Here is a 139,004-nt window from a genome sequence, read left to right as displayed (position 1 = left end):
AATTTGAGCCCCTTAATGTGCATGCGCCGGGTCAAGCAGGTGTTTATCTTGTTGCCCGAATCAAGTTCTACAAATTAGGATAGGTGGTTACCCTGGCTAGGCCGTCGGGATATCCCTGGGGGCCCCTTGAAAAAAATACTTTTTTAATTAAAAAAAATGGTCTAAATAGCCCTTTATTCCTTTAATTTTGTTAATTTGAGCCCCCTTAATGTGCATGCGCCGGGTCAAGCAGGTGTTTATCTTGTTGCCCGAATCAAGTTCTACAAATTAGGATAGGTGGTTACCTGGCTAGGCCGTCGGGATATCCCTGGGGGCCCCTTGAAAAAAATACTTTTTTTAATAAAAAAAATGGTCTAAATAGCCCTTTATTCCCTTTAATTTTGTCAATTTGAGCCCCCTTAATGTGCATGCGCCGGGTCAAGCAGGTGTTTATCTTGTTGCCCGAATCAAGTTCTACAAATTAGGATAGGTGGTTACCCTGGCTAGGCCGTCGGGATATCCCTGGGGCCCCTTGAAAAAAATACTTTTTTTAATTAAAAAAATGGTCTAAATAGCCCTTTATTCCCTTTAATTTTGTTAATTTGAGCCCCTTAATGTGCATGCGCCGGGTCAAGCAGGTGTTTATCTTGTTGCCCGAATCAAGTTCTACAAATTAGGATAGGTGGTTACCATGGCTAGGCCGTCGGGATATCCCTGGGGGCCCCTTGAAAAAAAATACTTTTTTTAATTAAAAAAAATGGTCTAAATAGCCCTTTATTCCCTTTAATTTTGTTAATTTGAGCCCCTTAATGTGCATGCGCCGGGTCAAGCAGGTGTTTATCTTGTTGCCCGAATCAAGTTCTACAAATTAGGATAGGTGGTTACCCTGGCTAGGCCGTCGGGATATCCCTGGGGGCCCCTTGAAAAAAATACTTTTTTTAATTAAAAAAAATGGTCTAAATAGCCCTTTATTCCCTTTAATTTTGTAATTTGAGCCCCCTTAATGTGCATGCGCCGGGTCAAGCAGGTGTTTATCTTGTTGCCCGAATCAAGTTCTACAAATTAGGATAGGTGGTTACCCTGGCTAGGCCGTCGGGATATCCCTGGGGGCCCCTTGAAAAAAATACTTTTTTTAATTAAAAAAATGGTCTAAATAGCCCTTTATTCCCTTTAAATTTTGTCAATTTGAGCCCCCTTAATGTGCATGCGCCGGGTCAAGCAGGTGTTTATCTTGTTGCCCGAATCAAGTTCTACAAATTAGGATAGGTGGTTACCCTGGCTAGGCCGTCGGGATATCCCTGGGGGCCCTTGAAAAAATACTTTTTTTAATTAAAAAAAATGGTCTAAATAGCCCTTTATTCCCTTTTAATTTTGTTAATTTGAGCCCCTTAATGTGCATGCGCCGGGTCAAGCAGGTGTTTATCTTGTTGCCCGAATCAAGTTCTACAAATTAGGATAGGTGGTTACCCTGGCTAGGCCGTCGGGATATCCCTGGGGGCCCCTTGAAAAAAATACTTTTTTTAATTAAAAAAAATGGTCTAAATAGCCCTTTATTCCCTTTAATTTTGTTAATTTGAGCCCCCTTAATGTGCATGCGCCGGGTCAAGCAGGTGTTTATCTTGTTGCCCGAATCAAGTTCTACAATTAGGATAGGTGGTTACCCTGGCTAGGCCGTCGGGATATCCCTGGGGGCCCTTGAAAAAAAATACTTTTTTTAATTAAAAAAAATGGTCTAAATAGCCCTTTATTCCCCTTTAATTTTGTTAATTTGAGCCCCCTTAATGTGCATGCGCCGGGTCAAGCAGGTGTTTATCTTGTTGCCCGAATCAAGTTCTACAAATTAGGATAGGTGGTTACCCTGGCTAGGCCGTCGGGATATCCCTGGGGGCCCCTTGAAAAAAATACTTTTTTTAATTAAAAAAATGGTCTAAATAGCCCTTTATTCCCTTTAATTTTGTAATTTGAGCCCCCTTAATGTGCATGCGCCGGGTCAAGCAGGTGTTTATCTTGTTGCCCGAATCAAGTTCTACAAGTTAGGATAGGTGGTTACCCTGGCTAGGCCGTCGGGATATCCCTGGGGGCCCCTTGAAAAAAATACTTTTTTTAATTAAAAAAAATGGTCTAAATAGCCCTTTATTCCCTTTAATTTTGTTAATTTGAGCCCCCTTAATGTGCATGCGCCGGGTCAAGCAGGTGTTTATCTTGTTGCCGAATCAAGTTCTACAAGTTAGGATAGGTGGTTACCCTGGCTAGGCCGTCGGGATATCCCTGGGGGCCCCTTGAAAAAAATACTTTTTTTAATTAAAAAAAATGGTCTAAATAGCCCTTTATTCCCTTTAATTTTGTTAATTTGAGCCCCCTTAATGTGCATGCACCGGGTCAAGCAGGTGTTTATCTTGTTGCCCGAATCAAGTTCTACAAATTAGGATAGGTGGTTACCCTGGCTAGGCCGTCGGGATATCCCTGGGGGCCCCTTGAAAAAAATACTTTTTTTAATTAAAAAAATGGTCTAAATAGCCCTTTATTCCCTTTAATTTTGTTAATTTGAGCCCCCTTAATGTGCATGCGCCGGGTCAAGCAGGTGTTTATCTTGTTGCCCGAATCAAGTTCTACAATTAGGATAGGTGGTTACCCTGGCTAGGCCGTCGGGATATCCCTGGGGGCCCCTTGAAAAAAATACTTTTTTTAATTAAAAAAAATGGTCTAAATAGCCCTTTATTCCCTTTAATTTTGTTAATTTGAGCCCCCTTAATGTGCATGCGCCGGGTCAAGCAGGTGTTTATCTTGTTGCCCGAATCAAGTTCTACAAATTAGGATAGGTGGTTACCCTGGCTAGGCCGTCGGGATATCCCTGGGGGCCCTTGAAAAAAATATTTTTTAATTAAAAAAATGGTCTAAATAGCCCTTTTTTCCCTTTAATTTTGTTAATTTGAGCCCCTTAATGTGCATGCGCCGGGTCAAGCAGGTGTTTTCTTGTTGCCCGAATCAAGTTCTACAAATTAGGATAGGTGGTTACCCTGGCTAGGCCGTCGGGATATCCCTGGGGGCCCTTGAAAAAAATACTTTTTTTAATTAAAAAAAATGGTCTAAATAGCCCTTTATTCCCTTTAATTTTGTTAATTTGAGCCCCCTTAATGTGCATGCGCCGGGTCAAGCAGGTGTTTATCTTGTTGCCCGAATCAAGTTCTACAATTAGGATAGGTGGTTACCCTGGCTAGGCCGTCGGGATATCCCTGGGGGCCCTTGAAAAAAATACTTTTTTTTAATTAAAAAAATGGTCTAAATAGCCCTTTATTCCTTTAATTTTGTTATTTGAGCCCCCTTAATGTGCATGCGCCGGGTCAAGCAGGTGTTTATCTTGTTGCCCGAATCAAGTTCTACAAGTTAGGATAGGTGGTTACCTGGCTAGGCCGTCGGGATATCCCTGGGGGCCCCTTGAAAAAATACTTTTTTTAATTAAAAAAATGGTCTAAATAGCCCTTTATTCCCTTTAAATTTTGTTAATTTGAGCCCCTTAATGTGCATGCGCCGGGTCAAGCAGGTGTTTATCTTGTTGCCGAATCAAGTTCTACAAATTAGGATAGGTGGTTACCCTGGCTAGGCCGTCGGGATATCCCTGGGGCCCCTTGAAAAAAATACTTTTTTTAATTAAAAAAAATGGTCTAAATAGCCCTTTATTCCCTTTAATTTTGTTAATTTGAGCCCCCTTAATGTGCATGCGCCGGGTCAAGCAGGTGTTTATCTTGTTGCCCGAATCAAGTTCTACAAATTAGGATAGGTGGTTACCCTGGCTAGGCCGTCGGGATATCCCTGGGGGCCCCTTGAAAAAATACTTTTTTTAATTAAAAAAATGGTCTAAATAGCCCTTTATTCCCTTTAATTTTGTTAATTTGAGCCCCTTAATGTGCATGCGCCGGGTCAAGCAGGTGTTTATCTTGTTGCCCGAATCAAGTTCTACAAGTTAGGATAGGTGGTTACCCTGGCTAGGCCGTCGGGATATCCCTGGGGGCCCCTTGAAAAAATACTTTTTTTAATTAAAAAAAAATGGTCTAAATAGCCCTTTATTCCCTTTAATTTTGTTAATTTGAGCCCCCTTAATGTGCATGCGCCGGGTCAAGCAGGTGTTTTCTTGTTGCCCGAATCAAGTTCTACAAGTTAGGATAGGTGGTTACCCTGGCTAGGCCGTCGGGATATCCCTGGGGGCCCCTTGAAAAAAATACTTTTTTTAATTAAAAAAAATGGTCTAAATAGCCCTTTATTCCCTTTAATTTTGTTAATTTGAGCCCCCTTAATGTGCATGCGCCGGGTCAAGCAGGTGTTTATCTTGTTGCCCGAATCAAGTTCTACAAATTAGGATAGGTGGTTACCCTGGCTAGGCCGTCGGGATATCCCTGGGGGCCCCTTGAAAAAATACTTTTTTTAATTAAAAAAAATGGTCTAAATAGCCCTTTATTCCCTTTAATTTTGTTAATTTGAGCCCCCTTAATGTGCATGCGCCGGGTCAAGCAGGTGTTTATCTTGTTGCCCGAATCAAGTTCTACAAATTAGGATAGGTGGTTACCCTGGCTAGGCCGTCGGGATATCCCTGGGGGCCCCTTGAAAAAAATACTTTTTAATTAAAAAAAAATGGTCTAAATAGCCCTTTATTCCCTTTAATTTTGTTAATTTGAGCCCCTTAATGTGCATGCGCCGGGTCAAGCAGTGTGTTTATCTTGTTGCCCGAATCAAGTTCTACAAAATTAGGTTATTAGGCCGTCGGGATATTTTGTTTTTTTAATTTGGGTTTTTATTCCCTTTAATTTGGTTTGTGGTTGGTTGGTTGTCAAGTGTGGTTCTTATGTGTACGTAGGATTGTGGTTACCCTGGCTAGGCCGTCGGGATATCCCTGGGGGCCCCTTGAAAAAAATACTTTTTTTAATTAAAAAAAATGGTCTAAATAGCCCTTTATTCCCTTTAATTTTGTTAATTTGAGCCCCTTAATGTGCATGCGCCGGGTCAAGCAGGTGTTTATCTTGTTGCCCGAATCAAGTTCTACAAGTTAGGATAGGTGGTTACCCTGGCTAGGCCGTCGGGATATCCCTGGGGGCCCCTTGAAAAAAATACTTTTTTTAATTAAAAAAAATGGTCTAAATAGCCCTTTATTCCCTTTAATTTTGTTAATTTGAGCCCCCTTAATGTGCATGCGCCGGGTCAAGCAGGTGTTTATCTTGTTGCCCGAATCAAGTTCTACAAGTTAGGATAGGTGGTTACCCTGGCTAGGCCGTCGGGATATCCCTGGGGGCCCCTTGAAAAAAATACTTTTTTTAATTAAAAAAAATGGTCTAAATAGCCCTTTATTCCTTTATTTTTGTTAATTTGAGCCCCCTAATGTGCATGCGCCGGGTCAAGCAGGTGTTTATCTTGTTGCCCGAATCAAGTTCTACAAATTAGGATAGGTGGTTACCCTGGCTAGGCCGTCGGGATATCCCTGGGGGCCCCTTGAAAAAAATACTTTTTTTAATAAAAAAAATGGTCTAAATAGCCCTTTATTCCCTTTAATTTTGTTAATTTGAGCCCCCTTAATGTGCATGCGCCGGGTCAAGCAGGTGTTTATCTTGTTGCCCGAATCAAGTTCTACAAATTAGGATAGGTGGTTACCCTGGCTAGGCCGTCGGGATATCCCTGGGGGCCCCTTGAAAAAAATACTTTTTTTAATTAAAAAAAATGGTCTAAATAGCCCTTTATTCCCTTTAATTTTGTTAATTTGAGCCCCTTAATGTGCATGCGCCGGGTCAAGCAGGTGTTTATCTTGTTGCCCGAATCAAGTTCTACAAATTAGGATAGGTGGTTACCCTGGCTAGGCCGTCGGGATATCCCTGGGGGCCCCTTGAAAAAAATACTTTTTTAATTAAAAAAATGGTCTAAATAGCCCTTTATTCCCTTTAATTTTGTTAATTTGAGCCCCTTAATGTGCATGCGCCGGGTCAAGCAGGTGTTTATCTTGTTGCCCGAATCAAGTTCTACAAGTTAGGATAGGTGGTTACCCTGGCTAGGCCGTCGGGATATCCCTGGGGGCCCCTTGAAAAAAAATACTTTTTTAATTAAAAAATGGTCTAAATAGCCCTTTATTCCCTTTAATTTTGTTAATTTGAGCCCCCTTAATGTGCATGCGCCGGGTCAAGCAGGTGTTTATCTTGTTGCCCGAATCAAGTTCTACAAGTTAGGATAGGTGGTTACCCTGGCTAGGCCGTCGGGATATCCCTGGGGGCCCCTTGAAAAAAATACTTTTTTTAATTAAAAAAAATGGTCTAAATAGCCCTTTATTCCCTTTAATTTTGTTAATTTGAGCCCCCTTAATGTGCATGCGCCGGGTCAAGCAGGTGTTTATCTTGTTGCCCGAATCAAGTTCTACAAATTAGGATAGGTGGTTACCCTGGCTAGGCCGTCGGGATATCCCTGGGGGCCCCTTGAAAAAATACTTTTTTTAATTAAAAAAAATGGTCTAAATAGCCCTTTATTCCCTTTAATTTTGTTAATTTGAGCCCCTTAATGTGCATGCGCCGGGTCAAGCAGGTGTTTATCTTGTTGCCCGAATCAAGTTCTACAAATTAGGATAGGTGGTTACCCTGGCTAGGCCGTCGGGATATCCCTGGGGGCCCCTTGAAAAAAAATACTTTTTTTAATTAAAAAAATGGTCTAAATAGCCCTTTATTCCCTTTAATTTTGTTAATTTGAGCCCCCTTAATGTGCATGCGCCGGGTCAAGCAGGTGTTTATCTTGTTGCCCGAATCAAGTTCTACAAATTAGGATAGGTGGTTACCCTGGCTAGGCCGTCGGGATATCCCTGGGGGCCCCTTGAAAAAAATACTTTTTTTAATTAAAAAAAATGGTCTAAATAGCCCTTTATTCCCTTTAATTTTGTTAATTTGAGCCCCTTAATGTGCATGCGCCGGGTCAAGCAGGTGTTTATCTTGTTGCCCGAATCAAGTTCTACAAATTAGGATAGGTGGTTACCCTGGCTAGGCCGTCGGGATATCCCTGGGGGCCCCTTGAAAAAATACTTTTTTTAATTAAAAAAAATGGTCTAAATAGCCCTTTATTCCCTTTAATTTTGTTAATTTGAGCCCCTTAATGTGCATGCGCCGGGTCAAGCAGGTGTTTATCTTGTTGCCCGAATCAAGTTCTACAAGTTAGGATAGGTGGTTACCCTGGCTAGGCCGTCGGGATATCCCTGGGGGCCCCTTGAAAAAAATACTTTTTTTTAATTAAAAAAAATGGTCTAAATAGCCCTTTATTCCCTTTAATTTTGTTAATTTGAGCCCCCTTAATGTGCATGCGCCGGGTCAAGCAGGTGTTTATCTTGTTGCCCGAATCAAGTTCTACAAGTTAGGATAGGTGGTTACCCTGGCTAGGCCGTCGGGATATCCCTGGGGGCCCCTTGAAAAAAATACTTTTTTTTAATTAAAAAAAATGGTCTAAATAGCCCTTTATTCCCTTTAATTTTGTTAATTTGAGCCCCCTTAATGTGCATGCGCCGGGTCAAGCAGGTGTTTATCTTGTTGCCCGAATCAAGTTCTACAAATTAGGATAGGTGGTTACCCTGGCTAGGCCGTCGGGATATCCCTGGGGGCCCCTTGAAAAAAATACTTTTTTTAATTAAAAAAAATGGTCTAAATAGCCCTTTATTCCCTTTAATTTTGTTAATTTGAGCCCCCTTAATGTGCATGCGCCGGGTCAAGCAGGTGTTTATCTTGTTGCCCGAATCAAGTTCTACAATTAGGATAGGTGGTTACCCTGGCTAGGCCGTCGGGATATCCCTGGGGGCCCCTTGAAAAAAATACTTTTTTTAATTAAAAAAATGGTCTAAATAGCCCTTTATTCCCTTTAATTTTGTTAATTTGAGCCCCTTAATGTGCATGCGCCGGGTCAAGCAGGTGTTTATCTTGTTGCCCGAATCAAGTTCTACAAGTTAGGATAGGTGGTTACCCTGGCTAGGCCGTCGGGATATCCCTGGGGGCCCCTTGAAAAAAATACTTTTTTTAATTAAAAAAAATGGTCTAAATAGCCCTTTATTCCCTTTAATTTTGTTAATTTGAGCCCCCTTAATGTGCATGCGCCGGGTCAAGCAGGTGTTTATCTTGTTGCCCGAATCAAGTTCTACAAATTAGGATAGGTGGTTACCCTGGCTAGGCCGTCGGGATATCCCTGGGGGCCCCTTGAAAAAAATACTTTTTTTAATTAAAAAAATGGTCTAAATAGCCCTTTATTCCCTTTAATTTTGTTAATTTGAGCCCCCTTAATGTGCATGCGCCGGGTCAAGCAGGTGTTTATCTTGTTGCCCGAATCAAGTTCTACAAGTTAGGATAGGTGGTTACCCTGGCTAGGCCGTCGGGATATCCCTGGGGGCCCCTTGAAAAAAATACTTTTTTTAATTAAAAAAAATGGTCTAAATAGCCCTTTATTCCCTTTAATTTTGTTAATTTGAGCCCCCTTAATGTGCATGCGCCGGGTCAAGCAGGTGTTTATCTTGTTGCCCGAATCAAGTTCTACAAGTTAGGATAGGTGGTTACCCTGGCTAGGCCGTCGGGATATCCCTGGGGGCCCCTTGAAAAAAATACTTTTTTTAATTAAAAAAAATGGTCTAAATAGCCCTTTATTCCTTTAATTTTGTTAATTTGAGCCCCCTTAATGTGCATGCGCCGGGTCAAGCAGGTGTTTATCTTGTTGCCCGAATCAAGTTCTACAAATTAGGATAGGTGGTTACCCTGGCTAGGCCGTCGGGATATCCCTGGGGGCCCCTTGAAAAAAATACTTTTTTTAATTAAAAAAAATGGTCTAAATAGCCCTTTATTCCCTTTAATTTTGTAATTTGAGCCCCCTTAATGTGCATGCGCCGGGTCAAGCAGGTGTTTATCTTGTTGCCCGAATCAAGTTCTACAAATTAGGATAGGTGGTTACCCTGGCTAGGCCGTCGGGATATCCCTGGGGGCCCCTTGAAAAAAATACTTTTTTTAATTAAAAAAAATGGTCTAAATAGCCCTTTATTCCCTTTAATTTTGTTAATTTGAGCCCCCTTAATGTGCATGCGCGGGTCAAGCAGGTGTTTATCTTGTTGCCCGAATCAAGTTCTACAATTAGGATAGGTGGTTACCCTGGCTAGGCCGTCGGGATATCCCTGGGGGCCCCTTGAAAAAAATACTTTTTTAATTAAAAAAAAATGGTCTAAATAGCCCTTTATTCCTTTAATTTTGTTAATTTGAGCCCCCTTAATGTGCATGCGCCGGGTCAAGCAGGTGTTTATCTTGTTGCCCGAATCAAGTTCTACAAATTAGGATAGGTGGTTACCCTGGCTAGGCCGTCGGGATATCCCTGGGGGCCCCTTGAAAAAAATACTTTTTTTAATTAAAAAAAATGGTCTAAATAGCCCTTTATTCCCTTTAATTTTGTTAATTTGAGCCCCTTAATGTGCATGCGCCGGGTCAAGCAGGTGTTTATCTTGTTGCCCGAATCAAGTTCTACAAATTAGGATAGGTGGTTACCCTGGCTAGGCCGTCGGGATATCCCTGGGGGCCCCTTGAAAAAAATACTTTTTTAATTAAAAAAATGGTCTAAATAGCCCTTTATTCCCTTTAATTTTGTTAATTTGAGCCCCTTAATGTGCATGCGCCGGGTCAAGCAGGTGTTTATCTTGTTGCCCGAATCAAGTTCTACAAATTAGGATAGGTGGTTACCCTGGCTAGGCCGTCGGGATATCCCTGGGGGCCCCTTGAAAAAAATACTTTTTTTAATTAAAAAAAATGGTCTAAATAGCCCTTTATTCCCTTTAATTTTGTTAATTTGAGCCCCTTAATGTGCATGCGCCGGGTCAAGCAGGTGTTTATCTTGTTGCCCGAATCAAGTTCTACAAGTTAGGATAGGTGGTTACCCTGGCTAGGCCGTCGGGATATCCCTGGGGGCCCCTTGAAAAAAATACTTTTTTTAATTAAAAAAAATGGTCTAAATAGCCCTTTATTCCCTTTAATTTTGTTAATTTGAGCCCCCTTAATGTGCATGCGCCGGGTCAAGCAGGTGTTTATCTTGTTGCCCGAATCAAGTTCTACAATTAGGATAGGTGGTTACCCTGGCTAGGCCGTCGGGATATCCCTGGGGCCCCTTGAAAAAAAATACTTTTTTTAATTAAAAAAAATGGTCTAAATAGCCCTTTATTCCCTTTAATTTTGTTAATTTGAGCCCCCTTAATGTGCATGCGCCGGGTCAAGCAGGTGTTTATCTTGTTGCCCGAATCAAGTTCTACAAATTAGGATAGGTGGTTACCCTGGCTAGGCCGTCGGGATATCCCTGGGGGCCCCTTGAAAAAAATACTTTTTTAATTAAAAAAAATGGTCTAAATAGCCCTTTATTCCCTTTAATTTTGTTAATTTGAGCCCCCTTAATGTGCATGCGCCGGGTCAAGCAGGTGTTTATCTTGTTGCCCGAATCAAGTTCTACAAGTTAGGATAGGTGGTTACCCTGGCTAGGCCGTCGGGATATCCCTGGGGGCCCCTTGAAAAAAATACTTTTTTTAATTTAAAAAAATGGTCTAAATAGCCCTTTATTCCCTTTAATTTTGTTAATTTGAGCCCCTTAATGTGCATGCGCCGGGTCAAGCAGGTGTTTATCTTGTTGCCCGAATCAAGTTCTACAAATTAGGATAGGTGGTTACCCTGGCTAGGCCGTCGGGATATCCCTGGGGGCCCCTTGAAAAAAATACTTTTTTTAATTAAAAAAAATGGTCTAAATAGCCCTTTATTCCCTTTAATTTTGTTAATTTGAGCCCCTTAATGTGCATGCGCGGGTCAAGCAGGTGTTTATCTTGTTGCCCGAATCAAGTTCTACAATTAGGATAGGTGGTTACCCTGGCTAGGCCGTCGGGATATCCCTGGGGGCCCCTTGAAAAAAATACTTTTTTTAATTAAAAAAATGGTCTAAATAGCCCTTTATCCCTTTAATTTTGTTAATTTGAGCCCCCTTAATGTGCATGCGCCGGGTCAAGCAGGTGTTTATCTTGTTGCCCGAATCAAGTTCTACAAATTAGGATAGGTGGTTACCCTGGCTAGGCCGTCGGGATATCCCTGGGGGCCCCTTGAAAAAAATACTTTTTTTAATTAAAAAAAATGGTCTAAATAGCCCTTTATTCCCTTTAATTTTGTTAATTTGAGCCCCCTTAATGTGCATGCGCCGGGTCAAGCAGGTGTTTATCTTGTTGCCCGAATCAAGTTCTACAATTAGGATAGGTGGTTACCCTGGCTAGGCCGTCGGGATATCCCTGGGGGCCCCTTGAAAAAAATACTTTTTTTAATTAAAAAAATGGTCTAAATAGCCCTTTATTCCCTTTAATTTTGTTAATTTGAGCCCCCTTAATGTGCATGCGCCGGGTCAAGCAGGTGTTTATCTTGTTGCCCGAATCAAGTTCTACAAATTAGGATAGGTGGTTACCCTGGCTAGGCCGTCGGGATATCCCTGGGGGCCCCTTGAAAAAAATACTTTTTTTAATTAAAAAAATGGTCTAAATAGCCCTTTATTCCCTTTAATTTTGTTAATTTGAGCCCCCTTAATGTGCATGCGCCGGGTCAAGCAGGTGTTTATCTTGTTGCCCGAATCAAGTTCTACAAATTAGGATAGGTGGTTACCCTGGCTAGGCCGTCGGGATATCCCTGGGGGCCCTTGAAAAAAATACTTTTTTTAATTAAAAAAAATGGTCTAAATAGCCCTTTATTCCCTTTAATTTTGTTAATTTGAGCCCCCTTAATGTGCATGCGCCGGGTCAAGCAGGTGTTTATCTTGTTGCCCGAATCAAGTTCTACAAATTAGGATAGGTGGTTACCCTGGCTAGGCCGTCGGGATATCCCTGGGGGCCCCTTGAAAAAAATACTTTTTTTAATTAAAAAAATGGTCTAAATAGCCCTTTATTCCCTTTAATTTTGTTAATTTGAGCCCCCTTAATGTGCATGCGCCGGGTCAAGCAGGTGTTTATCTTGTTGCCCGAATCAAGTTCTACAAGTTAGGATAGGTGGTTACCCTGGCTAGGCCGTCGGGATATCCCTGGGGCCCCTTGAAAAAAATACTTTTTTTAATTAAAAAAAATGGTCTAAATAGCCCTTTATTCCCTTTAATTTTGTTAATTTGAGCCCCCTTAATGTGCATGCGCGGGTCAAGCAGGTGTTTATCTTGTTGCCCGAATCAAGTTCTACAAGTTAGGATAGGTGGTTACCCTGGCTAGGCCGTCGGGATATCCCTGGGGGCCCCTTGAAAAAAATACTTTTTTAATTAAAAAAAATGGTCTAAATAGCCCTTTATTCCCTTTAATTTTGTTAATTTGAGCCCCCTTAATGTGCATGCGCCGGGTCAAGCAGGTGTTTATCTTGTTGCCCGAATCAAGTTCTACAAGTTAGGATAGGTGGTTACCCTGGCTAGGCCGTCGGGATATCCCTGGGGGCCCCTTGAAAAAAATACTTTTTTTAATTAAAAAATGGTCTAAATAGCCCTTTATTCCTTTAATTTTGTTAATTTGAGCCCCTTAATGTGCATGCGCCGGGTCAAGCAGGTGTTTATCTTGTTGCCCGAATCAAGTTCTACAAATTAGGATAGGTGGTTACCCTGGCTAGGCCGTCGGGATATCCCTGGGGCCCCTTGAAAAAAATACTTTTTTTAATTAAAAAAATGGTCTAAATAGCCCTTTATTCCCTTTAATTTTGTTAATTTGAGCCCCTTAATGTGCATGCGCCGGGTCAAGCAGGTGTTTATCTTGTTGCCCGAATCAAGTTCTACAATTAGGATAGGTGGTTACCCTGGCTAGGCCGTCGGGATATCCCTGGGGGCCCTTGAAAAAAATACTTTTTTTAATTAAAAAAATGGTCTAAATAGCCCTTTATTCCCTTTAATTTTGTTAATTTGAGCCCCCTTAATGTGCATGCGCCGGGTCAAGCAGGTGTTTATCTTGTTGCCCGAATCAAGTTCTACAAATTAGGATAGGTGGTTACCCTGGCTAGGCCGTCGGGATATCCCTGGGGGCCCCTTGAAAAAAAATATTTTTTAATTAAAAAAATGGTCTAAATAGCCCTTTATTCCCTTTAATTTTGTTAATTTGAGCCCCCTTAATGTGCATGCGCCGGGTCAAGCAGGTGTTTATCTTGTTGCCCGAATCAAGTTCTACAAATTAGGATAGGTGGTTACCCTGGCTAGGCCGTCGGGATATCCCTGGGGGCCCCTTGAAAAAATACTTTTTTTAATTAAAAAAATGGTCTAAATAGCCCTTTATTCCCTTTAATTTTGTTAATTTGAGCCCCCTTAATGTGCATGCGCCGGGTCAAGCAGGTGTTTATCTTGTTGCCCGAATCAAGTTCTACAAATTAGGATAGGTGGTTACCCTGGCTAGGCCGTCGGGATATCCCTGGGGGCCCTTGAAAAAAATACTTTTTTTAATTAAAAAAATGGTCTAAATAGCCCTTTATTCCCTTTAATTTTGTCAATTTGAGCCCCCTTAATGTGCATGCGCCGGGTCAAGCAGGTGTTTATCTTGTTGCCCGAATCAAGTTCTACAAATTAGGATAGGTGGTTACCCTGGCTAGGCCGTCGGGATATCCCTGGGGGCCCCTTGAAAAAAATACTTTTTTTAATTAAAAAAAATGGTCTAAATAGCCCTTTATTCCCTTTAATTTTGTTAATTTGAGCCCCCTTAATGTGCATGCGCCGGGTCAAGCAGGTGTTTATCTTGTTGCCCGAATCAAGTTCTACAAATTAGGATAGGTGGTTACCCTGGCTAGGCCGTCGGGATATCCCTGGGGGCCCCTTGAAAAAAATACTTTTTTTAATTAAAAAAAATGGTCTAAATAGCCCTTTATTCCCTTTAATTTTGTTAATTTGAGCCCCTTAATGTGCATGCGCCGGGTCAAGCAGGTGTTTATCTTGTTGCCCGAATCAAGTTCTACAAGTTAGGATAGGTGGTTACCCTGGCTAGGCCGTCGGGATATCCCTGGGGGCCCCTTGAAAAAAATACTTTTTTTAATTAAAAAAAATGGTCTAAATAGCCCTTTATTCCCTTTAATTTTGTTAATTTCCCCCTTAATGTGCATGCGCCGGGTCAAGCAGGTGTTTATCTTGTTGCCCGAATCAAGTTCTACAAGTTAGGATAGGTGGTTACCCTGGCTAGGCCGTCGGGATATCCCTGGGGGCCCCTTGAAAAAAATACTTTTTTTAATTAAAAAAATGGTCTAAATAGCCCTTTATTCCCTTTATTTTGTCAATTTGAGCCCCCTTAATGTGCATGCGCCGGGTCAAGCAGGTGTTTATCTTGTTGCCCGAATCAAGTTCTACAAATTAGGATAGGTGGTTACCCTGGCTAGGCCGTCGGGATATCCCTGGGGGCCCCTTGAAAAAAATACTTTTTTTAATTAAAAAAAATGGTCTAAATAGCCCTTTATTCCCTTTAATTTTGTTAATTTGAGCCCCCTTAATGTGCATGCGCCGGGTCAAGCAGGTGTTTATCTTGTTGCCCGAATCAAGTTCTACAAATTAGGATAGGTGGTTACCCTGGCTAGGCCGTCGGGATATCCCTGGGGGCCCCTTGAAAAAAATACTTTTTTTAATTAAAAAATGGTCTAAATAGCCCTTTATTCCCTTTAATTTTGTTAATTTGAGCCCCTTAATGTGCATGCGCCGGGTCAAGCAGGTGTTTATCTTGTTGCCCGAATCAAGTTCTACAAATTAGGATAGGTGGTTACCCTGGCTAGGCCGTCGGGATATCCCTGGGGGCCCCTTGAAAAAAATACTTTTTTTAATTAAAAAAAATGGTCTAAATAGCCCTTTATTCCCTTTAATTTTGTTAATTTGAGCCCCCTTAATGTGCATGCGCCGGGTCAAGCAGGTGTTTATCTTGTTGCCCGAATCAAGTTCTACAATTTAGGATAGGTGGTTACCCTGGCTAGGCCGTCGGGATATCCCTGGGGGCCCCTTGAAAAAAATACTTTTTTTAATTAAAAAATGGTCTAAATAGCCCTTTATTCCCTTTAATTTTGTTAATTTGAGCCCCCTTAATGTGCATGCGCCGGGTCAAGCAGGTGTTTATCTTGTTGCCCGAATCAAGTTCTACAAATTAGGATAGGTGGTTACCCTGGCTAGGCCGTCGGGATATCCTGGGGGCCCCTTGAAAAAAATACTTTTTTTAATTAAAAAAAATGGTCTAAATAGCCCTTTATTCCCTTTAATTTTGTTAATTTGAGCCCCCTTAATGTGCATGCGCCGGGTCAAGCAGGTGTTTATCTTGTTGCCCGAATCAAGTTCTACAAATTAGGAGAGGTGGTTACCCTGGCTAGGCCGTCGGGATATCCCTGGGGGCCCCTTGAAAAAAATACTTTTTTAATTAAAAAAAAATGGTCTAAATAGCCCTTTATTCCTTTAATTTTGTTAATTTGAGCCCCCTTAATGTGCATGCGCCGGGTCAAGCAGGTGTTTATCTTGTTGCCGAATCAAGTTCTACAAATTAGGATAGGTGGTTACCCTGGCTAGGCCGTCGGGATATCCCTGGGGGCCCCTTGAAAAAAATACTTTTTTTAATTTAAAAAAATGGTCTAAATAGCCCTTTATTCCCTTTAATTTTGTTAATTTGAGCCCCCTTAATGTGCATGCGCCGGGTCAAGCAGGTGTTTATCTTGTTGCCCGAATCACGTTCTACAAATTAGGATAGGTGGTTACCCTGGCTAGGCCGTCGGGATATCCCTGGGGGCCCCTTGAAAAAAATACTTTTTTTAATTAAAAAAAATGGTCTAAATAGCCCTTTATTCCCTTTAATTTTGTTAATTTGAGCCCCCTTAATGTGCATGCGCCGGGTCAAGCAGGTGTTTATCTTGTTGCCCGAATCAAGTTCTACAAATTAGGATAGGTGGTTACCCTGGCTAGGCCGTCGGGATATCCCTGGGGGCCCCTTGAAAAAAATACTTTTTTTAATTAAAAAAATGGTCTAAATAGCCCTTTATTCCCTTTAATTTTGTTAATTTGAGCCCCCTTAATGTGCATGCGCCGGGTCAAGCAGGTGTTTATCTTGTTGCCCGAATCGAGTTCTACAAGTTAGGATAGGTGGTTACCCTGGCTAGGCCGTCGGGATATCCCTGGGGGCCCCTTGAAAAAAATACTTTTTTTAATTAAAAAAAATGGTCTAAATAGCCCTTTATTCCCTTTAATTTTGTTAATTTGAGCCCCCTTAATGTGCATGCGCGGGTCAAGCAGGTGTTTATCTTGTTGTCCGAATCAAGTTCTACAAATTAGGATAGGTGGTTACCCTGGCTAGGCCGTCGGGATATCCCTGGGGGCCCCTTGAAAAAAATACTTTTTTTAATTTAAAAAAAATGGTCTAAATAGCCCTTTATTCCCTTTAATTTTGTTAATTTGAGCCCCCTTAATGTGCATGCACCGGGTCAAGCAGGTGTTTATCTTGTTGCCCGAATCAAGTTCTACAAGTTAGGATAGGTGGTTACCCTGGCTAGGCCGTCGGGATATCCCTGGGGGCCCCTTGAAAAAAAATACCTTTTTATTTAAAAAAAATGGTCTAAATAGCCCTTTATTCCCTTTAATTTTGTTAATTTGAGCCCCCTTAATGTGCATGCGCCGGGTCAAGCAGGTGTTGCCCGAATCAAGTTCTACAAATTAGGATAGGTGGTTACCCTGGCTAGGCCGTCGGGATATCCCTGGGGGCCCTTGAAAAAACTACTTTTTTTAATTAAAAAAATGGTCTAAATAGCCCTTTATTCCCTTTAATTTTGTTAATTTGAGCCCCCTTAATGTGCATGCGCCGGGTCAAGCAGGTGTTTATCTTGTTGCCCGAATCAAGTTCTACAAATTAGGATAGGTGGTTACCCTGGCTAGGCCGTCGGGATATCCCTGGGGGCCCCTTGAAAAAAATACTTTTTTAATAAAAAAAATGGTCTAAATAGCCCTTTATTCCCTTTAATTTTGTTAATTTGAGCCCCCTAAATGTGCATGCGCCGGGTCAAGCAGGTGTTTATCTTGTTGCCCGAGTCGAGTTCTACAAGTTAGGATAGGTGGTTACCCTGGCTAGGCCGTCGGGATATCCCTGGGGGCCCCTTGAAAAAACATACTTTTTTTAATTAAAAAAAATGGTCTAAATAGCCCTTTATTCCCTTTAATTTTGTTAATTTGAGCCCCTTAATGTGCATGCGCCGGGTCAAGCAGGTGTTTATCTTGTTGCCCGAATCAAGTTCTACAAGTTAGGATAGGTGGTTACCCTGGCTAGGCCGTCGGGATATCCCTGGGGGCCCCTTGAAAAAAATACTTTTTTTAATTAAAAAAAATGGTCTAAATAGCCCTTTATTCCCTTTAATTTTGTTAATTTGAGCCCCCTTAATGTGCATGCGCCGGGTCAAGCAGGTGTTTATCTTGTTGCCCGAATCAAGTTCTACAAGTTAGGATAGGTGGTTACCCTGGCTAGGCCGTCGGGATATCCCTGGGGGCCCCTTGAAAAAAATACTTTTTTTAATTTAAAAAAATGGTCTAAATAGCCCTTTATTCCCTTTAATTTTGTTAATTTGAGCCCCCTTAATGTGCATGCGCCGGGTCAAGCAGGTGTTTATCTTGTTGCCCGAATCAAGTTCTACAAATTAGGATAGGTGGTTACCCTGGCTAGGCCGTCGGGATATCCCTGGGGGCCCCTTGAAAAAAATACTTTTTTAAATAAAAAAAATGGTCTAAATGGCCCTTTATTCCCTTTAATTTTGTTAATTTGAGCCCCTAAATGTGCATGCGCCGGGTCAAGCAGGTGTTTATCTTGTTGCCCGAGTCGAGTTCTACAAGTTAGGATAGGTGGTTACCCTGGCTAGGCCGTCGGGATATCCCTGGGGGCCCCTTGAAAAAAATACTTTTTTAAATAAAAAAAATGGTCTAAATGGCCCTTTATTCCCTTTAATTTTGTTAGGTTGAGCCCCCTAAATGTGCATGCGCCGGGTCAAGCAGGTGTTTATCTTGTTGCCCGAGTCGAGTTCTACAAGTTAGGATAGGTGGTTACCCTGGCTAGGCCGTCGGGATATCCCTGGGGGCCCCTTGAAAAAAAAAAATTAAATTAGAAATTTCCAACCCTTTTATTCACTGACTTTTGTCCCCTAAAAAATCCTCGTATTAGGGCAAGCCAGCTATTTTATTGTTGCCCGAGACGTGCTCCACCTTTTAAACCCCATAGCTAGCTTTCAAACCCCCTAATTTTTGAATATCGAATATTGAATATCTGTCCAACTTCACACGCGTTTGAATATCGAACCTGAATATCCAACCAACTTCACAGTTTGAATATCGAATATCGAATATCCAACCAACTTCACGCCGGTGGTTCAATGTTTCAACAACCTTTTAGGTTGAGAGCCTTGAGAGAGCTGGGCCTACCTTCATCATGCACCATTATGTAACCACATTTTCAACTTTAATCATGGTTTGCCACAGTTCACGTACATGTAATTGTCCTCTTTATTTTAAAAGTAGAATATAAGGATTGCATTAATTGCAGTACGCATTAATAGTTTTAATACCATTTAAGTGGCAAGTCGAACCCCAACCCGGCCGGGACCCCAACAAAATGTGTTGATTAAACAGATACAAGGATAGATCAACTATTAAATATAACAGTACTCCAAATCGGATTGAAAGAATTAAGTTTATAATATTTTTATTAGTTTGACTACTTTCCACATTAGAATTACAAATCCTATTATATGGGTGATATGCAAATTAAGCATTGACGATACCACGCACTCGCTACTGCTTTATGTATTAATCATGGTGGTTTATTCCTGCTATGCCGGAAGTAAAACAGTGTGTTCACAGTATTTTCATACAGTGTGGACTTTGTGAAGATCAGTGACTGTATACGATTTCACGGTGCACACAGAACACATCAATGGTGTGAAAGTTGATCACAAATTATGATCACATATTGTAAAAATGCTCGATATGATAGTGTGAAAAGTGACTTTTCATTTTACATGTTTCACAACGTAAAGAGTTATGTTTTCCTTCAGCAAGAAATTTATCCACACTGTGCTGCACTCGACCCAGGAGAGGTGAATGGGTACCCGGCAGGAGTAATTCATTGCATGCACTGAGCGCCGGTGATGGTAGCTCGAGCTAAAGCCTGGGTAATAATAGAAGCGCTTTGTATCCTCTGGCAAAAAGCGCGTTATAAATCCAGTTATTATTGTTATTATTATTATTATTATGACATAATGTGGAATACACACTGTGGTGCACACTGTATATAAGGGGGATAAGGGCATACTGTGGGTCGCACTGTGTGACATTGTTGTACATACTGTGAACACACTGTACAACACGAGAATACATCACATAACCCACTGAAAACGACACTGCAGAATACACTGTGGAAGGCAGTGTGGAGTACACTGCATATTGACACTGCAGAATACACTGTTGAACACGGTGTGGAGTATACTGTGGAGCACACCTTAGAACACACCGTATGACTGTAGAATACACTGTGGAAACAATGTTGAGTACACTGTAGAACAGGCTGTATGACACTGTAGAATACACTCATGAAACACTATGTGGAGTACACTGTATGACACAGGAGAATACACCATGAAACACTATGTAGATTACACTGTATAACACACTGTATGACACTGTAGAATACACCGTGAAACACTATGTGGAGTACACTGTATGACACAGGAGAATACACCGTGGAACACAATATGGAGCACGTTGTAGAGCACACTGTAGAACACCCTGCATAACACTGTAGACTACACTATGGAATACACTGTATAATACACTGTAAAACACGATGTATATTACACTGTAGAACATACTGTACAACAAAGTGTGTAACATGACACTGTGGACACATTGTAGAACACACTGTGGAATACACTACAGAACACAATGTGAAACTCACAGCGGGACACTGTAGGGCACGCTATAGAAAGCACTGTGTGACATACTCTGGAACTTTCTGTGTAACGAACTGTGAAACTTATTGTGGGACACACTTTGAAACTCACTATGAACATACGCCAGGGCACACTGTATGGTACGCTATGAGGCTTACGCTGGAACATACTGTCAAACCAAAATAGAATACTGTGGAGAACACTGTTGAACATACTGTGGGACACTGTGTTATAATCCATATACAGAATTTCATGGAGTTTGTGACATCGGCAGTGATCTACGGGGACAATGTATAAAAGGGGGTAAAAGAAATGAAGGGAAAAAAGAGATAGATGCAATGATATAGTGTTTATCTGTATTTGACCCTTCAATTCAACCATTTTAAGCAAAGTTTGTAATACATAGAAATAATATTTATAGCACAATAAATAAAGTACGTAAAATATTTTACGTTTAGTTTAACGTAGATGGGGCTATACACGAATCTCATGGAACTTCTTTCATCTCCTTTTCCATGGCTCGGATTTTGATAATGGAATTCCCTTTTCGCATTGTTTTTATTTAATCAATTTGGATAGAATGTCGGAGATGTAAAATATACACTGTACACTCTAAAAAATGAAGTGCTAATTCAGCTCTTAAAGAGTGTGTATAGTGACTGCACTTCGGAGTGCTGATTTTCCTCGTTCAAATATGAACTAGACAAAACAGCACTCCGAAGTGTAGTCACTATACGCGCTCTTTAAGAGCTGAATTAGCACTTCATTTTTTAGAGTGTAGGTCTACTCTTAAAATAGTTAGCCCGATCGCCGCCTTTCATATTCAGTTTTGAACTTTCCTATTCTCTCTCCTTCCCCTCTCCTTCTCTCTCTTTTCCTTCTACACAATCTCTCTCCTCTGTCTATTCCCCCCCCCCTGCTTCAGCCATAACTGTGTCACTCAAGGTCAAGTCTAACTTGCTTTTAATATTTCGTGACAGTACAATGAGAAGGCCATTCAACAAAGCCATCACTCGACCAAAAATAATCAAGGACGTATCCTCCAGAAAATAAATACTAAGCAAGCGGTGTTATACGGATTGGGGGCCTTGGGGCACTGCCCCCTAAATAAAATCATGACCAAGAAAGAAAAAGAGAAAATGAAAGAAAATTGAAAAGAGAAGGGGGAATTATGAACATAATATTCAGAATATCATGTCAAAATTACAAGATTGGATTTTGTCATTAGAAATGTCGATTTTTTTTGTGCTCGCTCGCTTCGCTCACTCGCAATTTTCTGTAAATTTTACCTGATACGCCATACCATACCCTTTCATTTTGTTGCTCATTTTTTTCATTATCATCATCACCGTCATCGCCACCACCACCATTACTACTTCCACTATTATCTCCACCACTATCAATGTTGGAAAGATATCACGATAACCACCTCTTAGGATCATAAGCATGATTAAGGTAAATTGTGATACTTATTGTTGCCGTATATACAATACTCGAGGTGCCTACATCACTCTGGTCCAATTAATTTAATAGGAATATTTATTCTACATTTAATTGCCTCACTCGGCGGTAATCTACTAATAATAACTTATCAACCAAATTCCACACGATTTATCCATTAATTTAATTGAAGTGAAACTTTTTGAAAAGACAAGGTTGATTAAAAACAGATGATGACCTGTGCTCAGTAGATCGAATCGATCTCCAACGTGACGAAACAACCGATCCGTAACACCAATATTAAAGGGAGCTAGATCAGAGAGCGATAAGACTGATGGAATCGCTGTATATATATCAGTTAATTTCAAGTTTGCATACAAATGTGACTGTTATTGATTCCCGCCTTGAAATCTTATTGTGCCAATAATTCATGATACCTGCGAGCTTATTTCAGAGATAATTCTTTTGTTTGATGTTAAAAGTGTTCGGAGGATGCCCATACGCCATTGCAAGAATTTTCAGATCTTTAAAGAATCGAATTAATGATTTCTAAAGAGTAGATCGACTATATAATCCAGCATTTTGAAATGAGTGTTTTCATCCTGTGAGTGGATTGGCCAAAAAGCAAAAAAGAAAGCATGTAAAATCAACTAGATGTAGACTGGATGAACATTCATGTTAATGACTCCTTCTAAAAATGAAGATGGAAACTTATTTTCTTCTGACCAGAATGTTTTTGGTCTTCGTGCAGTTTCTTACGGGAGGTAAGTACGCATTGAAATTTAGTTTATCTGTCTTTGTAGTATATTTCACTTTAGATGGTTTCTTATCAACGGAATTTCACCCTGACGACGAGTTTATTTCAATATTGGTAAAAAAATAGAAAAATATTGTTGAAGTTTTGATGAAAGCCGTCAAAAACAACAAAGTTATGAATATTTTACATTTTAATTTTGTGACGTAACAGAAAAGCAACTCCTTCATAATTGTAATTTTTCTAAAATACATATATTTTGGGGTGGATATATCTTCAGACACATCATTTCATACCACTTTCAATATGAAAATTATTTCTATATGTTCCATTAAGAAATTAAAATGTATGGAATTCATTTTATGGGCCTACATTATATAACCGAGGAGTTGCTTGCATATGACGTCACAAATTAAAAGACTGAAAATTCACAACTCCCTCGTTCTTTGATGGATTTTCACCAAACATTCCCATTTTTTTCCTTCTAATTTTCCACTTTTATTAAAACTAACTTATTGTCAGGTGTCAAACTTGTATTCTTTGAAAACAGTGTGAGAGAATCAGGGCACTGGGAACTAGTTTTTTGACAGGGGGTGCTGATGTGAATTTGACAAACCAAAAAAGGGTTTATTACAAAACGATGGTCATTTTTTTTTCTTTTTGGTCATATTGGTCCCGAGAAATTTTACAAGCAAAAAAAAAGGGGGGGGGGGTTCATTACAAATATAAGTCATTTTAAGTCATATAAGCCGCACTCGACCCAGGTGAGGTGAATGGGTACCCGGTAGGATTTATTCCTTGAACGCTTTAGCGCCTATTAATATGGCGGCTCAGCTACAGCCGGGGTAATAATATGATACCAAGTATCAATTAAAGCGCAGTTGAGTATATGCACATAGTAACTGCGCTATATAAATGGACATATTATTATTATTATTATTTGGTTATATTTTGTTACTACCAGAATTTCAAGGGGGCTGCCTTTGGAGTATAATACACGCAGCACCCCAAGGAAAATATTGGGGGTGCTTCAGCTCCCCCGCTTCCCAGGGCAATGGAGTAATTTTCCATTAGCCCACTTGTTTTACATAAATCGATTACGTTAAAAGGTTGGGAGATTGCACTGTCTTTAAAGTGAGTGAGGGAGAGACGCTGGGGGTGGGAGAGAAAGAAGTAAAGAGGTGGAAGTGAAAGAGAGAGAGAACAACTTCACTGCGCAATTCATGAATGCTTATTTTATCTTAAATGATAAGAAATTAGGCAAAATGTTAATTTTATTTTGGCAGTGCACTCCGATCTTGGCGGTTTAAACGAGCATTCGACTTGCAGTGACGGTCTTGGGCTCAACTATACCCTACCTATGTTTGAGGTCTGCCGTGAGCGCCCCGATGGTAACGGGGAGATGGTGGCTACAATCCCCAAGCTAATAACTCCGCTTCATCATGAGCATGATGGTGATCAAGGATCATGCCCTAACTCTGGGGGAGCGGGGATGGCAGGTCTCCGGCGGTGCAGATTTCCGGGTACGATTTTTTTTATAAAGAAAAAAGAGAGAAATTGTGACATTTCTAACTCATAATCCAGGTTGAAAAATGATATGATTTGATAAGATATGATATACACTTAGATAGACAAAACAATCAGACAATGAAAAGTTCATCAAAATCATGAAAGAAATTAATGACCTTGAATTTTTGTTGAAGACCTTTTTTTCTGTCAAATTTTCCTCGGGTAAAAATGTACCCCCTTTGGAAAATCCTTGATCCGCCCCTATTCACCGTACGTCGTATCAAAATACCCGATTCATATATTCAGACAATTTTCAATCAGGGGATAGGTTATGAATGAGATGAATTCTGTGACTTATGGTGAAAAGTCAGGCAGGACTTGCCATGTGAAGATCGTTCGGAATTGCCCGTGCGAATGTCACTTTTTTTTTTGGGGGGGGTCATTAATTTTTAACGTTTGATCTACCATATTTTACATGCTTCTGCGTGAACAGATTGCCTTAGTAACCCGTGTCAAAACGGCTGGTGCGAAGAGACTATGATAGGATTCAAGTGCCACTGCTCGGAAGGGTACACCGGGGAAAGTTGTGGTAAGTACCAATGCAATGAAAACAGAATGAGGCCTACGGGGAATAATATCAACTAAGACTTCACAGGACGTCATCACCACTGTCATCACCACTCGCATGATCTCATCATTATTTCATTTCATTTCATTTATTTTTTCCATTTCCAACAATCATTTACATTTACAATAGTTTTGTTACATACATCTTGATATAATTATAATCAATAAAACAAAGAAACTTATTATGTATAATACTCAAGATAACAGGTCGGAAACGGAGGAGGCTGCTAAAAAGCGAAGCTTGTAGGATGCAGCCTCCTATAACATACGTATGAAGAATATAAACAAAACACAAACACAACATGGTAGAAATTTGAACGTAAAACTATCTGAATGAATAGTTTAAAAGAATAAAAAGAAAGAAATAGAAATGAGAGAAAATAGCAAGATCAGTGGTCTCCAGATTCTTGCCCCAACACTCACAGCGAATTTACGGATCAACAGGAAAACGAAAAATATCATATTTCACAGCTCGTAGTGCTGAGTATATATATGAAAAGTATAATGTATGAGTGATGAAGAGTTAAAAAAACTAACGAGTATCTTGGAGAAACTTTTTCAACTTAAATTTAAAAGAATTTAGGCTTGGGGAATCTTTGATAGTATTATCAAGAGTGCCCCAAAGTCGAGGGCCTTCGAAAGTGAAGATGGATTTGGCAAGAATTGTCCGGGGTAGAGGAAAATGAAATTCCTCGGATTGACGTGTAGGATATTTATGAATAGTTTTGTTTTTATTAAATGAAGAATCAAAGATTGATGGTAGCATATTATTATTTAATTGATACATAAATTGACCCAAGTTATATTGATATAATGTTTTTACTTTTAAGATTTTATTGTCAATAAACAATTGGTCTGTGTGGGATCTCCAGGACATATTAAAAATAACGCGCAATGCCTTTTTCTGTAAAAGTAATATTCGTTCTAGATATGATGTATGTGTATTTCCCCAGACATTATCATAATCATCACATCATCATCATCATTTTCATCATCATCATCATCATTTTCATCATCATCCCCATCATCAACAACTTCACCATCATCATCACCATCATCACATCGTCATCATCATTTTCATCATTGTCCCCATCATCATCAACATCATCATCATCATCATCACAATCATTTTCATCACAATCATTTTCATCATCAACATCATCATCATCACTCTCATCATTTTCATCATCATCATCACGATCAGCATCAACATCATCATTATTATCACAACCATATCCACACTCTAATAATAATCATCAACGCTACCATAATCACCAGCATCGTCATCATCATCCTCATCACCATCACCATCTTCATCATCAAGATCATCATCATCAAAGTCACCACCATCATCATCATCTATCTAGAGACCGCCGTACATTCAAGCCTTTGCAAACCACGGGAGGTCTTTACTTTGATACATTCCGTAATGGATTTTATACGGCATAATTATATTACTGTCGACTTAAAATTTAGACTAGTATTGTATTTATCATATTTTGTTCATTTCAGATACTTTCAAACCTTCTTACTGTTAAATTATATAATTTATCTTTTAAACGTTGTACTTTTGTTGAATGTAGAATAAAACGAAATCAAACTAAGAATCACATTCGTCAGCATCATAACCATCGTCATTACCATTATCATTATCATCATTACCATCTGTTTCATCATCCTTCTCTCAGAGCTGGGCTCCGTAACACGAAAGTTTGCAATCAATCGCTAAATATCATTGACCAATCAAGATCATCGTTGCATGCGCGCTCTGTTTAAGATACTGACCGGGAACCAATCAGTGCGGTTCATTCATATTTGCAATTCATCGGAAACCTTTGTGTTCCGGAACCCAGATTACTGTTGTCAGGACTAAACAAACTGTGTGATTTCAATTTTAATATCTCTAACGGAGATCATAGATTACAAGAAATTTCATAGAATAAAAAATATTGAGAATTTTACAGAAAAATTATGCATTTTAACAGAGAATGAAACTTTTACTTTTCATTCGATATTTTTTTCACTTTATTCTAGAAAATAGTCTACCAACGCAGAAATCTACAACAGAAGAAGGTATTTCAACTAATTCTCTTTCCTTTATTCTGTCAATGCAAAAATAAAGGTTGTTTTGTTTAAAACTGATTGCGGAAACGTAAAAAGATATCGCGCTCGAACGGAGCCCATGAACTACGACAACTGAAGTTTGAAGTGTTTAAATGTGAAAATGGAAACAAAATGTGCCGTATGAATCCGATTCTACGGCCGTTAAGTGCGCCAGAAATCCTTGTTCTAGATTCTGATAGAAAATTATTGTGTAACTGTTGCGAAATTAGCGAAATAGGTATGGTATATTCCAGCCAGAATTAGGTTCCGAGTTACATTAATCATCTAACGTCCCATAAAACCTTGTTAGCGACCTACATGCGTTTTCTTTTTTGATTCTTGAAAATGTCCCAGACCTAGATCTACGACGGAATGGTGACGGTCTGATGAAATCAAATCAAGTTAACGCATTTATTTTGCCTTTGTAACAATTCTAATCTAATTTGTTCAGAAATAGAATCACGGATATTTCATATTACTGTGGAAGAGATCGTGTTTTTTTTTTTGCTGGTATAAATAATAATGCGCTTTACTGCACCATGATCATGAAGATCATAAAAAAGGATATATATATATTTAACTAAATTTAGAAATGAGTTACCTTCATTTAAAACACGATTGTGTCAGAATTAAACCGATGTTATGAAATGGAAAAATATATATATTCAACAAATCTCAGAGAAAATAAATGGTTTCATTCCAGAAAGGTTTTCGAGCAAGTTGACCGTTACTTTAAAAAGCATGATCACTGTTTTCTTTGTGAATAAATCTTTTATAAATATTTTCCCTTTTCTTGCCAAAATGGCTTTAGCTGTGACAGTTTATCTATTGTATATTGTATAGTCAATTCTACTATCTATATGCGTAAACATGTTAAAATTTATCCTTTCTATAGCCGATGAATGTTCCAGAAATCCTTGTGCAAATGGCGCCCTCTGCATTCTGGAAGGAGGCACTTACAAGTGTGACTGTCCCCAAGGCTGGACAGGACACGACTGTGATATCGGTGAGGGTTTTATAACTTGATTTATCGAATAGAAGGGTTGTTATTTCTCATGTCTTTAAGAAAAATTAACAGAATAAAATGTCTTTGAAAGTATGATGAGTAAAGACGGCCAAAAACTAAAGAGAAGGATGACAACAATAAACACAGAACTTTTTCATCATATTGAAAGATAATTTGTTCTCTTCTTGCATTCACACATTCAATTCCATATGTTCCACATTTAAGTTTATGCACATCATGATCTGCGCATATTTCACGCTATGCGCTTTGACGTAACAAAGGATGAACAGGTGATTAATTAGCGTTAGGTATCATTGGATTTTTCCCTTGATCTGAATTATAACGGCATATAAGATGTATTATTTTATGAAGCTAATTAGCTGAAAATAAACCATGGAACCATTTTTAAGATACCTTTACAATTTCATTACTGCAAAGTTTGACGAACATGACCTCGAGCACTCATTCAGTGAACAAGGTTATGATAAAACCTTGTTCTCTGTTAGTACTCCATGAGTGGCAAAATAAGGTTGGCAATGTTATGTTCTCTTTTTCTTTGGAACAAATGCTAGATTGTTTGACACTGTCAGATTCCATTACAGGTAATAATCACACAACTTGGCAATTAAGTTAATTTGATTCTTCTGATTATTGTTTTAACATTGGTTTGACTTTTAAAAAATCTGAGCTAGAAGGTCACACTTGTCACTTGTGTCTGTGATATGTTACAAAAATGAAGCCCAGAAAATATTGCGCTCGAAAATAATTATTCAGTGCTTCAAAAATTGAAGTATAAAGTAACCGGAAACACCATCATAATTTCATCCCATACACTTATGTGTACTATTTAGGCGTCTATAAGACGCCTATTTACAAAATCGGGGTTTGCCTTGTAGTTTTAGCTTTTCATTCTCAATAATAGTTGTTTTCAGGGTTTATTAGTTCTAATACATGCACTTATACACATGTTTCATCTTGGTTTGAGAATTTTTTTTAAATCGGCTGCTCACAAAGTTAAACAATACCTTTAAGATTAGAGTTTGAAAAATGAAAATTTTCTTGCCATATTACTTTCAACCAATAGAGGGCGTACAATAAAAAATGCCCATAATTCAAGTTTTTGAGCCCTTTGGTGAATACAAAAATTATCCCCTAATTTACAATTGAAATATAAATTGCAACTGTATGGAAATTAGTATTTTTGGTCATGAAAGTGTTATTTTAATGATTTTTTTTTTGTAAGTGTGTGTTGTGTACTGCATTGGCATACCCCACAGGCAAGATGGTTGCAGCATGGACCAATTATTGTCATTCATCGCGGAGATAATGAATTCACCAACAGGTGATTGTCATCTGAATCACATTCTCTTTATAAAGTAGTCTTCTTTTGTCCTATGAACGTCACCGTGAGAAGGGACTGAAGCAGTTCGTGATTGGACATTTATATTTCACAATAACATGCGCAGTTGATAACAAACCAATGAAATAATGGAAAATCGATGTGCAGTTTTTGTTTACCTTTGGTAATCTTAGTTCCATGTTTTTTATTTGGGGAAGATGTCTGCTTATTTTATAGGTTTTCCCGCTCAATTTTGCACTTAGTGCATGCAAGAGTATAAATAGTTAATTCAATGTCGCGAAAGAGCAACCAAGAATTCAAACTAGTCATTCAAAATCGCCATAGGGCTGCCAAAAATTCATAATGGGCATTCAGTGTAGCTTTAGGGCAATCAAAAGTCTAAGAACATCAATCAGATTCGCCATAGTGCACTCACGTTAACACCGGAGGTCATGTGACTGAAGACAGAGCGTTCAATTTCGCTATTGGGTATCCATGTTCATAACTAGTGCATTCAATTTAGCACTGTATTTACATGACTTGTAATACATATTCAAAAATTCTTCGCTTGTTTTTCCCAACCTGCAGTATGTGTGCCACCAGTGACCATTCATAAAACTGCACTGGACAATGTACATTATTCTTTACAGATGCTTGTAAAAAAAATAATGTAAATTACATAGAAGCAGTGGCCTGCTTATTTAGGAAGTTATTTTGTCATATTAAGTATATACATTTAGTTATTATGGTTTTTAAAGAATATAAAAGGTTCAAAAATAATTACACAGTGCGTATCAAAAAAGTTTACACTTAGAAAAATCCTGTATAATCATACATTTGCAATATCCTGAAGATTTTTCCACATTTTAGCATTGGTAAAGATCCATTTAAGCAAATGACGATATACATGTAACTGTCGAAAAATAAATCCGCTTGAGTGAGCATCACTTACTTTTGAAAAGTTAGTGAAAATGATTTGCGCAGAACTTTGAAATATAAATGCGAATAAAAGTAGACCTTAATCATGAAGAACACATAGAATTTAGCTAGTAAAATTGATTTGAAGATATCTTTTACCTTTTCAAAACTTGTTTCCTTGCCCAAAACACTTCGAAGAGAGCATTGCACCCCATCCCACTCCCCCACACCGAGGCAATCGTGACGATATTTGCTTTACACTGAACTGTGATTTATACCCCCTTTACACCAGACGAAGTTTCCGATACGTTCTTGAAGTTCAGAAGAAACCCTTGGACGTGGCGCCAACTTTGTTTGAATTTCTCGAAACACGTGAAATTGTCACGTGCGTGCTACGTCCGCATCACGTTAATGTGACGTTTATGCTGCGTGTGTAGTGTGCCCACAAAGTTCATTCTGCGCGCAGAGCCGGTCCATGCTGCGTCGAAACGGTTCCCGCTACGTTCCGACTACATCCAGCAGATTGCGCGACTTTCTGTACCTTCGTCTATTTGGACGTAGAGCCAACCGAGTTTACGTGGTGGCCGCGTAGTGGCAGTACAGTAGACATGGACAGATCGAGTTGTTGCCACGTTCTTTCGGTGTCCGCTACGTCTATGAAGCTGTTGGTAGGTCTTTACTGCGTCATTACTACGCTCGGTTTAGACGGCGCTTCCGCTACGCGGACTTTGGACATGTTCAAAGTCCACGTAGCGGAAAATTTGTTTTCGGAGATCATGCAGACTTTGGCACCTAAATAACAGTTCTCTCTACGCTCTCATTACGCTGCAGCAGTTCCCACTGCGTCATGGTAATTTTTCTTTGACGTAGCGAGAACTGCATGGACGTAGCGTTGGTGTAATGGGGGTATAACATGAAATGGTTTAGACTTGATTTTCCTTTTGTTATACCCCCATTACACCAACGCTACGTCCATGGGTGACGTCATCAGTCTGCCAATTTGCATATCGACCAGGATGTGCATATCATATAACTGTTTTTTTGAAATTAAGCGAAACTTTAATATGTCATAACTTTCTTATTTTACATCTGATTTTGATGAATTTTTCAGTGTTTTGCCTGTTGGATTTTTCTCTTTATATCAAAATCAACTTGTTGTTGGGGTGGACTTGTCCTTTAAAAATCTGAGCTAGAAGGTCACACTTGTCACCTGTGTGTTACAAAAATGCAGCCCAGAAAAAAAATCGCGTCCGGAAATAATTATTTAGTGCTTCAAAGAGTGAAATATAAAGTGACTGGAAACACCATCTTAATTTCATCTCATACACTTGTGTATTCTATTTAAGCGCCTTTAAGACACCTAATTACAAAATTGGGTTTTGCCTTGTATTTTTAGCTTTTACTTGTACACATGTTTCATCTTGGCTTTTTTTTTAAATCGGCTGCTCACAAAGTTAAATAATACCTTTAACTGTTTCAATAAGTTGATAAATCCTTTTTTTTTCAGATATGGATGAATGCACAAGTCAACCATGTAAACACGACGGGGTATGTGTGGACGGTGTAAACACATTTACTTGTTTATGTGAAGTTGGATGGACTGGAAGGAGATGTGGACAGAGTAAGTATTTTTTCTTTTGCAATATAAGATGGTTATTTTTTAAGTAAATTGATTTTACTTCCATAATACATAAAATACAAATACAAGTCAAGTGGTATTAGAAATCAAGTGGATCGGTTTATTAGAATTATACAAGAGTATGATGTAATGATAACAAAAGCTTGTACGAAGTAATATCAAATTTGTATGGAACTTAGGGGTACCACGAAGAAGCGCTACCTGTATACAGGGGCTGCGGAACTGTTTTCAAAGGGGGGGGGGGGCTGACCATGCAAAAAAAAATCACAATCAAATGGTCATTTTTCACGTTTTTGTACACGGTTTTGAAAAAGTTGGGGGCTGAAGCCCCCCCCCCCGCTTCCGCAGCCCATGGTATAGTGAGATAGGCCTACGACATAATAGCGAGGCACGAGCGATGTTCTGTCTCGCCTACTTGTTGAAATAAACAGAAAATATCGCGATTTGCGACGGCACGCAACAGAATTGTATCAAAAGTTCATAAAATAACTGGGATGGAATAACATTTTGTCATAATATATTCTTGCAAGCTAACTTTAACGTTGACCTCATAATGACCTTGACCTTACTATGTGACCTAGCTCCGACTGCAGGATAACATGGAGGTCTCCTAAGTATATCTACAAGCCAAGTTTGGGTGAAAAGTGACGGTTGCAGAGTTACGTGCCATTAGAGAGTCTTGCACATAAACTGTAACGTTGACCTGAACGTAAAACATTAACGATGACCCAAAAATGACCTTTGACGTTACCCTGTGACCTGCGACTGCATCATAACATGCAAGTCCCCGACTAAGTACATCTACAATCCAAGTTTGGTTGAAAAGTGACTTATTGTTGCAAAGTAATGATACACTAAAGCATTTCCTGGTGTACATAATCATAAATTACGAATTTATGCACCCTTTTCCACATTTGGTGCAAGATTACTTCCCCCAAAATGTATACCAATGGTTCAATTTAGGTTGCAAACTTCTTAGTGTGTGTGTGTGTGTGTGCGGTAGAAGCGTGAACATATTGCTTCAGTATGGAATCATTAGGATACGTAGGCTTGTGTCGAAACAGAAAAATCAAAGAACAAGAACAAAGAAAGTTTGAGAAAATTCGGACAAATAATGAGAAAGGTATGAGCATTTGAATAAAGCAATCACTAATGCTATGGAGATCCTCCTGTTGGCAATGCGACAAGGACCTGTGATGTCACATGTGAACAACTTTCCCCTTGATGGACTATAAAACACCATCAAAATGTCTCTTTCTGCTTTTTCTTGTGGTGATACAAACTCTTTATCCATGATGTATTCTTTAAAAATCTGTATTACATGCCCTCCTATAGAAAGAACATATGATCTACTGATAGATGTGATAAAAGAGGCAATTTAAGTGAAATATATACTTAAGTAATGGGGAGAGTTGTTCACAAGTGACATCACACATCTTTGTCGCATTGCCTATTTGAGGATCTCCATAGCATTAGTGATCGCAATATTCAAATGCTCATTCTCATTATTTGTCCGATTTTTCTCAAACTTTCGTTGATCTGTTTCTTTGATTTTTTTTTGTTTTCACACAAGCTATCTTGTTCCAAAGGTTTCATTCTCCTTTAATAGAAGGTGACACTTGTCATGCTTGTTCTCGATTTTATTTTAGATATTGATGAGTGTTTGGACGAACCGTGTTTAAATGGCGGTCATTGCCAGGATGGTATCAACAGCTATACGTGTATATGCACCGAGGGATGGGAAGGAGTCAATTGTACCATCGGTAGGCAAACATTTCCATTTAATTATCTATGGGGCGCCAAGTGTGATCCCATGTGTTCTAGCTGTTACAAAATCATCGGATTTGTAACAAAAACACCCTGTAATTCTTATTTAGTAACAAAATCATGACTGTCGATTGTTTGTTTTTTTTTACAAAATAAGAATTTCAGGTTGTTGTGGGGGGGGGGGGGGGGGCGTATAAAATCATTGATTTTGTAACAGAACGCATGGGTTCACACTTGGCGTCCTATTATTATTCTGGTTGGTGACCATGTTAATTTTAATCGTATGCACTGCTAAGTACACACAAAAAAGGTAATCCTGATTTCGAGGGCTACAGTATATGTTCAAAGATTATTACATTCTGAATTTACCAGAAAATGAAATAGCAACTTCTCATCTTTTATTGCTGATTTATTCATACCATTTACACCACTTACATACGCATCTTGTTAATGATTAACCTCCCCCCAAAAAAAATAATAATAAATAAATAATTAAAATAAAATGATAATAAAAATATTAATCAATAAAGCAAATAAATGAAATGAACGAAAAAAAAAGAATTTTAAAGAGTCCAGTATTCAAAGCCACGTTTCATAAAATGCATTATGATAACAAGTATGCAGTAACAGTTTAAAGCTACTAAAATCCTTCAACCCGATTTAGGTGATAGCAAATTTATCGTAGAACTTGTTCGTCTAAACGGGACCAAGGTCTAAACATAACAAGAAATTGCACGCTTCGCACTCATGGGACCTTCAAATTTAGAACTAATTGCAATAGTTGAAAATAAAAATGATTCTTAAATTCCATGTTACAGATATTGATGACTGTGCCGAAGAGCCGTGTCAAAATGGCGCCGAATGCCATGATGGTTTAAACAGTTATACATGCGAATGTACTGATGGCTGGGAAGGATTAAACTGCGATATCAGTAAGTAACTATTAATTGTATGGACATTCAGGAGGCTTCTAAATTGAAGTCCTGCTGATGAATTCCTACAAACAGTCCTTAAAATGTCCTTTTTTTGGTATATTATAAGTTCATCAGGTATTAAGATTTTCGACTCGCGCTTCGCGCTCACATTCATTCTTGAGTAAGATACGAATCTTGTTATATGAAAAAGTACTTACAATGTCCGCTTTTCAAGGTCTGAACATAAAGAATTTGCAGCTCCACGCTTTGTGCTCGCGCATAAGGCCTTAAAACTTGACAAATTACTGTGTAATAGTTGGAAAAATATAAATGAAATGAAATTAATGATATCGTATTTATGAATCTTTGAATCCATGTTACAGATATTGATGATTGTGCCGAAGAACCGTGTCAAAATGGTGCCGAATGCCATGATGGTTTAAACAGTTATACGTGTGAATGTACTTATGGATGGGAAGGATTAAACTGCAATGTCAGTAAGTAATTCTGAAATCAGTTATCGTTTCTTTCTTGTATTGACATTCTATTCAATCAGCTAAAGCAAACCCATTGGAAACGGAGAGAAAGTTGGAAATAGCATGAAAATGGAGAATATTGTTTTTTGTCTCGCCCACCAGAGGTGAAGGCGAGACTTAAGGATCCAAATGTCGTCCGTCCGGCGTCCGTCCGTCGTCCGTCCGTCACAAACCTGTAATGACACATAACTCCACAACCGTAAGTCGCTTTTCAACCAAACTTGGATGGTAGATGGACTTGGGGGACCTGCATCTTATGCTGCAGTCGGAGGTCACATGGTAAGGTCAAGGTCATTTTCAGGTCAACGTTAAAGTTTACATGCAAGACTCTCTTATGACACCTAACTCCACAACCGTAAGTCGCTTTTCAACCAAACTTGGATGGTAGATGGACTTGGAGGACCTGCATGTTATGCTGCAGTTTGAGGTCATATGGTAAGGTAAAAGGTCATTTTCAGGTCAACGTTAAAGTTTACATGCAAGACTCTCTTATGACACCTAACTCCGCAACCGTATGTCGCTTTTCAATCAAACTTGGATGGTAGATGGACTTGGGGGACCTGCATGTTATGCTGCAGTCGGAGGTCACATGGTAAGGTCAAAGGTCATTTTCAGGTCGACGTTAAAGTTTACATGCAAGACTCTCTTATGACACCTAACTCCACAACCGTAAGTCGCTTTTCAACCAAACTTGGATGGTAGATGGACTTGGAGGACCTGCATGTTATGCTGCAGTCTGAGGTCATATGGTAAGGTCAAAGGTCATTTTCAGGTCAACGTTAAAGTTTACATGCAGGACACCTAACTCCGCAACCGTAAGTCGCTTTTCAACCAAACTTGAACGGTAGATAGACTTAGGGGCCTTGCATGTTATGTTGCAGTGGGAGGTCACATGATAAGGTCAAAGGTCATTTTCAGGTCAACGTTAAAGTTTACATGCAAGACTCTCTTATGACACCTAACTCCGCAACCGTAAGTCACTTTTCAACCAAACTTGGATGGTAGATGGACTTGGGGAACCTGCATGTTATGCTGCAGTCGGAGGTCACATGGTAAGGTCAAAGGTCATTTTCAGGTCAACGTTTAAGTTTACATGCAAGACTCTTATGACACCTAACTCCGCAACCGTAACTTACTTTTCAACCAAACTTGGATGGTAGATGTACTTTGGCGACCTTCATGTTATGCTGCAGTCGGAGGTCACATGGTAAGGTCAAAGGTCATTTTCAGGTCAACGTTAAAGTTTACATGCAAGACTCTCTTATGACACCTAACTCCGCAACCGTAAGTCACTTTTCAACCAAACTTGGATGGTAGATGTACTTTGGCGACCTTCATGTTATGCTGCAGTCGGAGGTCACATGGTAAGGTCAAAGGTCATTTTCAGGTCAACATTAAAGTTTACGTGCAAGGCTCTTATGACAAGTGTTATTCCAACCCAGCCATTTCACAATGAAGTTTCAATATAATTCTCTTGCGTGCCCTCGCAAATCACGATATTTCTGGTTATTTTTCATAAGTGGGCGAGACACCAATTGCTTTTGCCTTGTTTATAAACCATGTCAATATGGCGTCAAATGCAATGATTGTTTTAACAGTAAACGCGAATGTGTAGATGGACGGGAATGTCGGTAAGTAATGTAAAAATGTTTCACTATACAGTGCATATTCAAAAAGTCTACACTTTGAAGTATTATGCCTGTAAAAATAATATTTGTATTGTCCTAAAACTTTTTCGATATTGTTGGTAAAGTTTTTTTAAGCGAATGGCGAAATGATAATCGATATTTTTTTCGCTTGAGGGAGCAACACTTACGTTTAGAAAGTTCATGTAAAATGGTTTGCGCAAGACTTGGTTACATTGAGTTTTGTCAGACGTGTATCAATCAGATATGATTATTTACGTCTGGGACCGACCTTTTACGTCACCATCCGAAAGACGTGACCAGGGCTCGAACCTCTGCATCAATTTGTAACTTCCCCACAGCTTGGATTACAGGCGCACGCCACAACGCCCGGTTGTCATGAAGAGCTGCGCATATCGATTTCTGATCTCACTCTGTAAGATTCTCTCAAAAATTAAAATTTCATATGATGAATGAAACAAAAGCCTTAATGTGTGCGACAAAATTATCCCCGTAATTTTTTTCAATATGGGGGACTTTTTAAAGTGTAAACATTTTTATTGATATGCACTGTAAATTGAATGGTCATTCAACGATTTCAATCGTCAAATATCATTGTAACATATATCGTATATAGTGGTAGATCGTCCCATCATCGTTGATGCATTCCATAATTTAGTTATACCTGCTTGTTTTTAGCATACATTCATTCATTCATTGCAAAACTAAAAGCTGATAAGAACTGTTCACAATAAGAAGCACGTTTCGTTCCATCTTTGCAGACATAGACGATTGTGAAAGCGACCCCTGTCAACACGACGCTGTGTGTCTGGATGGCTTGAATAGATACACCTGCCAGTGCATAGGAGGATGGCAAGGAAACAACTGTGAAAACGGTATGGAGTCTTAGTTTAGTTTAAACACAAAAAAAATGAGACAATCAAGCATTGACAAAATCCGGAAATTTACGAAGCAATTATCTCAATTATACGTATTGTATATTTTTGTGGAGCGTTGTGGCCCAGTGGATTAGTATTGGGACTCTGAAATGGAGGGTCGTGGGTTCGAATCCCATCCATGGTGTAATTTCTCTCGACAAGAAATTTATCCACATTGTGCTGCACTCGACCCAGGTGAGGTAAATGGGTACCTGGCAGGAATATATTCCTTGAAATGCCACCAAGCTGCGGGCTAAGGCCTGGGTAACACTCTCCAATTAAGCGCATATAGGGACTCATTTGGCAGTGATATGAGCTATATAAGCGTGTTGGTATTGTTATTATTATTATTTTATATAATTTATTTTCATAGATATTGATGAATGTAGCAGTAATCCGTGCAGCAATCAGGGTGTCTGCATCAACAATATTAACCATTACACTTGCCAGTGTACCGATGGATGGACTGGTTCGAACTGTGAAACAGGTATTTACCATTACAGGTGGGTGTTTCATAAAACTTTTCGTAAGTAACGAGCAAAGTTGCGAACGACTGGTGATCCGTTTTCAGGAACCAGATCAGCATGAAAATCTGATGTAAACCATTAACGACAAGGAAGGGTTACCAGTCGCTCGTAACTTACAAACAGGTTTATGAAACGCCCAACAGGACTGGGGGCTTTAATGCCCCTATCTTTTTCTCTCTATATTCCCGAAGCGCACAAAGATAATATGCTGCAAAAATTGTATGATTTGTTCAAGCCTCGCCCACTTTTTGTGACCAAAGTCACAATATATTACGACACAGCGTGACTTTTAACGAGACAATATCATAAGGAAAATGACTTTTTTCTGGCTTTGCATACAAAATCAATGAAAGGAAAACATCATAAATGGGTGACATTCTTAGTCTTAACTCGTCTGCTTTATTAGATAAGGAGCAATTCTAATTTTTGAAATTTTCCCCTGTTCTTTTTTGCTTTTTCTATGTAAATCGTGATACATATATATATATATATATATATATATATATATATATATATATATATATATCTTAAAGTTTCACGTATTGGCTTCTCTAATAGACAAGTAACAAAATATGCTGAAGATAAAAGGTAATGCTTTCAATGCCAATATAGTTTTTATTTACTCGAATTTTCGACGGACCTCCGTCTTCTTCAGGAGTATATACAATGTGTGGTATCAATCAGAGAGCGCATCCTCAGACAGATGTTGTTATGATGACTGGCTGAGGATGCGCGCCCTTCACAGAAACATACATAGTAACGCTTGTTTGTAATTATCTAATTGTTACGTAACAATTAATATTGCGCAATAACATTTCTTGTTACGCAACAATAAGAAATTTAAGAGATGAGATGATAGAACGAAGATCAAATTGGTTAAGAGAAAATGGTTCTCTCGAAAGTATTAAGTACGGATAGGTATTATTGAGCAATAAGAGAAATTCCTGTGTGATACGATACCAAACATCGTGGCGCTTGTCAAAGTATTTTTTTCTTTTTAGGAACTAACGAAACTAACGAAAGAATGAATATCCGCTTAGGAATCCCAGATCTCGGTTCATACCATCACCCTCAAAGCTCCTACATTTAACAATTATTCGTAGTTCAGCGGTTCTTCTCTCGTCCGCTATATATATATATATATATATATATATATATAGCGGTTCTTCTCTCGTCCGCTATATATATATATATATATATATATATATATATATATATATATATATATATATATATATATATATATATATATATATATATATATATATATATATATATATATATATATATATATATATGTATCACGATTTACATAGAAAAAGCAAAAAAGAACAGGGGAAAAAACCTAAAAAGGCATAAGAAATCCTAACAACAAATACGTTTGAAAGCAAAGGTTTCAAAAAATTTTCCTCGTGAAAACCTATAAATAGTATCACAATACAATTGAAACCTTTTTGGGGAATACGGGTCAATATAATGTATGTGACCTGGACCCCAGAACCAACAATAAGTCGACCAAAATGAATATTGAGATTTTGATCAAGCATGAGAAATTTATTTTCTAAGCTTTAAAATGATATAAAACATGTTAAAATTGACCAACAATAACCATTACAAATGCTTGATTGAATGCAGAGGAAATTCAGCAAGAGCTTAAAAAATAAGGAGAAAACAAGGTTTAAAAAGTTTGGGGTCCACTCAAGCACGAGATGCGCATGCTGTGTAATCTCAATGAAACTTCCAAGCAATCTGAAAATGTAGTGTTCAAGAAACTCTTGTATTTTTTTCTTTTATTCAACTACACGACTTCAAATTTTCACAGTATGAAGAAGAAGAATTGCTCTTTCAGCTATTTTTTTTAATTGTTTGATTTGGGAGACTTAATTACTATTTTGATTCTTTACAGAGAACCTTACCTGGTGACTTATTGATAGTTTTGGAGTGGTAGGTCACATATTCAATCAACATTAATTTATATTTGTTTTATTTCAAAGACATTGACGAATGTTCCAGTCATCCATGTAACAATGATGGGGAATGCCGTAATGAACTGAACAGGTACAGCTGCGAATGTACAGAGGGGTGGTCTGGTACCCATTGCGAAATAAGTAAGTATAAGTAATAAAAGTAGTGTAGTAGTAGAGGAAGATGTAGTAGTAGTAGTAGTAGAAGTAGTAGTATAATAGTCATAGTAGGAAAAGTAGCAATAGTATTAGTAGTAGTAGTAGTAGTAACAATTGTAATAGTAATAAGAGTAGTAGTAGTACTGGTAGTAGAAGTAGTAGAATTAGTAGCAGTAGTATTAGAAGTAGTAGTAGTAATAGTAGTAGTAGTAGTAGTAGTAGTAGTAGTAGCAGAAGTATTAGAAGAAGGAAGCAAAATGCGTTTCTTTTTTTGGACAGGGCGACAGTCACTGTGCAAAAAAAAATGAAAAAATAACAATCTGATTGTAATTTTGACGTTTCTGTACACAGTTTTGGAAAAAGTGGGGCTTAAGCCAGCCCCGGCTCCACTTCCCCTGCAGGGACATGACCGCCAAGCCCATTTCCCCTATCAGCCTCCCTTCCCTGATTCCATTGCCGCTGTCAGTGAAATAATAATTATACCTGAAGTTAGCATCACGAACGCGTCTTTGTTTCTTTCAGGGAGTGCGTGTGCGCTTGAACCGTGCAGTAATGGAGGCACCTGTGTGGAAGAAGCAAACGGTTACACGTGTTCATGCGGTACAGACTTCACGGGGACCAACTGTGAAACAGGTAGATTGACATCCCGACTATGATGATAATGATACTGATGATAGTGATGTCTTATTGAGCGCACACATCGTGCAGAGACGCTCATGTCGCTAGCGCAGCGACAGTCCCCTTGGATATAGATATATAAATGCATATAACAACTACAAATATAAATGTAAATTAAAAAAAATCAAATCTCAAGGTACTAAAGTACAGTTTTGCATCATCCACTGAAATACCTAGCTACACCCTGGTGGGGCCTGGTGCCGTCCTGCTTGCTGCTCCTTTCACTGACAATTCATAATAATAATGATGATCACAATAGGCATGATGATGATGACGGTGATACAATTTAAAATCCTAATAACGATAATATAATAACAATGCCAACATCACTACAACTAATTATTAAAATTTGTAACAGTAAATATAGTTATGAACAATAATATTGATTAAATGTTATCAGTTTATGAGTAATCTATTTATTTTTAAGTTAAATAGTATTTTTATATCATGTTTAGAGAGAAAAAGATGTAAACTCGACCCTTTCCCTCAATAAATATCCTAAAGCATTTTCAGACCTCTGTCCGACGGGTTGGTTCTACCATGGACAAAAGTGTTATTCCCTGGAAGGAAGCTCTTCTTATGGCACGAATCACGATACTGCAAGAACTACCTGTAGTAACATGCTTGTCGATCTACAAGGCGATGCCGGAGAGAGACAGGCATCGTTGCTATTGGTTGAAAGTCAAGAAGAAACTGACGCCATTTCCAACAGGTTCCTGGGTGGATACTTTAGACGGCTATGGCTGAATTGTAGTAACAGGTCCGGAACGTGGGTCTGTGAAAAGGATGCTTCGGGGACTACTTCCTCTTACACGAGTAAGTTGAAAAGGGTTATCTAAACCTGTATGATCATGATCAGGATTAATAGCAACAATCATGACTGCGTTGAACCAAGGATTTCGAAGTTGTACATGTTGTACAGCGAGGGTTTTGCGGTGACTCTTAAGAGGACGACTAAAGTCTATATATTTTCTCAGAAAGTAGTCAAATTAGTGTCTTTTTGATGCTCCAAAAAAGCGACCCTTTTATTTAAGTAACGCCCCTTTCAACGTGTTTATCACAAAGTGTTGGAAGGAAACGTTTTATATGTTAATGAGTCACATCTTGCCTTCTTATAAGTGCCCATGTGTAGGTTGCATTAAACAAAGTTGTAATCAGAATCAGAAAAGGGCACAGGGCTTACTCGCTATGCTCTCTCGCGGGATGTTTAGCTATTGTATAACTAATAAATATAAATCCCCTTCAAAATTATTTTTGCCGATCTTACATTACCATGGAACACACAGCAACTTCAGGTGGAAACATAACATGACGGTGAACATATCTGTTTGCTCCCCTCCCCCTTTTGACATATAAATGTCCTTCTTTGGATTTGCCTACCCACCCCCCCCCCAAAAAAAAAAGACCTGAAAATACATTCCGCCGCCTCTAATGAAAAGTAGAAATAAAAGTAATTCTAGTAGGAGAAGTAGACGGGGATATAATAATAGAAATAGAAGCAGAAATGGTAGTAGTGATAGCATTGGTCGTAGTAGAATTATAAGTAAAATCGGTTTTAGGGCTGTCGTATTAGTAGTATTAGTAGCAGCAGCAGCAGCAGCAGTAGTAGTAGCAGTAGTAGTAGTAGCAGTAGTAGTAGCAGCAGTAGTAATAGTAGTAGTAGTAGAAGTAGTATAGTAATAGTATTAGCAGTAGCAGTAGCAGTAGTAGTAGTAGTAGTAGTAGTAGTAGTAGTAGTAGTAGTAGAATTAGCAGCGGCAGTAGAAATGGTAGTAATATAAGTAGAAGTAACAGGAATTGAAATGATAGTAGTAGTATAGTAATAGTAGTAGCAGCAGCAGCAGTAGCAGTAGTAACAGTAATAATTGTGGTGGTGATGGTGGTGGTGATAGTAGTAGTAGTCGTAGTAGTAGTAGTAGTAGTAGTAGTAGTAGTAGTAGTAGTAGTAGTAGTAATAGAAGTAGAATAGTGTTTGTAGTAGGTCGTAGAAATAGCACTGGCTGTATTAATATCATATGAAGTAACAGTAGTGATAGTAGAAGTAGTAATAGTAGTAATTGCAGTAGTACTAATAGTAGTAGTAGTAATAGTAGAATTAGTAGTAGTAGTAGTAGTAGTAGTAGTAATGGAAGTAGCGATAGTAATTGAGATAGAAGTTGATGTAGTATTATTGGTAAAATAATAGTGGTTGTAGAAGTAACAGTGTGTGAAGTAATAGATTAAAAATGGTTGTGGTACTAGTTTTAGAAATAGCAGTGGTTATATAAATAGTAATAGTGGTAGTATTAGTAGTGTAGTAGTAGATCTTGTTGCTGTTGTTGAAGTAGTAGAAATTGTTGTAGCAGTAGTAGTGATAGAAGCAGTAGTAGTAGTAGTAGTAATAGTGGTAGCAGTGGTAATGGTAGTGAAGTAGTAGTAGTAGTAGTAGTAGTAGCAGCAGCAGCAGAAGTACAAAAGTAGTAATAGATTTAGTAGTCGGTCGTTGTATTTATGGTAGTAATAAACATGATAGTCAGTGATAGTAGTAAAAATAAGAGTATAGTATTAACAGAATCCCATGTTATCATCATTATTTTTCTTTTCTTTTCATTTGTGTTCCAGATTGGTACCCAGGCCAACCGGATGCGAATGTGGGCTATGCTCTTATTAGAAACATATCAAATGATGATTCGACTTACCAATTCAAATGGTATGACAGGGTAGACTGCTACTCCTACTGCTATTATGGTCCTTTGATAGTGTGTCAAATACATTTATGATTAATTTCTTCAAATACATTCGTGAATGGTTATATCAAAAACATTTGTGAATAATTGTATTTAAAAAATACAGCTGTGCTGTGTACTGCGCTTTTCACAGAGAAAATATATATATTTGTGTGTGCGTTAAAGCATAACATATATTGAAAGATAAAAACATTTTTTTTTTCAAATTAAGAGACAGATGGTGATGTCTTTTATCAAGGATTTAACTTATTCCAATATTCAAATAAGCAGTTACCGTGAAAGTCCTGTCCCAATCCAGTTTCCGTGTAATTTTGTATGTGAGAGGAAGTAGGCCACTGGTGGCTCGTAAATTCTTGAAATTGAGGTCCCTTTTTATTAACAGATTTGAAAACTTAAAAGTTAATTGGACAACTCGCATGAACACGAAGACAACACGTCGTTTGTAGGAAAAAAAGGGGCTACATACTGTCTTTGTGATCTGGGTCCCGTAACACAAAAGTTAGCAATTAATTCAACGCTTGATTTTTACGATTTATTGTGTGTTGTAGTCGATGCAATCGATCATGAAAAAACTGTTCTACGATGAATGCTAAGCTTTGTGTTACGAGATGCTGCTGTTGTTGTATAAAAGCTTCCTAACGACGTGTTATACTCTAAAAAGAAATGTCAAATTGCAAGAAATCCAAACTTTCAAAACGAATCGAAAAAAAAGAATATATTTATATATAAAACATCTTGCTCTTTTTTCATTTCAGCGTAATTAAGATAATTGGTTAATCAAGTTAATTGTGGTTATTCTTCATAATTATGTTTGGATGGCAAGCTTGTACACCACATTGAGAACGCAAAGAAATTGTATCGTTGGAGAGGGGAGACAATTTAACAGCATAACACTCGTACTGCAAGATATTATGACAAACTTTTTTTGTCCCGGCAAACATTATCTTGTCATTTTCCAATCATTTCGGATTGTCAAAAGTGATAAAAGCCAACATTATTTATATTCATAACAAGGAATACAACCAAATCGCCATATACTGCAGTGCACAATCAATGAACAAGACACTTTATGTATGTAGTATATCATACACAATTATTCAGAAAACGTTCTTGTTCCCACATGGTCGTAAGCAATTTTTTTTTTGTTGGCAGGACGCATAATCTTTTTCAAAAATAATATAAATTTTCACAATTTGGGGGGCGATTTCCCCCGCTGCGTAGGGCCATGTGACCGGACAAATAAAGCGTGTGTGTACGAAAAGGGGGCCATTAAAAAGCAAAGCAAAAACAGCAAAGTATAGGATAGTCATATTTAGACAGTTTTCCTTTCCTTCATTTACAATAATTATGTAAAATTTATTAAAAGTTTTTATAAAATTTACATAATTTTTGTAATGACACATTGTTGTGAAGCCCAAAATCACAAATAGTTGACAGCCTATAAAAATGTTGTTTGTCAAATATTTATTATAATCAAATCTGCCAAATGGATCACATGAGAAAATCCTACAATCATAAAAAAAAATAAAACAAAGGACTTATTATTATTGTTGTATTTTGTCTTAATAGTCAAACAACAAACTTTAAGAGATGAACAGTTACGAACCAACTTAACAGTTCAATTAAAACGTCAGTTCCTTTAAAAAGTTTTAGGCACAGTCTTAAATCTATGTCATCGGCAGATGAGGTGTAAATTGCTGGTGGTAAATATACATGTATGTGCAAATCCATTGTTCAAAATAAGTTACTGCATACCTCATTTTTAGACACGGTTTACATCAATGTTAGAATTTTCAGATGTTTTGTCAGCAATCAAAGTGTAGTGAATTGATGGAAATATGTATATAGAAATCGATGATATCCTTTTTTGTCTGGTAGGGTTTATTTCTTTGATAGTAACTTTATGTAATTCACTGTTAATCCATTTTGTACATTAAGATCCGTATTCTGAAGTCGGGTTTAAATTAAACCCTGGTTTAAAGTTGTGGTTTAACTATGGAGAGCCAATTGGAGCACAAAACCCTAACAGTACACATTCAATTTATTAACTCAAATTACACCCAAGTTGTTCATTATTGTCTAAGAATGATATAACTGAGGTATTTTTCTTAATTATGAAAGCATAATGAAACAAAATAGTAAACATAAGAAATATACTATATAAACAGAATTTTTAAACTTTTGGCTCCCCATAATCTTAGCACAGAGTTAGACCGTGGTCTAAGTTAAACCTGACTTCAGAATACCGGCCAAAAAGTCTAAAATCATAAATTTGATTCAAATTGTCAAAAAAGATCATATGAACATATTTTTCTTATATCTTTGTATACCTATGGGTTTGTATACAATGTTTATACTTACTGTATCATATCTTAATTATTATTACTGCTGTTTGCTGTTCCTTTGTGTGTTAACAGAAAAAAACAAAGAAGGCCACCATTAAGTTGATGTGTCACCCGATATAATTATAAATACACGAAATGAATAATAACTAATTGACTGACTGGTCGGTTGATTTGTATATATTAGTCAATTAAAGGTATTGTTTAACTTTGTGAGCAGCCGATTTAAAAAATTCTCAAACCAAGATGAAACATGTGTACAAGTGCATCTATTAGAACTAATAAACCCTGAAAACAACCATTATTGAGAATGAAAAGCTAAAACTACAAGGCAAACCCTGATTTTGTAAATAGGTGTCTTATAGACGCCTAAATAGTACACATAAGTGTATGGGATGAAATTAAGATGGTGTTTCCGGTCACTTCATATTTCAATTTTTGAAGCACTAAATAATCATTTTCGAACGCATTTTTTTCTGGGCTTCATTTTTGTAACATATCACAGACACAGGTGGCAAGTGTGACCTTCTAGCTCAGATTTTTTAAAAGTCAAACCAATGTTAACCAATCACTTTATTGTATTGACTGTTGGTTGATTCAATGATTATCTGATTGTTGAATTGTTAGGCTTTTTGGCTGATCAAAAGATTAACTTTCTCATCAGTGATAGGTGGATCGATTATTAAACATAGACGAGAGTAGTTGCAGTAAACACCTATTTCATGAAAAGGTCTGTAAAGCCGGGGTTAATTGCCACAATATTCTCGTGGATCAAGATCCTGGCCCATCATACAAAGATCGGATCAATCGCAACTATGGAAAGCCAGCAAAGTCAACATGTTAAATGCATGTGTGTTCAAAAAAAATTATAGATATGAATGTATATCCATAAATTCATTGATTTCTTGACAATTTGGTGTGTTCTTCTTTGTATACAAAGGATATTTTGCAAATTTCCTGAATGAAAAATTATGACACTGATGGATTTCCATAGAATTACGATTGATTTTAACAATCGTAACTCTTTGACAGACGGAGCCCCTGTACAGTTACCTTCATATTTAGAAATAACAATATGTGACCTTTGTTAGAGTAGTAAACTACAGTATCATCTGCGTAAACATGGTAAAGGTGTACTGATGACTTATCGAAACATATAGGTAACTCATTCATTAAAAAAAAAAGGAAGAGGACTAGACCCAAGTTTGATCCTTGTGGCACCCCATTAGAGGTTGGTATTTCAGAAGGCAGTGATCCATCAATTATTGTAAAAATATCTGAATTATAACTGTGAAACTATTCCCAAGATTTCGCATTGATATCAACGTGAGACTTGACGGTTTACACATTTGAATTCCATGGCTGACCAAGTCAAAAGCTTTCACTAGATCGACTGAAACAACTCCCGTGTACGTGTAGTTCCCATTGTCAAGATCAGACAGTCATCCATAACCTGCATAGGTCGTTTTCGCGTACTACGGGGAAACTCTCTACAACGCATCGGTGTTTTTTTTTTTCATTTTTCATTTCATTTATTTGACCATTTAAAATCAACATGTTACATGAACATCATAAAATAAGTATCATACACATCATCCATTGACAAACAAGAAATTCTGATGCTATCCCGCTCCACTAACTTTCGTCAAAAGCCTCTCGGCTCTCCAATGTGATTTGACTTGCATTTTCAAAGGAATCTGGGCGTTGTTAAGAGTTTCCCCGTAGTAAACGCGAAAAGTCCGGATGTAGTATTTGCGGAGTGGTTTGCTCTAAAACCAGATGCGCAGTAAGAATATTGATGTTCGTTTAATATTGACAAGTTGGCGTTGTACAATTCGTTTTAATAATTTGGAAACCGCAGGTAAAAACATCGGCGGCGGAAGCCAAAAAATTTAGGGGGGTCCACCAGAAATTTTGGGATGGACACAGGTAAAAAAAAATGACAAGCAAAAAAAAAAGGTTATCAAAAAAAAATTAGGGGGGAGGGGGACCGTCCCCCCCCCACCTCGAATTTAGGGGGGACAGGTTCCCCCCGCTTCCGCCGCCAATGGGTAAAAGCAATATTGGTGGCTAGTTGGCAGACTTCAGTTTAGCAGCGATATTATTTTATCAATTTTTCACCATTGTGATCCTTGTCCGGAAAGCAATTGGTTTGTCATCCCTTCTCAACCCCACACCCCTCTCCGCACCCTGTCTGGCGACATTGTTTTTTCCTACGACTCTTCGGCCTGAATTTTAGTCTTTTCGTACCAACACATATAAGTGTGGAAGCTTAAAAGTCCCACCCAGATGTTATCATCTCGGCATGTCTACATTTCTTAGGGAAAAGGATGAGATGACGAGATCTCGGATCTCGTCATGTCTGCATCTTGTAAAAGGGATGATCAGATGACGTGATCTTAAATCTTGTCACGTCTACATCCCGTTAGCCTATAATCTAGGCGGATGCTGCAGTTGTAAGTGTCGTTGCTATTATGCGGAACGCAAGCGATACGTCTGATGTGGCGAAAGTGGCTGCTTCGTATCAGACGTATCGCTTGCGTTCAGCATAACAGCAAAGACACTAACTGCAGCCACCGCCCAGATTATAGGCTAACATCCCGTGGGAGAGGTGATCAGATGACAAGATCTTGGATCTCGTCATGTCTACATCTTGTGGGAGAGGTGATGAGCTGACGAGATCTCAGATCTCGTCATGTCTACGTCTCGTGGGAGAGATGATGAGATGACAAGATTTCGGATCCAAGGTCTTTAACTATACTTGACCAATTCTGTATTCACATAATTATCTGACACACTGTTTGAGGGTTGATGATGATAGAATTTGGAGGGTAGACCTTCCATTTCACTTCGTATTTGCCATCAGGATTAGTCTCATTAATCATATAAGCATTAACACCGTAGCTCTCCTTGGGTTCTCCAACGCCCCAATCTGAAAAAAAAGAAAGAAAACTAAGATCTCTAAGCTATTAATACTCTTGTGAACAATTTCATATTCTGATGCATTTTATTGTGTTACTACTTCAGCGCATGCCCGATGATTACGTTACTCTGATAATGGCATACACTCACAATTTCTGTAATGTATATATTACGTGGTTTTAGAGGAGGGAGACTGGTGACTGATTAGGCCTACTACGGCACGAACAGCGTATGCACCAATACTATCCTTCCAAAATTTGAGTGCATTTGCCATATGTTTTAAAAAAGAGAGAAATGAAGGGTTGATCAACTCGATCGTCCACACACTGAAATGCATTTACAAAAGAGTTATTCAGTCCCTTCGTAAATAAAATTGCTTTATACACAGCAAAAACTGTGGTGTTAACCGGTGTACATAGAGGACCACACCAGTTATTTTACACCGGTGTTAAATTTGTGGTGTTAGTTTTACACCTATAGGTATTATTACAACACCTTTTGTTGTTACATTTACACTCTTTGGTGTTATGTTTAATCTCTAGGGTGTAATTTTAACACCTCAGGGTGTGGTCCTCTATTAACACCAATTGGTGTCAGTTTTAACACCGCAGTTTTTACAGTGTAGCATTCATGAATGATCCGGGGACACAGGTCACTGAGGTACAGATGAGGGTGTGTGGCCACGGACTCCCCCTCCCCCCCCCCCCCCCACAAGAATAAAAAATCGACCAAGGAAATATAAGAGAACAGCAAAGGAAAAGGGGTAAAACAAGATCTAAAAAGCTATCACAAATTTCGGAAGGTTTTTTTTAAGGCAGATAATTTTCCTTCTTGCTTCGCTCCCTCACAACTGACTGTTGGCAGATTTTTCCCCATACGCCATGTCTGGCCCCTCTAAATTTTTGATTCATTAACTATTGGCAAAGAGGGTATAGAAAAAAATAATTTCTTGGTTTTCCCCCATGCTTACTTCTGTAAGAAGAATGTGTCCCATTGGAATCCTTTTCACATATCCAGTCGCCTCTGGATATCTTATAAAGACAGTTGATCCAGATCATCTTAGAACGACCCGAACCTGGAAATTGTCTGACAATTTCTTCCGCTTCTTCTTGGCTCTCCGGTAAAAGCATCGAGGATGATTCCGGCAGCGATTTATGTTCACACGCCTTTTTGGAATATCGCCATGGTGTAATTATCGACAGCAAACGAAAGCACTTGTTTCCGAAGAAATACCAATCGGTAGGGCAGGCAGCTGCAAGAGTGTTAAACAAAATTATCATTGTTTGTGTGTCGGTGGGGATGTTATTCACCACAGGCAACACCCCCGAATCAGGTAGGTATTTTAGAAAGCAGAAATTTACCTCAAATCACTTTATTTTGTAGTGAAAACCTTTTATTTCTTTTAATCACATTTATTACCACTATTATCACTATTATTATCATTTTTTATCATGTAGTAGTGGTAGTAGTAGTCGGGGGGGGGGAGGGTGTAGTGGTAGTAGTAGCAGTAGTAGTAGTGGGATATGATCATCATCAGTATTGATATCGTTAGCTATATATCATTGTCTCAATTATATAATACAAGCCTGACTTACTTGGTTGACGGTTTGTTGGTACGTTGGTGGTTTGGTTTTCTACAGAAATTGACGCATTTGGGGAAGACGACGGTGGGGTTCCACTGCTTGCTTTATATAGAATAACGATTGTGATTATAACATTATCATCAGCGACATTACGAATATAATTCTCAATTCAAGTATTATTTCCAATTACATTAAACAGAACAGAATGAGGACAAAATTGTATATAGACATCGAAAACATAAATAACAAAACAAAACGGAGGTAACAACAGAGCATAACCCAAACAAACAGTGGCAATAATATCTGTTTCTGTTTGTGGTAACTCCCGTAGGAACTCGGCAGCCGGACAGCATTTTTTGCTGGTAAACGCCAAGCTGGTTTATAACCAATTACCTTGGAAACATTTTACGTCTAGGTTAATCAGTCATAGCAAGGAGATAATATCTCCTTGGTCATAGTGGCTGACGTAATAGACGACAGATATCACTCTTGGGCCTTTTTATCAAAGTGGAGACAATGACAGAGTTGAGATTCGAACTCACAACCTTGCGATTATGAGTCCAATGCTCTAACCACTGGACCACGCGACCATATGACAATGCTTGGCACACAATTATCGTAATATAGTAGAAAAAAATATTCGAATGGGGCATGCACTAAAAATAAGCTATGAAAAGGCTTTCTGAAACGCGCATAAACAAGAGAAATTGATCATTAAAATTCATTCAAGAATATTACTATTACTGTCATAATTATTGATACTAACGATAATAATTGCATTGCTGCTCATTTATCATTATTATTATCATTATTATTATTACTTTCTCACGAGCCGAACTTTCCTAATTGAACTGCACACTGTATATGGGGTTAAATGGCAAGATAGCCCCCAGTTATAATAGGGGTCACTATACACTCTTGCTAGCCCCATTCAAGTAATTATTTCGCCTCCCAAACAAGCAGGAATAGCCGTGCCATCGCGGTCTATGGCATAAAATGTGTGAGTCTCGTTGGAACAGAATCCCGGCCAAACAAAGGTCCATGGCGTCGTGCATGTCCTAGCCAGAACGGATTCAGCGCAGAGAAAAAAATAGCTACCCTTAGTCCGGGTTAACGAATTTTGTGTGAGAGCAGCTAGCGCTATTTTTTCGAGATCGATTCGTAGACGCTTTCTACAACGGACCAATTCCTTTGAAAATGTAAGACAAATCTTAATGGACGGCTGAGAGGTTTTCGCCCGGGGGTTTTCGTCGAAAGTTGTTGGACAAGGGCAGTTGATCGTCCGAAGTTTCGGACGGAAAGATGAGTGGATACCATGCGCGACCAAAAAACACGTTAAAAGGATGTCTTTTTCAAGATAGGGCACGTTACGTACGTAACGTGATAAGGGTGTCAAAAACACAAAAATAATGAAAAACGGGTATCTATTTCGCCAGAAAAGCTACGTGTTTAGGGTCAAATTTACGGGGATGATGAAACAAAATTAAAATGTTCTATAAAGGATGTCCTTTTTGTCCCAACACTACGTGTTTAGAGTCCGAATTGCTCGAAGTGTGGAAGTGGGGCCATAAAATAATCAAACCAAATGGTGCGTAATGTAAAGGTAAACCGACGGACCCGTGACCATAACAATAAAATATCGCTTTACTTGTTTGGGGGTTAATTTCAGGGACTATTGCCAAGAGTATCGTTTTGTTTTAAACGGTAGGGTTTCAAACGCCAATACTTGTTAAGGTGTGCATTTTCAGAATATGGAAAATACGTGTTAGGGTGCTTTTCGAGACCCCATGGTCGCGCATGGTATCCACTCGTCAATGGAAGTGCCCCCCCCCCCCGGGGCGAATACGTTGTTTGTCCAGAGTCCAGGAAGGCATGTCTGTTTTGATTCACATGTTTTCGGCAAAAGCTTTTTATTCGTTGAAGTGCTTTTGACAAAAGATTCTCTGCGTTATAAGAAGCATCTGCAAGTGATCGTCTTACTAATTCCGCAGAGTGAGTGAGACAGATATTTTGGTCTGTGTAAACAGGAAAAAAATATGGTATGGGGTCAATGACAGTGTGCATGGTGAAGTCCGAGCTAAATCATCTTTTAAATTAGTGCATAACCTGAACGTACCGACTATCTCTTCTGGTCTGTGACATTTGAAGCCGAACACTGTCTCCTCACACCATCCACTCCCACACGGAATACTGTCACAGTCTGATCAAGAAAATAGAGGATATTTCTGGAACATTTATTTCTGCGATTAACAAAATCAACCTCGTAGGGGGAAATTCCACCCTGACGAAAAGTTTATTGTAAGAATAACAGGGGAAAAAATATTAAAATATTGGTGAAGGCTGGAAGAGAATCCTCTAAAGAAAGATTCAAAAAGTGATTGAATTTTTTTCTTTTATCTGTGACGTCATATGCAAGCAAATTCCCCATATATGGCGTAATAATATCCCTGAAATGTCTCCTTCTCAAAAGATATTGAAAATGATTATTATTGTTTATACTTTCAGGATGCCAACAGATGAAACGTGTCACACCCACACAAACGTTTAGTAATCATGAACCATTAAAATGTTGAAATTGAAGCATTTTATATCATGACGTATTACATAACGTATGGTCGTATAAAAAACTTTAAATTCTAATCAATTTATATTAATCTTTAAGGATTTTTCCTCAAACTTTCACCAATTCAGATATTACCGGTATTTTTATTCAAAAAAAATCTTCAGGGTGAACTTCACCATTCAAGCTGGACAGTGATTTTCTTACCCGGGTGGCGACATACACGTTGCCCCGACAGTCGGCTACGGGTGTGGATCCGGCATCCAAGTCCTGATGAAACCGGAGATGTGATGATTTTCGGGATAGTTATCATCAACCGGCCATCTTTACCGGGTTTCGCTCGACAGATTTCAAACATTGGTATGGTGTAGTTGAGTTCAAAGGCATCGCTGCATGTCTTGTTTTCTCCAGATACCAAAGCAATACTTTCCATCACTGTAAAATAATAGGAAATTCCTTTATTCTAAACATCATATGGACATACTTGTTTATTATCTCAACTCATTGCGTTTGTACTCACGTCAATAAACACAAAATTACTGAACACTGAGGACGGACAGCAGTCTTCTTTTATACTCTTACTCTACCTCTCCACTCAAGCTAGCGTCCATGACCTCACCTCCCAAACTCAATCCATCCTTCACTCAACTACTCAAGCCTCTCTCATCTCTCCAACTCAAGCCGGCCTTCTCTTAATTTTTCAAGCCTCTCTCATCTCTCCAACAAAAGCCAGCCTTCTCTCAATTATTCAAGCCTCTCTCATCTCTCCAACTAAAGCCAGCCTGAGTCTCTCAACTATTCAAGCCTCTCTCATCTCTCCAACTCAAGCCAGCCTTCTCTCAACTATTCAAGCCTCTCTCATCTCTCCAACTCAAGCCAGCCTTCTCTCAACTATTCAAGCTTCTCTCATCTCTCCAACTCAAGCCAGCCTTCTTTCAACTATCCAAGCCTCCCATATCTCTCAAACTCAAGCCAGCCTTCTCTCAACTATCCAAGCCTCTCTAATCTTTCCAACTCAAACCAGCTTTCTGTCAACTTCCCAAGCATCTTTCATCTCTCCAAATAAAGCCAGCCTTCTCTCAACTACTCAAACCTCTCCAACCTCTCTAACTCAAGCCAGCCTTCTCTCAACTACTCAAGCCTCTCTCATTTCTCCAACTCATATCTGCCTTCTCCCAACTTGTCAAGCCTCTCTGATCTCTCCAAATCAAGCCAGTCTTCTTTCAACTATCCAATCCTCTCCAACTCAAACCAGCCTTCTTTCAACTATTCAAGCCTCTTTAATCTATCCAACTCAAGCCAGCCTTCTCTCAACTCTTCAAGCCTCTCTTATCTCTCTAACTCAAGCCAGCCTTCTACCCAAGCCTCTCTCATCTCTCCAACTCAAGCCAGCCTTCTCTCAACTATTCAAGCTTCGCTCATCTCTCCCACTCAAGCCAGCCTTCTCTCAACTATTCAAGCCTCTCTAAGCTGTCCAACTTAAGCCAGCCTTCTCTTAACTATCCAAGCCTCTCATCTCTCCAACTCAAGCCAGCCTTCTATCAACTATTCAAGCTTCTCTCATCTCTCCCACTCAAGCCAGCCTTCACTCAACTATCCAAGCCTCTTTCATCTCTCAAACTCAAGGCAGCTCATGGCAACTCAAACCACTTCCTCGATTGCCCATACCGGCAAACCTACAAACATCAAGTTGGTATATGCTCTGAACTACACAAAATTATGAGGCATATATGGCTAAATATTGTAAGTCTACGAAAGGGATTCATCTAGACCCATTCAAATTACATATACACTCTAAAAAATGAAGTGCTAATTCAGCTCTTAAAGAGCGTGTATAGTGACTGCACTTCGGAGTGCTGTTTTGTCTAGTTCAAATTTGAACGAGGAAAATCAGCACTCCGAAGTGCAGTCACTATCATGACTATACACGCTCTTTAAGAGCTGAATTAGCACTTCATTTTTTAGAGTGTACTAAAGCATAAACTAAAGAGTTCTAAAAAAGACTGGATAGATCGTGCTTTTATAGTATATGATAATAACTTTAAGTTTGAAACCGATATTAATCAATATTCGAAATTTTGATTATTTATGGTAGTATATAATGTAATTGAAGGGGTCGGTATATAATCAAATTCAAATTAGAGGATTGGATATATCATTTTTTTTTAGTAATCAAATCTAAAATCAAACATTCTCATACGTATTGGATTATCAAGGGGTGTGATTTATACTAAATGACAAGCCACAATTTTCTTGATTCTAAAATCTCAAACTCACCTGAAAATAATTGGAGTGAAAAGCTGAAAACAAATTCTGCCACCGGAATAAAACTCTTCATGGTTTCTACAAAGTCGTTGTGTAATGGTTCGTAAAAGTAAAGTGTTGTTGGGTAGATGACTATAGGTTAGGCCTATCCTGAGAGCGACTCCAAACATAACGTAAAATTTATGCGTATGTTTGTTAATCTATGGGTTACAGCTTATTCTGAAAGTGAATGCATCACTTACCAAGTATTGGCGAATGAATCCCTACCCTTGACAAGTATTGGAAGCAAAACGATACCCTTTCAGTTTGCAAGTATTCTCTGAATTGAACCCCTCCAAGTACAGCGATAATTTAATAGTCATATTTCATTTTGGCCACACCTTCTATTGAAGCTTTGTCCAAGGTTTTACTTTTACCTATACCATCATCATTGGGTTTTAGTACGGCCCCACCTCCCACACCTTGCGCAAATTAGACTCGAAACACATAGTCTTTACTGTTGGTGCAAAAAGTACATCCTTTATAAAAACACGTTAGTCTTTTTATACCATCGCAAATTTGACCCAAAACACGTAGCTATCCGAGCGAAGTAGATACATTTTTTCATTATTTTTGTGTATTTGACACCCTTATTGCGTTACGTACGTAACGTGCCCTGTCTTGAAAAAGACATTTTTTCTTTTATTTCATGGTATCCACTCGACGATGCAAGTGGATATGTAATTATTGATAAAAGAAAGATGGTATTGGGGAGCTGATCCATCAATGCAATGAAAGACAAGCAACAAAATCTTGAATGTTATCCGATCCTTGATAGGGAGTCAGTGAAGCATTCTATGATCATGATGACCACCATGGTCACATTTGCTCTACGGCGGCCGTACGGCGAGTCGAAATCAGCCGTTTTATTCATTTTTATATTCAAACCACCTATATTTAGCTGGTACAAAAATGTTAAAACGGCTGTTTCTTACTCGCCGTACGGCCGCAGCAGAACAAATGTTACCATGGTATTACCCTTGAACAAAAAAAAATCATGATAGAGCCTCACGCAGCAGAGGATAATTTTGTATAGAATTCATTCCATTTTAGAGAGAAGCAAATTTCTCTAACATTTGAATGATTTTGATTTAAGATGATTAATGAGTATTCATACATCATCACTGCCTGAAAGAAAACAAATGCACGTTATAGAACCATTTGTTTAATTCATATAATAGTATCTTAACTACAAAATATTTATAGGGTGTATGTGCAGACGCCAGTGAAATGATTCCGATAGACTCTGGTATCTTGAGATTGAAATTCCGCGTAGCACTGAGAGTTGGCTAACTGAAAAAAATTGACATCAAAGACCCTCATTTTGAAAAAAAATATGTAATTTTGCACTTGGACCATTCTGCCAGAGTAAGAACGAATAGAGGAGGCATTGGTATTGCTACATTCCTCGCTTGTCCAATCATCATATTCCACGTTTATACTGAGCACCAGCTTGTTGTACGATTCATTAACGACGTGATCAATTTTATTTTCACCCACCAATATATATCAGGTATTTTGAGAACAAATTGAATTGATTTAGAATTTAATCCTGACATTGTTTTACTTCATTTTCGTTAAGAACTGTCAAATGTATGGATATGTTGATAATTGTACGGTCAAACCGAGCTTTGTAATTATGGCCATGGTGTAATTTGATTTGATACCGTTTTAAATTTATGATCGTGAATGTAATATTTTACTATGTTCAAATTTGTTTCATGAGAGAAGAGAATAAAATATATTTTTTTTAAATAACACAGTGATGGTTTGTGCTCTTCCGAACTATCATCATGTTAATACAAACTTGAGCCATTGATTCACGATGCAGAAATGTAAAAACTAATCCACACTTTGTCTTGTTCGCATCTTTTCCCAATAGCCCTCTCCAGTGATTCTCTTACTGCTTTTTTAATCAGATCTGATATAAACAAAACTTTCATCTCTTGACAATCTTATCTGCATTATACACTATGAAAACGCACCCTTTAAAATGCATCTTTACTTTGTCTTACCAACATTGAAACATCTCAAAGCTCATGTAATCACATATCAGTAAACAATGCAATGATTCATATCGAAGGAAATCAACAGAATCAAATACCTTGCGGTGTCCTTGTCCTTAATAGTACATGATAGTATGGAAGAGGATATGTCGCGAAAGCAAGATTTGATAGAGAGGAAGAAAGCGAGGGAGCATTATAAGCATTAAAATTATTATAGTGATAAAGGTATTTGTTGTTTTAAAGGGAGGATATTCTCGTGTCGTAACCATAGCACCGTCGAGATAAGATGAATAAGAAAGAGCTAGCTAACACGTTAGGATGGAAATCTTGTGCCGTAACCATAAAACATCGAAGAATCAGAGATAACATTACTGTTGACGAATAAAGAGCCAAAAGGTAGAGACAGGACTTTAAGAGGGATGAGAAAGATAGAAGGGAGGCATGGGCGGAAATCCCGGGGCGCGCCCCCATACCCAAAATAGTAGGGTAGGGGGGGACACAATTTCAAATGTCCCCCCTAATATTTTTTTTATCTTTAATGATGGAAAATAATACATCATTCCAAATCGAAACCAAACTTGTATTTTGGACGAAATGACCTTACATTTGGGGTGATAACCTTGTTGTTTTCTTCTTCTTCTTCTTTTTTTTTGCTTGTCAAATTTATTTTGGTCGAAATGAACTAACACTTGGGGTTATATTTTTTTTTTAATTTGCTTGTCAAAATTTCAGCTGGTCCCCCACCTCAGTCGCATTTGCTTTACGACGGCTGTAAATACCTGACTTCGAGAGATTTCTGCGGCGGCCGTAGGGTGGACGTTATACCGATTCCTTTTTTACAGGCCGTAGGGGTGGCCGTAGAATTATATAAATTTATTAGACTAGCCGTAGCCATGGCGTAAAACGGTCTAGGGGTGATTTTTTTCTGCTTTTCAGATAATGTATTTTGATTTCTTCCCTTCTAACTCAAAGAGATGTCATAAATATCTTTTTCTGCAGGTCCTGCAAGCTTGAAATTATGAAATCTAAAGCATTTTAATCCTTTTTACATTATTTTATTCGATTTTTGTGCTTATTTGGCGCAGCTTTTCAATTCTATCTGCATTCAAATTATGTGTATTACCTTTTCCAGATATAGCAATTTGGGCTCAATAAGAGTCAAACAAAGAAATCACAAAATATAATCTAGTGAGGAGTTGGAGGTTTCCATCCATATAAGCGCTAATTAGTTTTCAGTCCCATAGTTCTGCAAATTGAAAGAAACATCGGATTCAGAATCTGAAAAGCAGAAAAAATAAAATTTATTTCTGTGACTGTGTACAAACCAATAGAATCACAACACTTCTAACATAACATGGCGTCACGGTCTCGAGGCCTGTGAAAGCACGTACAAGAGAAAGCCTATTGTCGAAACCCGATTATTGAAGTTATTCTTGAACAAAACACATAAAGCTTGCATTTCTGTGTTAATTATTTTTAAGTTTTCGATTGGTATACGATGTGTCAATTTCACTTTTTGGTCTTGTCTGGGTCTTTAAGCTTAATTTTGAAATTATCAAGAAGATGCCGATATAGGTCCACACGTCGAAAGTGGACTGAGGTCGATCCAGGATGCTGCAAGATGAATGTATAACACCCTCCCACCTCGACCCCCTCCTCTTTTCGTTATTTATTATTTTTTTATTTTTTGAGCCGGACTGACGCCGGAATAATGCAAATCTTTAAAATTCAATAACTTCTGTATTTGATATCCGATTTTGATCAAATTTGCAGCATTTTACTTTGTGAATTTTACTCTATGTATTGAGATATGAATATCTCCAGCCTGGAATATCCTTTTAAGGAGCGTGAATTGACTGCACTCCGGAGTGCCGATTTTTCTCATCCAAATTTGAACTCGACAAATCATCACTCCGAAGTGCAGTCACTATACACGCTCCTAAAAAAGTAAATTAGCACTTCATTTTAAGACTGTAATAGGAAATTTTTGCAACCACTACGCAGACGCTTTCTAGAAGTAGAGAATCTACACAGCAAAAATTGTGGTGTTAACCGGTGTACATAGAGGACCACACCAGTTATTTTACACCGGTGTTAAATTGGACAGGTGGTGTTAGTTTTACACCTATAGGTGTTATTACAACACCTATGGTTGTTACATTTACACTCTTTGTTGTTATGTTCAATCTCTAGGGTGTTATTTTAACACCTCAGGGTGTGGTCCTCTATCAACACCAATTGGTGTCAGTTTTAACACCACAGTTTTTACAGTGTATTGTCAAAACTCTTCATGGTAAAGCAGCCAAAAATAGTGAATCAAAACAGCAGTATCGTCCTGGGCAAATGACATAATTGCAATTTTTCGTCTGCTCCGATTTTTTGACGGACAATTTCAATAGATTAATAATAAAAATAATAATATAGGATATTTATATTGCGCACATATCCACCTTGTTAGGTGCTCAAGGCGCTCCCATATTACCCGGCTAAGCTAGGCGTTCATAGCGCACACAGCTTCTTAAGGAATTACTTCCTACCGGTACCCATTTACCTCACCTGGGTTGAGTGCAGCACATTGTGGATCAGTTTCTTGCTGAAGGAAATTACGCCATGGCTGGGATTCGAACCCACGACCCTCTGTTTCAAAGTCCGAAGACTAATCCACTGGGCCACAACGCTCCACAACATAGATTGACTATGTTGTGGAATCCATTCCCGTCTTAATTGCGAAAACTAGTTCTTAATTGGATGAACATAGCCGGCTAATAGGTGAATATTCCATCACTGTAAAACAATAATAATAACAATAATAGGCATCGAAATAGCGCCATCTATCTAGAAATATTCTATTCCGAGGCGCACAAGAAAAGAAAAAAAATTAGAGAAAGTTTGGATGAGTGTCAAAGTGCCAATAACTAATACTGTTAGAAAAGATAAAACTTCAGTTTAGGTTTGAAGGTCTCCAGTGATTGTATAATTCTTAAATTTAACGGCAAATTATTCCAGAGAGAAGGTGCTGAGGCAGAAAAAGCTCGCGCAAAGCAAACAACACTGTACAATACTGGTGCTAAGCCGTCACAAGATTGCATTTATTCTAACTCCTCAAAAAGGAGGAAAATATTTGGAGCATTTAAACCTTTTGAAAACAGCGTATTTTTTAAACACTTTTTGTAGCTAGTATGAGCTGCCTATATACATTTTCAAATTGGCCTTTCTCTGCCTGTTGACACAATGTTCGACAATCTGATTCTATACTACTTAAAATACAGCTTCAAAAATCTTGTTTCTTCGAATTTGTTTCAACTTTTACCGACCTACTTCTTTGATTTTTTTTCAGAATTAAATTCAGAAATCAGAAATACGGATGGCGGTTTCTTATAACAATCTATACTTAGGACGATACATTGATAAGCTGAAAACAACGTAGAACTACTAGGGTACAAATGGTAACCAATAGTTGTCCCAATTCTTGCGTTGGTCTTGAATACACTCTTAAAGTAGTGAAGCTAAAAATGCCCAACTTTTAACCAACCCTGAGCAATATACTGTCCACACAACTATTGGTTAAAATCTGCCCAAATTGGGTTATAAAAACTAATAATTGGGTAATAGATTTGCTCAATTGGATAGCCCAGAATATATATATTTTTACCAACTTACATTACCCAACCAAATGGACAGAATGTTGCCCAACAAGGTATGTCGATGTAAATGCATTTTAAGTGGCGTATTGATAAAAAAATTGAGAGGGAGTGAGGAGGCAGACACTACAATGAAGCAAAATATCTTTTAAAAAACGCTTTTTGTTTTTTTTTACCTTTTTAATATAAAAATCTAAACTATGAGACAAATTTTGATATAATATTTTCAGAAAATGATATAGAATTTCATCCATTTTTATTTCAAGGTCTATCTTTTTCTCCTTTTATTTTTCTTGGTCTTATTATTTTTTTTGGGGGGGGAGGAGGTCCTTGGCCCCCAAGCTCACCCCGCCCACGCTTTACGCCAATGTTCAGTATGAAACATACAAATTATCATACAGGTAACTCGGCGTGATCATCAATGGTCGATTATGACGTCACAATGCATCCCAATAGATGCGCATCACCGGTTATCCTCGGCTCGATGTGGTTGGCATGGCAATGAGCGTTGATATCAGCATCCCTATCCCACGTTAATTTTCATCAATATATTTTCGCGCCCAAACGAATGATTGTTGACGATATCAATATGTACACGATATTCAATACAAGAGCAGTAGACAAGAACACAATTTAATTACTAACATTGCTTTTACTCTCTTAATTCCCGAGACTTAAAATTTAAACCTTATGTGAGACTTGTAATTATTTAAGTCGTAAAGACTTATTTTAGTGATGCCTTGATTTAAAATTTCTCGGACGTTTCGCGAAAACAATCGATGTTTTAATTCTTTGGAAAGACTTAAAACTTTAACCAATCATATTGCGATGAATTGGAATCACGTGATCAGAGCAAAACTTCCACCGCCGCCATAATTTCTCTCTCATAATGGCTGCGATCCCGGGCTGCAAAGGAAGAATATTTGACCAAAAGCGTTCCGGAGGACATTATTGCAAAATTAAAAGGTATGCTCGAAGTTATATATGTATAATGATGAATATGTTGATATTTATTTTATTGTGATTCGTCGTGGAAAACTTCTTAGAATCTGTGTTTTTGGTGTCACCAATGACAACGTGATGTTAAACTTAGCGTTAGACCCTACCGGTACTAACCCAGGCCAGGGAGCTCCGGCCCGCGAAGCGGCTCCGTCCCGCTTCGCGGGCAGGAGCTCCCTGCTGGGTTAGACTACCGTAGATCTAGACATGATGTACCGTATATTAATTTGTTATGTGTCCGGACGGGTTGTTTATCCGGGCAGTCAATTTTTAATAGTCATTTAAAAGTTAAACAAGCAATGCATTTTATAATTTTTAGAACAAATAGGTCCTAGAACAGTTATTGAAAACAGCGCACATATAGATCTAGACTAGAGACGGTAGAGTCTAGATCTACAGACAACAGTAGGCCCTAGTTTTTGTTTAATCAAACTCAAGAAGGCAGTTTCATTTTTAAATTTTATTCTGTCCTGACACCCACCCCCCATTCCTACATGATGAGCTACTACTATGGCAGCCCGAACGCTTACTCTTTACTCAGTACTGGCGTTCGTGGTAGCGTCCCGGCCGGCCCGGGGCTATATGCATGCGTGCAGTCTCCTAGACCTTGGAAGTTGGAATTTTTATGCTCACTTGGTCTTGGTCAATATGTTATTGTTGGAATTGGTTTGATTTTTTTTCTGTGTGTGTACTAGGCCTAGACCTTTCTACTACTAGATCTAGGCCCTAGTCACTCGTGCAGTGAAATCAGCTGAAATCACTTGTTAGTGTTTTGGTATCACTTCAGTCAGTGCATTAGTTTAGCCTAGATCTATATAAAATGGTTGATCTAGATCTAACATTATTCTAGATCTAACGTTAGATCTTCATGTATGGTCTGAAGCTCCCTGTCTGCGCATACATTATAGCCTACATGTAACTTTGCAATTCTAACATAAAGATGCAACGGCCACCATTATCTTTAAATCAATTTTTGCGATACGTATATCACTGAAAAAATAAGACTATTTTATTTTTTACTCGCATGCCTTGAAAATGCCACTTTCATGCAAAAAATCCCAAACTGCATGTAAATTGTATACTATAGTGAATGAGTGGGCAGACAAGGGCACCGTCCTCTTTTTTGCGTCAAATTTACATCATCGCCTTTCTGGTAAAAATCACATTCTTGTTCGCATTTTGATGAGATTTTCTGTAGATAGTACATAAAGTTAGATCTATTTCTGACATGTAGAGTAAACTACCCGAAATTCAACCGCTTAAGCTTTTCTGCAATATTTAAATGCGCTGCACCATATACATGGTTGTCCATCGCAGAGGTTCCGGCGCCCATCAGTTCTCCCCTTGCGGTCGAATGCAGGCCAGTGGGGACTTGCATTTGACTTCCGCAGATATGGAGGGTTTGGGTTTTTTATTTGTTTTTTGCCAATACCATCACCCTCGGAGCTTGCGATAAACGAAAATCTTGTCACAAACTGCAGATTTCTTAATTTTTTGCAACCATGTTTCTTAGCAGTATAAGCTTTGGAAACATTGGAAATGTGCCTATTTTGCATTAAATTATGAAACCAAAATAATCAAAATATGGCCTTTATGTAATGAAGTGATTTGTGTGTGTTGTGGAGCAGCATGACACATTGGTTAGATTAAAACAAATGTGCCATGCTGTTTTCTTTTTTTTACCTTACTATAATCAAATAACTTAAAATAATCATTTATTAGAATACTATATGAGGCACACAATCCCAAACGTAAATGTTATTCATTAATGCCTTTTTAGTAAAGAAAGGGAGTTTTTTTTATCTGTAATTTGTAAAGGAAAAAAAGTAGTTAAACAAATTAATGACATTTATTCATTTTAAATCTAAATACAGGAAGTGCTCTATTGTGATGGAGAAGGGTTCATCCAAACTTGTCTTAAAAACTCCAGAATGTCAGAGCAATAGGAGAAAAAAATGAGGAAACCGAAGAAGACCAGCGATGAAAAAGAAGATGAAGCAGGAACAGATGATGCACTATTGGAAGACACTGATGCAAAGGAAATGGTAAGCCCCTATTAACAACAGGGTCAGTAGCGGGGTGAATATTCTTCCAAAAAGCTGCTTTATCACTTGATAATTTTGCACTTTGCTATTAAAGATTTTGAAACCTAATGAAATAGGATTGTGGAAGATTTTGATCTAATCACAAAAGCAAGTTAAGAACATCAATTTTCTCGAAGAATATTCACCCTGGCCCAATGGAAATTCATTTTGCAGGATTTTCTTTTTAAGAGCCAAATCTCGTAACTCAACTACTAAAGATGCAGCTGCAGAAAACCTAGTATTTATACCAAGCATATGCTGACCCTAGTTACTTGGAAATCAATCAACTCATGTTTAATACCAATCATTACAATTTTGTATGGTAAATCTGATTCCCCTTCTAACTTATAAACCCCATGCTATTCATCAAACTGTAAGAATTAAGTTTTTATTATGCTTTACTACCTTGTGATTCTGAAGATTATAAGTGCTTCTCTCCCCGCCTATAGTTATATTGGTTCATATCTACCATATTTTGACTTTGTAGGTTGAATGAATGAAGTATGCCAGCCCAACCAAAGAAAACTTACCAACAATAAGAGAATACTTTCAGCGAACTTATGAGTATCGGCAGGCACAGGTCAAAGGGGAACTCTCTGTTACCGAGCTCATAGACCTGTATCCATGATACAAGGATTTATCCAACTTGGTAAGAAACATAGATGGTTCTGTAGAATGTGCCAATTAGTTTATTATACAGTTTATACCCCCGATGTACATGTAGTGCTTTAGAAATCTTTATCATATAATGTGGACATCTACAATTTATTTATCATTATTTCACCTTTTAAAAAATCTACCACGTACCAAAATGTTTGCAGAGTAGGCAGAGCCACTGCATTCATTAAACGTTATTTTGCAAAATTGAACCTCTCACTGTTTTTTGCTGTGCACTCTTGCAGCCAATCACGTGGTAGTGTGTGAGTTGCTAACTTGATGCACTGCACTATTACATCACAAAAAGTTGTGAAAGGAGTGGAGGATTTTACTTAGGCGATTCCTTGTGAAGGAATACAGCAGTCGATTGCTGGAAAGGTACTTCATGATTCCTAAGGATCCAAACTTTAACCATTAGCTGAAACATGCATGGTCCTCCCATTGTCAGACTTTGGCATGGCTTCTCCATTTTTCAGAGACTGCCTAAAAAACATGTCTCCAATTCGAACACACTCCTGTGTTGTGCAAGCATGCCACATTGTCCCGATCTCTACCTTGGCCAGGCAGGCAGGGATATAAGTTTGCGGCACCCTGCGTAAATCCATTTGGATTCTCGCAGAGGAGTTTTGCGCGAATCCACAGATAATCATGAAACGGTGGTATTAATTAGTTTGTGTTTTATTTTATTCCAGATCAATGTTGAATTTGCACTTATGTTTCCTAAGGAGTCTGGGAATTTTCTGAAAAAATGGGGGACTACCTTCAGGGAGAACATCATCACCACTGCCAAGGAGGATTATGCTACAATACAACAGGTCATGAAAGATGAAGTTCCTGACAGTAAGCTGCCATTTTTTATGTTATTAAAACTGCCAAAATTGGAACACTGATGTGATCAAACATCATGAAATATGCATCCAAGTTGGGAATGTTGTGTCACTTACTTGCATTCCAGCCAGATTTGCATTTTCATGAGTGTACTTTTTTGACATTGAATAATTAGGAGGTTGTTTTTCAATTTTCATGTTTTAATTTTAATTAAATCTTGTTGTAGTGCAAATGCAGTAGACTTACTTTTTTTCACTGGAGTGAATTGTGCCTTTGTCAGATAACAATGAACAGCTTGCAACACTTAATTGGCGGGTCTTGTGAGTTGGATATCTTATATGTATTCAGAGTTTCAGCGATTTCATCGCTTGACCTAAACTCTTAGGCAAGCTGTGTGCATCCATAAGAGACCAACGCTGTGTGATGTTGACCAACAAAATCACTCGAACTCTGAATGCACCCTTTTTAGTGGCCTTAGCTGAGCTTTCGATTGTAACAGTCTTTTTCAGTTCTAGACCTCAAAAGAACTCCCGCTTCGATTGGCAAAAGTCTTTGTTGGATATATATCTTGTTTATTAAAAACGTCCATTAAACTCAATTTTTTTCAGATTGAAATATCAAAATTTTCAGCACGAGCTTCGCGCTCGCATCTATTTTTTTTTTAGATACCCATCTTAATCATTGGTAGCAAAAATGCTCAGAATTTCAAGTTTTCAGATCAGAATATGTAAAGAAATTGTGTGGGGAGCTCTAGGCGAATGATGTCAATATTCAGAGATGCCAGTCTTCAATAGGATTCACCGTACAGGGTTGGGGTTTTTTGCATTTCAGGTTTTTGAACAGTAATGACTGGCAGCTCTTAATATTATCCTCCTGTTATTAGACCAAATTAAGGCGAGTGATAAAAAGCTTGCTGCAAATGACAAGGCCTAATATATTTTTTTGCTGAAATAGATAATGGATATGGTTTTTAATGATTTCTTTAAAATTGTAATATTTCAGGAAGGAACTGATTTGAGGATGACGGCTGGAAACGGAGAAAATGTTCAGCCAACCTTTCCTTTTGAAGAAGAGCAAGCGACACTACTTGGTGTTGGACCAAAATGTCCTTGTGGCAGGTGATACCTTTGTTAATACATTTGACAGGCTCTTCAAAGCCCATTACTGTTTCGATGTCCACTTTTCCCAAGTTTTGGCACCATTTAATGAATATTTAGCAGCCTACATATATGGGGTGTTGCACCCATCCAAGGTGAGACCTGCAGTGCGCTCACTTACATCAGTTATAATGTCTGATCAGTAATCCGTACAAACTGAACCCTCTTCATGTTAGACCAAAATGTTATAATTTGATCATCACTAAATAGGCAGGCCAATTCACAATGTGAATTGATATAGGAAAGTACTGAATACAGAACAACTGCAGCAGACGCAGCTTCTGTCTTACACGCGCATCGGTGTCTATGATGTACTTGTGAGTGGGATTACCTTGCGCACAGATGAAGAAAAGCCTCACATTTCCTGCCTGTTTAGTGATAATCAAAGTAGAGTGGCAGGTGATGGCTTTGTTGAATTATATTTGACAGGCTATTAGAAGAACATTTTGTTGTTTTAAAGGGATGGTCCGGGTTAAAAATATTTATACATGTATCTGAATACATAGAGTAGAATTCATTGAGAAAAATGCCGAAGATTTCATCAAAATCGGATAACAAATAGTAAAGTTATTGAAGTTTAAAGTTCAGCAATATTTTGTGAAAACAGTTGTCATGATTATTCATTAGGTAGGTTGATGATGTCACATCTCCACTTTCTGTTTTCATATGTTATCAAATAAAATCATATTTGTTTCATTATTTCATACTTGTGTGAATATGTTGCCCTTATAATAAAATAAGTTGCAGCAATAAATATCTAATGCACAAAATCAGTTATCCACTTTTTCTAGTTCTTGGTGGAAAAAATTAGAATAAACCTGATTTCATATAATAAAAATACAAAAGAACAATTGGAGATGTGATATCATCAGCCCACCTAATGAATATTCATGACGACTATTGCTAAAGTTTAAAATTCAATAACTTTGTTATTTGTTATCCGATTTTGATAAAATTTTCGGCATTTTGCTCACTGAATTCTACTCTATTTATTACGCTTACATACTTTCAGCCCGGACCATCCCCTTAAAGGTCAAGAAAAATCGGACAAGCACAATGCTGAAAATTTCATCAAAATCGGATGTAAAATAAAATTATGACATTTCAAAGTTTCGCTTATTTTTTAACAAAACAGTTACTTGAACAAGCCAGTAACATCCAAATGAGAGAGTCGATGATGTGACTCACTATTTCATTTGTTTTTTCTTGTTTGAATTATACAATATTTCATTTTTTAAGAATTTGATGATTGGGACCTCCTTGCCTGAAACACAAAATGTTAAAATAATGGAATTCCATGTGTTTAGGGAGGAATGAAACTTCATTTCTCATGACAATGACGAGAAAATCAAAATATTTCATATAAAATGCAAAAGAAATAGTGAGTGATGTTATCAGTTCCCTCATTTGCATACCGACCGAGATGTGCATATAACTGTTTTGTGAAATGAAGCGAAACTTTAAAATGTCATAACTTTCATATTTTACATCTGATTTTGATTAAATTTTCAGTGTTACGCCTGTTGAATTTTTCTCTTTTTATTCAAATCAAGTTTTTGTTGGGGTGTACTTGTCCTTTAAGGCCACATTCCCTAACCATAAGACTGATAACGAGGTCTGCCATGTTTACTGGAAATTTTAGCTAGTTTACACTTGTTGGATTTACAGTTTTTGAATACAGAAAGATGGAAGTCATCTTGGTATATCAATCATTAAAGTTGTTTTATAGTATAATTCTTCCAATTACTAATTGATTAGTCCAATTAAATTTGCACTACATGCGACATTTCAGTAGCTAGCAGCCATTTTTATCAAACACTAGTACAGAGTTTCCAGTTGAATTGCCAATTGATTTTATCTTAAAGAAGGGGGAGAAACAATTTTTTTTTAATTATTCCTCAAAGGGGTAAAATAACATGCAGTTTATTTGACAAGTCATTGAAATAACTGTATGGTATATTTCACACAATTTTGATTAAATTTTGGTTCAGTATAGGAGGGTCAAGAAAGTTTTTACATGTAAAAAAATTTTCAACCCAGCCCTACCAAAGTATTCATGAACACTCCCTCAATAAAATTGTTGTAATCCGTACAAATATGCAGTTGATCCAAGTTAACATTTCCGCCAGTGTCAGGGACAAATTTTAACATGGATTAGGTTAGGTAAACTTTATCTCATTTTGATTTAGAAAATGGATGTAACATTATAATGTGCCTCTATACAGTCCACACTGCTGTTTTCATTGCATCTTTTAACTTTTTAGCCCCTCAACATATTTTTGCGTTATATCCGGAATATGAAAAGTTCGCGCCGTGACGTTTGATAACTTTAATTTCAACGGGTATGTGGTTCCGAAATTGCGCAACATTTTATAAGCATGTCGGACCCAAAATTGCTCAAAAACATGATTTCATGTACAAATCCAATGCAAATTCTGTTTCTAGCCAAAATTCATAATTGTATCATTAATTTCATGTGGAAAAAGAAATAAGAAATTTAAAACACAATAAAATACATAGGAACAAAAAAAATTGATACCACAATTTTTGGGATGTACATTTGATGAGAATCCTGAAACGAGTGTTTAGACATAATTTAGCAGTTTTGGACCTGTATAAACAGATGTACAGTTGAATTCTAATTTCATGCATAAATTAGCAGAATTGAAAAAAAAATTGAATAATTATGTAATTATACAATTTTTTAGATTAGGTTGTGGAAAACGTGCATGCCTATTTTCGTCGCGATCGATGGCCAAGATCTGGGGGGGGGGCAAATAAGCCCCCCCCCACCCTGGGCTATGCAGTTTCAAAATAGCCCATGCTATATAAGGTTAAGATAGAAGCTGATGAACTGCAAAATTGTAATTTGGCAAGTGTGCAGATCTACTCAATCCATGAATACACCAATAGTTTTAGGTTATTTCGATTTTTTGTTTTTTAGGTACAGGTAATTTAACATGGCCAGTTAGCGGTTTCTGAGAACGTTGTAAATTGTGCCCAGTGCGGCGACTCTTACTGGCCTTCCTGGACGGGGGTCGTATTCCGAGCTCTCCCTGCCATGTTTGAATTCACCAGGCCACTTCTTAACCATTCTGTAGGAAGGGGCAGTATCTCCAAATATGGTCTCCATGTTCTTGTTGATTTCTGTTGGTGTTAAGCCCTTGAGACCAGGGCAATGGATGACCGCACAGTGCCAGATTTTGGAATTTTGTCCCAAATCTCATGGTAAAAAGGGTCAAAACCGATGACTAACTATATATTTTTAAATTAGCTGTACCTAAAAAAACGAGAAATGGCACTAACTATAAATGAATTAGAGGATCTGCACACATCTGCCACAAACTTATTGAACACCCCTTTTACTGTAACATGTTTTAGGAGTAATCTTCAAGAAATCTTGAATTAGTAGGCCTGATTATTAGAGGTTAGTAAATGATATAAATCAAAATGATGTACATTCACTGATTGGATTGCTGTTGTTGCTTACTTGCATTTTGTACACACAAAAGATAGGGCAATTACTGAATTACCACGGCAAAAGGAAGTGTTGACCATAATTTTTGACCAATTTTACCATTTTACTTGGCATAAATTTCCACATACCGAAATACTTTGTAGTTTTTTATTATGCATCATCAGTTTATCTGTTTATACGGTATACCAATTTGAGCTATGAATTCACAACAAAATAAAATGAATCGTACAAAATATAGTTTTTGCTTTATAACTTGTAAACTATTTTATGGTCAGTACTTTTGTCGTGGAAAGGCAGTATATAACATATTGATATTGTAAAAAGGTTATGAACTGGTTTGAATTTGCATATGTTAGTTTATTGTAGAATTGAAATTCTAGATTATCTTATAATTGACTATTTCATGGAGAAATAAATGTTTATGAATTTGAAGTATTTGTATCGTGTTTCATTTGAAGTTCAATATTTTTAATTCTAAGAAGGACTTGAAAACAACCCTTACATGATTTGTTTTTATGTTGGGAATTACCATTCATATTTAAACCCATAGAAAGACTTAAACTGCAGTAAATCCTGATGGTACTTAAAAATGAATCCAGAAAGACTTAAATTTCAAGTCCAAACGACTTAAAATTTAAAACTTCTACAGACTTAAAATTTTAAGTCTAAGGATAGTTTTGTTTTTAAATCCAAGGGTTTTGTCATTTTAACCAGTCTCTCTTGGACTTAAAATATAAGCCTTTTGGACTTAAAAATAAGTCTTTGGAATTAAGAGAGTAGATTGTCCATTAAATAAAAAACATAAAAATCTACTTTAGCAAGAAAGAGCCTAAATTGTTCATCGGATAAACATAAATGCTTGCAACCGATTTCTTCAAAAGGTAAGACAAAATAATTTTTAATCATAACTAGCTTTATTCGCATGGGTTATTGATATAAGTTACTCGTGTCTGAAGCGGGGTTTTCACGGTTTCTATTCGTTGTTGTTGTTGTTATTGTCTATAATTAGGGGCACGTAAACAAGTCTTACTTCAATAAACGAAATGATAAAGGAAACAGCAATTATACAGAATTGTTTAATTGTTATCATAGTGATTATCACAATCGTTATTATTTAATCATCAGTATTATCAAAACATGTTATAATTATGATAATTGAAATGAAATGCAATGAGATTATCACCATAACAACATTCAATCAGTTTTATCGGGAAGGGGGACCCGTGAGTCACAGTTACTCATTTTACTTTTCACCCACAACATTATATCGATAATAATATTAATAATGATATTATTGATAATAACATTAATGATGATCATGATGATAATGATAATGCTAAAAATAAAAAAAATGTATATATTTTTTTATAATTATCATTAAAGTAGCAGTATAGTAGTGGCGGTGGTGGTGGTGGTTTTAGTAGTAGTAGTAGTAGTACTACTAGTAGTAATATAATAGTAGTAGTGTTAGCAGTGGTAGTAGAAGTAGTAGTATAGTAGTATTAGTAGTATAAGAAGTAGTAGTAGTAGTAGTAGTAGTAGTAGTAGTAGTAGTAGTAGTAGTAGTAGTAGTAGTAGTAGTAGTAGCGGTAGTAGTAGTAGTAGTAATAGTAGTAGTAGCAGTAGTAGTAGTAGTAGTAGTAGTAGTAGTAGTAGTAGTAGTAGTAGTAGTAGTAGTAGTAGTAGTAGTAGTAGTAGTAGTAGTAGCAGAAGAAGTAGTAGTAGTAGTAGTATTAGAAATAGTATAGTACTAGTAGAATATAATAGTAGTAGTGTTAGCAGGACGGTAGTAGTAGTAGTAGTAGAAGTAGTAGTAGTAGTAGTAGTAGTAGTAGTAGTAGTAGTAGTAGTAGTAGTAGTAGTAGTAGTAGTAGTAATAGTAGTAGTAGCAGCAGTAGTAGTAGTAGTAGTAGTAGTAGTAGTAGTAGTAGTAGTAGTAGTAGTAGTAGTAGTAGTAGTAGTAGTAGTAGTAGTAGTAGTAGTAGTAGTAGTAGTAGTAGAAGTAGTAGTAGTAGTAGTAGTAGTATTAGAAGTAGTATAGTACTAGTAGAAGTAGTAGAAGTAGTAGTAGTAGTAGTAGTAGTAATAGTAGTAGTAATAGTAGTAGTAGTAGTAGTAGTAGTAGTAGTAGTAGTAGTAGTAGTAGTAGTAGTAGTAGTAGTAGTAGTAGTAGTAGTAGTAGTAGGAGTAGGAGTAGTAATATTACCATTACTGCTACCATTATTTAATTATTATTTTATCGTTATCATTATCGTCCTCGCCACCATTCATTGATGAATGAAAAATATATACATTATAGTACGTTATATAATTCATATACCACTCTTTTTTTTCTTATTCAGGTTCCACCCAATACAATACCTTGTCTTACATGTCTTATAAGCCATCATGAAGTTTACTGACCTGACTCAGCGCTCGCTAAAAGAACTGGAGAAGAGATCAACAGAAAGAATGGCAAGATTTGAAAGAATACAGGGCGAATTTGAAGATTTACAGGACCAAATTGAAGATAATTCAAACTTCATGAACGTTCGACTATATAGGGTAAGCTCAAAGCACATATGAAAAAAAAAAGTTTTCTGTTCAGAGCGCCAAAGAAATAAAAATCAAGTGCAGTCGGTTTGACAGTACTACACCATGTAGCTTTCTTGTTCATATATTGGTCCTGAAAAGGACCCTCCAAACTCTTGTACCGTTACAATAAAAAAATCAACCTTACAACTTTCGTTTGTTATATGTGTACTCTACAAGTATCAAAAACGTACCTATAATTCAAGAGAGATTGAATTGATGTTGAATAAGAAGCCTTGTTCTGTAGTGATACTTTCATTCCCATTTTTTGTAATGAGTTTTTTGATTTGATAATAACTTCAATTCTTGACATACATAACATAAAATACATGTGAAATATCCTCTCTTTACAAAAACATGTAAATAAATTGACTACTGATATTGCTTAACACTATAGAATACATTTTCTGTTCTTTCTTTTTGGAAAGCACTAACTTAATATATAATTTTTTTTCAACTTGCTACTTGTTTATTTTTTTATGTTGGTTTGAATCTATAGAGAGAAAAAAGAAGCATAACGCTAAAATTTCATCTAAATCCGATGTAAAATAAGAAAGTTATTACAATTTAAAGTTTCTTTATTTTTCTCTAAACAGTTATGTACAACTCAGTGAAATGCGAATGAGAGAGTTTATGATATTTGGTTTTTATTGTTTAAATTATATACAATGGTTCCACTTTTTACCGATTCGACAGTAGGGACCCTTGATTGAACAACAAAATGTTTATGTTTATTTTTATGTTAACAGGGCCATGCTTTAAGACAAATAATCTCAATAATTATATAGTCCTCTATAAAGAGTTTTAATTAATAAATAAATGAATAAATAAGGTACATGAACAATAAATGAATGAATAAACAAAATAGACAAATAAATAAATAAGAAATAAATCGATGAATAAATAAATGAATATACAATAATATCATTTATTAGTTCGTTTGTTTTATTTACCAGCTGATCAGCGTGCAGGAGGATCTTGCCACCATTCAGAGGGCGGCAGAGGGGATCAGATTAAGATTAAATGGATTAAGAGAGGAAGCAAACACACCTGTCAAGCCCCTGGAGAGAGACCTATTCTATCCAAAAAGCTGGCTTACTATGTAGCCATGGTAACGGGATGGATGCTAATTAAACTAATCGTAGCTGAAGCAATGGATCAATGATTGCGCGGTGGATATCATTTCAATACACTCGTGCGTAAATTCAGTAATTATTCACTGCATCAGCGAGGACCTGCTGATCACCATCACAATTATGGATGGATATGATGAGGAAACAACCAAAACCATACATCACACCCAGGAAACAATAAGATTAATTTGCTCTTATTTTTGGCAAAAGAGACATTACATTCAATTTCATTTCATTCCTTTCATCTCGTTTATTTCCATTCCAACATAAACAATTTGTTTCGTACATTTTCATATACAATCTAAAGCAGATACGAACCAATAGTCCTCAACTATTCATACCTGGCCAGTTTCCTGAGCCATAATGCAGTGTGGTCTCGTAATATAGACCCACTTGAATGATAACATGCTAATTAACTACCCAATACATTTATACCGCAATATATGTTACCAAGTAGCAAAACATGTACTTTTCCTCTCAAAACATTTTAGTTTCTTTACAAAAATACAATTTTGGGTCAATTTATTCTCTATAGTATTAGTAGAATGATGAAGACGTATATTTTAAGACTATGTGGATAACACAGAGTCAGTGAGAGACCAATTGCCCCTCACTCCTTAAAGCAAGTAGACATCTGGGGGCGTTTCATGAAAGGACTTGTCAGACGATTTATCCGACAGTTACCATATAGGAACACTGCCTCTCAGCCAAACAAAATCATGGAAAGATGTCAGATCTGACAACTTAATTGTCGGATGAAAATATTGATGAAACGCCCCGCGGGTTTGGAATGGATGAGGCTGATAATTTAATGTGTATAATTTCGAAAATAACGTCAGCGAAGGAGAGGATAATAGTATAGGTTTTGACACCGCGAAGCACGACGGATTCAAAAACACAGCTGGGAGGTCTTTGTCGAAAATTGGTGAACCGTAATAGCAGTTTCGTCCCAAGTTTCGGAGCTGACGACAAAAAAAAATAAAACAAATAGGTCGCTTGCCCCAGCCCTGGATGAAACCGCTGTTTTGATTCACCAATGTTCGACAAAGACTTCTTGGTTGTGCATTGTCATGAAGGGCGTTTGACAATACATTTTCTATGTTCTTGAATCATCTTTCCGTTATCATAATTGTGTATGAATCTTCTCTTATGTTTCAAAATGATCACAGTCGGCATTGTATAGTATTTATTTTCCGTATAAAAAAACAAAAAAATGCAAAACGGATGGATAGCCCATTTTCAGTTTCAATTCAATTCAATTTATTTTTCCATTCTTCAAAATAATACAAATAAGTACAAGATACATTGATTCTATTCAAATACTTAGTTTAGTCGACATGACTATACTGTTCTTCCATGGGGCAAAAGTAAAAAAAAAATAAACACATATGAAAGAAGCATAACATATACGGTAAATCAAACAGAATAACAAAAGTGACAAGATGTATGTTGTTATACGAAAAGATCATAAAATTAAATAGTTTGGCAAGAATTTACACTAAGTATTTTAAAATTTACACTAATTTTTTTGAAAATGATGAGTAACCCTGCAATGCTGCCAAATGACAATAAAAATGATAGCCTGTAGATATGAATCTTATTAATTCTAATTCAGTATGTTACGTAATAGACCAATTATTATTGTAATAAAAATATGTTTCGAAGTGAATTGTACACGTAATATTTTCCTGTTTGTCTAATGCATCCAATCTTTTTTTTAATTCTTTGCGTTTGTATGAAAAAGAATATAATACAGTGGAAATCGAAATGAGATGTTACACTTGGTATCCACTGTCACGAATTACGTCACTACTGAAACCATCTTCGTCGTGGAATGATGGTAGTGATCGTATCACATCGTATCAGACAGATCGTATAAGAACAGTCGTGGCAATTGTAATAATCTTAAAAAATTCAAACACCTAATTCCCACTGTAATGATTCGTATCACGATTGAAACCGTGATCTTAATCATGGAACAATCGTACAAGATCATGCAAAACAGTTGTGAAAATCATATTGATCGTAGAAAATTTTGAAAGGTTCATTTTTTTTGCAAGTAGCTATGACAAGCCAATAGTGGTTTCTTTTTTTTTACGGATTTCATGACAGTGGGAACGAGGTCTTATAGCTTGTTCCCACTGCCAGAATTGACAGCTCGGTCTAAGGAGTTATCGAAGTGATCGTGACAGATCTTGAGGTCAGTCGCGGCAATTCTTTATGAATTGTAAAACGAATATTTGATGACTGAAATAAACTTGGTGTCCAGTTGGACTCGATCCTAAAGCAAAGTATCAAATGATTTTAAACCAATATATATATATATATAATGCAGAAACAAATAAAGGTGGAAGATATAAGAAAGAAAGGAAGAAAGAAAGAAATAAAGAAAGAAAAGAAAAGAAGAGAAAGAAAGAAAAAAAGAAACGAAAAGCAAGGAGAGAACAAAAAATGAAAAAAGAAAAAGAAAGAAAGAAAGAAAGAAAGATAGATAGGTAAATAGATAAATAGATAGATAGATAGATACATTGTTAAAAAAACCCGTGATTTTACAGAGAAATAAAAGAAGATTTTGCAGAAAGCAATTACAGAATCATTCTGTAAATTCATAAAACATGATTTTTTTTCTGCAATTTAACAGAACAGGTCTGTTCAAAAAGGTGAAAAGACTGTTTTATTCAAGGAAATTTGTAAGATGCCATACACCAAATACCAATTTCCTGTAAGATTACGCAATCTGGTAAGATTACAGGTGTTCTCGAGACTCTGCTGCAGGAACTTCTTTTATTTTAAGGATAAATTAAACAGTGTAGATAGATAGATAGATAGCTAAATAGATAGATAGATAGATAGATAGATAGAAGGGCGGATATGTGGGAAGTGTAATGTCAAGAGAATAGTAACAACGAGAAGGGAGAGAGTAGAACAATAGATAGATATAAAAAAAACACGGGATAAATTTATTGACAACAGGGCCAATAAAAGATAACGAGAAATATACAGGAAAGTCAGTATGACGGATTACAAAAGAGTTTGGTTTGAGTTTCCGAAGGCAAATCCAATTAGTAAATCATCTCCATTTTTTATGATGATATTGGATACGATAGGTTTAGTTTCCTGATTGGTCGTACGCAGGGGTGGATCCAGGATTTTCCAGGGGGTGGGGCGCACATTTTCCCGATGAAAATTTGACAAGCAAAAAAGTACTCACTTTCAAAGTGGGGGAGGGGGGTTAGTAAAAAAACAGTATATTTACATTACCAATTTTTATTATGGCTCCCAAAAGGGGCACGGGCCGGCTGTGCCCCCCCCCCCCTTGAATTCGCCCCTGGTCGTGCGAGTATTTCTTACAACGGGACTTGATTCAAAACAATATATTAATGCTTTACGCTTTCATGAACGCGTTATCCTTAAGTAATAAGTAATCATCATTTTCTCTTGTCATTTTTCCCATTCTCTCTCTATCTGTTGTTCGTAGACCTTATCTTTTAAGAATGATATAATGAATATAATTAAAATAGTTGTATTTTCTTCACCGTACTGCGCATTTTAACAGCGGTCTGTGGGACGTGAACTGCTTTGTATACGAAGAGAAATCATTGTCGTTGAATAATCAACCTTTCATTAGAAATGATCAATGTTCTTCATCTTACCAAGGATAATCAGGGCAGTGACGATTTTACAGCTTTCCATCTCTTCAATATTCGCCAGAGTGTGAGAGAGGGGTCCCGGGAGGGGTCTTAATTAGTGAGAGTTGTTGTGGATGTATCTGGTCCGTTAGTGACCGTGTCTTCTTGGCAGAAGACATTGCACAACTTCTACTTGTTCTCAGAAAATTGTCCGATAAACGATACAGAGGATTTGTCATTCTGTTCCGCAAACCAGTCGAGTACAAAGTCGCAACATTTTGTTAAAACTGATCAAGTAATTGTATTTAGCCATGAAGAATACTATTCCATTGGCAAGGTTTATCTTGACTGTTTTACTTATAGCAGGTGAGTTTTCTAACGCCACATGGGGACAGGCGAAACCATATAATTATGTTAATATGCTATTGACAATTTTAGAGAAATAATGTATTTATATCTGCTTTATGGATCACTATATCTAAAAGTTTATGAGGGCCTCTTGAAAATAGCCGTTAAAGTAGAAAACTCCAATGAATGATGAAATAGAATGAACACTGGTAAGTACCATTGTACATTGTTATCCTTAAAATAAAAGAAGTTCCTGCAACAGAGTCTCGAGAACACCTGTAATCTTACCAGATTGTGTAATCCTACAGGAAATTTCTATTATTTTGGTGTACATGGTTTATGGAATCATACAAATTTCCTTGAATAAAACACCCTTTTCCCCCTTTTAAAAAAATCGCAACTCTAAAAAATCATGCGCAACTTGATTTTCAACCAATCAACAACGCGCATTAGAGACTTGCGATTGATTTTTTGACTTGCGTTTAAACGAAACTCTTTCTGTAACGGACCCCTGTCTGTTAGATTGCAGAAAAAAAAATCCTGTTTTATGAATTTACAGAATGATTGTGCTATTGGTTTGTGCAAATCTTCTGGGTTTTTTTCTGTAAAGTCACGGGTTTTTGTCAGTGTATGTCTATATATACATTAATGGAAACATACTAAATGTGTCATTTCCACTGTTAAATAACTTACCACATTTGTAGAAATGACACATATTGCCATGACAACCAGAGGGAATGAACCATGCAGCGATGGCTTCGATCTCAACTACACCATACCAATGTTTGAGATCTGTCCAGGAATGCTTGGTGAAGATGGTGAGATGAGGCCAACTATCCCGAAGATCATTCCAGCTTACCTAACGCAGAGACACGGATGCGAGAACCAACCCAAGAAGCGACTGTCAGGAAAACGAATATGTCGAATCCCAGGTAAGTCAAAGACGCATTTTCAGTATTGAACATTTTTTTCCATTCTGCTGATCGACATTGATTAAGATATTTTTTCCGGGGGGGGGGGGCACTTCCATTGACAAGAGGATACCATGCGCGACCATGGGGTCTCGAAAAGCACCCTAAACACGTATTTTCTATATTTTGAAAATGCACTCCTTAACACTTATTGGCGTGTGAAACCCTACCCTTAACAAGTATTGGAAACAAAACGACACTCTTGGCAAGTATTCCCTGAAATGAACCCCTAAACAAGTACAAGAATATATTGTCATGGGTCCTTCGGTCGTCGGCTTTACCTTATTTGGTTTAGTATATACGACCACACCTTCCACACCTCGTGCAAATCGGACTCCAAACAGGTAGTCAAAAAGGACATCATATTAACATTTTAATTTAGATTTATCATCCCCGCAAATTTGACTCTAAGCACGTAACTTTCCTGGCGAAATACCTTTTTTCATTATTTTTGTGTTTTTGACACCCTTATCACGTTACGTACGTAACGTAATCTATCTTGAAAAAGACATCATTTTTACGTGTTTTTTGGTCGCGCATGCATGGGATCGCATGGGATCCACTCGTCAATGTAAGTGGTCCCCCGGGGATATTTTGGCCAGTTTGCTCCCCGGGGTGTTCACGGGGCCAGTTGTCAAATAGATCCGGAGGGGGGGGGTCATTGGACCTCGTGGATGAGATTAGTCCGTGGTGTCAGATTGGTCCTCAGGGGTAAAATTGGACCCCCGAGGGTCAGAAGTTGGTCCCTGGGGTTAGATTGGTCTTCAGGGGTCACACTCGACTCGAAGGTCCGATACTTTTCATGCGTGTGGCCACAATAAGTATTAACTTCTTCAATTGAACCCAATTAATATTTGCATGTCAATAAATTTCAATTTAAAAAAAAAAATATTCATTGAAAAACGACTAGAATGCAAATGATTTCCATTAGAAAAAAAATATAGCTTGATTTTCCCACGTTCTCTTTCCTCTTTTGTTCGTATATAAACTAAACGATATTTAGTACCCATTTTTTAATTTTCAAGGGGATCCACACTTTACGAGCATTGCCCCTCATTTTCATTTCCGTATGCTCTATTGTTTACTGCTTTTTAAAATTTTAATAAATTCAGTTTAATCTCATTCATATAACTTTTTTTGGATGGAAATGAAATAAAGAATTTTTGTGGAATTGAATCTATCACTTTAAGAAATTGAACTAGAGACTATAGGCCAACACGTACATACGTGATTTTTTTTACAGATTGTCATAGTAATCCATGTGAAAACGGCTGGTGTGAGGAGACTATGATCGGTTTCAAATGCCATAGTCCAGCAGAAAATTCTGGTAGGTGATAATTAAATGTTTTGATTTGACAAGAATCTTGTCATCTTTACCAGAAAAGTGTGGACTTGTGTACGGATCTATATGGGAGGTTTGGACAGCATCACTACACGGGATGAAAAACACATACATGTTAGACCTAAATGTTCTTTAAAACAAAAATCAACGTATATGAGAAAACAGAATAAAATTTACAACAATAATAATGCATTAACTAATACAAACTGAGGGTGATACAAGTACAAGTTTGGAGGGGAGTGGCACTTTGTTTTACCGAAAAGGGCTAAGAAAAATTACAATAAATTGTGCATTCTTGCACAATTTAAAAAAATCCATATTTTATTGTTCGAAATAGACACCAGAAATGAAATACTCCGAAAATTTGTTTTGACCAATTGATCGTGGGCCCGGCAGCCGCTGTGCAGCGCCAGATCGACGAGGCTCTATCCTCTATCCCTTTAATTGTTGAACGCCAAACAGGGTAGCAGCAACTCCCATCTTTTAACGTCTGTTGGTCTGACGCGGCTGGGGTTTGAACCCCCGACCTCCCGGTTGTGAGATCGATGGGTTTTCGATGGGTTATTGATAGGTTTTCCTGGTCTTAGCACTTATGCTATGTAAGGAAATTCAAAGTAGTTAATTGGAAGATTTTCAGTAATGAATATGAATCAGGGAGTAGCGTAGATAGGCATATTGGCTGTTTGCTACTTCCTCACATACCATTCATTACCTTCAATTCAAATTCAAATTTATTTTCATTCTTCAAAATGATACAAATAAGTACAAGATAGATTGATTCAATTTAAATAAACAATAGCATGAACAAAATTAAATATTGGAAGAAAAAAAATACATATTTGAAAGTAATTCAAATATAAATTAACATACATGTCAAGTTAAATCAATATAATCAATATCATTAAATATAATTGAATCAATGCAATTATATATCATAAGAAGAATGGAGGGGTCCACTGAAAAGCAAAGCTTGTATAATGTGGACCCCTCAAAAAATAGATACAAGGAATATAGAAATATACGTAAAGTAATATTACCTTATGTAATTTTCATTGTTATTTAACTTTACTAAAGGAATCATTGGATTGACCTCCAAATACAGTATCGTATTTGTTCTAGAGATGTGAAATAAATGAATTGTTGATAAACGGCGATAAGAGCACGCCACTTCTTTATGTTTGTATAGGGCCTACTCTAAGTCATATTACACAGCAAAAACTGTGGTGTTAACCGGTGTACATAGAGGACCACACCAGTTATTTTACACCGGTGTTAAATTGGTGGTGTTAGTTTTACACCTATAGGTGTTATTACAACACCTTTTGTTGTTACATTTACACTCTTTGGTGTTATGTTTAATCTCTAGGGTGTAATTTTAACACCTCAGGGTGTGGTCCTCTATTAACACCAGTTGGTGTCAGTTTTAACACTGCAGTTTTTACAGTGTATATTCACCATATTTGAGAGGGGGAAATCTCTCTCTCTATCTTGCAGCCACTCTCCCTCGTTCTGTGACGACTACCATGACTACAAGACAGAATGTTGACACCAAAAACATCACATCAACTTCTTCTCCAGAACCCGAGACAACCTCTCCCAAACCACAAACCACTCTACCAAGTAAGTCCAGGGTTAGTGATTAATCTTACGCTTGATTTTCATGATTAATTGTACATTGTACTCAAAGTAATCAATCGTTAAAAGAATGTTCTACAATTAATGCTAAGTTTTGTGTTACCGCCCCCCATTAAGGTTCAAGACGAATGTCCTTATATATCCTTACATTGTTTGGATTGAACATTAGCTTGTACACTGTAAAAAGGCTGCTTTGAAATTTAAAGCACATTGTTTTAGCCCATCACTATGGCAACTATATTGCTTATCTTTTAGGCAATCTGTTTGAACTTTTAAACAAGTTGAAGTTTTAGATTTTTGGGGGAAGTATATAGGCCTAAACAATCGTTAAAAACTAATTGATGTTAGAAAGACGGGCTTAAATTTAATTGCTATTTAAACTTTTAGACAACATGAAGAGCAGTTTAAAATTTTCAACAAGTTGATTTAAAATGTTTAACAGTTGTTTAAAATAAAAAAAATAGTTGTTAGAGTGACGGGCTTAAACAAGGTGCTTAACATTTTAAACAGCGTTTCTACAGTAAATGGGGTAAATATTACATGGTGCGATTTTAGGCCTGTAACTGATTAGTTTGTGACCGATTTGCGGGTGTTTTAAAGAAGGACTGAACAACCAAAATAAGTTATTCAAATTAATTATACATTCAATGTGATATCTCTCATCCTATACAGCGATTGTAACAAATTATACGTCACAAGTGTCCTCGACCCTCACATCGAATTCTACAGAAGCTTGGACCACCACATTTAACCCTAACATCAGTCAACCAAGTAGGTTTTGTCTAATCAAGGTTTTCATTATCATTAATCCCAGACAGTTTCAAAGTAGTTATAATCAATCCCCTTTGTCCAAGGATACCCAATTACATGTTAATTCCTATTTTTCCGCTGAAATTGATTGAAATTGTTAATAAGTATCATTTATAGAATTATAAAAAACGCCCCGAATCCGTCTGCAAATATTACTGAAAAAATGAAAACATTTTGGGTAAAAAAAAAGAATATCAACGGTTTTATCAATTATCATCAAGCTCTGGGTCTGCGTTGCTTGAATGTGATATTCTTTTCAAGATTTGTAAGATTAAGGCCGTATTGGAGAAATCTAACTCATGGAATTTTCCACATCGATTCTCAACATTCAGTTTTATCTAATTTATCTGTGACGGTATACACGATATTGTGATTGTTTATTCTCGCCACTTTGAACTTGAAAAGGTATTTAATATTAACCACATGGCAGCCAACAAACCTGAATTGGGTGAAATTTACACGACATAATAAAATATATAATGTCCATCTATACACAGCACTGTTACAATGTGCATATATCTACGTTTTGAAACAACGTCAAAGAATTCATCCTACCAAATAACCATTCACCTGTGGGTAAATTTCTTGCTGAAGGAAAATAAGCCATGGCTAGGATTCGAACCCACGACACTCTGATTGAAAGATAAGAGTCTTACCCACTAGATCACGACACCCACACAAGTAATTTTCATTGTACCTTCAGATCATGATCAAAGATTAACAACAAAATATAGTGGAAATAAAGAAAGAAAGAAAGAAAGAAAGAGAAACTAAAATAAGAGAAAGAACAGGTAACAGCACAAGGGGTGGGGTAGGCAGGTTAACGTAGTTGAGAGATCTTGGGAGATTTTTCCTGAAAATTACTTTTATTATCCAAGAAGAGTTCAAAAGGAAATTCGATCTTGAGGTACTATGAGAGCGCACATGCCAAAAAGGGTCATATTTTATTCTATGTTGCTCTTTCTGTTCTAGGCCTTGATGCCTGTTTCTGCAAGCCTTGTAGAAATGGAGGTACTGGCTCGAGCACAGCACCCTCTGTGTATGTGTGCACATGTAACGCAGGACACACTGGAACGCACTGCAAATTAGTATGCAATTGAGAAAAAAGAGAGTGAATAAATTCACTAGATTAAGAGAGAATTTGTCTTGTTTGGTAACTTTAATCCCTTCATAATTTGAAATATATGTTAACTATAAATTCAGAAGACAGGAGTGAAAAGCGATTGAAAATTCATTCTGTTTAATCTCTCATCCTATACAGCGATTGTAACGAATTATACGTCACAAGTGTCCTCGAACATCACATCGAATTCTACAGAAGCTTGGACCACCATATTTCAGCCAAATACCAGTCAACCAAGTAGGTTTTGTCTAATCAAGGTTTTCATTAGTTATAATCAATCATTCCCCTTTGTTAAGAATAACCAATTACATATTAATTCCTATTTCCGCTGAAATTGATTGAAATTGTTAATATCATTTATAGAATTATAAAAACGCCCCGATTCCGTCATTGCAGCACAATGTGTGTAAATTTCTTGCTAAGGGAAAAACACACCATGGCTGGGATTCGAACCCACGTCACTCTGATTGAAAGACGAGAGTCGTAACCACTAGACCACGACGCCCCACAGGCAATTTTCATTGTACCTTCAGATCATGATAAAAGATTAACAACAAAATATAATGGAAAGAAAGAAAGAAAGAAAAAATAAGAGAAAGAACAGATAACAGCACAAGGAGGTGGGGTAGGCAGGTTAGCGTAGTAAGAGATTTTGGAGATTTTTCCTGAAAATTGCTTCATCCATAGGCGGATCCAGGGGGGCCCGAGGGGCCCGCCCCCCTCCCCCCCCCCCATATTGGCGGAGCAAAAAAAAGAAAAGGGAAAGAAAGAAAAAAAAGGAAGGAAAAGAAAGGAAAAAAAGAAGAGGAGGAAGACAAGTGAATAAGATGAGAGGACTTGGAGAAAAAAAATTTTCGTGTCACTATATACAATTTTCGCTCGCGCTTCGCGCTCGCATTGCCTGTTAGGTGATTTACATATCTTGTTCAGCATGGAGCTTTAATATCAAGTTTGGAAGTCAATATAAAAAACATATTTTTCCTTGGAAATCGAACTATTATTATTTTGTGTGATTTACAAATTGATTTTTAAAAAGTGTTCTGTAAAAATGTCAGTTTTATGGTCTGAATAATAACATTTTCTGCTCGCGCTGCGCGCTCGTGAATTTTGATTTATCAGGTACCTACTATGTTCATGTATTCCATAAATTTTTCAAAATATATTATATAACAAACTACTTGAAATTTCCTTTTCATAACAGTTTATCAAAAATTTCGGCTTCAAAACGTATACAAACATCATTATTAATGTAGGAAGATCCCCTCTTACTCATCCTTTTCATGATTTACAAAATACGAATAGAGTGTCCCGTTCTAGGTCAATATCCAGAATTTTTCCGCTTGCGCTTTGCGCTCGTATCATCGTTTAGTTATATAGCTATCATGTTCACGATTACAAAAATTTATTAAAATTTTCAATTCTTTATGTAGAAATGTCAATTTTTTTCAGCTCGCGCTTCGCGCTCGCATTATTTGATTGTTGAAATATGTAACGTCTTTTTGGCTAACTGCAAGCAGTCTACAACAGGTGGGCCTATCTTTTCGATCAGTTCAAAACGTGTATCAAAAATTTCTGCTCGCGCTTCGCGTTTTTAGTAATCATTCAGTCGTAGGCACATCTTTTTCAGGATAAAAACTTTGCCCAGAATGTTCAAATTTTAGAACAAAATAGTACAATTTGAAAAAAAATTGCTCGCGCTTCGTGCTCGCATCATAAATAAGGTTTATGATATTATATATTTGTGTTTATTTATAGAATAAAGCTAAGAAGTGACTTATAGGACTACACCCTTCAAAGAAACAAACAAAAAATCATCTTCGAGCGGCCGATCGGGGAAAATGTGGTTGAAAAAAATTCCGCCCCTCCCCCCTATTGGCGAAGGCTGGATCCGCCCCTGTTTATCCAAGAAGAGTTCAAGAGAAAATTTGATCTTCAGGTCCAATGAGAGCACGCATGCCATTTACCCATCGCCAAACAAAAAAAGTTATTTTTTTAATTCTATTTTGCTCTTTCTATTCTAGGCCTTGATGCCTGTTTCTTCAAGCCTTGTAGAAATGGAGGTACTTGCTCGACCACAGCACCGTCGGTGTATAAGTGCACATGTAACGCAGGACACACTGGAACGCACTGTGAATTTTGTAAGTGTGCAATTGAGAAAAAGATTTGCTCCCTAAAAAAAATTAATAAAATATCGGAATAAATACGCTGGATTAAGAGAAAATATCTCTTTGTTTGAAAACTTAAACCCCTTCATAATATTTGAAATATATACAACTACAAATTCACAAGACGCTACCAAGGGAGTGAAAAAGAATGGGTATATGAAGCCCTTTGGACGCTCTCTTTACGCTAATCCCAAGATTGAGCAACCCGTTTTCCCCCGTTTACAGGGTAAGCATTTTCAGGCGTCAGTTCTCAACCCCCCCCCCCCATTTCATGAAGTTAAAATCCAGTTCCCAAACTCCCCTGAGTCAGATACATTATTGACGTCGATAGACGTGAACAGGGTGGTTTATTTATGACAATTTTCTGTCCAAATTTTTCATGTTTGCAGCTATCTGTCCTAAAGATTGGTTTTACTACGGAAACAAGTGCTACGTATACCTGTCTCAAAACAGAACATGGGGAATGGCTATTCAAGCGTGCAGCTCTCTGACAGTGCAGTTTTATGGCGAGACCGTCAATCGGCAACCGTCGATGCTTCTTCCAGAGAGTCAAGACGAAGCCGATGAAATGGCTCAACGATTTCCCGGCGCGGATGGAGCGGGAAGGATTTGGATCAATTGCAATGACAGGCAGACAGAGGGGGTGTGGATATGTGAGACAGACGCGAACGGGACAATTTCAAATTACAGGAGTAAGTCTGACACTTTGTAACCTTCGTCACTAATCAACCCCATTCATGCCTTTTTGCAGGACAAATTTTTTTTTCTTTTCCCCTTGGTTCTGTTCAAGTAGGCCTGCTCTGTGTTTGGAGTGTGTTTTCTTACCTAAAGGGCTGTTCATTAGGCACTTCATACACTGTTTTTAAAAAATGTGATTTTACAGAAAAAAGAGAAGATTTTGCAGAAAGCAACAATAGGATCATTCTGTAAATTCATAAAACAGGAACCTTTCTGCAATTTGACAGAACGGGTCTGTTTAAAAAGGGGAAAAGGATGTTTTATTCAAGGAAATTTGTAAGATTCCATACATCAAATACCAATTTCATGTAAGATTACGCAATCTGGTAAGATTACAGGTGTTCTCGAGACTCTGCTGCGCAGGAACTTCTTTTATTTTAAGGGTAAATGTTCTAATAGTGTAGCCAGTTCTCATATTTTGCTATTGTTATTTTATCTTTATTTCAGATTGGTACAGAACTGAGCCAAATGGGGACGGTGATACTGCCTACCTAGTGAATCATTATATTGATCAGGCCAAATGGTTCGATTTCAACCAGTTTTCTACAGTCTCCACTCCTCAAACAGTGTGCCAAGTCATTCTGTAAACAGCAAATATTGAACAAGAGATAAAACTACTTTATTGCAGTTTTATCGATTCATATTTCTTAATTTCGCCAGTCATTAATTTTATGTCTTCAGCATTGTCATACATGACACACCGGAAAATGATTATTCCTTTTTTACCAGTTTTAATTCAGTGGGCCGTATTCTGAAGTCGGGTTTAACTTAAACTTAGGTTTAAAATTGTGGTTTAAGTAATATGGACAGCCAATTGTTACATAAATCACCAACAGTAGAGATATAATACTTCAGCTCGTTTGGCTCTCAATTCATTCATAATTGACGAGGAAGTATAAATAAATGATTGTCTTCACCATCGATGAATCAGGAAATAGCACAGTAAACATAAGAAACATACAACTTAATTAAAAATTTTGACACTTTTGGCTTTCCATAATTTTAGCAGACTTAGACCATGGTTAAGTTAAACCTGACTTAATTCAGAATACGGGCCAGTAAGTTTGGAAAAGGTTTGTTTTCGTGTATTCATGGTCGTTCGCGGATTTTTTTTTTCCTGGAGGCGGGACGCATTGACAAAAATCGAAAAAAAAAGTTCAAAGCGAGAGCGCGAAGTAACAGAGCCTGTCATGGGCACGCTTTGCATTTTCTTAAGTGACTTCGTGCCCACTTTTAGATAATTTTGTTTCAGTAATTATTTAAAGAATTCTGGGGAAACAGCTGCCCCCTCCCTCCGCTGCCTACAGCCGTTCGTGTGTGTCTGATGTGAGGTTGGATGTGTTTTATCGACTCTGGTATTAATATGTAAAGTTATCCTTTTAAACGATTTCTTTAAATAACAACTACACATATATTGATGATGATATATATGCCAACAAAAATAACTATGATGAAAATAGCTGTTTGTATATTTTTCTCGAATTCTGACACAGTAAGAATAATGTATCTGCTTTTTATTGCTTTAAATGGAAATGGTTTTAAAGAAAAGATAACAGAGCTAAGTATGTCAATAATAATAATTTGATTTGATTTTATTGTTTACTTCTTCAATTACATCATTCGTATATAATACGTTTTCCATAACATAACAAACATAGTATATTGAGAACTTTTTTGGCATGAATCATAACTAAGTGTACTAAAATTATCATTACAAACAAAACTGATCTCATACCAAATTAGTTAACATTTACAATTTGCAGGAGACGGATTGTCATCATAAGCAGATTGCTTGAAAAAATGACAACCCCAGGTTAAAACTCATTGATTAATAATAAATACAGCAGAATCGATATACAGTACATTTCATGAAAAACAGCAGTAATGTAATTTGAGCAATGAAGATGGAGATGATAAGGATGAAGATGATGATGAAATGGTGAAGATGAAGGCGATGGAGAGGAAATGAAAGTATAATGAAAGTATAATGATAACGATGATGATGCGTTTAGCTGTTAGCTGGCATTTGTCCACTTGACGCAATGTCAAATATGGCAATTCGCCGGTAAGATCATATGTTTCCCGTGTTTGCGAAGGCATGAATACTAAATATGCCAGTATAGACGGCAAAGCCGTGTATATTTCGTAGTTTTCACATCTTTCGAAACGGAAATTTAGGTGTATTTTCAACCAAGACACACTTCCAGAAAGAGATACATTTTATTTGACACTATTATAATCTATTTGTACATACGCCATCATAGACAGTACACTATTAACTTGAGTTAACGATACAGCAATGAGCTAGACAATCAAGTATTATTTTGGTAATACTTACAATCAATGCTTTCTTATGCACCATTTGAGGCTAAGATGAATTTGTTTGATTCATTACATGTATAATTTATAATAAAATAAATTAAATCCATATGTTATTCTTCAAAATAAAAATCTAAAAATAGAAATATAATCAAAATAATTAAATTCTAAACGGAAAGGTAATTACAAATGAAGTTGAGGTGAAGACATTTTATGCTATGGAAATATTCATTAAACAAGCCTATAGTCGTAGTTATAACATTCTAATTACCCAGCATAACATCTCTGAAGTTACAAGACAATATTTACATTGGCTTGTCACTTTTCAAATTATAACGTTGAAAGATTGGACGAGTGACATTCGTTTCCTAATTTCATATCCAACCTTTGATAGGATAATGTTGAAACAACAGATTTATCGTTAAATCTAACTATTTATAGTGGTAAAATTCGAAAATCCCTTATATTGCTTATTTGAACCTTTCATTTTTAGCGTGTTGCACTTCCAGTTCTTTAACTCTCTCAATAATGGGATAAACTGATTGAGTATAAAACGAAGTATGATAAATTCTGTAACATCACTCATTAAGCAAGATTTCATTTTACACAAGCATAGCTGATCAAAATAAATATTAAGTAGATTTGTCCAATTTTGTTACTTGTTGTGTTTTCTTTTAACAGTTCACATAATTATACTAGATGTAACCTGGTTTTGTTTCGTTATCAATCAAGTAAGGTTCCTTTTTCGATCTTGGTAAAAATTTGAAGACAGAAAGAGAAGAGTTAAATCTGTTGGGTTTCGATCCATACTCTTGGAACGAGTTCAGATTGTCAGGCTCGAATTCATGGATCGAGTGCGTCGAAGAATGTGCAGGCGAGGAAGATTGGGACGATTTGCGTGAAGACAGCGATGATTTTGAAGTAGGACTACAATGTGATAGGGAGCTGGCTGGGCACGATTCAAAACCGGATGAGGATGATAAGGACATTGGCGAGGACGATGATGACGGAGACGTCGTCGATGGCATGGAGGATACTTGTGACCCTTGAGATGGTTGATCATGCCCGGACGAACTTGGAGATTGTCTTTCGTCACGCCATGACGTCTCTGTCCTTGTTAATCTCAGAACCTGTGGGTTGGAATTTACGTTACAATGAGTGTCTACAGGTGATGGACACGTCATCGATGACGACGATGGTGGCATTGTAATACATAACGACTGTCCACGAGAGAATCCGCTTCCTCGTCGACGTGGCGGTAGTCGAAGTCGCAACTGCTTCATCGCCCAATCATCCAGACGAGACTTTCCTTTCTGCTTCCATTTTATGCATTCGACATCATTGAGGACGTGATTGATCAGCTCTGCGTTCGAATCGGTGTTCGACAAGGAAGTCGGTCCCGAGTCTCGGTAGAGGAGTGGAATGAGGTGTGGGTGCATGGTGTCCAGTGCGTAATGGAGTTCAAATAAATGCCACTGATTTTCTGGAATACTGTCATCTGACAGTTTCACTGAAGATGATGGCGTGGTTGATGATGATGGATTACTTGCCGATGTCGATTGCGATGACGAGGTCGATGATTGCGTGTAGAAATCAGCAGATAATACCACGATACATCGCCGGCTTTTCGTCATTGCTTCAATTATTTCCTCGCTTTCAACTGAGGATACAAGATTACAAGAAGTACAAAAGAGATTAATGTTTCATCTTGGATCCTTAAAAATCATATGCCACAGAGGGGCTTTCAAAATTGCTGAATAAACAAAGCATGATCATAAAAGCCTTTACGTGAAAATGAAGGAACTAAGTTCCTAATCTGTCAAAAAGGTTATTCAATAAGGCAAGTATATTTCAGCTGATTCCCATATAATTGATATACTAGTATTATATTTACTATATAACTAAGGACGCAGCGCTCTACCTCGTATCATTCGATAAGATTGCGCGTTGCATACAATGTGCGCGTCGTCGAGATTATAATCATGATGCAACTATGGCCCATATTCTGAAATCGGGTTTAATTTAAACTATGGTTTGCGTTTGTGTGTTTAACTATTGATAGCCAATAGTGGTATAAATCTCTAACAGTATAATTTAATTGTATCAGCTCGTGTTTTTTCTCAAATCATTTCGGAAGGATAAATAAGATCGATTTCTTTACCATTCACGAGTTAGGAAAGAGCACAGTTAACATAAGAAACATACAATATTAGGAAATTTTTGACGTTTTTGGCTTTCCATAATTTTAGTACAGAGTTAGAGAATGGTCCAAGTTAAACCTGACTTCAGAATACGGGCCTCTGTCACATTAAGCTCTTTGTGAAACACCCCCCCCCGTAAATAATATAATGATATCATGATTGTAATATAGATCTGAACCCACCAGAACCGAATACTTTATCTCTCTCGTGGATGTATAGCTTATAGTGATCCGTCAGACTGGGACAAAGAATGTTGTCAAGAAAGGACCTATCCTCGCCCTCATAGCACGAAACGATGTAAGCGTCGTAGAGTTTGTCATCAATTTCTGTTGAGTAAGATACAGAGAAAAAAAATTAATTATAATAAAATCATTAATAATAATAATGTCATATTTCTAGCCAGGGTAGCCACTTCAGTTCCGAAAACTGCTCCCAGTGGACCCTGCTTAACACGACAACGTTATTATTGCCCCTGCTTTAGCAATGGCTACCTTGATCGGGCGTTCGAGGAATATTGTCTCCTGCCGGGTATTCATTTACTACATAGAACGGCAAATGTAGATAAATCCCATGCCGAAGAACGCGAGTTGGGATTCGAACCAGGATGGATATCGTGGAAAGAGAGGGAGAGAATATGAAAATTATAAGAGGAAGAAAGGGAAAAAGGACAGAGAGGGAGAAATTAGACAACGAATGAGGTAATATACAGACACAAAAGCAGTAGTTATATGATACACTAACTTCAATATATTCCATTCGACAGAACATATAAACATATAGACATATTATTGATTAAAAAATCAACAATTGAAAAAGAAAAACGCAAATTATACGAACATAAAGCGGTTGTTGACTTACATGTATATTAGGCAAAAAAGAATCGAATTGAAAGTAAAGCAAAAGTGAGTTGAAATTGGAATTAAATGGGGGTTTTTACAATCGAAATATTTGGGTAAGTATACACCTGGACTAGTAATTGAAATAAAGAAGAGGAAATTTACAAAATTTATTTTAAACGTAATCTTGACAATACAAATGATCGACATTATATTTCGTAACTTTAAAAATTGTTGAAATACACAATGCATATTTTGCTACATCAAAATAAAGCTTATTTAGATTAAATAATTTGAATAATTTTTACAGTTCTCTAAAGAGCACAAACTGTAAATGCTTATTATTGTAATAACCAATCAAAATATTGGAATCATCATCAAAATTACAAATTTTGAAAAAGTAATGACCAAGTCTTGAGCCTTGTGGTACTCCATATAGAATTTGCATATAAAATGTAGTGACATCATGGCATCTTAGCTTCTATTATTAATGCTCTACCCAGGCTAAAGTAAGCCGAGGCAGGATCTAACCATATCTATAAAGTATTTTATCATCTTCAATTATTGCGCCAAGCTTTGCTTGTTTAAATCTTTTAGAAAGTCATATTATGTGAGTATCAATTGCAAGACGAAAAAATCAGTTAATGTTGTCAACTGAATATATATATTCTTTTGACATCCAAATATATACATGAACTTAAATTGAGATTTACATTTATTACCAAGAAAATCATCGAAAAAATAATTTTCGCGAGTAAAATTAAAAACATCGGCTTTATTAAACACTATATTATCTTGAGAAATTTTAAAAAGATACCCCCATAATTTGGTGTTCTGTGATCAGCCACACTTTTTTGACTGACAAACCTAAAACGAGCTGAATCACGAGTGTATGTGCGCCCCCTCGCGGCCGTGCTGTGCCAATGGACTAATCTTTTCCGTTGAGTTAAAAAAGTTTAAAACTTTTTTGTCGGAGACAAGACTTAATGCACTTAAATGTATAAAGATAGTGAGAAACAACTCAATGAAGAGAGAGAGTTGGATCGATTAATAGAACAAAATAAAATTACTGTCTTACCTTCTGTTTCTAGTTTGGCGTGTTGGTCATGAAACAGAAGTTTGATGTCTGTGCCATATCGTTTCCATGACAACGTGAAAAGGAGTACGACGATGATCATTGTCACAACCAAGATCACTACGGTAGAAGTATTTGTGACAACAACAGGCTCTTCCGTAGTGGCTGTCAGAAAAACAAATATATTTTTAGAAAAAATATGTAAAAACTATACAGAAATACGAACCAATTAAAACTTACTATATGCAAGGACCACTCCGTTATGGGACTAAATTCCTACCACAGATGTGATATTGATTTAGTTTTCTACTACCTTTCTACTCTCTCCCTCTTTAAAAGAAGATTGAAACAATACTTTACTTTAAAATATGTCTAATGTATCAGCTTTGTTACAATTTTACACACAATATTGAACCCTCAAACATGTGTTACTTGTATTTTTGTATATATCCTCCACCCATTACTTATGTCACCTATGTTTATTTATATATATTTCATTTCATTTCTTTTATGACTATACAGGCCGAATTATATCATATGCATCTATCTTAATCTATTTTTGTATGATCTATTCTTTTTTTTCTATTAATCTGTATATTTTGAAGTGTATATTCGATGTAAATATGCATTCACTGTTTTAGAGATGAAATAAATTGCGAACTGAACTGAACCGAACTACTATTTATTTTAGCTGTGGTTTATTTGCTAAAAAAATATGGGTCATTTTTCATTATTTTATGATGGCACCATCATGCCCAAAGAACAAACGACAAAAAAAATAAGTTAATTAACCCATTGCCCACTAGATCCTGGTGGTCGCTGTACAAATTCTATGCATGGGAATTGCAGAATTCAGCAGTCCGCGGGTTAACAAACAATCTAAACTGGGGTGTGACTGCTAATGATTTTTTTATAGCCATACTCAAAGTCTTGCCATATAAATCCCTGTCCTAAAAATAAAGCGCACATCATAATTATATTGCAAACCAGAAAAGATCATGGTCTTATAACCTTTCGCCAATAAGTGGGGATGCATTGCGGTGCGTAAATTGTTAAAGGGCCCGTAACAAGTGACAAAGCAAAGCGACCAAGTCTATTTTAAATGTGTTTTTAGTCACTTTAATCTGAAAATTGCAGTAACTCCACGATAATGTGTTAATCAGAGTAACCTGGAATAAAATCTTAACATTTAATTTCATCAAGAACTACTAAAAAAAACACAACAGAATGGGGGTGTGCTGGTAAAAAGAAGCAGAAATAATGTCAGCTAAGACACTTTCCCTATCCAGCTAAATTATCATTAGTATACAAAAAATGATAGGTGAAATGGGCCGGATCTATATAAAATAAGTTACAAACTCCACTTTAACATCATCATGACGATGAAAAAAAGAGGAAATTTGTCTAAAAATAACCGGATCATCCGGATGTTTATGTTCAGACGAATCAGAAAAGGATGAAACCAAAACGCAAGTATACTATAGAAAGGAAACGGATTGAATTGATATACTCATAATATATAATTCAAGATGAGAAATGGATATACAGTCACGTCATCGGATATGTAACTTTGGTAAAAAAAAAAAGAACCACAGAACAGAAGTGCAGCTGAACCTAACGAAAAAAAAAACGATTCCCAGTTCTCTTTTCTTTATATTAAGCAAATTCATTAATCATGTAATGAACCTGGAATAAAAACTAAACATTTAATTTTAATGAGAACTAAGAAAAAAACACACGAATTCCGACTCAAACGTGAAGTTCTGAGCAAACTGAATAACGAAGAAGTTGATGATGAAGAAAAAGAACGAAAAGAAGAAGGTGGAGAAGAAGAAAACACTCAAAAGAAGAAAACAAATAAGGAGAGGAAGTACAAGGGAAAGGGAGCTGCAACAACTACTTCTACAAAAGCAACTAGAAGATGAAAAGGTATTTTTAAGAAAAAAAAAAGCATGAAGAAATCATTGACCAAAAAAAGAATGGGAAAACATGAAAATTTATAACAGAAGTTAGGCCGTCATCGTAAGTAAATCGCAGTTAAATCGGTGTCTTTTTCGCTAGATCGTACGGAAATCGTAGTAGGCTTACCAAGCGAGAGCGTTAGGTTGACTTTGGTTACGAACTGTGCAATCCGACATCGTACTTGGTACATTCCTAATGCCTCTTCCGTCACATTCGTGATGTTTAACCATGTAGACAAAATTTTAGGAGGCTTCCTGTAATTATGAATAAATCGTTCTGAGTAAAACATTAAACAAATTTAGCTGTTTAATTATTTCTATCATCAACTCTCTTATTTGCTATTATCAAATGTTAAGTGTAATAACTGTTCTGAGAAAAAAAATAGCGAAACTATGAAATTCAATAATTTCCCTATTCTAAATCCAACTTGGGAGAAATTGTCGATTCATCTTTGTTCAATATATTCCTCTGGGTTTTTGTTTCATGAAATATCCAGGCCAGTGGTCTAAATCGCCAAATATTTCACCTCGCGCTTTGCCATTAAATCATTGTTGTCTATTTCTATTCCCACCCTGGTCAAACAGCGCTAAGAATATCGAGTTTTAAGGTTAGTATTAGCTGTTATCTGCCGATCGGGGGAAAATGTGGATGAAAATATTTCCGGCCCTCCTACTGGCAAGAACCGAATCGAACCTACAAAAGGTCCACTTTTGAATAAATTGGACCCCCCCCCGTAAAATAAACAAAATCATGGCTACAGGCCTGATATCTTTTGTGGGATAGCACTTTAACAGCTTAACGGGAAGTTTTCGCAACCACTACGCATGCGCTTTCTGGAGCATTGAGAATCTATTGTCAAAAGCAGTCTTTGTCGAAAATCGGCGAACCAAATTCAGCAGTGTCCTCTGGATTCTGGACAAACGACATATTTGTGAATTTTCATCAAATTCAAATCTTAGGATGATCTGCTGTCCCGGTTCACCAATTTTCGACAATGACCTCTTAGCTGCCCATTGTGATTTGACGGGCAGTTTCAATAGATTTACTATGATGTAGAATATCCGTTCCTGTTGCAATTGTGAACCCACCCCCCCCCCCCAATGATGAGAAAACAACGGAGCTTACCCGGGACACCTCTTCCTTTGGGTGGTAATTTCATCGTCTTTGCTGCTTCCCTCCGAGAACTCCGTACCGGGCGCGTTATAGAAGTCGACCAACTCGTAACCCTTGATGGTGTCGTTAAACTTTCTCCAACTGTGTTGGAGGAAGGCTCCGGGGTTTCGGTACTTGAACTGGCAGAAGAAAGACGCGTTCCCACCGAGAACAGCTGTCTGGTTCTTACACACTAGACTGGATGACTGGTACGGGGTGGGCATGTTGAGCCATATACCCTCTGTGGAGACAGAGGTGGAAGGCGGGGAACAGGAAAGGGAGAAGGGAGTGGATCCGGGAGTGGATGGAAAAAGTTGGAGAGAAAATAAGAGAAAATGTAAAGAAAGGGAGAATACAAAATCATTTGACCTTTTTCAATCTAGATTGTGATAACTGAAGGCAATCACGGCACACAGGCTATCCTTTTGGAAGTCATTATAATTATGCAAAGATTTCAGCTCGCGCTTCACGCTTGAATTTAGAGAGGTCCATGGAATTACCACGAAAAGTAATTGAAATGTCCGGTTTTCAGGTCCGAATATAATAAAAGAAATTGTCAAAGCAATTTTCAACATTAGGCCTACTATTATTCCTTTTTTTTGTTGAAAATTTATGACAACAGATATCTTTTTCAATGCCTATCCTTCACGACCTCCCCTCCGCCTCCTCTAACTGAAGTTTACCTTGGACTTCAAGATCGATGCTTCGGGTGATATTCCTCAAGCCGTTGGATACCAGACAGGTAAACGTTCCTTCTGCGTCAACATCCGTAGAATGGAACCTGATGGTCTGGTTGTGATCTTCCAGATAGTATTTCGTGTCGGACTCCCTTCCCAAGCTCCATGAATCGTACGGGATCCCGTTGAAGAACCACTCGATCCTGCAGTAGTTGATGCTCCTGCATTGGAGGACGCGATACTCGCACACCGTCGAGAACACGAGGGGCGAAGTCTCATCCAGAAAAGAAAGGCCATTGACATCATCTGTGGGAACGAGAATTCGAAACATGGTTACTACCTATTTCCCACTGAGACGATAAATTCGCACCACGATTGAAAATTACCTTTTCGTGGATAAATCGTAGTGATCATATCAGATCGTATCAGATTATATAAGTTCAGTCGTGACCATCGTATTGATCGTAGAAAAAAATTCGCGATCAGTTACGAAAGGCCAAACGTAGAGTTCGCAACGGATTGCACCACAATGGGGACGAGCCGTAATACTACAGTTCTCACTGTCATGATTCGAGCCACAATTGAACGGTGGTCTTACTCGTGGAGAAATCGTAGTGGTTGTATTGTAACGGACTGCACGACAGTGGGAACGTGGTATAACTTATAAAAAGTTACAGATATTATAATACTTCTTCAACAATTTGTTTTCCCCCATTAACTATGAAAGTTGAATTTAGCAAAATTAACTTATTTGAAGTTCGTAGTTATGCTAAGAACACGAATTTAAATTAAGCTTTTACTGCAAGCCGGTGTGTTGGCTCAATTGGTAGAGCGTCCGTCCCACAACCGGGAGGTCGGGGTTCAAACCCCGGCCGCGTCAGACCAAAAGACGTTAGAAGATGGGAGTTGCTGCTACCCTGTTTGGCGTTAAACAATTAAAGGGATAGAGCCTCGTCGATCTGGCGCTGCACGGTGGCTGCCGGGCCCACGATCAATTGGGCAAAGAAAATTTTCGGAGTATTTCATTTCATGTCTATTTCGAACAATAAATTATGGATTTTCATTTTCAAGCATTGTCTCCTGTGTCATGGTTTTTTTCCAATGAGTTGAACTGAAATACTTTCAATTATCAATGTTGTTACAATTTCTCACCATGATCATTATCACCATTAATTCAATTATCATCACTTTGCAAAATAGATTTAATCAATATCATTATTATTACTATCATCATTATTATTATTTCAAATATTCTATTTTAACTTGTTGTATTTACACTTGCCAATGAGTCCCATTTTTCAAATGTTTAATATACTTTCTTAGGGGATCCACGCTCTACAAACAACGCTTTTTAGTGGATCCCCTCATTTCCATATCAGATTCTGTTAAAACAATTTTTAAAATGTTTTGGAACTTGTAATTGACTTGTAATCATTGTTATCATATTTCATTTGCATTTGTTTATATTTATAATGTATTTTTGATTTGTATTTGCTGAAAATGTTGATAATGGAAATGGAAAATAAAACTTGAACTTGAAAAATAAAAAAGAAAGAAAGAATCAAAGGAATCATTACCACTGCCGTGAAAATCGTTATCATAATCGTCGTCGTCGTCATCATCATCATACACGAAAAAACGAGTCAAAACCTAGAAATTCAATGTAAGGACCAAGTGCTTGTCCCCATTTCAGCCACCCCCCCCCCCCTTACAGCAAGATATAATAACATGATTGCGTTCCGGGATACATAATTTAATGATATATAATTTGTTATTGTTTTCCAGGACGGTTGGCACGCAGTCAAGCAATGTTTTTGGTGGCAACCTTATTGAATCGATAAGTTATACATTGTAAAAAAAAAACTGATTTTATAGGGGAAAAAAGATTCTGCAGAAAGCAATAACAGAATCATTCTGTAAATTCATAAAACAGGAATTTTCTGCAATTTAACAGAATAGGTCTGTTTAAAAAGGGGAAAAGGTGTTTTATTTAAGGAAATTTGTAAGATTCCAAACACCAAATACCGTTTGTTCATTTTTTTTTTTAAGTTACATAAACCAAAATAAAGTGACAAGTAAAATGTAGTCTGTTGTTCCACTGCAAAGTATGAATAATGGTATACTGTAAAAAACTGTGGTGTTAAAACTGACACCAATTGGTGTTAATAGAGGACCACATCCTGAGGTGTTAAAATAACACCCTAGAGATTGAACATAACACCAAAGAATGTACAAATAGGTGTTATAATAACACCTATAGGTGTAAAACTAACACCACCATTTAACACCGGTGTAAAATAATTGGTGTGATCCTCTATGTACACCGGTTAACACCACAGTTTTTGCTGTGTAGCAGCACTAGGAATTAAATCGCTAATCTTGTTGTGGCACGACATCTGCTCCTGGCATTAAGTTGTCTCAGATGAAGGGTTAGGGTTGCAATAGGTTAAGGGTATACATTTACCTGCATTGTGCTGCACTCAACCCAGGCGAGGTGAATGTGTACCCGCAATTGCCCTGAGAAGCGGGGGTGCTTAAACACCCCAGCACCCCATATCTTCTGGAAGATGTGTAAAAATGGAAAATGTTACCAAAATGGCCCTCACTTTAACTTTTTTTTTTTTTGCTTTTCAAATTTCTCGGGACCAATTTGACTTCCACTTTGTAGTGAAGACCTCTTTCTTTCTTTTCAAATTAACATCAACACCCCACTTAAAAAAAATCATTCAGGGCCCTGATACCCGGGAGGAAGAAATTACTTGGGGCCGTTTCATAAAGCTGTTCGTAAGTTAAGAACGACTTTGAGAACGACTGGTGATCCTTTATTGTGCTAAATGGTATATTCATTGGCGATGGTTACGTGCGCAAGAAAGGTTCACCAGTCATTCTTAAAGTCGCTCTTAACTTACGAACAGCTTTATGAAACACCCACAAAGCAGCACAACTGAAGCCGGGGTTTGTGTCCTCAGGCAAAAAGCACTTTATGAATCCAGCTATTATAATTATTTGTTGTTGTTGTTTCCGGGTGTTGGTTTCATTTTATTTTAACATTCTGCTTTGTATACACTCACTTTGTTAACCTGTTTGACTTTGAAATGAAAAAGAATAAATTCAATCAATCAAACCATTTATAAATCCAAGGTTGAAGTTAGTCATTCAATTTAATGTGTTGAATTACCAATAGCAATAGCAATTGTCGTACGAGCAAAATAATGTCATTAATCAACAGCATAATCAGCGTATTCATCGATAAAAAAATGGCTTCTTTTTTTCTCGAAAGTTTGTCACGCGATGACCTAAAAACCCAGGGTAAGAAATATCACACCACGCGATTACGATCTAACTTATAATATGTCTTCCACACTGTATATGTTTGCAAATTCGAGGTGCCCGTCGAAAAAAATCTACAAATATAATAAAAAAATAGAAATGAAAATGAAAGCGAATCGGAAGCACCTAAAGATGATCTTGATGCTGATTATTTTTATTATGTTTATAATTATGAAACTGATAACAGGGCGTGATTCAGCTGTTTAGGTGAACATTTCTTCCACAATGAAAGATGAGGTTCCACTCTCACCATATATAAGTATCAAATTTATAGTATAAACATATTTGATAACGTGACATCTATCTCTGAAAACGGGTTTCCTTATTTTGTGGGACGCACTGCATATCATGATGAATTCAAATGCCACGTGCATCAAATGATATGTTATTATTTAAAACTGATAACAAGCAGGGGCCGCGGAAGCGGGGGCAGGGGGCTTCAGCCCCCCCCCCACTTTTTTTCCAAAACCGTGTACAAAAACGTTAAAATAACGATGTGATTGTATTTTTTTCCTGGTCGCCCCCCCCCCCCCCACTTTGAGAACCGTTCCGCGGCCCCTGACAATAATAGTGTCAATAGTCTGAGATAGAGATAGGAGACGTGCTGATATTCTCAACAGAGATTATATTGCATGTCCACGAGGATTTCGTACACCTATTAAATATCAATTTTCATTCACCTCTTGCCTTTATCAAATAATTTGTATCGTTTATTTTTTATCTCACTAAAAAAAGTCGTGTAATCGCATAATTTATCATTCGTTGTTATCATAGAGTTAAGGGGATGGTATGGAGTTACTATACTATGGTCGTGCGGTCTAGTGGTTAGAGCATTGAACTCAAGCACGCTGTTTAAGCCCGTCACTCTAAAAACTATACTGTTTAAACTTGTTAAACAACTGTTCAAACTTTTGAAACAAGTTGTTTAAAATGTTTAAACAATTATTGCAAAAAAAGTTTAATCAATTTTTTGTTAGAGAGTGCCAGGCTTAAACATTACAACGTGCTATTTTCTTATTTTTTAATGTGTATAATGTTAAAGAAGGCATTAATGTACCCAGGACTGTACTATAAAGGCATACATTGGAATAGGGGATATTAAATAAATAGTGAGTGACATCATCGACTCTCTCATTTGCATGTCACTGAGTTGTGCATAATACTGTTTTGGGAAAAAATAAGCAAAACTTTAATTTTCGTAACTTTCTTATTTTACATCCGATTTTAATGAAATTTTCAGCATTGCACTTGTTTGATTTTTGTCTATTGATTAAAATTCCCGGGTTAAAATCAAAATTTTTCTGGGGTGGACTAGGCTTGACCTTTTTAATTACTTATAAAATATATAGGGCCTATATAAGCCCACTCACCGTCACCTTCTTGCAGGCACTCCACCAAGGCGTGAACACCAAGACCAAACCAACAGGTACCAAACCACAGAATCACAAGCCGTATCGTAAAATGAACCATGCTTGAACCATGGAGTTTATCTCAGACTTGGTCAAGAAGAGTCTACGAACTTTCAAAAATAAGATCTGTACCTTGAAGCTGTTAGGGAAATACAAGTGCCTGTACTAGCCAAGGCGATGTGACAGAGACTGCGCTATTCATGTGCGTTCTTTTAATTTCACTAGCTTAATCAAATATATTTGCCAATCCTTAAAGAATGTCCACTGGTCATCATGAGTTTAAGGATGGATCATGAGCATCGGTTCCTCATGAACACGTGTTTCACGAACGGCGGCTGATGAGCAATGCCATGAACAGGGAGCTAGGCGCTAGCAGTCGACATCCACACGACAGATTTGATATATCAGTCCAAAGTTTGACTCGGAGGAAGGTATCGACGGAAATGATCCTTGTATATATTTTGATGCCAGCGGAACTGCATATGACGGGGAACTGAGGCCTAAAGTACCATATCACATGTCACGTCTGTACTTCCCGTCTATACCAGTGACTGACTGTGCTCAGCTAGGCGCTACTTCCAAAACACACCGGACTATATTGATGAAAATTTCAAGCCATGAAAGACATCCGGAATCCCGGAAAGTATAATGGTTAACACTTGAAACCTTTTTGTTTGCCGAGTATACTGATTTGTTTGCGGAGTTCATGTAAATAAGCCCGTAAGCCTCCTACGTATATACCATACCTGCACCATTTCATAAAGCTGTTCGTAAGTTAAGAGCGACTTTAAGAACGACTGGTGATCATTTCTTACGCGCTAAACCATCGCCAATGAATATACCATTTACCACAAGAAGGGATCACCAGTCGTTCTTAAAGTCGCTCTTAACTTACGAACAGCTTTATGAAACACCCACCTGGACCATTTCATGGTCTAACTGAAACCCAGTGGAACCGAATTCATTCAGTGATGAATCCATTTTTGGTGATTCATAATAACCTAATATGTATCATCGGGACGTCACAATACAGTATCACGCTCGAGTGAGCTTGTTTGAAAGGACGACAACGTACGGCCGGATGACTGGATTTTCTATTTTGGTCGCATTTTAAATCATGGACAGGTAAAACGACAAGGAAGACATACCAAGTCTGTGGTTTGTTTTGTCAAAAATGAACACTATAAAATAGAAGCTGTCAGAAAATGAAGACGGGCGTGGTGCGTGACTTCATATTTTTAGATCCGGGAACCAGCGGCGCCGCTCGAGAAGTGTGGCGTATGTAGGGTAATCAATTGCACTCCTTTTAACGTTCAATGATTTATAGGCTTCATTTGTTGTTTATGGACCTTTCTATTTTTCTTTTTAAATATATATATATTTTTTCACCCCTCCCCCTTAATTTTCATGCCCTCTTCTAAGCTTCGTCCCCTTCACCTGTCTAGCTCCTTCCTGTTTTCTTTTCCCCCTTCTACTCCCTTTCTCATTCTTTGGCTTCTCAATTTTCGGCTTCTTTATTTCATTCTTTATTCTTTTTCATCTTCTTCTATATCATTATCATTATTCCTCTTCTTCCTCTTTTTCCATAACGGGCGTGATGGATCAGTGGTATAGCGTCCGCGCCTCATAAGCGGGAGATCGTGGGTTCGATCCTCGACCGAGTCCTATAACGTAAACTTCCTTCTTGGTCATGTTGGTAGGCCCTCAGCGTTGGAGAAGGATACTAATGACATGATTATTATGTTATGCAGGGCCCGCTGGTAGAGCATAAGTGGCTACCCTGATTAAATAAATTATTATTATTATTATCATTATTTGTCATTTAGTATTAGTATCATCATGCTTCCTCTAGCCTGGACTATTGGGGTTTGTTTAAGAGTACGTGGAATACATATTTTCTTTCGGAGGCTTTACTTCACGTATACATCACATTCCTGCATGAGGACGACAAGAACACACTTGTCGAAACGTCGAGATTGGGTGGTCCTTTTCAGGACCAACACTTGCCCAAGAAAGATACAATGGTGTACCGTGAAACCTACTATTCTTCTTCGCCATGGAAACCTTCAGAAGTTACACATCCATCGTGAATTGAACTTGTAAAAATAAACAATTCTTGGTAGATTATTGTCATGCAATGAGGCGTTGGCCATCAATAAATTACCCCGTTGATGACCCCGAAATAGTAGTGGTTGACATGAAAATGACGTCAGTCGTCAGCCGATCTCATGCAGCCATCCGATCCCCGCATCCGATATTCGGGGCAGGTTGGGGATTTCCCTTCTTTTGATCACCTACATAGATTCGATGCATTGTTAAGAGGGTTTTCCCAGTACGTTCTTTCAAATGCTCTTTCCAAGACTTTATGGGGGCCATGACTTTTTGAGAATTTCCAGTTTTTCGAAAAATAGAGATATTTCAGGCAATTTCTTTACTGTTTCATCGCAATTTTCAGAAATTCAAAAGGGTTTTCAACGTGAATAACTGTTTTTTTTGCCTTAAAACGCATTTGTTTTCTCGCTTCATACTAATTTTCAAATAAATCCCGGTGCTGTTACGGGACGGCGACAACGCTATAAACCCGCTACAAATATGCATCCAGGAGACAAAGTTATCCCGGCTGGCAGTCCCGGGATAAATTTGATGTATTCATTCACACTGCACCGGGTTATTTTTATGACCTCAGTAACAAAACGCGTGTAGGCTTGTGACCTCGTGAGTGACTCGATTTTGATAAATCGGAAACACTTGAGGGCGGGGAATCGAACCCATGTCCTTCAGATTGAAAGACGAGAGTAATAACCACTAGACCACGACGCCCCCACATAATATTAAAGATATCACAAGTGGTTTATGTTGAGCAAAGTTTCATATACTAGTAACCTAGCAATGTTCTCATTATAATTATGCATTTACGTTTAGGCAGGGTCCACTAGTTACCAATCTCATTTTCTTTATAATTAATTGCATCTCTCTTTCTCATCCTCTGCCTCGTCTCCCTACTTGCTCTTTCCTCTTATCTATCTTTCATATCTATCTATTTATTTGTCTATCTATATTTCCATCTACGTTTTTATCCATCTATCTTTTTATCTATCTATCTATCTATCTATCTATATATCTAATCTATCTATATTTCTATCTATCTATCTAATCTATCTATATTTCTATATATCTATCTATCTACATCTATCTATCTATATTTCTATCTACATCTATCTATTTATCTCTCTCTCTCTTTTTCTCTCTCTATCTATATTTCTATTTATTTATCTATCTATCCATCTATCTACATCTATCTACTTTACATCCATCTATCTGTCTATATTTCTATCTACATCTATCCATCTATCTTCATTTATCTATCTACATCTATCCATCCATCTATGTTCCTATTTATCTATCTGTCTATCCATCCATGTATATTTCTATCTATCTATCCATCTATATACCTATCTATCTATATTTCTATTTATCAATCTATCTATCTATATTTCTGTCTATCTATCTCCTCCCCTTTTCTCTTCCACTCTCTCCCATGTCCCTTCCTTTCTACCTTCTTTCTTCCCTTCTCTTTCATCCTCTCTTTCTTTATATCTGTCCTTTCACCATCTCTACCTCCACCCCCCCCCCTCCTTTCTTCCCCACCTTACCCTCTGACTCTTGCAACCCCTTTCACATTCTGTCTTCCCCTTCTGCTGCTCTCTCGTTCACTCCCTCTCTCTCCCACACATATCCTGCACATCTGTCAGTAACAGGCAATATAAAAGGGAACACTGTGGCGTGGCCGATTCCGAACAATAGGACAATAAAGAAAATCAACATTTACACAGCTGTAACTGCTTTCAATTGGCATATATTTACATTTATGATACAAATTGACAAGTGAATATGAGACTGTTCAAATAACTAGTTCCTCATGATGCATAAGAATATATGATTGTAGTAGGTGGTATTCTGGAACACTGTCATAACTTTTGTCATAAATTTTGTCATTTCTCTCCGAGATGTGACACCCCTATGATCGTTACAAATCGGTATTCTGAACATTGTCTTTTCCCTGTCATATCCCTCTTAGTTCCTACCCATCTTTTCAGAGGCAAACAAATCAAAATCATCGTTAGTTTCCAGTGGGAGCCCTTCTAACCAATAGGGAGGCCCGGTGGCACGTGGTCGTATCCTTAATTGAGCGCATGTATTGATGTGCTTAATTACAAAGAGAGACAGGGAGCTGTGAAGGATTTTTAGAAGAGAGATAGAAAAAAGGGAAAACAGAGGAATAAAGGAGGAATTAATATGTAGGGCCTGTCTAATTTTGGCATAAACAAATATTTTTGAAAATAGTTATGGATGATGAGTAAACTAATACTACAAAACAGAGGGAAAACAGAGGAAAAAGGAGGAATTTATATGTAGGGCTTATTTAATTTTAGCATAAACATATATTTTTGCAAATAGCCATGGATGATGAGCAATCTATTACCACAAAACAGAGGGAAAACAGAGGAAATAAGGAGGAATTAATATGTAGGGCTTATTTAATTTTAGCATAAACATATATTTTTGAAAAAAGTCATGGATGATGAGTAAACTAATACCACAAAACAGAGGGAAAACAGAGGAAAAAAGGGATATTGTTTTTGTTAAATAGTCATGGATGATGGGTAAACTAATATCACAATCTAATCTAATGCCATTGTATGCTTGATATTGAGTTGAGTCAGCAGGGTACTAGTATATGAATATCTTAAACCAAATGACAAAATTTATGACTGCTAGACTCTGTCATATTTTTTGATTGCATACTGGGATTATGCACATTTAAGAACCGCATATTTTTGATTGTCGCTAAAGAGAAGGGTCAGAATTTATGACAATTTTTATGAAAAAAGTTATGACATCCACCAGAATTCTGATCCTGTCATGATATCTCTGAGAAAAGAAAATGTTCAGAATACCACCCCTGAATATCAATCACTTCTAAAAATATCTTGAATGGGTCGAACTCATGCCAAGACCTTTCTTTATCTTACACCTTATCGAACCGCGCAAGTTAAAGATAATTTAGAACAGTTACAATACATAAATATACCAGGCTTCGAGTAAGTATAGCTGGAATTATTCATCTGAGGTTGGACTGGCATTACTATTTTTCTCTAAGGGCGAAAACAAGGTGCAAAGCCCCGAGGAAAAATAGTAATTTTGCCAGTACAATCGAGGATGAATAATTCCCTCTATACTTTGGAAAATAAAGGCATGGTATATTGGTATCATATCCTACTTTTATAAGTTCAAGCAACAGATCTTGACAATCTAGTTTTTGTACTCGTACATGGTAATTCATTTAAAAAAAAATCTGTATCAAGATAACCCTGCTGCGCTGACTGACCTACTTTTCCTGAAGCCACGCGCTCAGCGCGGATTGCGTATTAGTGCTTGCGACGTCAATGATGGAATAGTGCACTATTCCATCATTGACGTAATTTTTCTTCAGAAGGCATTTCAATTTCAACATCATCACAAAAATAGTAAGAATATGTTTGGTCACATGATGCTATTTTTAACAAATCCGCATACATGATTTAACTTATGTAGGATATAATGAACACTGATTTCATGAGGAAGTCTGCAAAACCAAGGTTAATTTTCACTATATCATCATAATCTAACTCTAGTACAGTTACATTTACTGAACTTTGCGAAATCATAATAATAATCCGCTTTTATATAGCGCTTTATACATCGGAATGACGCGTCTAAGCGCTTTACAGATTATTATTACCCCGGTCATTGGATTCAATCAGTCATTCCCGCACACAATGTGTGCATATCCTCCACTCCCTGGGGAGTATTCCAGTCAGTCGCCGGTGAGGCGCACACAGTACTGGACAAGCTACAATGACTTTCACATCCTGCCACGTAGCACCTGGGTCAAGAGTGGCAAAGTGTGGATAAACGCCTTGCCAAAGGATGCCAGACTGTGGTGGGATTCAAACACACGACCCTCTGTTTACAAGGCGAGAGTCAGAACCACTACACCATGGCTCCTCGTTCATGAAAGTTCAAAGCCATAGACCAGTTCGTAGTTACCTCATGGGCAAGTTTCCTTTTCTTCCATTAGGACAGGCACATCTCAAAGCAAGACATTATGGCCTGAATTCGCAAAGGTGGTTTTGAAAACCCACGGTTTATGCAGATTTCCTGTATAAATTTCACTTAATTTACCGCATATCGGGCGCGTGTATGAAAAATGTCCAATCATGATGCGCGCTTTTATAACAGTGCGCCAAATTGACGCCTGTTGCCGTGGTTATCAATGCTATTTTATTCATGAGTCCACTGTTTTTATTCATTAGTCCACTCTTCAAACAGTGGACTTATTAATCAATTTGGCGCACTGTGACAAAAGCACACATCAGCAGTGGAATTTTTTATACACGCGCCCGATACGCGGTAAATTAAGCGTTATTTATACAGAAAATCTGCATAAACCATGGACTCAACCGTGGGTTTTCAAAACCACCTTTGTGAATTCGGGCCTAATTGTTAGCATGTCTGATATAGAAGGACGCAGTAATTGCATAGACCAGGGTCCCATAACACAAAGGTTAACGATTGATCGAACGCTTGATTTTCACAATTGATTGTACATTGTAGTCAATGGAATCAATCATGGAAAACTGTTGAATGATCATTGCTAAGCTTTGTGTTACGGGCCCCAGGTGACTAGAAGAATAGCACATTAATGATCAATTAATGCTTTATGACGGTAATTATTACATTTCTAAATTGAATGCATTCTCAGGTTGCTATTACAATCATGTACTTAACCAACCTGTACTTAATGTCACTGAACGCATTCGGTGCTTTCCAGTGGATCCAATGAAAAGCACAATCCAACAGAATATATGAAAATCAAGACATCTCTCTCTCTCTCTCTCTTGTGTTCTTTCTCCACCACGAATAGAGATCAATGGAACGATTGGAAGGGCGGTAATTCATTGAAGGCTCTAAATTGCAATCATGAAGAAGTACCAAGTAGGTTTTGACGAGTTGAGTGGATGTTGTTGCTGATGCGCCAAAGAGGTAGAAAAAGGACATCAAAGCTGGTGCTCATCTTGAATGTCAAATCATCACCCCATTTGAGTTTGAATGACCTTCTTCTGACCATGCGCAGAAATGGAACTATGAACCAGCTTACAGTTTTCTCAAGCAAGGCATTTATCTATCTCATAATGACATCCTAGGAATGGATTGAACGTCCTTAGTTCTCTCGCTGCTATCAAAGCAGCCAGACTCAGTCAGGAAACATGTTCTTCACCACATACTGGCTGTCAAGTTAGGATCTCACTGCTGCTGTGTTGGTGTTGGGGGTTGCAGTGCAGCTGGCGGATCGGCTCGTATTCTCTTAGGGGACTTTGGCATCGAGAGAAGTTGCTAAGAGACAAGAAATGGAGTAGAATCGATTATATGAAGGGGATCTGACTTTAAATCATCTCTCTATAACACACGCACATACACAACTGCATCTCAAATGCCTAGATTCGCAAAAGAGTTCTCCATTTACTCCAGGGGCCCCATTTCACAAAACTTCTTATAATGACCAATTTGCAATGACCTTTTATAGCGCTACTGAAATCAATCTATATGATTGGCTGATAGTAATCTTGTTACAGCTACTCTCCATTTGTTATTATAACAAGCAGGCATTTTTTTTTGGGGGGGGGAGGGCGCTACTTTGCAAAACCTATTGTCTAAATCCGCAACATCGGATTGCAATGAATTGGGATTTCCAGGACTCCTTGCTTTAGTTTCCAGGGCTCTTTGGAACGTTGTGGCCCAGTGGATTAGTCTTCGGACTTTGAAACAGAGGGTCGTGGGTTCGAATCCCAGCCATGGCATAATTTCCTTCAGCAAGAAATTCGTCTACGTTGTGCTGCACTCGACCCAGGTGAGGTAAGTGGGTACCTGGCAGGAATTTATTCCTTGAAATGCCACCGCGCTGTAAAAGGCTGCGGGGCTAAAGCCAGGGTGATAATATCCAATGGAGCGCATAGGGACGCATTTGGCAGTGATATGCGCTATATAAGCATGTTGGTATTATTATCATTATTTGGAGCCAGGCTTAAGGCAACAGAAAATAAGACTCTTACCTTTTGCCATCTGTCAAGTGTCTTGGAGTACTCTGAAGAATAGAATTGAAAGACTTCTTCACAGTCTCTTCTAGCTGCATGCCCAGGAGGGTTGTACTGCAAACAGTTCCCTCTCACCAGCATCATATCATGGTGGAACTCGGCAAAGTCTTGGTATGTCGCAGCCTGAGGCAAAAATAATATCATAAGTGGTTATGGAATTACAAAATCAATGTGAAAATGCAAAAGTAATTTACCAAAAAAGCAGCTGGAGGTGGCGTCTTGTTCTGATGCTGCTTGCCCACCTCCTACAACATAGCCATATTGATGATAATGGTAGTGATTTTTTACCGGATCGCTGTGAAAGCATGAATACTAGTAAGCAAGCAACCAGAGGACCGACACAGTGGGCCTGGGCGAAACAAAAGTGCGCCAAAAGTCATTTGGGGCAATTTCAGAATTTTAATTTTTGTCATGCCCAGCTGAAAGACAATACTTTGAAGAATATTTCAGCAAAATACTTCATTCCGGAATTTACATAAAGGTTGTTAATTTCCTACCTCAAATCGTAAAATGTGACATTTTGCGAAATATCACGTATGATTATTTTAAGGGGAAAATATTTTATGTTTCCTAAAAGAAAAGCCAGTCAATATTTTCATCGTTATCCACTCCAGAAACCTTGAGCAAAAATCATGAAAATTTAGATATTTTATAGTTTAACAAGTGGAATGCCTCTGGCCGTCTCACCTGCATCACGCGATTCAACATAGCAGCAGTGCTGACTTTGAAAACTACTATAACTCACACAAGATGTTCAGTGATACTTATTTCCACGTTTTATGAATTAGACCAATACACTTACAGAGATAGGATGGTAATTCAACAAATACCCCCAATGCGGCCAAAGTTCATTGATCTCACATGACCTTTGACCTTGATCATGTGACCTGAAACTTGCACAGGATATTCAGTGATACTTGATTACTCTTATGTCCAAGTGTCAAAAGTCAGATCAATAAACTTGCAAAGTTATGATGGTAATTCAACAGATACCCCATTATGGCCAAAGTTCATTGACCTTTGACCTTGGTCATGTGACCTAAAATGCGCACAGGATGTTCAGTGATACTTGATTACTCTTATGTCCAAGTTTTATGAACTAGACCAACATACTTTCAAAGTTATGATGGTAATTCAACAAATACCCCCAATTCGGCCAAAGTTCATTGACCCTAAATGACCTTTGACCTTGATCATGTGACCTGAAACTTGCACAGGATGTTCAGTGATACTTGATTACTATTATGTCCAAGTTTCATGAATGAGATCCAAAAACTTTTAAAGTTTTTATTGTAATTCAACAGATACCCCCAAATCGGCCAAAGTTCATTGACCCTAAATGACCTTTGACCTTGGTCATGTGACGGTGAAACTCATGCAGGATGTTTGGTGATACTTGATTAACCTTATGTCCAAGTTTAATGAACTAGGTCCATATATTTTCTAAGTTATGATGACATTTCAAAAACTTAACCTCAGGTTAAGATTTTGATGTTGATTCCCCCAACATGGTCTAAGTTCATTGACCCTAAATGACCTTTGACCTTGGTCATGTGACATGAAACTCTAATAGGATCTTCAGTAATACTTGATTAACCTTATGGCCAAGTTTCATGAACTAGGCCCATATACTTTCTAAGTTATGATGTCATTTCAAAAACTTAACCTCAGGTTAAGATTTGATGTTGACACCGCTGCCGCCGTCGGAAAAGCGGCGCCTATAGTCTCACTCTGCTATGCAGGTGAGACAAAAATGGGAATCTATTTTGTCATGTTGAGCAGGCTGGGCCTCTCAATTTTACCATTGTGACGTAATTGAAATGGCGCGTCCCAGGCCTGGGGACGCAATATCAACCATTGTCTCAACTTGATTAACATTATGACGTATAGCACTGCGCGGTTCAATAGGATGCGTATAGGGACGCGTAGAATACACTTCCACCCATTTTCTTATTGACTTTCCTGAGCGGGCAATAAATTAGGTGCATGGATAAACAATTGAAAACGTGTTGAACAACCATTTGATCACAGTTATAAGCAAGCAATAATGTATGAAAGTTGCCCTGCTCAGATGTCTGATATGGTTAATCATTACTAGTATCATTATTATCATTAAGTGTTTTGATATCTCACCTCTAGATTTCTCTTGATGGTACCAAAGTCCATTGGTTTCTTTATTACCTTGTGATATCCTGGTGCCTCAGAAGGGTCAACTGAAAAGAAACAATTACATAGCTTAAAGGTAGAAGAACAAACAATTCTTTCATGAGAAAGTCTTTTAAATCGAGGTTAATTGTCAAAATATTATCATACATCTAGATCTGTTACATTAGTGTAAACCTGTTTTTGTAAAAATCATGAAATCTTAACCCAAAATTGACAATTCTGATGATCACTTACACAGAAAAGCATAGGTGGGACAGAGCATTGATATTGCTTCGAAAAAATACCCGGCATTTGATGGAATTCCGTGCTTATTTTGCTCATTTCTCAGCACATTTACACATTTTCTTCCAGAGCTATTTGGCACAGATTTGTTATTTACACATACAAACACTTTGGTGTTAATTTCATTGGAATTTGTTTGAACTCATTTTGAGATTGTTACCACAACTGCTAATCTTTAAAATCACTTTCACAAATCAAGCCTGAATGTTTTGAATTTGAATTAAATTGTTTATTTCCAATATACTCTGAAAATAGCATCCAACCAGCTGAATTACATTCAGATAACAAATGGTATATAAACAGACACATTTAAAAAAAAACACACACACATAACTTACAAGTTACAATGAAATGGGAAAATATCAAAATGAAATGGTTCTACAAAATAAGTATACATATATGAAATGGAAATACCCAGCATATGACAGGATGGCCTCAGAGGTAAGACAAATTAGCGAGAACATGTTGGAAAGAAAGAGAGAATGAAATAAGAGCAAAGGAGGGAGACAGGAACAAAGTGTATCATAGAAAAGAGAATTTGATCGATGTGTAAACATTATACAAATAGCGAATAGGCATGAGTGCGATGGTGCGAGATTTCGCATAAGGTGAAAGAAAGATGCTGTATTCAACGAGGCGTTAGCCGAGTTGAATAGAGCATTTCTTTCTTTCTTTCACTGAATGCGAAATCTCACACCATTGCATGAATAAGAATATTCGCTATTTGTGTTGAACAATGCCTCAGAATTTAGTAAAAATATTTAAAAATCAAGAGTTTATCCCTAAAGTAATCTATGAAAAGGGAGCAAAAATACAGAGAGCAGAAAGCAAAATCCTACAAGCACACATGACCTTGGGCATCACTGCGCATTTAGCCAGCAGGCTTATACGCGCATTGCACCTTCATTTTTGCTGAGCGCAATGAATTAAATCGTATTGTGACGTCACCTCCAAAAGCCGTGCAACATTACATTTTGGATGGTACGTCTTTTGTGCAATTGTACGAATGTTTGACATTCAGCCTCCCATTTTCTCGCGTACAACAAGCTAAGTAGGCGTTGTACAATACAAGACATTCCCTTTTCCATAATCACACGAATTTACCAGTTGTTTGGTTGTTACTTGCGAGGCTGTAAGAACTTTGTCATGGCTGGGTTTATAAAGAAATAACAATATTTAAACTGAACTTAATGACCCGAATTTACAAAGATGGTTTTGAAAATCCACAGTTGAGTCCATGGTTTATGCAGATTTCCTGTATAAATTACTCTTAATTTAGCGCGTATCGGGCGCTTGTATAAAAAAAAATGTCCGATGCTGATGCACGCTTTTGTCACAGTGCGCCAAATTGACGCCTGTTACCATGGTTACATACGCTATTTTATTCATGAATCCACTGTTTGAAGAGTGGACTCATTATTCAAAACAGTAGACTCATGAATAGAATAGCGTGGATAACCACAGCAACAGGCATTAATATGGTGCACTGTGACAAAAGCGTGCATCAGCATTGGACATTTTTTAATACACGCGGAGAATAAGCGTAATTTATACATGAATCTGCATAAACCATGGACTCGACCGTGGGTTTTCAAAAATCCCTTTATGAATTCGAGCCTACATTTACATGTAGGTCTACATGTATGCCCTCCAGATTTTCTCCCAAATGCAATAGAAGTAGGGTTTGTCTTACCAGGTCTAGTGAACCAGGACGCTGCGTTGATCCCTCCTTTGGGTCGGTTAGCACCCCGGAAACGCATTACTCTCTGCAATAAACTGAGGGAGTAAAAAGAAAAAAAAGGAATTTGTTGAGACGTATCACAAGATTCAGCAACACACCACGGCAACAAGCTTTGGCAACAAAGCTGGAAGCAAACCTAGGCAAAAGAACTTGTATATTTTTATATGTAGTTCCCAGGACCCCATATTTTGCCCTTGTCGTCAGTTCGTTAGAACCCAATTTTTTCAGGGTTTTGTAAGGCACATCCACATAAAAATATACTATCGAGTGCCCCCCCCCCGGACTGTGCATTATTATATTATAGCTTGAAAAAGTACCCAATCATTGATATGAATGCTTGCTTTACTTATTTCTCAGCATATAAAAATAATGCTTGTTTTACTTATTTCTCACCTTTTGAAAATAATTTCTTTCAAAACCCTTTGGCACATATTTTGTTTTATTCATACATACAGACTAGGGTGGCCATTTTTTAAAATCCTTTATGAAATAATTTTGAAACCACTACCACAACTGGTATTCATCTCTGTTGAGCATTGTGGCCCAGTGGATTAGTCTTCTGACTTTGAAACAGAGGTTCGAATTCCTACCATGGCGTAATTTCCTTCAGCAAGAAATTTATCCTCATTGTGCTGCACTAAACCCAGGTGAGGTAAATGGGTACTCGGCAGGATTAATTCCTTGAATGCATGAGCGCTGAAAGGCAGCTCGAGCTAAAGCCGAGTCAATAATAATAATAACAACCCACCTCGGAATAGAATATTTCTAGATAGATGGCGCTATATGAATGCCTATTATTATCATTATTAACAAAAAAACTTTGTATTTACTTCCATGCAGCTCTTGCCCAGCTTGGCATGCTAGATGGGCCTGTCTCTTCGTCGATGGGTGTGGGCGCTTTCCGCTTCCGACGGCTGACCCGCAGTCCATCTGGACCAATAGCACCCTCTGAGCCCGACCCTCCACTGCTGGTATCTGAAAATTAATGTAGAATATTCAGGATTATCAGATGTTGTTTGATGGTTAGCATGGTGGCATGTACAATTGCTGATGTAGTTTACGGTACACCATGAGGAGTGTTATAGAAACAGTGGATAGAAGAAAAGAAATGGATAGGTGAGAAAGTAGAGATTTGAGAGTAGAATATTCTTTCTTGAAAGTAGTCCTGAAAAGGACTGTAAACCAGAAGAGATTGATGAGTGGAGAACAGCTTGAGTAGTAGAGGAAGACGGACAGTCAACCTGCACGAAACGTTGAGTTTCTGTACTGCTTCTACTCATCATCTCTACTCGCCGACTCAAACCAGCACCTCCTCATCAGCTCTACTATTCAAGCTGTTCTCAACTCATCAATCCCTTCTGGTTTACAGTCCTTTTCAGGACTACTTTAAAAAAAGAATACTTTACTCTCAAATCTCTACTTCCTCACCTATCCACTTCTTTTATTCTTCTATCCACTGTTTCTTTCACACTCCACATGGTGTACCCTAAACCACATCAGCGATTCAGGATTATGCTTCAAATTGGTTTTACAATAAATTTGCCGCAATAGAATATGAGGTTCAATATAAAAGAAATACATAAGAAATTCATAAAACAATAACTACTCAAACTATTGATTTCAAAACCAATTTTTTTCTAACACATAGTTAGGAATGCTACAAAGACTATTTACAAATAGCATTCTACTCTAGGAGCTATATTCAGCAAATAATAGTAAAAAAGTATGATATACATGTAAGCATAAATAGTACCCAGCGTTCTCGCCAGTGTATAATACACATGGTTCAAACACCATGCGTGCGGAAATGGAGACCAAGTGGAACCATGCGTAAAATTTCAGCAACATGCATGGCGACATGCATGGAAAAATTAAATGGAAATATTCAGAAAAAAATAATACACTCCATGAACTCCTCTGAGTGATATCAACTTCATTTATCGGGTTGCGCCGAAGTCCCACCAACTTAAGACCACTTGCAAATGAAAATCAGTGCAGGGCCCTAGCTTGCGCCGATGCTCGTTGGATGCGCATTTTGTATACTGTACCGTACATGTATGCACAGATCGCTAACTAGGTGCATGCACGATACGCGCGCGCTATATGGGCGCGCTATATAGACGATCGACGGAGCGGCGGACATGTTTTGCAGATCCAGCCTAAATCTAGAAACACGACAAAGCCCTTTGACTTCTCATTTCTGGTCCGACCAGGGCCCGACTCTTTTTTTTCTCGAAAATATTTACAATTCATAAGCTGGAAAGCTGCACTTCTCTTTCTTTGGACTGAACGGCAAGTATCTGTGCATTTATGTGCATTTGTGTGGGCTTAAAAATACGCCACAATGGGGCTTCCTTAGCATCTCTATTTGATGAAAAGGCCGTCGCTTCCGCGCTCCGCAAAGGGAGGGGTGAACCCCCCCTCCCGTACCCACCCCCAGGAGTGACAGCACAAGTCCCCGACATGGGTGAATTTTTTTCTGGCGAGAACGCTGATAGTACCCCAAAAATATATTTTTGAAAAAATGTTTAGTCATATAGCCTTGTAGATTACATCACACCCTAATATCGTCCAATTTTCGTGGTGCTCATGTGATTGGTGGCCAAGATCCCCTCCATGACAGACATCTTATTATTTCCAGAAATAAGACTTAATCATACAGCTTTGCAGATTAAATCGCAAACTACTATCATGCCAATATTTGCGGCGCTCACGTAATCGGGGGCCAAGATGCCACTCCCCACCCCCAGCCAGAAAACAGCCGAAAATGACCAGCCCCATTTAATAATAATAATAATAATCCGCTTTTATATAGCGCTTAATCCATTGGAACGACGTGTCTAAGCGCTTTACAGATATATTACTACCCCGGTCATCGGATTCAATCAGTCATTCCCGCACACAATGTGTGCACATCCTCCACTCCCTGGGGAGTATTCCAGTCAGTCGCCTGTGAGGCGCACACAGTACTGGACAAGCTACAATGACTTTCACATCCTACCGGGTACCCATTTAGCACCTGGGTCGAGAGTGGCAAAGTGTGGATTAACGCCTTGCCAAAGGACGCCAGACCGCGGTGGGATTCGAACACACGACCCTCTGTTTACAAGGCGAGAGTCAGAACCACCACACCACGGCTCCTCCACCAGGGATAACCATATTTGTAAGCAACTTTGATCAAAGTCTTACCCATAAATGACATCAATTCACTGGAACTTCCCAGATCATCTCTCTTGTCATCATCCTCCTCATCGTCGTCCTCGTCCTCCCTCATCCTCTGACACGAGAGATCCTCTAGATTCATTTGGGTGATATCAAAGGATGATGCCGATTCCATCACTACGCTTGTCACCGAGGGTTGATCGGACTCTGTTGCTGTCGGTGTCACCTGAATGAACAATCAGATTGGATTGGATTAGATGGATTAGACTGTATTGGATTAGATTGGATTAGATTGGAAAAGATCAGATTAGATTGATAGCATTTATTCCATTCAACATAAAATGCAAACAAAATAAGATACATTCATGGTTTACATACATTACATGAAATATTGTAAAATACTGCAATACTGATCAAAATCTGGAGCAAATTTGAAAAGGAGTACATATGAATGAGGAGGCAAATCCTTATAAGTACTGCCACCTTTACAAAGCTGGAAGCTGAAAACTGAAAATCTGACACTGGAAAATGAAACCTGACACAACGTATAGAACAAATAACTATTTTATATATGTTGCAATATCCCTATTAAAGTTCCTTTACTCACATTTTAATCTGTCTCTGATTTGGATCAAACTTCATAATACATAAAGCCTGACTCTCACCTGGGGCGTGATCTTATGACCTATGACCTGCGCCCTGTCCATCACTGCTGCTTTGGGTATCTCCTGCCCATAGTTGACCTTTGACCTGGACGGCACGCTCGATTCGGACTCCTTGGAGATGATCTCCTCTACAAACTCAAACGGATCGATCTTAGAGCTGTCCTCCACCTCCTTTGGGTCTCCTTGTTCGGGCGACTTCAACCCAGGATCTCCCCCGGACGACTGCTTCCCGCTCCCCAACGCCTCCTCGCTCTCCAGGAACTGCTCGAACTGGTCCACGACGCTCGAGAGTTGATCGGATGAGAATTCGAGGCGTTCGGCTGTCGATGCCGTCTTGGGGTCTACAGTGATTACGTTGTGACTCTGAGAGAGGTCTTTGGTATTGTCAGAGCCAGAGATGTAAGACGATGATGGCGATGATGACGGAATTCGGCGTGTGACCGAGGATGGTTTGCTCATTGAGGACGTCGGGAGGCCCGGTGATACTCCAGAGAAAGGAACTTGTTTCACTGAAATCAGATAAACAAACAAAATATCAAACTTAGGTCCGTAGAAAATGACACTGATGGATTTCAATAGAGTTATGATTAATTTGATCAATCGTAATTCTTTGTAAGACGAGCCCCTGGTCAGTCCGCACTTTTTCTGAACTCATGTTTAATTCAAAATTTAGTCTAAAATTGCGGTTTAACTATGGATAGCCAATGGTGACACAGACTTCTAACAGAACAGGTCCAATTGAATGTCAGATCATCTGTCGCTAACACCATTCATAACTATATGGGAATAAGAACTGACTTAGTTTTCTTCACCATTATAGGATAATAATAATAGGAATTTATATTGCACCATCTATCTGTAAATATTTGCGATGTTATTATTATTATTACCCTGGCTTTAGCTCGAGCTGCCTTTCAGCGCTCATGCATTCAAGGAATTAATCCAGCCGGGTACCCATTCACCTCACCAGGATTGACTGCAGCACAATGTGGATAAATTTCTTGCTGAAGGAAATTACGCCATGGCTGGGATTCAAACCCACGACCCTCTGTTTCAAAGTCAGAAGACTAATCCACTGAGCCACAACGCTCCACGGATGAAGGATGAAGAAAGGGTACAGTGGATGTCAGAAAAACAAAATGTTAGCAGAATTTCAACATTTACGGCTTCCCATAATTTTAGCAAAGAGTTTACAGACCATGGCCTATTTTGTTAACCAGACTCCAAAATACAGGCCCATGCATGTGGAAACTTTGTTTTGATTTGATTGTGGGCATGTCGTGGTCTAGTCGTTCTGACTCTTGCCTTTCAAACAGAGGGTTGTGGGCTCGAATCCTTGCCATGGCGCGTTTTCCTTCAGCAAGAAATTTATCCACACTGTGCTGCACTCCACCCAGGAGAGGTGAATGGGTACCCAGCAGGCTTAATTCCTTGAATGCTTGAGCGCCTAGGCAGCGCAGCTAAAGCCGGGGTAATAATAGCAGGACCCGCTGGGAGAACAGTTTTCAGAACTGAAGTGGCTACCTTGGGTAAATATACCACTATTATTATTTGATTTTATAAAGGGCTAATAGAATAGAAGTGATTGCAGAGAACACTTACCAGCAGTAGCAGGAGGTAAAGGCTGCCCTCTAATCTCAAGCAAGGCCTTGATGGCCGAGGATGCTGATTGGCTGGCTGGAGGAGACCCATCGTAATCAATCCATTCTGTATTCGGCTTCCCGACTGAGGATTGGAAGATTAGGGAGGGGTCACGACCTGAAAGGAAGAAAAAAGTCTGGAATGACTCTCATGGAGGAGACTTATGCTACGAAGCAGCTATTACCAATACACTCCGGCTTTGCATTAGTTGTTGTTTGTTTAACTAGGATTCGCTGTGGGCTGTTTGTTACGAAAAACTGCCAGCAGAAGTTTGTTGATTAAAAAGAAGAATTCACACAAGACTAATGTGTATAGGCGCCAACTACTATAGTCTTCCGTATCAAAAGACATGTTACTGATGTTTCACGTAACAGCCTCAGACTCACATTGGCAAAGACATAAACAGAAGCCTCCGCTTATTATAGATTAATAAAACAGGTCCCTGATTGGTAATATCAAATGTAAGAAAGCTTGAGGTTAAATGCATAATCAACTTACCTAGGCTGGCACTCCTCATGACACTGCTAGGAACCTCTTCCACTACGACCTTGGATGATCCATGACCCAATGACCCCGCTGATGACCTCCTATGACCCTTGGCCTTGCTGTGTAGCTCGAGATCGGCTGAGAGCATGGACATACTCTGGGCGATGGGAGACTTGGATCGTACCATACCCTGGTCAGTGGTAAATGATTCAAGATAAACTTCAGTTGAGTTTGAACATAATACAGGGGCGTGAGTGGTCACACATAAAAAGATCTGAAAAAAGCTGAAGAGTGTTGAAAAGGTCTGATATCAAAAAGAGCTCCCATTCTTTTTTGTACAGAGGAAAGCCAAAAACAAGCTGAAATTAAGCTGAAAATCAAACAAAAAAAATCTGAAATCAGATAAAAAATCTTGCCTAATACCTCTTTAAATCATTAATCTCTATAAAGCGCTCTACAATAAATGCATTTTTACCCTAGCTTTTGATTAGCCGAGCAGCTGGTACGCGCTCAAGCATTTCAAGGGATATAGTAATACACTGTCCCACACGTGCTTATCTGTGTTGGCGATATTCAGTATGATGGTTTTTTTAAGCCAAGATTCTATGCCTTCACAAAGTTAGGTTTACATTAATGTATCGGATCTACATGTAGATCTATGATGATGAGGTGACAATCAACCCCGAATTGATTTTCAAAAGATTTTCTAGTAAAATAATGCCGAAAGTACATTCTTTCAGCTCTGCTTAGGGCTTTTGCCCATGAATGCTCGATTATACTCAGAATTATATTTTCTGGACAACTTGATGCATCCCCCAAAAGCGTACAGTAGAAATTCCTGATCAAGATTACATTACAGATCGAGAATATCTTACAAATTTAAATTCTAAACTTATTAAAATGCTGACCTCCGTGACCTTTGAACTGTTAACACCAAAAAAATTTAATCAGATTTTGATGTTGATCTCACAACAGATTCCTCAGTCATCACAAAAGGGGGAGGAGCCGTGGTGTAGGAGGAGCCATGGTGTAGTGGTTCTGACTCTCGCCTTGTAAACAGAGGGTCGTGTGTTCGAATCCCACTGCGGTCTCGCGTCCTTTGGCAAGGCTTTAATCCACACTTTGCCACTCTCGACCCAAGTGCTAAATGGGTACCCGGTAGGATGTGAAAGTCATTGTAGCTTGTCCAGTACTGTGTGCGCCTCACCGGCGACTGACTGGAATACTCCCCAGGGAGTGGAGGATGTGCACACATTGTGTGCGGGAATGACGGATTGAATCCGAAGACTGGGGTAATAATATATCTGTGAAGCGCTTAGACATGTCGTTCCGATGTATTAAGCGCTATATAAAAGCGGATTATTATTATTATTATTAAAAAGATCTATTATTTTCATCTCATCTCATTTTTCAATCTAATAATGTGCATATACTATCTAATTTGTAATTGTTTTGTCCAATGTTTTGAATGATTTGGAAATAAAGTCCATCTAACTGTCTGCTATTCCCATGAGCATGCTTTCACAATAGTGTCTGCAGAACGCTTGAAACTAACCTGACTTTTGCCTAATGCTCCCATCCCTCCTTGTCCGGCACTTGGACCACGCCCGGAGACTCCACCCATTATGGTTGACATGGAAACGGGCGACGGGCCACGGACAGTCTTCTGCTGGGCGGAGGACGGCGGCGACGGGAACCGGATGGAATGCATAGCCATGGTACCTGGGGAGGTGGGTGTGTTCGGTGACGACACGCTGCTTGCAAGACCCCCAGTCATGGTCATGGCAATCTTCGGACGGGTCAGAACGGACGTGGTGTGTGACTACGAACGAAGGGGAGAAATAAGGGTGCAATCTTCAAAGGAGATATAGCTGGATTCATACGATAATGATCATCTTGTACTGACGTGATTAAGTCTTGAATGTGGAAGAGCCATGGTGTAGTGGTTCTGACAGACCTGCCAACCTTCTAAACCCCCAAAAAAGTATTCTTATAAGGAAAAAAAGTATTTTTTTATAAAAGGAGAGTATTTTTAAAAACTTGTCTCAACAAAGCAATCGCTAGCCTGCTGTAGTGAGTTCCGTGAAAAAACGTGTGAAATGACTCTACTTGAAAACTTGATAATTCAACCTTTTAAACATGTGCTCGTAAGCAAGAATTTACTTGTTCTTTTGCACCAAGTTACTGGCCCAACATTGATTTTTACTTTCATACCGGCGCTAGTGTCACACGCTGTGTATAATAAATACTCCATGATCAGAAATTTAGAAAAAAAATAACAAATCATACAAAAAAGAGTATTGGTGTATTTATAGCAGAAAGAGGAACAAGCACTCTTAAAAGGGAACGGTTGGCATGTCTGTTCTGTCTCTTGCCTTGTAATCAGAAGTCATGCATTTCAGTCCCAATGCAGCTAGGCATTCTTTGGCAAGGCATCACAACACACTTTTGCACCTCTTCACCTAGGTGCTAAATGGGTATAAAAAATATTGATGTAAATCCATAATTCATTGTTTGAAATAGACATGAAATGAAACACTCCAAGAATTAAGCTTTGCCAAATTGATCGTGGGCCCAGCAGCTGCTGTGTAGCGCCATATCGACGAGGCTCTATCAATTTAATCGTTGAACAATAATAACAGCAGGGCCGGTTAGAAGAACAGTTTTCGGAACTGAAGTGGCTACCCTAGGTAAATATACCGTTAATATTATTAAGAAATCATGCAGAATAATCATATCACCTAATGAAAACAGGTGCATCTTGTTACGACATTTCAGAATATATTTGACAGTAAGTTTCTAATGCCTTTACATCAACTTACCACAACCCCTGGGGCACCGGTACGTGGCGTACTGATCATCTTGGATTTGATCTGGGATTTCTGAACGACAATGACGTTTGTCTTCCCGGGCATTACAGAACCGGGCTTGGTGACGACAACTGGGAGGAGGAGAAGAAAGTATGTTTTATACGATTTGAAGGTTAAGAATGTAAAGAAAAGCTCACCCTGATGAAAAATTTTTACGGTAAAAGGGGCATTAAAATGATAAAAAATATTAGTGAAAGTTTGATGAAAATCCATCAAAGATTCACCGTGAGTTTGAAAGATTGAGGAGAAAAGACGGTATGAAGTTTGGAGTTCGTTCAAGCATGAGATGTGCACACTGTGCGACCTAGTTCAAACTTCCAAGCAGTCAGGAAAAAGAAACTCGTAAATACGTATCATCTTTTATCTAAATTTACAACTTCAATTTTTGGCAGTATGAAGCAGAAGGATTATTCTTTTAAATAAGTTAGTTTTCTAATAATTATTTACTCTGAAGACCAAATTATTGATTGAAACATTTACAGTGAACTTTCCTTTGTGACATGTTGTTTGGTTTAGGGGGGGGGGTGGCTGGTCACATTTGGAGAAGGAAGTTATGCCTTGATTATGCACTTGCCATAGTAAACAATGTTCATACCAACCATTGGATAACTGAAAGAAATGAAAGTAATAACATGCTCAGGAAAAACTGAAATATTAACAGGTTAGGTGCAAAACAAAGAGATTTTAAAAAGTGCAAAACCTTTTATGATGAATCTTCTAAACTCACAAAAAATGTCTTCTTTTTGTAATGGATTATCAATATGCATGTCCATGCCATACATTTTACCAGTATTTCACTTTGGTTTGTTTTTAATGTACTTAATGTATTTTTAGCAATTATGAATTTTTAAATTAATATATTAATTCTTACTTAGGATTGGTAATTTTTAGCAAATTTATATTCCACATAGTTTTAATTAATGAATTAATTAGGTTTTAATATTCCATATATTTGATGCCCTCACAAATTGGTGTAATAATGGTGTCATGCCTACATGTATGTCTTTCTCATGTTTCTTTATTTGAAATGCAATGTGATTGGCAATGTATGTAAGCATGCCATTTGGCTACCTTACGTATGCAATGGAGTTTTGAAATAAATACCATTATTGAATTGAATTGAGCATTTCCTGAATGAGGATGGACTTACCAGTTGTGGCTGTGTTCTTCCCTGCTGTCTTCTGAAGTGACATGGGCGACAGCGTGATAACGTTACTGCTGCTAGACGGATGGCGCCCTCCCATCTGACCGGGGACCGTTACAATCCTCGGACCAGGCGATGTCACAATATTCCTAGCTCCTAGACTAGTGGACTGGGGCCCTGTGATAACATGGGGTGGTTTCAAATGAAAATTTAAAGTAACAATATCTTTTAAAGGGATGCTCTGGGCTGAAGATATTTGCATCTCAACAAATATAGTAAAATTCACAGAGAAAATTGTTGAAAATTTGATCAAAGTCCGATAACACATAACAAATTTATTGAAATTTTAAGATTTGCTTTATTCCGTTGAAACAGTTCGTCACACGCACCACGAACCGTCTCTCTGCGCACTTCGATGCGAAAGTTAAGCGTACTGTATCTATTTCACGAACAGTCCTCTCTGTTACGTTGCCCACTGTGGCGTAAATAATTAACTTCAAGAGAATATAAAGATACGGAATAAAACTTTGGAACCTGAACTTTTTAACGGAGACACTGGTAAATAATTTGCTCTCCTAGTAGGTGCACTTTTTGCTGGTTTAAAAAAAACTTTTCTTTAAATGCGTTTTCTGCAAAAGTAACTTTTGCATAGAAGTGCGCAAAGAAGACGGTTCGTGGTGCGTGCAACGAGTTCCAGGTATGTCTTCATGAATATTCATTAGGTGGGCTGATGTCATATCCCCACTTGTTCTTTTGTATATTATTACATGAAATTAGGTTTATTCAAAATTTTGCTACCAAGAGCTAAAGCAATTGATTGACAAATGATTAAGTGCATTATTTCTTGCTGCAACTGATTTCATCATAATGGAGACACGTCATTTACACATTTTTGAAAAAAATGAAACAAATATAATTTCATGTAATAACATAAGAAAAGTGGGGATAAGACATCATCAGCCCTCCTAATGAATATTCATGGAGACATCCTTCGAACTGTTTTAAGAGAATAATACAAATCTTTAAAATTCAATAACTTATTTATTATCCGATTTTGATGAAATTTCCAGCATTTTGCTCTGTGAATTTACCCTCTACATTTAGATATAAATAATTTCAGCCCGGATTATCCCTTTAGAGGGGAAGAATATGTCAAAATATTCCTAGCTCCTAGACTAGTGGACTTGGGCCCTGTGATACATCACATAGTTTCACATGAAGATTTACAGCAGGGTTGGCTGGAGTGGGGGATACTCCTGGTAAATACCAGTGAATACTGCCTAAATAATTTTGAGGAAAATGGGAAATGCAGAGAAATACTACCAAATATTTCTTGAATATTTTCAGGTATTGCCCAAGTATATTCTAGCACCCTATACAAAAAAATAATTGCTCCAGTGCTGGTAAACTTTCACAGACATAAACCATTTTCTCTGCGATAAGTCATTCAATTATTCAGCCCCTACCTGAGGAAATTGTGCTCCTTGGTGCTTGAGCTCCTATGGTGGTTGTTCTAACCGACGGTGTTGACAGGGTCGCTGTTACAGTCTTAGAAGACATTCTACCTGACGAGGTGCCACTACCAACCGTCTGGGTGATTAACTTCATACCTGCATAGCAGTTACAAAACATTATCAGTCATCCGATCGATAAATTGACTTTACGTCTTTTGCCAACAAGTCCACATATCACATGATCTACCTTCATTTAGTTCAATGCAATTCCGTCCATCGACATTTGGTCCAGGAATCACTTCCGCTAATCGCCAGTTCATCTATGACCATGTCATAACCCATGCCATGGCGTCATTTCCTTCAGCAAGAAACTGATCCACAATGTGCTGCACTCAACCCAGGTGAGGTAAATGGGTACCGGTAGGAAGTAATTCCTTAAAAAGCTGTGTGCGCTATGAACGCCTAGCTTAGCCGGGTAATATAGGAGTGCCTTGAGCACCTAACAAGGTGGATATGTGCGCAATATAAATACCCTATATTATTAGATTATAACCAGTTGATCAAATAACCATTATCTTTTCATTCATATCGCCCAACTAACACTTAGTCCAATTAGACCACATGGTATATGGACATAAGTAATTGGTTATTGGACCAACTTGTTATTAGATGGAATGGTTAGTGAAATAAATGGCAATTAGACCCTGTGGATAGTGGACAAACTCCATATCATCATCATCATTATATAATCACCACCACCTTCATCATCATCATCATCATCACCATCATCACTGCCTTCATCATCATCATCATCATCATCATCATTATCACCATCACCATCACCATCATCATCATCATCATCACCATCACCATCATCATCATCACCATCACCATCATCATCATCACCATCACCATCACCATCATCACCATCACCATCACCATCATCATCATCATCATCACCATCACCATCACCATCATCATCATCACCATCATCATCATCATCATCATCATCACCATCACCATCATCATCATCACCATCACCATCACCATCATCATCATCACCATCACCATCACCATCATCACCATCATCATCACCATCATCACCATCATCATCATCATCATCATCATCATCATCATCATCATCATCATCATCATCATCATCACCATCACCATCACCATCATCACCACCACCAACACCATCATCACCACCACCAACACCACCACCAGCACCATCATCATTTTGACCCTAACCAGGTTCTGGTCTCTGTGGTGCCGTTCCAGCCCTCTTACTCCCCACCGCCATCGGTGCACCACTGCCACTGCCGGTAACCTGTGTGCTGTAGCCACTGCTTGTGAAGGTGCCCACACCTGCACTTGGGCTTTGTTGGATGATGGTAAAGGGCTTTGAGCTCTTATGCTTAGAACCCTTACGATGGTGCTTGGTCACAGGAGGGTAGGGTGTGACCACGCCCGTCAACTGATCTGTTGATACCATACAAAGACAAATAAACATGGGAATTGATCACGTAGCAACATATTGTAGTCCCACATGTAGACTTTCATGTAGGTAGACCGAGTGTAACATCAGCTAAAAATGATCTTTCAGAGTCAAGAAAGGGAATATTCTCTTTTTTTTAATAGTTTCCAACTAAATAAAAACAATTTCTAAAAAATATGGAATATAGAAGTCCATTTCATGGATGTAAAGATGTGAAATGTGTTATTTCAGCAAACAATTTGGGAAGGGTCTTTTGTTTACCCCCCCCCCCCCAGTTAACTGGCGCTTGAAAAAATATCAACCAGCTACAACCTTGTAAGGTTGCACCGTTAGATGATACTCAAGAATAATTCACATTATTGGCCCTTTGCCAAAACTCAAGACAGGCTCTCAAATAAAGTTAAAGTGTCTTCATTCAGAAAACCTACATCTTTGATGGAAAAGGCAATGCATTCATTATAGATAAAGAGATGATTCACTTTTATAAACTTGTTTATAGAAACTGCCGAAAGGAACTCAGCAGGACAGCGCTTTGCTGGTAAACGCCAATCTGGTATAAAACCAATAACTAGGAAACATTTTACGTCTAGGTTAATCAGTCATAGTGGCTGACCTTATAGACGACATATATTACTCTCGACCCTTTTTATCAAAGTGGAGACAATGGCAGAGTAGGGATTCGAACTCACAACCTTGCGATTATGAGCCCAATGCTCTAACCACTGGACCACATGACCCATGGCATTTGTCTTTATTCCTTAACATACCTTCGTAAGTCATCTGGAAAGGTGGATGACCTTCAGACATGGCAACCTTACTGGATGGAGGGAAGCTTGGAGAGCGGACAGACATCATCTCTGCCGGCGGAATCTGGTCGGTGTTTCCACTGGACATTATTATTACTTGCTGTAGATAACAAGAAACAAATAGCAGAACATAATAGCTATTGAAGAAAAAATAATCAAATGTTCGAATTGTTTGGGTTTTGTGCAATCGCAGACACTGACAATTCAAACATTTCGCAATAAACAATCTAACAATGTCATAGCTACATTGTATCATAGCGTTGTGGCCCAGTGGATTATTCTTCTGACTATGAAACAGAGGGTCGTGTGTTCGAATCCCAGCCATGGTGTAATTTCCTCCAGCAACACATTCTTCCACATTGTGTTGCACTCAACCCTAGATGATAGACAATAACGATTACTTTGCATTTGGATGTCAGCAAACTCCCTACGAAAGCAGACTGTTAAATACCTAACCTCAAATCCAATTTAAGTGTTTGGTTCTTGTACATCAATGTCTCTATGGACTTGCTCTTTTGTAATAGCCAATTATTATATAGCGCTTTTCCCAGAATGGCTCAAAGCGCTTTACAGCATCTTACTACCCCAGTCATTGGATTCATTTCAATCAGCATAAAAAGTGTGCGATTTCCACTCCCTGGGGAGCATTTCTTGCATTCGTCACAGCCTCATTATAGCGCTGGCAAATTCAAACATACAATAACTATAGCATCCTACCGGTTACCCATTTAGCACCTGGGTCGAGAGTGGCAAAGTGTGGATTAACACCTTGCCAAAGGACACTGGACTGTGGTGTGATTCTAACACATGACCCTCTGTTTACAAGGCGAGAGTCAGAACCACTACACCACAGCTCGTCCACTTTCACACTTAAATGATTTAGTTACATGTACTGTCTACAAGCCAAAACGTCATCTACGCAGAGATGCCAACTTTTGGAAATCAGAAATAGGGAGGATTTGCAACTGCCACCAAATTATGTGCGCGTAGCGCACATCTCGAGCGCAGAGCGCTCGACCCTTGCGGCCAGGGTCCAGCTCTGGGTTTCTAGATGCTCTCTGGTGCAATCTGACCCTTATTTTGGGGCATTTCACATGTTTTCATATAAACATTGTTCCCACTTTTTTAACATAAAAAATATCAAATATGCATTCTTACATGTAAAAAAAATTAGGGGACAAAAGAAGTACCTGTTCAACAATAATAATTAATAAGGAGGAATTATCACTATCGGCTATAGGCAGGTTATGTTCCACTATAAATCCAGTAAAGAAAAGCTGAGCGCTGGTCCCTTGCTTGGCCTTGGTGAAATAAAGTCAACAGGGTACTAGTGGAGCTCGAAGATCTTGTCGTCTTCTTTTGTTGATTTTCCGCCATTTCGTGTCAATATCAACCCATCAATAACCCAAAATCACACACCGATATTCCACCGCACGACTCGACAAATCCAGTGGCTGTGAGCGCACATGCCTCGCGAAGCAAGCCGGGCCTACCGGCCTGGTGCACAGTGGATTCCCATTTGGCATATCACATGCACCAGCTTTTCGCTGCTCCTTATTTGTCTACCTTTAACACACAGAATTTAGTAGCAGCGAACGTAATGGAGTTACTACATGCTAAAGTTAGCAGACGATACATGTACTTTCAATCCAATTTGATCAATTAAAAAAAATCGTAATTTCGGGAGGATAAGGATGGTAATCGTAAGGGCGGGAGTTGGGATGAATTTTCGGGAGCCTCCCGATGAAATCGGGAGGGTTGGCATCTCTGTCTACGTGTATGTTCACACCATCGTTCCTCCAATATCAACATAAAACATATGGTGAAAGTTCATTTGCTCATGCAGCTCCTGTTTGAGAGAACAAGTTCCCAATTCCCTTTTCAGTTGACATTTCAAAACAGCTTTAAAACTTGCTTACTAGAAATGTACCTGAGCCTCTTTTTTTATGAAGCGCATAGAGACATTGTTATATCATGTGATATGCCGTAAATAAAACCCGACCATTAGTATTATTATCACTATTACCTTCTGTGCAGCTTGACTGCTGGTGGGAGTGGTTCCACTTCCAACTTTCGTGAAGGTGATCTTCATGGTAGAGGGCGCCGCACTGCTGCCGCTAGACGACCTACCCTTTGACCTTCCCTCCGACGACGAGGAGAGCTTAGCAGAGGTCAGGGCGCTGAGGAAGGAGGCAGGGCTGCTGGAGTACGAGGACGAGGATGACGGAGGGCGCCGTTTGGCCAACTCGTCTAGCTGCTCAAGATCGGGGGATGCTGGATAACAAAAGGAATCACAATCTACCAAGTGAGCCAGAAAAACTTAAAACCTCAAAAATCACTGAAGCCTAGAAAGGGAGACATCAGGCCATCAGGGGGCCTTAAGGCTAATATAATGAGGGATCTTTGGAAACAGAGAAAAAGGCAAGACAATTTTCAGATGAGATTTTGTGTGCCATTTACATGAGCTATAAAATTTATCTTTTACCCTTACACAAAAATCATGTGACTTCTCTCGTCCATCCCATAGGGAAAGATTTTGTATTTGACCTCTTAACCCGCACATTCTATCTTGAACGTGACATTCTGTTGGTCGGCAGATAAAACCAACCTTGGCCACCTTTTTTTATCGACGTTGGGAGTGACTTGCAAAGTTCGAAATGTTGCGTAACTTCAAGGCCCTGTCTTACAGAGAGTAACAATGGATCCCATATACTACAACCATAGAAAGCCAGCCACATCAACATCTAAACGGCATGTTTGTTCAAAATATTTCTAGATATGATGTACATTCACACACTCATCATGTTCTTGGAAATTAATTGTGGTTTTCTTTTGTTTACTAAGGACATTGTGCAAATTTCCAGCTGTACATGAGAGTGGTGTTGGCTCAGTCGGTAACGCGTCTGCCCGTCGAACCAAAGATCGTGGGTTCGAGTCCACCCCGGGCGGATGACTGAAGCCAGTGCGTTGTGTGTAAACGTCTCTCCCATGTTTCATAGATGCAGGCTATGTTACAATGGAAAACACTCCGTCCCTCGGATAGGACGTTAAATGGAGGCCCCGTGCTGAGGAGAGTCACCACCTTTGCACTTTAAGAACCCACTGCACTATTCGTATAAGAGTAGGGGGTAACCCCGGTGTAGTGGTCCACCTGGATTCCCCCCAATCAGTTATATCGGGAGGAGAGACCAGCGGGTCATAGTGATTCAGTTCGCTTTTCACCTCCCAGGCACAGGTGATGCCAAACAAATAATAATAATAATCACAACCCTCTTAATCTTTGATGGATTTTCCTCAAACCTTCACCATTATCTTTCATTATCTTTTCTCCTAATTTTACATCACACGTTTTGTCAGGGTGGACTTCCCCTTAAAATCTGAAAACAGAAACACTCTCCACGATAAAACACTCTCAATACTTACACTTTGGCAAGACGGTCCCCGGAGGAAGTACAACGTATTTACTTTCACTGGAACCATCCGATAAAGCTCTCGATTCATCTCCTAATAGAAAGGTTAAAAGGAAAGGAAGAATAATGAAGAACCAGGGGGCCTGTATCACAAAACTTACTATGATCAATTTGCAATGACAGTTAAAAGCAACTAAAATACTTCATTCTGATTGGCTAATAGTATATTCGTTACAGAAATTGTACATGTTATTATAACAATTTTTTTCTGAAACAGGACCCCGCTATTCATCTTATCTTCCAATGGGAAGCATGTGAACATATCTAGTGAATACATAGAAGCCTAACCACATTTATTACACTAATAAAAACAGCTAATGTATGTTGACCAAGTCGACCAAACTGGGGAGCATTTCATCAACATTTTTGTCTGACAAGTATTTAGATCTGACATTTTTCCTTGATTTTGATTGGCTGAGAGGTACTTTTCCCATAAAGACTGTCGGATAAAACAGGACTTGTAGGATAAAACATCCGACAAGTCCTTTCATGAAACACTCTTCTGGGTCCCGTAACACACAGCTTAGTAATGATCATAGAACATTTTTATACAATTGATTCCATTGACTACAATGTACAATCAATTGTAAAAATCAAGTGTACGATTAATCACTAAACTTTGTGTTACGGGACCCTGGTTTAAAATATAAAATAAGTTCAGTGTATGGGTGGAAAGTCGTCTGAACGACAGAGGGTTCATAGCCTGGAGAATAGTTTGCTGCGGATATAAAATTCTCACACCTATAAAGATGAAACACGAGTATTAGTGCATGTATTTGTCCACAAAACCCTGAAAGACACCAAAATATAGGATGAAAAACTTTAATTTAAAAAGAAATAGTGATTTATTAGCCTGATTTGATAACCGCCTCCGAGATGCATTTAGCAGTAACTTATGCCATGTTTTTGAACATTCACAAGTCTGCTGGCTGTGTTGACTGCTTTCTGTGTGTAACTCCAGAGTATTCAGGATAGAATGTAAATCACTTTTATTTAAGGCATGATGGGTTCATCCAGAGTTCATGTGTTGCAGAAAGAGTTGCGTTTAAACGCAAGCCAAAAAATCAATCGCAAGTCCCAAATGCGCACTGTTGATTGGTTGAAAATCAAGTTGCGCCAGATTTTTAGAGTTGTGATTGATTGCAAATCTTTCTGCAACAGGCCCAGATTCGCTCTACACACGTGTTCACTGAAACCAACCCTAATTCATTTTCACACTTAGTCCCTGACCAGACATTGTTTGAGAACCTCCTTGAATTTCTTTTTTTAAAAGCCAAAACGTTTGCAGGAGCAAATACTGGATCAGGAAATTATGACATCATTGAAGAAAGTCGTTACCTTCTTTTTTGGCTGTTTGCTCTGGATCGGGTAGCGATGCATTGTGGGCATGGGCCATATTAGCCACCTGATTGGCTGTCATCGTGTATGCCGTCTGAGGGATGAACCTCGGCGTCAGAGGGACTAGTCTCCTACCCTCTGATGACCATTCCATGGAATTATTCTCACCGCTAACCCTAAAGGAGTCAGACATACAGAGTCAACAGTCAAACAGAGGGAGAAAGTCGAGGAAAGAATATAAACTATACACAACAAAAAAAGTAAGTCCCCCCTAAATCAAACTGCTGTAACTTTTGAACCGAATTATTTTGAGATATATTTCATGGGTGGTTTTATACACTCATTAAGCAACTCCTGGGGAAAAACGAGATTGATCGGTTGAGTCATGCATGAGTAATTAAAGATTGAATTAAAAATGACCATTTTTGAAAGTCACAAGAGTAGTTTTTCAGATTGTGCAAATACAAAGTTGGGCAAAAATTGTTTTTAGGTGAATTTTAGAGTGTTATGCTGTTTTACTATCCATCATTTAACCATTTCAGACCAAATTTTGATATCGTATGTTCATGATTGAGTGAGCACGATGTATTGCAGAGGCCGCGGAAGCGGGGAGGGGGGGGGGCTGTATGGGGCTTCAGCCCCCCACTTTTTATGTAATACGATTGTGATTTTTGACACGGTCAGCCCCCCCCCCCCCACTTTGAAAACTGCTCTGCGGCCCCTGTATTGTGACCTGTCATCATAGTGTGTTTTGGGTATTATTTTTTACAACTTGTTAGATCATGTTAAAATTTGAAAATGTTGATGGCTCCCCCGATTATAGGCCCCTCCCCCATTTAAAATTCTGGATCCACCACTGATCTGTCCATACATTCAACTGATCCTGAGAAATTGTTAGGAAAAGAATACATTTATGCAGTATAAAGAGTATTCATTCCTAAATTTTCGAATGTGCTCGCTCAACCATGAAATGGCTAAAGTTCGGAAAGTGTTTGGTGATAGAAATGATGGATGATAAAAACAACAGCAATTAAAGACACCTTTCAAACCAAATTTGCCCCCAATATTCACTTTATTACCCTTTAAAATGAGTCTGTGACATTGAAAATACCAATTTTCCCACTTTGATGCGTGCTCACTCATCCATAAACAAACAAATCGATTTCATTTTAGCACAGAATTCTGCCCATAGGTTGATAAACATTACTGCCAAACGACATTGCTAAAGACAGTCTTGAAAAAAAGTTCCACCATATTGAATAAGGGGTTTACGTATGCTTAAACATATGCACCCATAATGTACACAAGTCTATGAGAGAGGAAGTCAAAATTTTAACAAATATGAAATGAGGGTTTGTTTCATGGACGGTTTTTGTTACTTCTGCCAACAGTTATTTCATGAAACTTCGCACATGGCTTCAGAGTAACACTATCCAAAATGTGCGCTCACCAAAATCACCATTCGATTCGGTACAGAGTGGGGCCAAGGCCTTGAACTTTCTTCTCATTTGCATAATTTTTTAATATTGTGTGCTCACTGATGCATTAAACATCGGGATTTTCATAAAAATCAAATCAAATGAACTGTGCAAGGAGTTGTGTGACAGATATCCGTAGTTACAAATTGCAGTTTTTCCAATAACGTAAAAAAGAGCTAATCACATTCCACATGTTCATTCAAGCGTAAATGTTTAATTTGACACCTTTGAATCATTGAAGCATGTTAATTGGTCATGAACATAACAAAAAAGTTGAGAAAAGATCATTTTCAGTTAGAAAAATGAAGCAATACTTGCCTACGATATTTGAAAATCGCATTTTTTGTTTCCAATAAATGTTCATTGAACCGTGAAACGGTGAATATTGTTGGAGATAGTCTTCCCCAAAATAACTGTCATCATATTCTAGCATTTTTTATTGAAAGAAATGTGTAAAAATCCAATTATAGCAAATTTGGACTTGAGTTTATTCAACCGTGAAATTTAGCTTTAAAAAGTTGTATCGTCTTTTAGAAAGTACCCTTTCCAAGCCTTCTGACTAGTTTTCATGAGAATGTGGAATTAGTTCCAATACAATGGAATCAAAGTCGTGATATTTTGCTTGTGACTTTTGAAAAGTGACATTTTTGCCTTCTGACGGTGCTCACTGAAGCATGACGTAAGATACATCCACAACATTTACTCATATGGTAGCTTATAAAATTACCTACACGCTCATGTAAAATATATCAAAAACTCGCATTGGTTTGGAAATTATTGATGTTTGTTTAGGGGGGGGACTTACTTTTTTTGTTGTGTATAGTAATTAATTAAAAATAAATACATGTAAATCTTTAGTTCATTGACCCTAATGACCTTTGGCCTTGATCATGTGTACTGAAACTTACGCTAAACTGTTCTGAGACACTTGATTGCCTTTTGTCGAGGTTTCATACTTTTGATGTTATGTACATGTACTCAAACTTCAGAAGTCATTATCTCAGAATTACTTTTCCTATTTTTTTTCCTGTCAAAATCAATTCATAAGTGCACAGATTGTATGTTCAGAATCCGAATCCCCAAATACCTTTCGGCAATTGTTGTCAGTTTCTCATCGTTGACAGCTCTGCGGACTTCAGCTTTATGCCTCTCTGTGGAAACACTACATGGAAAGGATAAGATCAGTGAAAATAAAATTACTAACTTCAAAGTCTGCATGTGGGACTGCATATTGAAGTCACATTTAGTCCAACATGAAGACTTTCATGTAGGTAGAGATCATGAGTGACATCAACCAACATGAAAGTCTCCATGTGGGTCTACATGCAAATTGTCTTCCTACATGTAGATTTTTATGTAGGTAAATCAAGCGAGACATCATCTGACAATCTTTCAGAGTCAAGAAAGTTCTTTTGGGTTTTCCAATAATTTCCGACTAAATTTCTAAGGAAATGTGGAAAAAAGAGGGCTGTTTCATGGACGTAAAGATATGAATTGTGATATTTCAGCGACTTTTGCCTACCGTCTGTTCATTAAAAGCACAAATTAATTTACAGTCGGCAATCTACAGTGCATCAAGGGGTGTCCAATGTCTACACACTTTAAAACTTGACCTTAAGAGAATACATAAATTTCTTTAAAATTTTACAAAATTTTTAATTGATACTGTCCCTCATATTCTAAAGAGTAATTCTGCCAAAAAAAATATATTTACAAATGCAAGGAATTGAAAATTTTCTTTAAAAAACCTGCGGCCTATCTTTTCAAGTTGGGAAAAAATGGTGACCCACGTCAGTGCACCAATTGACTCCACACACGTTTCAGGGATTTTTAAAAGAAAGGGTGCATTTTGAAGTAGTTACAGAAAATACCTGAAATGCAATATGATTTTACCATTTTGAGTCAAGCTTTTTTAATGCATACATGTATTTGTCAATGAATTTGGTATAAAGTTTGTGGTTGTGGCGGGTCTTTTTATTAGAATTGCACATACATGTACACGCACAATCAAGCGTCACTGCGCAAACTTGGGGCACCATACAACGCTACTTCTACTTCTAAAATGTTAGGTCAGTAATATACAAATATATTAGGCTTTGAGTAAGTATAGCGCGAATTATTTTCTGTGGTTGGACTGGAATTATCGCTCTACAATTTCGAAATAAAGGCTTGGTATATTTGTCTTATATCCTACATAATTTATTAATGTAGAACAAGTCTATCTACTCTTGTACACGTAGTTCATCTCTTCTTAATCTGAATAGACAACAAGCTGCGCAAACTGATCTACTTTTCCCAAAACCACATGCTTAGCAGAATGCGGCTTTATGCCTGCACCGTCCATTCACGGGACTTGCCCGGTAGAATCAACAAGCTGACTGATGCGCCCGAGAGATTGCATGATCTGTGATGTCAATGACAGAATAGTAGACTATTCCGTCATTGACAACGGAAAAGCACATTTTCTTCGGTGGGCGTTTCATTTTTGACATCATCACAAAACAGTGAGAAAATGTTTGGTCACATGATGCTATTCAAACCAATCAGCATACAGGATTTAATCTATGTAGGATATAATATTTTTTATTTACCTAAGGGTGGTTGCAATAGTTCTGAGAAGACTTTTCTTCTCGGGTGTGAGGTCACCCTGTGCCCTGAAGGCACTGATAACGGATGAGTAGGCCTCCAGTTCAAGCCTCCGCAAGACGCTCCTGCACTCCTTCTCTTCCATATCGAGTAGTCTCGGCCACATGGTGATTAATTTAATCTGTCCTGGTGTCCGATGACCAAATCACATGCTGTAATCTGGAAAATGTCAAGCATAAGTCCATAATAGACAGAGTTGATTATGACCATTAATAAAAAAATCCTGTTTTGTATAGATCAAATCCAACACAAAAGCTCATCGAAAACTCCAGTTGATCAGAAGAAAAAAATATCAGAGTGTAATCTGTAAAGAACAATGTCAAAGCATAACAGGTAGAGTTGATCATGATCAGTAATAAAAAAATCCTGGTTTTGTTTTGTATAAATCCCACACAAAAAGCATTGAAAAGTTCAGTTGATCAGGAGAAAAAAAAGGAAAAAATATCAGAGTAGGGCCTACCGGTACTTAAGCTCACAGGGCCAGGGTCAGTTTTGTTGAATAAGCCATGCCATGCTAAAGTACTGGGTTCCAAATTCCAACAAAAATTTACAAGGGCACTGCACAGTCACAGATTGTAGATTCCCCTCAGTCAAAATGAACAATATTTTTACACGGGCGCAAGCTAGTTTCAATAATCTTTACTAAGCTAAGCGCACATGTCAAACGACAGATTGGTTTAATCACAGAGGCTAAGATTAAGAATAGACTGTCCCCACATCAATTGGTATCAGAATTCAAAGACCGAAAACTGAACTTGCCGTCAGTCAAACTCAAAGACAATACTAGGCCTAGGAGCGCGAGCCTAGTCAAAATGTTAGGAAATATTAAAAAGAACAAAACAGTAGATGATTACAAGTATTAAATTCATATTTTTAGTGTAATCCAAAGACGAAAAAGAAGGCTTCAAAAAGATAAACTGTCCGGACACCCGACCCCCAGATCCTACTTTGACCTTTAGTGTAAGTTACTTACTTGCATAAAAAAATTGCAACAAACTTACAAAGTTCGAAATTATTGCAACGCAAATTTTGTCTAGATTCAACGTTAAACAACGGTATATCGTTACAATTGTCATTAACGTTGGACCCATTATTCTAGCGGTCCAACCTTACTTACATAGCCAAAATGAGGGACAAATTGTCGTGTCAAGCTGTTCACCGTCTCGATTTCGCTTTCCACTCGGCAACAAAGACGTAGGTTACGTGTTTATGCGCATATGGGACTGAAGACAAGATGTGTATTCTCAACCGGCTAGACTACGCCACTACACCCGGCGGAACGGACGGAGGAAAGTCCCTGACACGCGAGCGCGGCCGATTGTTCAATGTGGTTATGTACAGTATACACTGATAAGCGCATGCGCATTGTCATTGTATTTTTTTATGGGAAAAGTGCCCCCTGCCCCCTTTCAGTTCCGCTGCCCCTGCAGATTTGAGTAAAGGGTGCTAATAACAATTACCTTACCTTATCAGACTAAAAAATTTGAACAAACTGTACAATAAGCGGATTCAAATGCAGCATGGAGAAATTTATAAGGGCACAGCTAGTGCAGAAGATCGAACGTATTAAATGAAAATGGGATTAATATTGAATATGTATACTTGCAGGAGGGAACAGAATACTAAAAATGGGGGCTTACCTGGCATGAAAAGAAAGATTTAAATAGGCAACTCAATCATTACATTGAGGCCATGGGCGGAAATCCCAGAGGGGACGTGCACCGGCCGCGCCCAGCCTACCCGAAAAAAAAATAGCGGGGATCGACACAATATGCCCATGCACCCCTACTATTCTTGGTCTGTAAAGATGGAGAAAAATATATCACTTAACAGTCGACATAATACATGTATTTTGGAGTAAATGACCTTCCATTTTGATCGAGTGAAAACCTTTTTTTTTTATTTATCTTTTTTTTGCTTGTCAAATTTTCCAGGCCCTGCATGCATGCATGGTCCCCCTTACTTTGGGGACAGATTTCCTCCCATGACTGACACAAAGAGGGACCCTTGTCTATAGCTAAAACAAATAAATAAATAAGAAAAAGAAGCAATATTTAGTGCTACAATGATTATAGGGAAGGTGCACACCTGCCCCCCCCCCCCCATCCCCCCAAGATCTCCACTCATGGCATGAGTTATATATCCATCAACACTAACCATTTTCAGATAATTGTCACTAGCCGGCATGACTTTCTGTATTATCATTACAGTCTTGATGAAGAGTTTTTAAGTGCTTTTATGGGCCTATAGCCTACCTCGGGGTCCGACGGGCGGAGGGACGGATGAAAATATAGCATTCTGCCTAAATACTGTAGGACCAAAAATTAGGCAAGCCTATCTCTGCATGGAATCATCTTTGTATTTTAAACATAATGCATTTAATAAAACTGTCTGACCGACATTATCTTATATAAAAAAATATATTACAAAATATTTTTTTCAAACTTCAGGCCTACTTTTGAAGAAAAAAATGAATCTTGAGGTTTGAAAAATATTTTATAAGGAAGGAAGGAAGGAATAAATGAAGGAAGAAAGAAATTAAGAAAGAAAGAAAGAGAATAAGAGAAAGGAGGGCTGAGAATAGAAGACTAAAGGAAAATGATGTAGGAGAATGAAAGGAAAAAAAGGAAAAGGTGGAAATATAAGAAATGAGCTTTAAGGGAGACGGAAGGAAGGAATGAAGAGGAAGAAAGAGAGAAACTACATTTGAGGATTTAAGAACAAGACATCCATGAATATTAAGATATGAGAGAGATGGGGGGAACAAAGGATGCAAAATGGAACGGAAAGGATGAAGGGAAATGGGGAAAAAGGAACACACAAAAAAAGTAAATAAATCAGGATCACTAGCGTACCTATGGGGGGCAGTCTGCCCCCCGGCCCCCCCCGACGAGTCACA

At 38.0% G+C, this 139,004-nt stretch overlaps 5 protein-coding genes and 1 long non-coding RNA gene across 6 annotated transcripts; 4 read left to right on the top strand and 2 right to left on the bottom strand.

Moving 5' to 3' along the window:
- The first annotated feature begins 21,695 nt into the window (after positions 1-21,695).
- Positions 21,696-26,768, top strand: LOC121430296 (delta and Notch-like epidermal growth factor-related receptor). The gene is made up of 5 exons (XM_041627574.1): positions 21,696-22,111; positions 23,388-23,624; positions 24,104-24,199; positions 26,272-26,310; positions 26,695-26,768. Exons 1-5 carry the CDS (start codon positions 22,045-22,047, stop codon positions 26,766-26,768), a joined length of 513 nt encoding a protein of 170 aa, XP_041483508.1. The 5' UTR covers positions 21,696-22,044.
- A 6,098-nt stretch (positions 26,769-32,866) lies between these two features.
- On the top strand, positions 32,867-44,919 carry LOC121430295 (fibropellin-1-like). Its single transcript, XM_041627573.1, has 9 exons — positions 32,867-33,005; positions 33,828-33,941; positions 34,307-34,420; positions 36,867-36,980; positions 37,396-37,509; positions 39,544-39,657; positions 40,195-40,305; positions 40,855-41,166; positions 42,952-44,919. The coding sequence occupies exons 1-9, from the start codon at positions 32,867-32,869 to the stop codon at positions 43,107-43,109; spliced, it is 1,290 nt and encodes a 429-aa protein (XP_041483507.1). The 3' UTR covers positions 43,110-44,919.
- Positions 44,920-70,428: 25,509 nt separating this feature from the next.
- Positions 70,429-73,786, top strand: LOC121430397. Its single transcript, XR_005972027.1, has 3 exons — positions 70,429-70,518; positions 71,980-72,181; positions 73,165-73,786. It is a non-coding gene; the product is annotated as an uncharacterized LOC121430397 (long non-coding RNA).
- A 4,238-nt stretch (positions 73,787-78,024) lies between these two features.
- On the top strand, positions 78,025-86,863 carry LOC121430294 (brevican core protein-like). The gene is made up of 7 exons (XM_041627572.1): positions 78,025-78,250; positions 81,126-81,251; positions 81,939-82,037; positions 83,338-83,436; positions 85,221-85,337; positions 85,754-86,056; positions 86,550-86,863. The coding sequence occupies exons 1-7, from the start codon at positions 78,025-78,027 to the stop codon at positions 86,687-86,689; spliced, it is 1,110 nt and encodes a 369-aa protein (XP_041483506.1). The 3' UTR covers positions 86,690-86,863.
- Positions 86,864-88,313: 1,450 nt separating this feature from the next.
- LOC121430333 lies at positions 88,314-102,088 on the bottom strand. Its single transcript, XM_041627614.1, has 8 exons — positions 101,982-102,088; positions 101,025-101,809; positions 96,331-96,630; positions 95,621-95,888; positions 94,622-94,749; positions 92,537-92,698; positions 90,805-90,948; positions 88,314-90,081 (listed from the first exon to the last, which is right to left on the bottom strand). The coding sequence occupies exons 2-8, from the start codon at positions 101,122-101,124 to the stop codon at positions 89,117-89,119; spliced, it is 2,067 nt and encodes a 688-aa protein (XP_041483548.1). The 5' UTR covers positions 101,125-101,809; positions 101,982-102,088; the 3' UTR covers positions 88,314-89,116.
- A 6,186-nt stretch (positions 102,089-108,274) lies between these two features.
- LOC121429716 (BRCA2-interacting transcriptional repressor EMSY-like) lies at positions 108,275-136,226 on the bottom strand. Its single transcript, XM_041626906.1, has 20 exons — positions 136,051-136,226; positions 134,547-134,621; positions 131,982-132,157; positions 130,597-130,677; positions 129,200-129,447; positions 127,135-127,273; positions 126,121-126,351; positions 124,882-125,025; positions 123,422-123,592; positions 122,224-122,342; positions 120,957-121,223; positions 119,414-119,591; positions 118,877-119,032; positions 117,275-117,783; positions 116,637-116,835; positions 114,278-114,422; positions 113,400-113,482; positions 111,392-111,471; positions 109,217-109,381; positions 108,275-108,500 (listed from the first exon to the last, which is right to left on the bottom strand). The coding sequence occupies exons 1-20, from the start codon at positions 136,209-136,211 to the stop codon at positions 108,411-108,413; spliced, it is 3,417 nt and encodes a 1,138-aa protein (XP_041482840.1). The 5' UTR covers positions 136,212-136,226; the 3' UTR covers positions 108,275-108,410.
- Positions 136,227-139,004: the final 2,778 nt, after the last annotated feature.

This window comes from Lytechinus variegatus, chromosome 16 (genome assembly GCF_018143015.1).
Source record: "Lytechinus variegatus isolate NC3 chromosome 16, Lvar_3.0, whole genome shotgun sequence".
Taxonomy (NCBI): domain Eukaryota; kingdom Metazoa; phylum Echinodermata; class Echinoidea; order Temnopleuroida; family Toxopneustidae; genus Lytechinus; species Lytechinus variegatus.
Note: the sequence above shows the minus strand (reverse complement) of the source record. Positions and strands in the feature narration are given on the sequence as shown.

Bases quoted from the DNA above. Each gene is read 5' to 3' on its own strand.
- LOC121430296 (XM_041627574.1), top strand. From the start codon at position 22,045: ATGAAGATGGAAACTTATTTTCTTCTGACCAGAATGTTTTTGGTCTTC. The intron at 23,625-24,103 runs GTACGATTTTTT...CTGCGTGAACAG, and splicing joins CCGGCGGTGCAGATTTCCGG to ATTGCCTTAGTAACCCGTGT. The intron at 26,311-26,694 runs GTATTTCAACTA...AAAATGTCCCAG, and splicing joins GAAATCTACAACAGAAGAAG to ACCTAGATCTACGACGGAAT.
- LOC121430295 (XM_041627573.1), top strand. From the start codon at position 32,867: ATGCTTGTTCTCGATTTTATTTTAGATATTGATGAGTGTTTGGACGAA. The intron at 36,981-37,395 runs GTATGGAGTCTT...TTATTTTCATAG, and splicing joins AGGAAACAACTGTGAAAACG to ATATTGATGAATGTAGCAGT. The intron at 41,167-42,951 runs GTAAGTTGAAAA...TTTGTGTTCCAG, and splicing joins GACTACTTCCTCTTACACGA to ATTGGTACCCAGGCCAACCG.
- LOC121430294 (XM_041627572.1), top strand. From the start codon at position 78,025: ATGACACATATTGCCATGACAACCAGAGGGAATGAACCATGCAGCGAT. The intron at 83,437-85,220 runs GTAGGTTTTGTC...TTTCTATTCTAG, and splicing joins GCCAAATACCAGTCAACCAA to GCCTTGATGCCTGTTTCTTC. The intron at 85,338-85,753 runs GTAAGTGTGCAA...TCATGTTTGCAG, and splicing joins TGGAACGCACTGTGAATTTT to CTATCTGTCCTAAAGATTGG.
- LOC121430333 (XM_041627614.1), bottom strand. From the start codon at position 101,124: ATGGTTCATTTTACGATACGGCTTGTGATTCTGTGGTTTGGTACCTGT. The intron at 92,699-94,621 runs GTAAGCCTACTA...TTTTTCTGACAG, and splicing joins CAACCTAACGCTCTCGCTTG to CCACTACGGAAGAGCCTGTT. The intron at 90,082-90,804 runs GTGGGTTCAGAT...TTGTATCCTCAG, and splicing joins AGATAAAGTATTCGGTTCTG to TTGAAAGCGAGGAAATAATT.
- LOC121429716 (XM_041626906.1), bottom strand. From the start codon at position 136,211: ATGTGGCCGAGACTACTCGATATGGAAGAGAAGGAGTGCAGGAGCGTC. The intron at 122,343-123,421 runs GTAAGTCCATCC...TCCTCCTCCCAG, and splicing joins GAAGAACACAGCCACAACTG to TTGTCGTCACCAAGCCCGGT. The intron at 117,784-118,876 runs GTAAGTGTTCTC...ATCTGATTTCAG, and splicing joins TTTACCTCCTGCTACTGCTG to TGAAACAAGTTCCTTTCTCT.